At 54.3% G+C, this 139,471-nt stretch overlaps 3 protein-coding genes and 2 long non-coding RNA genes across 9 annotated transcripts; 3 read left to right on the plus strand and 2 right to left on the minus strand.

The window, feature by feature from the left end:
• Positions 1–30,396: 30,396 nt before the first annotated feature.
• LOC107180643 lies at positions 30,397–34,425 on the minus strand. Its single transcript, XR_006219521.1, has 3 exons — positions 34,265–34,425; positions 32,683–32,885; positions 30,397–30,432 (listed from the first exon to the last, which is right to left on the minus strand). It is a non-coding gene; the product is annotated as an uncharacterized LOC107180643 (long non-coding RNA).
• A 261-nt stretch (positions 34,426–34,686) lies between these two features.
• Positions 34,687–53,161, plus strand: NUP50 (nucleoporin 50). The gene is made up of 8 exons (XM_042993513.1): positions 34,687–35,050; positions 39,102–39,180; positions 41,527–41,610; positions 44,649–44,835; positions 45,854–46,522; positions 49,490–49,571; positions 51,635–51,753; positions 52,759–53,161. Exons 2-8 carry the CDS (start codon positions 39,112–39,114, stop codon positions 52,959–52,961), a joined length of 1,413 nt encoding a protein of 470 aa, XP_042849447.1. The 5' UTR covers positions 34,687–35,050; positions 39,102–39,111; the 3' UTR covers positions 52,962–53,161.
• A 4,641-nt stretch (positions 53,162–57,802) lies between these two features.
• KIAA0930 (KIAA0930 ortholog) lies at positions 57,803–97,238 on the minus strand. Of its 5 annotated transcripts, XR_006220300.1 has the most exons (12): positions 97,098–97,236; positions 75,104–75,255; positions 71,344–71,469; positions 71,162–71,239; positions 70,677–70,778; positions 69,272–69,412; positions 68,714–68,908; positions 65,781–65,943; positions 64,343–64,501; positions 62,973–63,823; positions 62,614–62,773; positions 59,349–59,575 (listed from the first exon to the last, which is right to left on the minus strand). XR_006220300.1 is itself a non-coding variant. In XM_042993515.1 (10 exons), the coding sequence occupies exons 1-10, from the start codon at positions 97,159–97,161 to the stop codon at positions 57,954–57,956; spliced, it is 1,221 nt and encodes a 406-aa protein (XP_042849449.1). In that variant the 5' UTR covers positions 97,162–97,238; the 3' UTR covers positions 57,803–57,953. The 5 variants fall into 5 exon arrangements, 3 of the variants coding, with proteins under 3 accessions (XP_042849449.1, XP_042849450.1, XP_042849448.1); XR_006220299.1 differs by lacking the exon at positions 59,349–59,575 and having other exon boundaries at positions 62,378–62,773; XM_042993515.1 differs by lacking the exons at positions 59,349–59,575; positions 62,614–62,773; positions 62,973–63,823 and adding an exon at positions 57,803–57,994 and having other exon boundaries at positions 97,098–97,238.
• On the plus strand, positions 71,830–80,670 carry LOC122240495. The gene is made up of 3 exons (XR_006220301.1): positions 71,830–72,063; positions 76,244–77,204; positions 80,432–80,670. It is a non-coding gene; the product is annotated as an uncharacterized LOC122240495 (long non-coding RNA).
• A 31,102-nt stretch (positions 97,239–128,340) lies between the features above and the next one.
• On the plus strand, positions 128,341–136,263 carry UPK3A (uroplakin 3A). The gene is made up of 6 exons (XM_042990890.1): positions 128,341–128,436; positions 129,467–129,622; positions 130,739–131,015; positions 132,041–132,123; positions 134,216–134,348; positions 135,939–136,263. The coding sequence occupies exons 1-6, from the start codon at positions 128,385–128,387 to the stop codon at positions 136,084–136,086; spliced, it is 849 nt and encodes a 282-aa protein (XP_042846824.1). The 5' UTR covers positions 128,341–128,384; the 3' UTR covers positions 136,087–136,263.
• The last annotated feature ends 3,208 nt before the right edge of the window (positions 136,264–139,471 follow it).

Raw genomic sequence — 139,471 nt, forward strand, 5'->3', positions numbered from 1 at the left:
GGGGGTGCATGGAATAGATAAAGGGAATTAAGAATATGCTTATTTGTGGGGGCGGCCTGGGTGGTTCAGTCGGTTGAGCGTCTGACTCTTGACTCCGGTTCAGGTCACGATCCCAGAGTCGTGGGACTGAGCTCTGAGTCGGGCTCTGTGCTGAGTGTGGAGTCTGCTTGAGCTTCTGTCTCTCCCTCTGCCCCTCCCCCACTTGCATACGCTCTCGTATGTTCTCTCTCTCTCTAAAACAAAAAAAAAATTTATTTTAAAGAATATAGTTACTGTGGTGAGCGCTGAATATTGTCTAGAACTGTTGAATCACTCAATTGTTCACCTGAAATGAATATTACATTGCACGTTAATTAGACTTCAATTTAAAAATTCAGTAAAAAAAAAAAAGGGACATAAATAACAGAAGAATCCTACTAATAGAGATCTTAAGAATCTCAAAATCCTATTCATATCAAGAGTGCATCTATATGATATCACCTTGTAATTCTGCTGTTAGCAATAACTAAACTGCATAAATCTTCTTAGGCAAAAATGGTTACAATATTAAAATGTATATCATGTGTACGTTATCGCAATAAAAAGGGGGCGGTAACATTGTCCAAAAATTATCGAAAACTATCTTCACCAGAACAATATCTCCACTTTTCTTTTATTTTTTTTTAAGTTCATTTATTTATCTTGAGAGAGAGCGAGCGAGCGAGTGAGCAGGGGAGGGGCAGAGAGAGAGAGGGAGCGAGAGAATCCTCAGCAGGGCCCACACGGTCCGCACAGAGCCTGATGCAGGGCTCGAACTCACGAACGGTAAGATCACGACCTGAGCCAAAACCGAGAGTTGGACGCTGAACCGACTGAGCCACCCAGGCGCCCCCTCCACTTTCATTTTTTCCCTTCCTAATAGACACAAGCGCCACCTTCCGCATAAGAACTACCTGCAGAGTTTGTCCTCCCAGTGTTTACATGTGGTTGGCCCACAGTCCACCCCTTGAGAAGGTCTCTTGTCGACTCTCTGGTCTGTTGTGTAGGCAACTGGCTGAGGTACATGCAGAAAGTCCTCAATTTCCTGCCCAGGAGCTCCTACCTGTCCCCGTGCTGGCGGGGATGGGCCAAGAAAGGATGGACTTGTGCAGACACACAAGACTCCCGGTCCTGACCCACCCTAACTGCCTCGAGTGCCCGTTCGTTCGGGCATTCATTCTGTGAGTCTCCAGCACCTACTATGTGGCCACTCACAGGCGGGTCACTTAGCCTGTCCTGCTTTGGTTTCCTGACCTACATGCCAGGAATGACATTAACTAGCTTGGCCCGCTCTTGTCTTAGACTGATTGACACAGGTAGGGGACTTAGAACAGGGTGGTGCATGGCTCACAGTGGGTGATGGCCGTCATCGGCATCATCGGCATCGGCATTGTCACCATCACCAGGATGGAGAGGAAAGGGGAGCATCGAGGGAGTAGGTATATTTCATCAAGAGGCGGGTCTTGACTTAGACCTCAAAGCAGAGTGGCACCGGGCTGCAAGCTGTTAACACTCACATGGCCCTTCCTCTGTTCTTTACACACGTTGCAAGCGATTTACCGAGAAAGAGTGGGAGCTGGATGTCAGCCAAACAGTAACTTGTGTTGGAAATACAGAAAGGGACTCAGCGACATTTATGAGCCCATTAAGCACAGAAGTGGCTAAGGATCGGAGTTCCAGTAAGAGTGAGCACCCATTTTTGTCATGCCGGCTTTCTGGAAGGAATGACATGATGACACTCCCCTCCTGGCCCCCACCCATTCCTTCTACCCCTATCCCCTCTTCCTCCTCCCCGCCCCCCCCCCCCCCCCCCCCCCCCCCCCGCCATCTCCACAAGCTCTCAATGGACTGTTTAGGCCTTAACAACTCTGGAGAGCTATTATGATCTATCAGGTGAAAAAATCATTTACTTTACAAAGTGGTGTGTGTGATTTTCACCATTGACTGTAATAGCAACAGAGAATCATTTCAGCTGGCTGAGTGCATAATCCGTGCGCTAAACTTCTCTAAGCATGGATTTACACAATGGAGGAAAATAGCCCCCTGGGACCCACTCAGCGCCGTGGAATAAATAGCTTGCGTTTCATAGATGGGCTGAGTATGTGCCAGAACCATCGCTCAGGACTCAAACTGTGGTCAGTCTGAAAGACCATCGGACACTCAGAAATTGTCTTTGAAAATCCTTTTGTGGTAAGGCGGGGGGGCTCCGGGGGACGCACACCCAACCAGCAAAGAGACTAGATGTTACCATGTGCCCCCAGCCAGCAAAAGGAAAAAAGGAGAGGAGGCAGCCTGAGGACGGAGGAGTCCTTGGTTTTCCTCCATCACATGGGTGGGCAGTGCCCGTGCAGCAAGGTGGCCGATGGGAAACCATCTGGATTCCTTTGCTCGTTGACCTGGATGCAGGAGTGTGGTCTCGAAGAAGAGGGTCGGGCTGTTTGAAAGTGTTTCAGGACCTGCCTGGCCTCTTGTCCCAGGTGCCGCATCCCCCGTGGGTGAGTCTCCTGGGTCCCCCACGGAAAGCTCAACCCGGCCCTGGGGCCTGGCCATCCTGTCATCTGAGGAAAGGCACTTCAAGGAGCCCCAACCTGGGGGCTTCACTGGCAGACTGTTGAGACAGAGACCTGAAAAAAATTATGATTTTTAGGGGAAGATGCAGGTGCAAACTTGTGTATATGGCTTATGCCACAGGTATAGTGGCACCTGGGGGGCTCAGTCGGTGAAGCGTCTGACTCTTGGTGTCGGCTCAGGTCCTGATCTCATGGTTTGTGAGATCGAGCCCCGCGTCAGGCTCTGCTCTGACAGTGCAGAGTCTCCTTGGGATTCTCTCTCCCTCTCTCTCTGCCCCTCCCCTGCCCACTCTCCCTGTCTCTCTTTCAAAATAAATAAATAAACTTAAAAAAAAAAAGAAAGAAATATGCCAGCCTGTCAGCCCGGTTACCTTTCGGAATGAGTTTTCCCTAACATTCTGCATTTTCTAAAATTTTCTACTACAAACATGTAATCATAATTGTAATAATGAAACAAGATTTTAAAAAAATCTCAAGGTGCCACACTCTGAGTTCGAGCCCCGTGTCAGGCTCTGTGCCGACAGCTCAGAGTCTGGAGCCTGCTTCGGATTCTGTGTCTCCCTCCCTCTCTGCCCCACCCCCGCTTGCACTCTGTGTCTCTCTCTGTCTCTCAAAAATGAATAAATATCAAAAAAATTTTTTTTAATAAAATAAAGGGCAGAGAAATGCCCACAGGGTTGAGGATCAGGGGACTTACTGAGTCCTCGTCCTACAAGTAGGAGCTAAAGAAAATCACTTATTGCCCTGGAGTCATGATATTCACATGCCTTAACTGCAGGCAACAACTGGCCTCCCCCCTCCTACAAATGACAACTGTCCCATCTTCCTGCTCAGATTCCCTCCCCTCTCCATTGTTACCACCCTCGCCTACTCAATGCAATTCTCTGATGTCCCAGCCTCTCCCAAGTCACTGTGGGCTCCTGCACCAGCCTGGCCAGAGCACAGATGTTGTGCCTGTGGGGTGGCGGAGGGGCACGTCAGCCTGGCAGAGCCGGACCCTTGGAGAAAGAATGTCTCTCCTCTCGGGGACTCCAACACTGAGGATCAGAGAAGTCTGGAGCTGCCAATTTTGCACGGAGAAAGTCTATGTCAGAATGAAGCCAATGCGTTTGAAAACAGAGTTAAGAGACGGGAAGACTGAGTCCTGGGGATGTCCCTTGAGTCCTGGGTTAAGCATGACCGCAGCCAGCCCTAGCCCCTTGCAAGTCCTATTTACTGAACCAGGAGATTCAACCTGGTGATTCCACCAGAGAGAAGAAATTCACATGCCCCCAAGGAGACGTGAAAAGAACATTCACTGAAGCGCTGTCTCCACATTTGCATGAAGAAAGACCTGAGTCTCTGAGGTGCGGTCCACTGTGTGACGGGATTCTAGGTAGCAGTTTAAACAAATGAGGGGCGCCTGGGTGGCTCAGTCGGTTGAGCATCCAACTTCGGCTCAGGTCACGATCTCGCGGTCCGTGAGTTCGAGCCCCGCGTCGGGCTCTGGGCTGATGGCTCAGAGCCTGGAGCCTGCTTCCGATTCTGTGTCTCCTTCTCTCTCTGCCCCTCCCCCATTCATGCTCTGTCTCTCTCTGTCTCAAAAATAAATAAACGTTAAAAAAAAAATTAAAAAAAAAAATAAATAAATTAGTGGTATTTGCTTCGTTGCTTTGCACCATGGTGGCTTACCCAAGGTTTCGTAGGCACCCTCTACTTTCGGGTAGAAGGGGAATCCCGTATTCCATTGTCCAGAGGGGCCCGTTCAGTTATCCACTCACTGAAGACCAGCGTGGCTGCTTTCAAGCCTTGGTGATTATGAATAAAGCTGCTATAAACGTCCATGTGCAGATTTTGGGCAGATGCAGTTTTCAACTCCTTTGTGTAAGCACCAGTCACTCGATCGTCTGGTAAAGGTACGGTTAGCTTTCTCAGAAACCGCCGCGCGGTCTCCCCAAGAGGCCGTACTGTTCCGCGCTCCCGCCAGCAGTGAAATGAGAGTCCCTGTTGCTCCACCTCCTCTCGGGCGTTGGGTGACGTCTTCTCTCTTTGCAGACCGCAAAGTCGCTCCAGGACAGCGTCCTCTCCCGGCAGGGCACACACGGCAGCTTTCTGCATGGGGTCACAGGATGAAGCGAGGTGTCTCCAAACGGACTCCTGGCAATCCCCCCCCCCCTTCCTTCTTGGATCTCTTTCTTAACGCCTTCATGAGCTGAGGGTCCCAGCGCCACGGAAGCAGTCCCCGAAGCTGTCCTCAGAAATTCTGCACAGCGAGGTCTAGCCTCAGACGTCCACGTCTATTACATGTTAGCGTTGCCCTCGGCCTCTCGATTTTGACAAGCTGTCACGACTCAACCGACTGCTCTACAGTGACAGCCACCCTGGGTTATCTGCAGCTCCACGAGGGACAAAAATCTGGGCCCAGATGCCACGCTTCCCAATCTCACATCCGCAGAAGACACAGCGGCACTGACTGCCCAACTGAACTGTTGGAAAGAAATTCCAATGGCAGAGAATCAGAGACATGTCTTTGGCCCCACTGGATGGGAAGGAAACCATGTACCACGTCAGTTCCCAGCTTTCTCTTATTTATACCATACACACTTATTCTACAGATATATGATTTTTCCAACCATTTGTTCCCCTTATGGAAATAGAACTGTTTCTTTTAGTCTGTTAAAGAGAAGAGCCTAGGGGCGCCTGGATGGCTCAGTCGGTTGAGCATCCAACTTCGGCTCGGGTCATGATCTCGCGGTTCGTGAGTTCGAGCCCCGCGTCGGGCTCTGTGCTGACAGCTCGGAGCCTGGAGCCTGCTTCAGATTCTGTGTCTTCCTCTCTCTCTGCCCCTTCCTCTTTGCGCTCTGTCTCTCAAAAATAAATAAATGTTAAAAAAAAATTAAAGAGAAGAGCCTCTTTCTGTTCAAGGGCACACCTTGTTCATTAAGATATTCAAGAGTCAATGCTCAATAATCTATTCTTTCCTGTACACCTGGTCTTAGGTTAGTGACCCTGAGAAGCAGACCCTGAAATAGGGACTCAAGGTCCCATAGTGGTTTCTGGCCATCCTTGGGCTTCCTTGGCCTGTAGACGAATCACTCCAATCTCTCCTTCCACATTCACACAGCCTCCTTTCTGTGTGTGTCTCTGTGTCTCTTCTCGTCTTCTTAGAAGAACATCCTAATTCAGTATGGCCTCACCGTAACTCGATTACATGTGCAAAGACCCTATTTCCAAATCAGGTCACAGTCACAAGTATCTAGACTTAGGACTTCAACATGTCTTTGGGGAGGGGGCACAGTTCAACCTGTAATAGGATGGGATTGATCCCTGGGAACTCCAATGGGATGGGCTGGGATATGGGGCAGGGAAGGGAAGGACCAGTACAGAGTGTTATCAAGCAAGTTGCTGACAGGGCACTCGGAGCGCAATCCATAGGGACCCACAGAACACATCTGGGAGTTACCCCACGGGGAGGCTGGGAAGCTAGGCTTAAGGAGTGCTGTAATGGCTAGTAGGTGTAGGTATAATAATTATTTCAACCTCAGTTGAGGGCTGCTTCTGGGGCATTCACTCTCCCACACTTCCGGCTTGGCTTGCCCAACGTCCAGGCCCCATATGATCTCAGAGACAGAGGAAAAGTCCTCAGGACAAGAGTTTCTGGTGCTTGTGGTAAGCGCTCTCCACCTGTAGAAATGAGGGCTGAGGGAAGGAGAGGGAGCCAGCCGTGCTGGCCACAAACACCAACAAATTTAGTCGAATTCTATTTAGCGAAAGGAAGTAGATGAAAAATATAAGACATCTGATCCACGTAGGTTCCAGCCAAGGTCTTTAAAGCTTAACTATCAACTCAAAATGTTAAACGTGGACACCCATACGGTGTGAAGTCCAAAGGTAGCGATGCAGTGAGGTCCTCCTGTGTCCAGTGAGCCACCCACGTAGCACGGAGGGCGCCTTCCGAGTTTTTGTTGGTCTGTGGGCTGTTTCTGCCACCTCACCCTCTTCCTTTTGGGTTGAGAGGGCCGATGGTCTGAGTCAAGAGCTGGAGAATGCATACCAATCCTGCCACCTGCCTCCTTTTACCTCTTACGCCAACGTATACGCAGCATCTCCCTTCCTGGCACATGAGACAGAAAACAGGCTGGGCCTCGGCACATCTCATTCCAAAGATTGCCGGCCACTCTGCTAACAGACCCCGTACTACTCTCAGCTCTCACCCTTACAAACCCCAACGTGCTAGAATCACAGTGCAGCTTGCTTCCCTCAAAAGTGATTAGAGCAAACTTACCCACTAGGGGAAGGCAACCAGAAGGGAGAGAGAGAATAGTCTGGATATCTCGGGCACCTCCCCTGAGACATAATTAGTGCATCTTGGCAATCATTCGTTTTCAGCCCCGTCGTAATTTTCAGCAGCTGCTTAAGCTGCTGAGGACGAAGTAACAGCTATTAATTAGCGCACAGGCTCATCAAGTAATGAGAAGAAATAGAAAGAAATCAGCTCGGGGAGTGGAAAGCATCAATCACCCCATTCATTGATTTCCACCATAATTGTGCCAGTCTGGCTGTCGAGCTTCAGGGAGGTCAGCCTGCTGACCAGCAGCCCGGGCACGCTGCTACTTTCCACTTCCAGGGCAATACGGGATCGTCCCCTGGGGGCAGCCTTCCCAAGCAGGCTCAGCCCAGAGGCACCGCTCTGTTCTCGGGATTCTGAGACCCGCCACGTACGAGTATATCCCGTCCTACCCCAGGGACACACCCTGGGCTGTTGTTTCCCATCATGCTACGCTCACACTGATGTCTAACTTCTAGCGTCACTTTTTAAATGTTCCCAGTGAGAATATAAACTCGAGGGTAGAGACCGTAGCCATCCCCCACATAGCCAGAATGGAGTCCCGATTCCAATAAAGCTACTTAAGAGACTATTACCACTTTATTTGAGATGTATTTCCTTCCTGCGGAAAAGACGCTCATCGGCCCCCGAGTGGGGATTTGCAGACCATGAGCTTCAGGTCATTCAGAGACGAGGCTATGGGACAGCAACCTGCCAGCAAGTAGAGAGGCAGAGCCAGGGGTGGGGCCCTCTACACTCGCAGGGTCACCGAGGCTCTGGAACCCAACAGTGATTCAGTGGCAGTGACTGTGGTGATGGTATTGGGAGCTAGACCAACTTCGTTGGAATTCGATGTCTTCCTTCAAACATTTGTACAACTTCGCTAGTCTTATTTGGACTTTACTGAAAGCACCTGCTCTGCCTTCTCCTTCTAGGCCTTTTGATAGAATGAAAGTTCAGTAGAGAAATCCTGAGTGGAGACAAGGCCATGGAGACAAGCTTGGGTGTGTGCGCATGGGTCTCTTCCGTTAGGCAGTGTCTTAGCGAGGGGACACTTCATTCATTCACCTGGCAAATATGTACTGAGCCCTTCCCGTGGGCAAGGGATGGCACCAGATGCTGTCTGGGGAAGGGTGGGCTCTAGTGAGTGGAAAGGAAGATAGACAGATGAATCAAAGCTCAAGCCCATCCTTAGAGTGCGGGGGAGGGGGGAATGAAATTGGCACATAAATAACTATAATTCAACAGAGTGGCAAGGGGCCTAAGAAGTTCCAGGAAAGTTCACAAAGCGACCGACAAAGGGTGAAAGTAACTGAAATACAAAGACATTGTGTTGACTCCCTCCCTCTCAGAATTTCTGCCAGAAAGTGCAGAAACCCAGAAAGTTCGTGGGTTCAAGCCCTGCATCGGGCTCTGTGCTGACAGTACGGAGCCTGCTTGGGATTCTCTCTCTCCCCCTCCTCCATTCTCTCTCTTTCTATGAAAATAAATAAATAAACTTTAAAAAAGGAATGGTAGGGAGTCCCTGGGAACCAGTGAGTGTCCACCGAGGGTCTGTTAGCCATGGCCTTCATCAACTTAAATACATGTGTTCGCTTATATCTTAACACGTTGTATTTACTGATGCATATACATTGTGTTATCGATTTAAGGGTCATGGTGAGTTGATACCGTGGGTGTATGATGTAAAAGCTACCATGACCGGGAAAATTACTTGGAGTGGCTGCAAATGTGCCAATGTTCACATGGCCTGAAGTGATTCTTTTCTTCCCCAGAGGGGACAGCGGTAAGGAGGGGCTTTGGTTCCGCATCGGCATCCACGAAACAAAGATTCAGCGCTAGGCTGGGACCAGGCCCCAGAGAGCTCACTGTGCGCAGCTCATAGTGTTGACTTCTGTGGCTCAGACTGGCCTCAGATACCCACCTGCCTTGTGACGGGGACAACCTGCTCAGGCTCTCGTGCGTCAATCTCCCCATGCTTTTAGGTTGTTGTTGGGATTAAATGAACACACACAGAGAGGTGGAGAGGGCTGCATAATGTGAGCTAGACATCTTCCTCCTCATCATCAAGACAATGCGACAGATTCGGTCCTGACTCCTCCCAGCAGGAGGGATTTTAGGCAGGTCAAGAGGGAGGGGAAAGTCCCCAAGCAGCCAAGGGGCTTTCTAATGAGTCCAAATTGATTTTAAAATGAGGATTGGCTTTAGGGGCGCCTGGGTGGCTCAGTCGGTTAAGCGTCCGACTTGGGCTCAGGTCATGATCTCACGGTTTGTGGGCTGGAGCCTCGCGTCAGACTCTGTGCTGACAGCTCAGAGCCTGAAGGCTGCTTCGGATTCTGTGTCTCCCTCTCTCTCTCTCTGCCCCTCCCCCGACGCGTGCTCTGTCTCTCTCTGCCTCTCAAAAATAAAAACTGTTTAAAAAAAGTTTACTTGTAAAAATGTTATAATCCACTTACTAATATTGTAATATCAACTGGTAATCTGGTTTGTGGCTTAAACAGATGTATGTATGTGAGAAAAATTTGCAAAGCCCCACTTTTGGCGAATTCCATGTGAATTCATACAAAGGGAAGAAGTTGGTGGGGAAAGTGAAAAAGAGGTAACACTGAGTTTCACCAAATGCTTGCATCTAAATAAAATAAGAGGTTTTTTTTCTTAATGTTTTTTTTTATTTTTGAGAGAGAAAGAGACAGAGCATAAGCGGGGGAGGGGCAGAAAGAGAGGGAGACACGGAATCCGAAGCGGGCTCCAGGCTCCGAGCTGTCAGCACAGAGCCCGACGTGGGGCTCGAGCCCACGAACTGTGAGATCACGACCTAAGCCGAAGTCGGATGCTCAACCCACTGAGCCACCCAGGCACCCCCCATAACAGTCAGTTCCGAATAGCCAGGAAAAGCTTCCCGAGTTAGTGATAAAGTGGAATTTTTATACGTGAGAACAGGAAACTCACAAGAGATCTCACCGTACGTCCCAAGCCACTCGTCCTCACCCTTCCTGTCCAGTTCAGTGTCTACGGAAATGGCCATAACATGCCCATTCTGATCTCCCCAGGCCTTTATGTTTGCAGTCTCCTCGTCTAGAATGCCCCCCTACCACATCCAGCCAGTTCTTCTGCCTTCTTCTGCATACAGCCTGCATGCCACTCACTATCGCTCCCAGCGTTCCACTAGCAAACATGTTTGCTTCCTATATACGCCCCGTGTCCAGCTGGCCTAGAGGTCGTAGACAGGGAAGGTGGCAGGTATGGCTCCAAGGAACTGAAACTTAGGACGGCCACCTGGCCACTCTGGGATCCTCGTGCCTCTCAATCAACTGGCAAAGAAGAAAGTCCTTGTGCCTGCTGGGTGACCGATTCCGACTACCAAGGGGAAATTGGACCACCTCTCCACCAGGAGGTACGGAGGAGTGTGTCTGGAGTGCAGAAGACCCCTTAGGGTGTCTCTTAGTGTCACCACGCCCTAGGATTGAAGTCAGGGACTTTATTCCATTCAAGCAGAGCTACTAATAACACCCAGACCCCTCAGGAATGAAGGTCTGGGTCACCCACTAGGCACAAAAATCATGACAAGCTAAGGTCTTTGCTGAAGGCAGAGGGAATATGGAACAGGCAGTGGAAGAAGGTAGTTACAAATACCAGCCACGACCACATCAACGGCCGCAGAAATGACGACTGTGGTTGTCATGAGTGTTTCTTCATTTCTCCAGAAAATTTCTTCTTTCCCCAAAGAGATTTATATAAAATAAATGGCTCACACAATTATGGAAGCCAAGGAGGCCAAAATCCGCAGAGAAGGCGGAGACCCAGAGAGGCTAGAGACCTCTCTCTAGAGGCTAGAGACCCAGAGAGGAGCTGATGTGGCAACTCAAGTCCAAAGTTGCAGGTGGCATCCCTCTTTCCTCGGGGGAAGTCAGTCTTTTTTCTCTTCAGGCCTCCGACTGATTGGACAAGGCCCACCGCATCCTGAAGGGTCATCTGCTTTACTCAAAGTGCACTGTTTTATTCTTTTTAATTAAAAAAGTCTCTGTTGTAAGTAGTCCTGTAGCCATCATATGGTTGGACCGTGGACACGCACAATCTGAAGTGAGAAAAAATGGGATACATCAGCCCATTATACGTGGAGTCCGAGAGAAGGAGAGGTATAATCCCAAGCACGTGGAGTTATCGCCGTCAGGATACCCATGGAGAAGCTGCGGAGATGCTGGTAACTGAGATGGGAGGGCTGTTGGGGACGGCAGACAAGGGGAGTAGGGTCAGCGGTGGAGATCAGACCCTGGGGCTTCGAGCTTGGAAGTCAGAGACATCTGCGAGGCGTCCAAATACCGCTGCCCTATACACGACTGCGTATTTGGAGCTGGGGGGGGGGGGGGGAGAGGTTCGGGAGGAAGATTCAAATCTCATGCCACCTTCTCTGCGAGCCGTTTAGGATTTCCCACGCAGGTTGCTAAGTTAAAACAAATCTTCCGTGCCCCAGTTCGGGATGCAGAAAATAGCTATAACGAGAACCCGAGGAGGATTGAAGCACAGAGAGACCAGCCCCGCAGAGGAGGCCGCGGGTTACCCGGGGGGGGGCGCGCCCGCTGCCGAGGTGCCAGAAGGAAAGCGAGTGAATCGCCTTCGGGGAGAGGACGAGGTTGACGAAAGCCAGGATCTGCCCCCGGAGAAGCGGTGACAGCCGGGCGCACGGGCATCTCGGCCGGCCGGTTCCCTGAGACGCGCGTCACGGGTGGGAGCCGGGGCGTGGTGTTGTCATGAGGAGCACGTGTAGCCTCCAGGGCGAGGAGCCCTTATTCCGCGACAGTAATTCAATTTCTCCGCGCCTCCGAGCCTTCGTCTGTCAGAGCAGAAGCACGCTGCCGCCCACTCCCCGGGGTTCCTGCGGGAGCGACATGCCACGGCCGCCCGGCTCAGGGCCCACGCTCCGCACGTGTCAGCTCCGGCCCTGGCGGTCCGTCTCCCCCACTCCTCTCTAGCTCCACGAAAGCCCGGGATCCTCTTGCGCTCGGGTCACCCGTCCGTCTGGCCCAAGTCGGCCGCCAGCGGGAGGGTGCAGAGTCGCACTGAACAGAAAAGTGGCCCCCGCGGCCCCCTCCCACGCCGCCGGGGAGGCAAGTGGTGCTTCTGGAACCCTTCCCGTGCCCGTGGGCCATGCTTCCCTTCCTCTGTCCCTCTCTCCTGGCGTCAGCGTCCCCGTGGGCCCTGCGTTCCAGCCCCCACCTTCTCAAGAAGCGCATTCTCTTCTCGCGCTCCCTTCTGTACCTCCGGCCTCTCCCTAGGTTCTTCGCGGCTGCACCTTGACGTGCTCAGGGCTCTCCCGCTTTTAAGAACAAAAACACAAAGCCACCCCTGCACCGCGCTGCCCCTCTGGCTATTTCCCGTTCTCTACACGTCCGTTCTCGGCCGGACCTCTGAGTCACCTACATTAGCCCCCCATGGCTTCTCTGCTCATCTCTCCCTCCCTTGCAAAGCGCTAAACTCACCCTCCCGTTTCCGAAACGGCTTCTTTCCAGCATCGCCCATGACCAATTATTTCTGCGAGATGCAACTGCTGTTGTACGATCTTCAACTAACGTGATCCTTCCGTGCAGCCAAGACCCCTAACCACCCCCTTTTCTTGGAACGTTAGGTGGTTCCTCCCAGCTTCCTTCTTACATCCCAGGCCGATGGTCCTCGGTCTCCCCGGCTGGCTTACCGTCCTCCGGGGATTTTTAGGAGCATCGGAGTTCCTGACCAACGTGCCCTCTCTGAAATCCACCCCTAGGAAATTCATACACTGAAGGGCTCCAGTTATCCCTGGACACCCATGCCTCCCAGCTCGAGCCCCCTCTTTGAACTTCAGGCCCACGTTACCAGTTCGACCTCCTCAAATCGGATTAGGTATCTGTCAAACCTGCCCACTTCCTTCCATCGTCATTGCTCGGAGAAGGAAGCGCTGTCCCCACAACTCCACTGGGAAAGCGCCACACCTGCCCTCTCAGGACTCTGCCCGCCGCGCCTATTACCTTTGCCAATTTTAATCTGCATCCTTTCGTGGTAGCAACCCGTGACCGTGCGCGTAAGGGCTTTTCTGAGTTCTGGGACTCCTTCGAGCCATTTTTGAACCCGAGAGTGGTCTTGGGGAGCTCCAGCACGTCAATGAAAGTCAAATGCTAAGAACCAGGATTATAGTCATGGATGTAAAAGAAAGAAACGGGAGCCATCTGTTTCCGACTAGATGTGTATCCCCAAACCCTAGGCCATGCTGATCCTTGTCTTTGGGCGGGAGTGGGGGATGGAAGTAGCTGGAGACCAGAAGCTACCGGAAAGTGACATCACATGTGGAATACGAGAACTCGAGAGCTGAAAAGCACCTTGGAGAGTGTGTCTCGTTCAAAGTCCCCCAAAGAAGGCAATGGAAAGCAGCCCGGGGACATGGTCTGAGCCGACCCAGGTCACAAGACCGGGTTCAAACATACTGAATGCTCATTGAACGTGAGGTGCCAGGCGCTAGGCCAGGTTCGAAGGAATGGGTTCCCTGGGTTCAAGCAACGCTTCTAAGAGGCTTGAGGGAGGCCAGGGCTACAGGACACTCAGGTCGGTCTCCGGCCGCCCGGTAGGTGCTGAGTGAGTGCAGGCTGTCCCTGAGCAGCACGGTGGTTCGCAGAGCTCTGCTGCTGCCAGCCTGCGGCATCCGTGCCCCGCGCGAAACAGAAAGCAAGGGGCCGTACTCTCCATCACTCGGCCGGGCGTGCAGGGGCCGGCGAGGGGCTGGCGAGGGGCTGGTGAGGGGCACAGGAAGGAGACTCCACAGGAGGGACACCTGCAGTGACCCAGGAAGCTGCCCCAGGGGCCCCGATCTCCCTTCCAGAGCCCAGTTCTCCCAGACTGCATCTTTCAGCACTTTCTCTCTCAGAGAGGGTTAGTTAAATCTAACCCCCCCGCCCCACCTACACACACACACACACACACACACACGCACACACACACCCCTCAGGATCCGAAGGAAATCATGTGCCCTAAAAGGACTGCGAAAGCATTTTGTAACCTTTATAAATTATGTACATTTTGGATGGAGCCGCAGATACTTTCTGAGAAAGTGGGATATAAGGTAATTCAAGAAAAAATTGTCAGTCAAGGCATCCCCCCCCCCATTTTTTTCTGAGCAAGGAAGAAAAGAAAGACAGAAATTCGTATTTGTGAAGTGTACAAAATGCCCAGGAACCTGCTAGGCCCTTTGGTCTCAGTGGCAGGTGATCTGGGAGCCCTTGGAGGCAGACGGCAGCATCTTCATTTAACAGATGGAAAGAAGATAATACTTAGGGACTCGGGAAGATGAAGTAAGTTCACCACTAAGTAGTAACACTGGAATTGAACTTAGCTCGTCTGACTTGGAGCACTGGGCCTTTTCCACTCAAGGAAGATTTCTTCAGCTGCAACTTACAGGGAGACTCTGGTTAATAAATGCTGTGTCACAGAAAGACCTGGCCAAGGCCACAAGAAGGAAAGCAAAGAGTTCATTGTATGAGTTCCACCGTCTCTGCCCAAGGCTTCGCGAAGTGCGTGGTTTGCTATCAGGTCAATGTTTTTGTCTAGAGTTACTCTACGCGCACGCAGGAAAAGCAAGCAAGGCATAATACAGTCCTCAACGTCTCCTGCGCCTCCAACCTCGTGTCCTCATTAAGAAAGACGGCCACGTGATTCTTGTCCAACATGAGTTTAGTGTCAAAGGTAGGGAAGGCATTGGTCAGCTGAGGCTCAAGCTGACACTGTACTTATTTTTTTAAATGTTTATTTATTTATTTTTGAGACAGAGAGAGAGAGAGGGAAAGAGAGAGAGAGAGAGAGAGAGCACAAGCAGGGGAGGGGCAAAGAGAGAGGAGGAGACACAGAATGTGAAGCAGGCTCCAGACTCTGAGCTGTCAGCACAGAGCCCGACACGGGGCTCGAACCCACGAACCGTGAGACCATGACCTGAGCCGAAGTTGGATGCTCAACCCGACTAAGCCACCCAGGAGCCACAACACTGTACTTACTTTATTTTATTACAAAAAAATTTTTAATGTTTATTTTTGAGAGAGACAGACAGTATGAGTGGGAAAGGGGCAGAGAGAGAGAAGGAAACACAGATTGTGAAGCAGGCTCCAGGCTCAAACCCAAGAACCACGAGATCATGAAGCCGAAGTCGGACGCTTAACAGACGGAGCCACCCAGGCACCCCCCCCCCAACACTGTGCTTATAATAACAGGACAAAGTCCAGGCTGCTGAACCAGAGAAAGTCTAAAATTTCAGAGTTTTTACAGAAACTTTTACAGGCTTACAGAAGAGTTTACTTCCCTGTCACCTAACGGTCCCAAGGTCCAGGACGGTGACCCAGACCCTTTCCACCTCGTTGCTGTGCTGGCCCCGAGGGCACGGTCTTCTGCCCGGGGTCAAGTGTAGGTGGTGAGCACACTCGCAGGGCAGCTTACGAGAAGGGGACGGGGAAGGGCCCATCGTCCGTGTTCGGGACACCCCAGGAGTTGTACCACTGTGTCTGCACATCCCCCTGCATTTGGCCACCAGGCCTCCCCAGCAACAAAGGAGACGGGAAGTGTCCCTTCCCACTCAGCCCGATGGCAAGTCTATTCCCGTGGAAGGTGTGGAGAGCGGACCCGGGGGGCTAGAGGGCCACCTCCGCCACGGCCACGGTCACACTCAGCCTGAGCCAGAGCCTCGCTTTGTACAGGTGCTTTTATGGCCACTGCTTCATCTCACCCGGCAACAAACCTTTGAGTGGGTCACATCTCCCTCACATCACGGGTGAGAAAACGGGCCCAGAGGGGCTCAGGGACTGGGTCAAGGCACAATCACAGAGTATTAAATGTACGGTGAGAACAACCCCTGTGGTGATAAAATACTGGCAGAGTCAAAGAGAAAAAACCTGTTCCATTTCTTCCAGCCACATTTATTAAGCAATTCATAAGAACCAAGGAACCGAGGAAACAGGAAACACGGGGCAGGTCCTCGCCCTCGAGGACTTCGTGGCCGTCAGGGAGTTCAACAGTGATTGCAGGACGGTATGGTCATAAGGACTGCGGGACACCTTGCCACCGATGGACAGAGAAGGGTCATTCAGACACGGAGAAGAGAGTGACGATTCCCGGAGAGGGGTGAAAAGGTAAATGCTTGTTCCTACCAGGAGTGGGCAAAGCAGTAAGTCAAAGCCCTCTGGCAGGAAGCAGAGAAGTAGGGCATTCGTAGAGTAAGGCATTCAGAAGGAATTAGGTGCCTCTTATGCTCTGCCTTCAATCCTCTCATCCTAGCTTTTACTCCGGCCAGCGCTGTGGCAATCCGTTTCCTGCGGGTGTGACTGGAACGCCCCGTGTGTCTCTGGCTCCAGGCCTGCCCTGACACAGCAGCGTGGGACACCTGTGACAATCTGCCCAGCATTCACACATCCACACTCCACAACCAGGAAGTGAGAGTTAATCCCAGAGGACAGGTCTTGGCCACGGAACATGGGGCACCCGTGAACAAGTGCTCCCTCTCTGTCCAGAGTTGCACCGTCCAAGGCACACTTTACACACTACTAGGAGGGATCCAGGGATTGAGTCTGTGATGGTTAATTTTATGTGCCAACTTGGAGGGTGTTTTGGATGAGATGGACATTGAAACAGCGAATGTTAAGTAAAGAAGAATGCCATCCACAGAATATGGGTGGGCCTCAACCAATCAGTTGAAGGCCCGAAGGGAACAAAGACCGACCTCCCAGAGCAAGTTCTCCGGCAGACTGTCTTTGGACTTCATGTGTACCAATGGCTCTTGTGAGTCTCGGGCCCGCCGGCCCACACTGCAGATTTTGGACTTCCTAGCTTCTGTAATCATATGAGCCAATTATTTAAAATAAATCTCTCCGTCCTGCTTCTCTGGGGAGCCTTGAGTAACACAGAGCCCCAGGGACCGACTTGAGAATGCACACTTGTATTGGCTCTCCCCCTTTCCCGCCGCGCTCTCCCGGTCTCCGGAATCATTCGCGTTCAAAATAAACTGTGAAGGGACGTGCACACCTTTGTCTCGGGCAGTGCACGTGTACAACTGGAGACAGTCAATATGCAAGGACATTCGTGGCTCAGAGAGAGCCTGACGGGTCTTCGATTTCCGCGTGTCAGGAGACCCGGAACCCCGGCCAGGGCGCTCAGGTGTAATGGGATAGATGCTGCCGGGCCGCCTCCTGCTCCCCTCATGGGACTGCACTTCTGTCCATCACAGAACCATGCCCCTTTGTATCCCCCCTGCTGCCCAGCATAAGGGAAGTTTCCTAAAAGCACTTGCTCAGCTGGACTGGACGTTTCATTTTCAAATCTGCCTATGTGCTGTCATGACGTAGGCATAGTTTGTTGTTGTTCAAATGTCTTGTCACTCAGTGGGTCCAAATACAAAAGATGTGGCTAAAAACGACGCTCTGGTGCTACACGGGCATAGATTCAAGTCTCAGTTCCTCCACTAACTGGATTTGGCACAGCAGAATCTCTCTATAAAGGAATATAATCGGATTTTTCTGCTGAGAGAAAATAAAGGCCCGTGTAGAATTCCGTTTCCAGCTAAATGCCAATACCACAGTGAGGGAGAGAAGAGGGTTTTCTTTCTTAAGAGACTAAGAGAGTACCACTACAAAGGTTTTCACTGGAAGAAATGCTATAGGATTTATTTCAGGGTAAAAAAAAAAAACATCTGGAAGAGAGAAGTGTTAAGTTTATCAACTAGAAAGTAATTGTAACTATGTGGCAAATCTAAATCAGCACTGCCTGTTTGGAAACAACAGCACTAGTAAGTGACTTGAGGGCTGTAAGAATGAGAGACGGAAGTAACATAATTAACAACAATGGCATAGAGACAGGAGGGGGTGTTTGGCATTTTAGGGCTTTGGCATCATTCAAGACTAAAGGAGAGATATTTATTAATTTCAGATTAAGTCAAAATGAATGTTAAGTATGGAAAAGGGAGGGGTGGGAGTGGATGAAGGGATGTAATGAAAATTCAATTGATCCAACCAAAGACAAGAAGAGGTTTTTTTTTTTTAAATCAAATAAATAAAAAACCACAAAAAGTAGAAAGTACAAAAGCAGAAGGCAGAAATGAATGCATACGTATCTACGTTACCTAAGTTACCACCGGAAGACAGAGATCACAGACAAGGTAGAAATAAGAAAAATGCACCTGTATGATATTTATGAGACACATACCAAAAGCTGAAGTACCTGAAAGACTGAGACTCGAGGGGAAAGTGGTTTACGAGGAAAATATTACCCAAAAGAAAGCTGGTGCACTTATCTTAATATCAGAAAAAAGCTGAAAGATGGAAAGTGTCGTTAGACTTAAGAGGCTGTGATAAAAGGAACATTTTCTCACACAGGTACAAAATTTCTGAACCTGCTTGGAACCTAACAACATAATCTCAAAACATATAGACCAAAAATTGACAGAATTACAAGGAGAGATTGACAAACCCACAGTGAAGTAGGAGGATTCACCATCTTTCCAGGACAGACTGAACATTTGTGAATATTGATCATGTACTAAGCTATAATGCAAGACTCAACAAATACGAAAAACTAACGTAGTAAAGACCAAGTCCTGAACTCAAGATCATAAAAATATAACAAAAAATAAGCAAAAAGTGTCTACACTATTGCCATTTTAAAAAAATAAACTTCAAAATAATTCTCGGGGGAAGAACTCAGAAACTGTAATAACTTAGGACCGAGTAATAATACTTTTTACACTTCCCCTCCACTGTTCCATTCTACCCCCTCTTGGCCGATGCCGTTAAGACAAAACACTGACACACACACACACACACACACACACACACACACACACACACTTTATGTTGGAAATGAAGAAACAAAAAAGTCGTTAGCAGAAGACCCCAATATTGTGGATCAAAGAGGATCAAGGACAAGCCATTGGTAGAAGAGAGTTCAGTGAGACTGCAGGATGTAAGATGAATATCCAGAAATTAATTACTGGCCAAATGACTACAATAAATATTTGGGAACTAATTTTTAAAGCGGTACCATTTTGCAATCCCTACAAAGCATTTAAGGTATCTGGGAACAAATCAAACATAAGATGCGTAACATCACAAAACTTTTTGAATAACGTAAGTCGGTAAGGAAATTTGACATTTTAACAATGGGAATCCTCCTCAAACTAACATTAAATGTTAACATTAAATGCGGTTTTACGTAAAGTCTCAACAGGGCTTTTTGAAGAACTTTTAAACTGATTCCAAAATGTATGCGGAAGTGTCAAGAACGCTTTGAATAACGTAGGGAGACTTACTGGGCTAGTTATCAAGACTTACTATGAAGCTATCATAGTTAAGTTGTTGGTCCTGAGATAAAAATGTGGTGAATCGGAACTCAGAGAGCTGAGGCAGACTCGTGCATATAAGAAACACAATGCAAATCAAGCTGCTTTACAAAAAGAAAAGGATTTAAGGAAGGAGACTCGACGCGGCCGGTTCCTGCAGCAGCAGGCACACAGCTGGTGAGGGCGAAGGTGGGCGAGAAGGACCCTGCCTTCCCAATCCAAAGGGTGGTGATCTGAGCTCTGGCCACTGACTGCTGCTTCTGACCACCAGGGGGCAGGCAGGAGTGGGCAGCCACTGTTGGTGCACCTTCCGGCACAGCTGCAAGCCCCTCCCCCTCAGGCCGAAGTGACTTCTGTAGATCTAAAGGGCCAGTGCCCTTCCCCCCTCCCCCGGCCTCATTCTTCTCTTCCTCCCCTATTGGAAGCCAGACGTTAAAGATTAGGACATTAAAAAACACTTGCGTGTAAGGAAAAAAAAAAACTTAGAAAGTGATCCACGCACACCCAGGGAAAGGCTTGGAAAAGACCTGAGAAGACCTTAAAGTTTACACTCAGGCTGATCTTCAGCACCGAGACAGCCTACAATAAAACAAAAACAAACAAAAGAGGGGCGCCCGGGTGGCTCAGTTGGTTAAGCGTCTGACTTCAGCTCAGGTCACGATCTCATGGTCCGTGAGTTTGAGCCCCACCTTGGGCTCTATCCTGACAGCTCAGAGCCTGGAGCCTGCTTTGGATTCTGTATCTCCCTCTCTCTCTGCCCCTCCCCCACTCATGCTCGCTCTCTCTCTCTCTCTCTCTCTCTGTCTCAGAAATAAAAACATTAAAAAAAATTTTTTTTAAGTCATTCTGGGGGTGCCTGGGTGGCTTAGTCAGTTAAGTGTCCGACTTCAGTTCAGGTCATGATCTCGTGGCCTGTGAGTTCGAGCCCCGCATCAGAATCTGTGCTGACAGCTCAGAGCCTGGAGCCTGCTTTGGATTCTGTGTCTCCCTCTCTCTCTGCCCCTCCCCCACTCATGCTCTCTCTCTCTCTCACTCTGTCTCTCTCCTTCAAAACTGAATAAATGTTAAAAAATAATTAAATAAACAAGCAAAACAAAACAAAATACCCAAAAAAAACAAACCTGGGAAAGAGGGAGAGAATATAATTTCTACTGTTACCACATTGTTAGATTCAAAAGTTCAGTTTTCAACAACAACAAAAAAAAACACAAAGCATGCAAAGCAGCAGAAAGTATGGCTCAAAGGAAAAACAAAAAACAGAAACTATCCCTGAAAAAAAAGACCCGAACGGCAGATCTACTAGACAAAGACTTTAAAACAACGGTCTTAAAGATGCTCAAAGAACTATAGAAAGATGTGAACAAAGTCAAGAAAATGATGTAGGAACAAAATGCAAATAGGAATAAAGGAGCAGTTACCTTAAAAAGAAACCAAAAAAATTCTGGAACCAAAAAGTATGATAACTCAAACAGAAAATTCACTACAAAGATTCAAAGATAGATTTGAGCAAGCAGAAGAAAGCATCCCTGAACTTGAAGATATGACAGTGGAAATGATTAATTCTCAGGAATAGAAAGAAAAAACATTGGAAAAAAGTGAACAAAGCCTAATGGACCTGTAGGACACCATCAAGGAGCCTAACATACGTATTGCGGGAGTCTCACAATAAGAGAAAGGGGCAGAGAGAATATTTGAAGAAATAATGGCTGAAAACTTCTCAAACCTGATGAAAGACATGAATATAAACATCCAAGAAGCTCAATGAAGTCCAAGTAAAATGAACTCAAACAGACCCACACCAACACAATATAATTCAACTTTTTAAAGACAAACAGCAAATCTTGAAAGTAACAACAGACAAGCAAACTGTCATGTACAAGGGATCCTCAATAAGACTATCAGCAGATTTCTTATTAGAAATTTTGAAGGCCATAAGGCAGGGGGCCAATATACTCAAAACGCTAAAAGAAAAAAAAAAAAAAAAAACCCTGTCAACCAAGAATCCTATATCCTTCAAAAGTGAGGGAGATGGGTCGGCTGGGTGGCTCAGTCAGTTAGGCATCCGACTCTGGCTCAGGTCATGATCTCATGGTTTGTGGGTTCGAGCCCTGCGTCGGGCTCTGGGCTGATGGCTCAGAGCCTGGAGCCTGCTTCAGATTCTGTGTCTCCCTCTCCCTCTGCCCCTCCCCCACTTGCACTCTGTCTCTCTTTTTCTCTCAAAAATAAATAAACATTTAAAAAAAGTGAGGGAAAGGGGTGCCTGGGTGGCTCAGTCAGTTAAGCGTCTGACTTCGGCTCAGGTCATGATCTCACAGTTTGTGAGTTTGAGCCCCGCGTCGGGCTCTGTGCTGACAGCTCAGAGCCTGGAGCCTGCTTCGGATTCTGTGTCTCATTGCTTCTTGGTCATATAATTTCTTAGCATAGTTATTCATATATTCCTTAGAGTCCCTTTTATTGCTTGAGGTCAGTTGTGATGTTTCCTCTTTCATTTCAGATTTAACAGTTTCTGTGTTCTCTCTTTCCTTCCTGGTCAGACTAGCTAAAATTTTGCTACTTTTTACTTTTTTTTTTTTTTTTTAAATCAGTCTTTGGTTTTCTTTTCTAATTCTTTTTTCTTTTTCATTTATTCCCACTCTCTTTTTTACGTTTCTTAGAGTGGAAGTTTTGTTTATTGATTTGAGATCTTTCTTCTAATATAAATTTTGTTCTATGCGTGGCATTTGCTGCTTTCCTTAAGTTCTCGTATATTGTCTTTTCTTTCATCTCTATGTATTTCCCAGTTTCTCTGGTGATTTTGACTCTTCGTTATGAATGTGCTGCTTCAATATTCCATATTTTTGAATTCCCCAAATTTCCTCCCTCTCTCATCTCATTCTACTGTGGTTTGAGAACAGACTTTGTATGATTTCAATTCTTTCAACCTTAGGAGACTTGTTTTATGACATAACATATGGTCTATCCTGGAGAATGTTCCATGTGCCCCTGAGAAGAATGTGTCCTCTGGTGTTGTTGGGCGAAGTGCTCTGAAGATGCTTGTTAGGTCTCGCGGGTTTAGAGAGTTGTTTAAGTCATCTGTTTCTTTGGGGATCTTCTGCCAAGGTGGTCTATCCACTATGGACAGTAGAACGTTGAAATCTGCAACTATTATTGTTGAGTTGTCTATTTCTCCCTTCAATTCTGTCTCTTTTTGTTTCGTGTACTTTGGTTGCTTTTATGAAAGGTTAGTTGATTTTTGGAGGTCCTTATCATCCCAGGAGTGCTTCCATCTTTGATATCTTGTTTGGAGCCCAGAAAACATGTGAGCTTTTCCACTGGAGATCAATATTCTTCTATAAATAGCTTCTAGGGTGTGACATCAGGGTTCATAGTTCAATGTACAATGTACACAGTTCAGTGTACAATGATAATATTCATTTTCTCCAGAGATAGCTAACAGATCTCACCATCTGGCACCATATGAAGGTCATGACCAAAGTTGTAGCTGAAAACTGGCATACTGACCCCTAATGCCCTCTTCAGTTTTCTCTCGTGAAAGTGATGTGCCCCATATCGCCAATATCCTCAAACTTTACATTGTATTTCACCCAAACCATGTATTTCACCTGAAAGTCATAATTGCCAAACTACACAGCTGTCAGGATCTTATCTCCAGCTAGAATCTATGTTAGAATCTGTGTAGACTGCATCCCAGGTCAAGTCACTATTCCTAGATTCCCCAACTTCTCAGTACATAGCTTTATGTATCATAGACTATTTTAGTTTCTTAACTGCTTATTTCGCCATCACTCCTCTCTCACAATGTGGGTTTCTACTATAAGCAAACTCAAAGTGAAATGCTGAATCAGAATTTCATTCATTAGTCTCCATAATGAGGAGTTTTAGCCAGTCCCGTCTCCACCTTCAGTCTTTGTCTTCCTAACATGCTCTGAGATGTTCTTTCCTTATGAATTTTATCCAAAGGTAAGTATCATAGATTTGTTTTTGCACTTGGCAGTTGAACAAATGTGAGTTTTGCTGGCAAAAGAGTCTCAGAACAATTACGGAAATAATTCAGCTAAATCATAGATTGGGAGCTTTATTGCTATTATAGATAACTGAAATCCAAGATGTTCTTCTGGAAAAGATTCCAATTACAGTGCTTAGAGTATCCTTGCCTAATACAGCTCGGTGCAAATAGTCTCACATGTAATAAGGTAGATACATATAATCCTAGGTGATCTCATTCCACTTGTGTTCAGGGTTTTCAATATTCTACATGCACTTCTCCTTCAAAATATTCTCTTTATTCAAATAGAATTATTTGTCTATAGCTCATGTCTAGACTGAGACTAGTGTTTACTAATAACACTTTGAGCCTTTTTTTTTTTTTTTCCAAATCAATTTAAGCCCTTATCGACCACGTTATGGACTGAATTGTGCCCCCAGAGCCAGATTCATTGTGTTGAAGCCCGAATCCCAGAAGTCACTGTGTCTGGAGACAGGGTGTAGAAGGAATTAAGGCCGGATAAGATCATAAAGGTGGGGCCCTGATCTAATATCAGCGTCCTGTAAAAAGACAACAGAGAAACGCTTCTTTTCCTCTTTCTCTTGCTGTCTCCCTCAGTGCAGAGGAAAGGCCATATGAGGACTTAGTGAGAAGCCAGCCATCGACTAGCCAGGAATGGACCCTGCTAGGGTTTGATCTGGGACCTTCCACCTCCAAAACTGTGATAAAATAAATGTCGGTTGCTTACGCCACCCCGCTCATTTTGTTACAGCAACCTGAGCAGACTCATATACCATGTCTGGCTCTAGAGAGAGGCAGGTAAATGAGACAAAGCCCTCTGCTTCAGGAGCACAGAATCTAGGAAGGGACGTCTCGTGAAAATACGTGATCAGTGCTTCCAACTCAGCCTGCGAGTTCTGAAAGGCTCCACAGAGCACAGATTTGAGCAAGGTTTTCAAAGAGGCCCGACTAGGCGAGCAAACAGCAACCCGGGAAGAGAGAATCCCCGGCAAGGACTGACACCTCAAAAGGCGGGATGTATCTGGTGAACACTGAGAGGCTACAGGGTCTGGAGGGTACAGAAGGCATGACAAGGAGGCTTGGGAGGGGAGGGGCTGGAAAAAGGGACTGGGGACAAGGTGTGAAGGTCCCCGAGTGCCAAAGAGCCTACGTTTCCCACGTAAGAAAATATCACTCAACATGTTCATTTACTAGAGCTGTTAGACTAGATATCTCTCTTTTTTTTTTAACTTTATTTATTTTGAGAGAGAGAGAGCACGAGTGGGATAGGGACAGAGGGAGAGAGGAGAGAGAATCCCAAGCAGGCTCCGCACTGTCAGCGCGGCGCCCTACGTGGGGCTCAAACTCATGAACTGCAAAACCCTGACCTGAGCCAGTATCAAGAGTCAGACGCTCAACCGCCTGAGCCACCCAGGCGCCCCCTACAGACTAGGTATCTTCACAACAGAAATTAATTTTCTCCTTCCAGAGGCGAGAAATCTGAAATTAGGTACCTGTCAGCAAGGTTGGTTTCCTCTGAGGCCTCCCTCCTCGGCTTGCAGACGGCTGCCTTCTCCCTGGGCCCTCACGCACCTGTCCCTCTGTACGTGCAGCTGTGTCCAAACCCCCCCTTCTTGTACAGACGGCATTCACCTCGGATTAGGGCCCACCTTGATGAACTCATTTTAATTTAATTACCTCTTTGGAGACGCTAACTCCAAATGTGGCCCGTTCTGAGTCATGGGGCTACTCCTGCAACACCAGAGGGGTGTGGGAAGGGAGAGGGCACAGCTCAGCCCATGGCAAAAGCTACCACAGGGATGATACACGTGAGATGCCGCCTGCTAGGGAAGGGACTCCTTTTATGCCATTTGGTCACTTCTCCCCCCCGGTGGACTCCTAGCTTTTGAAAGAGTTCATCTGCCAAAGTATGCTTACTAACTTATAAATTCTTCATTTCCAAAAATCAAAGACAGTAGGCCGGTCAGATGTGATCAGCAGGTAACATCTAGAATCACCATACTGAGTTGATAAAATCTCCACCAAGAGGAGAACCTGACATTCACATCGACCTGTGAGGACTTGTTGTGGGGAGCGTGTGAGTGTATGTGTGTGTGTGTGTTGTGGCTGGAGACAAGACTTTCTGGAGTGTCACGTGTGAAGTGTATGCTCCCCCCCCCCACCACACACATAGTGTCTGCATCATAGCACTTAGCATATCGTATCGCAATTTTGTGGTTGTGAGTGCATCCCCCCTCTACATTCTGAATCCCTGTCAACAGGGACCCCATCTCACTCATTTTGCAACCCCAGCAATGTCCCTGGTCGTCTTAAGCTGACTAGACCCATCACCACATCTTTAAGGCCTCTGGAGAACAAGGGACCATGAAGTTGAAACCCACCGCTCTAGGATCTTCAATGTACACGGGAAGGCTCTACGGTCACATGTTCGCACTGCCACCATACACACTCTTATTTTAAATGCCATCACGCCGCAGATAAAGATGCTATGGGATATCGATACAGCTGTGGGATCCTGAGCGGGGACTCCTCAAAAGCTGGGGCACTCAGCAGAGCCAGCGAGGAAAGACCGTCTCTGCTTCCTTGTCTGTTCCCGGCCGACTCCCACTCCCCCTGACAACAAAGGTTATCACCTGGGCCTGGCCAAGTCTCATATTTAACACCACCTTGATAAATGCCATTGAATGGACGAATGAAGGCACACATGAATAAATGAGTCACAGAACTGTAAGTAAAAAAAAAAAAAAAAAAAAAAAAAAAGGCAGAGCACTCAGGAAAGGAGGTGAGGTGGGCTTTGACAGATGAAGACGCATTTGGAATAAGCAGAGAAGAGGGAAAGACATTCAGGTGAGGAAATCACAACAGAAAATTCAGGGATGGAAAGATGTTTTAGGGTTTTCAGTTGGTAAAATTTTTATTTTTTATTTATTTTAATTTTTTTTTTAACGTTTATTTATTTTTGAGACAGAGAGAGACAGAGCATGAACGGGGGAGGGGCACAGAGAGAGGGAGACACAGAATCGGAAGCAGGCTCCCAGCTCCGAGCTGTCAGCACAGAGCCCGACGCGGGGCTCGAACTCACGAACCGCGAGATCGTGACCTGAGCCGAAGTCAAACGCTCAACCGACTGAGCCACCCAGGCACCCTGTCAGTACGTAAAATTTTTAAATCAAAGTTTGACATACAGAGAAAAGTTTATAAATCATAAGGGTACAGCTAAATGAATGATCAGAAAGGAGATATATCCACATAGCCCCCTTTGAGATCAAGAGATAAGACATTATTCTCTGTATCTCCTTTTGTACGGTTGAATATTGATCCACAGGATGTATTAGGAAATAGCAACATAAACAAACACCTAAGAGGGGGATATGTTCTGTTTCCTCGGTGCATCACAGCAGCTTGAACAATGGCCACGCAAAGACAGCAAGTCTTTTTTTTTTTTTTTTTTTAATGTTTTATTTATTTTTAAGACAGAGAGACAGAGCATGAGCGGGGAGGGGCAGAGAGAGGAGACACAGAATCCGAAGCAGCTCCAGACTCTGAGCTGTCGGCACAGAGCCCGACGCGGGGCTCGAACTCACAAACTGTGAGATCGTGACCTGAGCCGAAGTCGGACGTTAACCGACTGAGCCCCCCAGGCGCCCCAAGACAGCGAGTCTTAATCCCCGGGATTTGTAGATGCGACTTTATTTGGAAACGAGGACCATGGGTACATCTTTTGGGGGCCACTACTCCAGCGCTGAAAGAGAGGGATTAGCATCAGTCTGTCGCCAAAGTTGCCTGTGGACACGTTAATAACGGAAGCTGACACCTGCCCGGCTGAGGGCCAGGTCGCGGACACCTGCAGGTACCCTTCTGCCCCACCACAAGCCGCTAGCATCCCTGTCACCTGTTTCCATCAAAACAGCACAAGTCATTATTAGTTCCGTTTTACGGATCAATAAACTGAGCCACCAAAGATGGGAGTAAAGCTGCAGGTCAAAAGTGGTGACGACAGAAGTGGAATCTGGACTCTGACGTGATCGTGGAAAGACACCTCTCACCCCTACCCCCCCCCCCCCGCCTCCTTCGCCTCCTCCGAGACCATCACAGAGGCCATCACTTTGGGGCCATACGCACTGTGACAGATGACAAACACAAGAGGAGACTTCCACAGATCTCTGAAAAAAACCATACATCCTCTTGAGTTTTCTTTTCTAGTCTCGGCCTCCCTGATTCCTGCGGCCTCCACTTAGACCGCGTGGCCCGTCCCCTCACCCCCACAGTCACATCCTCCAAGTCTGCCACACGGCGTCTGCACGCTTCTTTAAAGAATGCTTCCCGGAACCGACAACCGTAAAAACCAACTTTCATGGAGTACTTATGTGCCAGGCTCCCTTCTAAGCACTTCAATTACAGAACTGCAATTTAATGTCAACAACTCCATTAGATAAGATTACTATTATTATTCCCCATATTGGAAATGAGGAAACAGACATGGAAGTGAAGTTATGTTGCTCAAGGCCACCAAGTTAAGAAACGAAAGCTGGTACTGAAATGTAGGCAGCCTGTCTCCAGAGCCCCGTATTCTTAACCTCTACCCTCTATGCCGCCTCGCCTCGTGCCTCCTCAAGAGTCAGAAGAGACCACCTCCCTTGTTTCAAGTACTATACTCCACGTGATGCGACCTCAGGTCACATGGCAGTTACATCACGTGCAGGCATTTATTTGTTCACTGCTAAACGCGTATGCATCTATCCCTCTCCTCCTCCTCACCAGAAGAGTCCCCGAAAGCCACAGACTCTGAGAGAAAGTATGTGGCAGGGGTGGCAGGTGGACAGGCAGAAAGAAGGCTAAGAATGAGAGAGGGCGAGCCACAAAAAAGGACGAAGGATCTAAGCACGTCAACACGGAGGCGCAACGACAGACCAGGTGCAGGGAGACCGTGGGCTGGTTGAGGACAAGTCTCACAGACGCCGCGTCTGCGTTCCGTCATTCCGGAGAGTCCTCAGAGGCAGGCCAGGCACCACCCTTGGCTGCATCCAGAAAAGCCCCTGCGCTCAGCCAACCTCGACACTGGTGATCACTCGGAGGCACCGGCAGCCAGAAGGGAGAAAAGCGTCTTATTCCAAACTCATAAGACATGGCGGGGAATGGAAGCAAGCCGGATCTCCTCAAAGACGTGGCGGACGCGCTCTCGTGCGGCCTCTCTCTGGCTTTGTCTCGAAGACTCGGGCACCTTAGTCGCTTCACCGTTCCGTCGCCACCTCTGCCCCCTCTCCACGTGCGCCAAACCCACTCACCTTGGAGGCCACTCAGCCCCAGTGCTGCGAACGCGTCCTTCATCGCTGCCCTCTGCGGGCATCTCTCCCGCTTCAGAGCCCAGAGCACTTTTTGCCTCTGCCATCATTGGGCCACGATATCTGCCGACGGTTTTCTTTCATTCTTTGAATTTTTGTTGGCAAAATTTTGTTCCCAGAAACATGATACGATAGGCTACGCTATACAATTCACGGTATTTTGAGCATTTTTTTTAACAGGCTAAATACCGCTACTGCTTTTCCAGAGACCGTAAAGCCTCACGAGAAAATAAGTAACAGGTGTACAAGATGTAGCAGTTTGTCTTAATCCTTTTGCACTGATGTCTGAAATGTGAAAAACACAAAAGCTATGACATGTTGGGAGCACCCGATGGAGTGGAATCTCTAGGACGAAGCAAGTCAGGCACTGCTCAAAGTCTTGAGAATCCAGCTAAATCCCAGTTTAATCATTGATATTTTTTTGTCATGAAACCAAACGTGTCGACATTGAAAGATCTAGTCTAGAATCTATAAAGGGGGATAGGGAGTCTCCGGCCCTTGGGCAACATTCCAAAAGCCTACTGGAAATCATAAATCTAAGAATAAAACTACTCGAGTTAAAACATCACAGTTCTTTGCTTTCAGCTCGAATCGTAAGAACCCGGTGAATTACATTAGTTATGGTGTGGAAGCCAAAACCTCTGAATGGTACGTTTTTGATTAGTAAAAGGAAACTATTGTTTTGCAACTAAAATCTTTTAAAACAAGAATCCCGTTAGAAAAAATAATTTAGGGGTGTCTGGATGGGTCAGTCAGTTAAGCGTCCAACTTCGGCAAAGGTCATGATCTCACGATGAGCTCAATCCCTACACTGGGCTCTCTGCTGTCAGAGAAGAACCTGCTTCGGATCCTTTGTCTCCCTCTGCCCCTCCCCCACTTGCACCCATACACCCTCTCTCTTTCAAGAGTAAAATAAGCATTTAAAAAAAAAAGAAAAAAACAATTTAAAACCTTCCCATTCAATCCTTACAACTTAATGAAGGTATTATTACTTCCTTCAATTTACAGATGAGGAAACTGAGTGAGCTCTTGTCCAAGAGTTCAATAGCTTGTCCAAGGCCATCCAGCTGGGAAACAGCCTGCTCGGGAATCAAGAGGCAATTAATGCCAGAGCTCACGTTCTTCGTCTCCGGATTTTATTCATCTCCCTTTCCTCTCTCACTTCGGACAGCCTCTGCCTTCCCAACAACTAAAGGAGGAGGGCTCCCAGTAGCTTCAAGTTCAGACAAGAAGCAGCATGGGAGGAAACAAGGCTCTTGGAGAGTGTCTGTTGGAGACATATCATCCTGTGGATTTCTGGACCTCAGACGAGTCCGAGGAAATGTGTATCTTCTAAGAACTATGGAGTTTGGGGGCACAATCATTTAAGAATTCCATGCTCTATGGTCTGGGGATAACGACCCCAAATTCTTCACTCTGCTGCCTTTAGCACCTACCTCCTCCTGACCGTGGATATCATTTTATCAATACTCAGTCACCCTCCTAGGGAACTGAAGAATGGGATGAGGAAAGCAGCACGTGATACTCTTTTCGGCACTGCCTGCTCTCTACCAGTTTGTTCTAACCTTTTTTTCCCTTTTTCTTTAGATAAAAGATACTCCAGGACGGGGCACAAATTCTCTTCGACAAATGGCCCAAAATAAAAGACAAAAGTACAAGTACATTTCTAGATTTTCAGAGGTCATTTCTAGATTTAAAGAGCACCTGGGCGGCTTGGTCGGTTGAGCATCGGGCCATTGATTTCAGCTCAGGTCATGATCTTGGGGTCGTGAGATCAAGCCCCATGGAAGGCTCTGTGATGAGTGTGGAGCCTGCTTGGGATTCTCTCTCTCTGCTCCTCTCTCCCACTTGGATGCTCTCTAAAATTAAAAAAACAATAAAGAGGTCACTGCAGGGGCACCTGGGTGCCTCAGTCGCTTAAGTATCTGATTCTTGATCTCAGCTCAGGTCTGGATCTCAGGGTTGTGAGCTTAAGCCCCCACATTGGGCTCTGCACGGGGCATGAAGCCTCCTTAAAAATAAATGAATAGGCCATTGCAGATACAAAGGAGGTGGCGGCTTCTATTAGTCGGGAACTTCTGCAGCCCTACTCCACACCAGCAGCCCCACCGCGGGGCTGACGGTACAACATCTCACATGTGAACTCCGTAACATCAGGAGCAGAGTGGCCCTGTAGGCTTCCTGTTGAACCGCGCTTTCTGTTACGTCCTAATAGAGAATGATTCCAATCTCAAAGTTCAAGTCTACCTGAACCAGAGGCCAGGACACAGCGGCCATTCAACAGATCTTATCTTGCAATTTCCTTCACCGGGTTAAACTAGACTTCAATTGTCCACGACGTTAATGACTTGATCACAGTGTGAAGCCGACCCAGTGGCGGTTCCGGTCCGCCAGTGGAACTCGAGCAGCACAAAGGCAGGACTCCATGAACTCGTTTTGAATTAGGTGAAGCAGGTAAACCAACAGGTGTGGGTATTTATTAACTGAACATAAGAAAATGACCCAGCCTGGGCAACCATAAAAATCCTCGGTGGTTAAGCAAAGTGAAAGGGGTTTCAGAAATACCGTCTAACGCCTTTGGAGAACTATTTCGTAAGTTTCACAAAGACCTTCACTAAATGGACGCAGCCAAATTCAATGGAGGTAGAGGTCCGTGTGCAAACTGCCTCTATTCTCCTGAGCTATAGCCAGCGTAACGCTGTCATTTCAGTAAGCAGGGGATTTTAACACATAATGTGCAAGTCAGCCAAATCGCTATTAAACGCATAAATCTTTTTATTTGCATTAGAAAGGCATCCATCACCTCACGCTACAATTCGCAATGAAGAAGTAAATGTACTATTTTGCTTCGCCTCACAAGAAAACTTTTGTATTATTTCCAGAATAAAAGTTGTGACTTTAACTAGCTACATTTCAATGGTAAATACAGTTGATCCCTGAACACGGGAGTAAGGGTCACTGACAGCCTCCCCTGTCCAAAATCCAAGTATAACTTTTGACTCCCCCAAAACTGAACCACTGTTGACTGGAAGTCTTACTCAAATCATAGTCAATTAACCGTTGACAGACCTTGTATACCCATCGTACAGTGTATTCTTAGCATAAAATAAGCCAGACAGAAGAGTGTTAAGAAAGTCATCAGAAAAATACAGTACTACTATACCGTATTTATTGAAAAAAATCCACACCTAAGTGGACCTGTACAGTTCAAGTCTGTGTTGTTCAAGGGTCACCTGTACCTACGCAAAAGGCTACGCCTACTTACCTAAGCTGTCTGTCTCTTGTGTGGTAACAACCCAGATATTACACAGCAAGTAACCTAGCATTTCTATTTTCACGTTAACAATTACCATTCAATTTACAGGAAGGCACTAGAGGGGGACCTGGGGGGCTCAGTCAGTTAAGCATCCAACTCCTGGTTTCGGCTCAGGTCATGATCTCGTGGCTTTGTGGGTTCGAGCCTGGAGTCGGGGTCAGCTCCGGCAGCAAGGAGCCTGCTTGGGATTCTCACTCTCTGCCCCTCCCCCACTTGCACAGTCTCTCTCTCTCTCTCTCTCTCTCCCTCTCTCCCTCCCTCCCTCCCTCTCTTTTTTTTTTAAATAGGCACTAGAGGGGTGCCTGGGTGGCTCAGTCAGTTAAGCGTCCGGCTTCGGCTCAGGTCATGATCTCACGGTCTGTGGGTTTGAGCCCCGTGTCAGGCTCTGTGCTGACAGCTCGGAGCCCGGAGCCTGCTTCGGATTCTGTGTCTCCCTCTCTCTCTGCCCCTCCCCTGCTCCTGCTCTGTCTGTCTCAAAAATAAATAAAAACATTAAATAAATAAATAAATAAATAGGCACTAGAGACATTTTGGGATGAATGAGCTTCACACAGAACCAAATACGAAGACTCACAAGCTGCTGATCAGATCAGGAAAGTCTGGGATAATATTTCTCTCAATAAGGAAACAGATGGGTTCGTCCTTTTAGTTAACTAGTTGGGTGCCTGCAACCCAACTACAGATGAAGTGAGGTGAGACTGGGGGTTGGCAGGTGGAACAGGGAGGAAGGTGTCTGGAAAGGTCCAAGCGATGAGAGTCCAGGACAGTCCCTGTAAAGAATAGGAAGGCTGACCTGGGACAGACGGCAGACATGAGTGGCCACTTGGCTCGGCACCAAACCTCTGTGGAGTCCCCAACGTAGGCAGGTGTTCAATGGCTGTTGAAAGGGCTTGTGGAATGGGACGTCAGGCTGAAGTGAGACCTGGGTTCTGGCACTAACCAAACGGATGGCTCTGATAAGTCATGTATCGCCCAGAAGGAGCTGTGCTGCAAAAACTGATAAAAACAAAACCACTAATGAGCATGGCATTAAAGCCCACGCGATGACACGTGACTAGTCAACGTTCCTGGACCAGTTACACATACAATTAACAAGGACAGTGAGACAAAGTCAGGCAACAACTAATCCAGTTTCCTGGCTGGACATTTTTTTCATTATCTATCCTCAGGGGAAAAACCAAACATCTGGCAACATCCACCTTTTTGGATTCCTAGGGGAAGTCGCCATAAGGGCAGGGAATACATCAGGCTTTCTTTTAAATGGCCAACGCGGGGACCACTGTTTTTTGTTTTAATTTTTAAAAAATGTTTATTGGGGCGCCTGGGTGGCTCGGTCGGTGAAGCGTCCGACTTCGGCTCAGGTCATGATCTGACGGTCCGTGAGTTCGAGCCCCGCGTCGGGCTCTGTGCTGACAGCTCAGAGCCTGGAGCCTGCTTCGGATTCTGTGTCTCCCTCTCTGTCTCAAAAATAAATAAACGTTTAAAAAAAAAATTAAAAGAAAAAATGTTTATTGAGTGAGACAGAATGCGAGTGGGGGAGGGGCAGAGAGAGTGGGGGGACAGAATCTGAAGCAGGCTCCAGGCTCCGAGCTGTCAGCACAGAGCCCGACGGCGGGGCTGGAGATCATGACCCGAGCTGAAGTCAAAAGCTGAGCCACCTAGGCGCCCGAGGGACCACCTTTCTTTAACCCTTGTGTGTGCAATCGAGCTGGATAAGGAGTCCCTAACACAGTGGTCCCAGCTCCCACGCACGGGACATCGTATGCGAACTTGTCCTCTACGAGCACGGATGCGCAAACCTTTAGGTTTTCAAATGCTCAACAGCCATAAACCCCTCCCCCACCGAAAAGGTTAAGAACCATCGCTCCAGGAATGTTCCTTTTCTGAAGCAAGCCTCCTAAATAGTTAATTCTCGCGAGTGACTCCCGGGGTGACCCCCAAGAGGCAGGGACAGACGCGCTGCTCCGTGCGGCGTAACCTCATCCTCCACTACACGAAGCCCTGCACCGAGGCACTTGGGAGGGCTACGCGGTGGTATTCCGACCAGAGCGCAGGGACGGATGCATCAGTTGCGCAGTTTAACATCGCGTCTGCGCACCGCCTGTTCGTTGGTCCTCACCGGTGGCCCGATTTTAAGCAAGTTATTTCGCCTCCGGGGCACCCGCTGCGGGAAGCAAATACAAGCCGGGTGTCCAAGTAGATCCGTTTTTTTTTTTTTTTTCTCATCCACGACCGAGGCCGGTGCTCCGCGCTCCGCAGTCCCAGGCCTCCCTGTCCTGAGCGGCCAGGGACGTCGCCGCCATCAGAGCAGGGCCGCCTGGGCCAGCCCTCTGGGGACAGGAGGCGGCGGCGCCGGGCATCCCAAATCCACTCACGTTTCCCGACCGCCGCCCGTCTCCTCGCAGTCCCGCGGCGCCTCGCACGGAACACCCCGCGCCCCGGTCACGCTCACTGCCTGACCGTGCGGTCCCGAGCGCCTGGCAGAGCCACTTCCCCCGACAGCACAGACCCGCGCGACACCCGCGCCTCAGCCGCGTCCCCCCCCCCCCGCCGCCACGTGACCACCGCGAGCCAACTCCCGCCGCCGGCGCCGGCTCCCCCGGCCGAGGCCCGCGCGTGCGGGAAGGCACGCATGCGCGCGCATGCGTGAGACGGGCGCGCTCCTCCCGGCGACGGTTTCCTAGCAGCTGGGCGCCTGCGCTGCGCGTGGTTCCAGTGCCCGCGGAGGGAGGTACTGCGTGCCTGAGCACGGGCGCGCTTGCGCAGTAACTAGACGCGGGCGTTTCTTTCCTTCCTTTTTATAGAGTTGGTGGGGGGGAGGGGGCAGATTGGAGTTGTAAAATGGCGGCTTGGAGCGTATTCGGCGCCGTTCCCCCGGCGGTCTCTGGCTGAGCGGCGGCTCTCCCTCACTGCCGAACACAGAGAGGCGAGGCGAGGCGAGGCCCCCAGAGGACATGGTGTTTGAGACCCGGGGCTTGCTGACCACCAAGTCTTTCGAGAAGCTCGGCGCACCGGAAGCGACCAGGCGCGCCCAACCGGGCGAGCAGCGGCCGCTCCAGACCCGAGGCCCGCGCGGCTGCAACCTCGCACCTGCTCGCTGTCGCGCACCCGGCTTTCGCCGCACCCACAACCCAGCGAGTGCCGCGGCGGCCGCCTGGGAGGTAAGAGGAGGGCGGGCGGCGTGGCGGGAGAAGGAGCCGAGCCTGGGGAGAGGCGCCGGGGTCACGGTACGGGACTTGGCCTGGAAGGGGGAGCTGGGCTGCGGGTCCCAGGCCTGGGGAGGAGGCAGCCGGGGTCCGGGTGCGGGAGTCGGAGCTGGAAGGGGAATCCTGGGCAGGAAGCCGGGGTCCAGATCCGGGACTCGGACCCGGAAGGAGGACCCTGGGCTGGAGCCGGGGTGAGCGGCCCGGGCGTGGGGTGGAGGAAGCTGGGGTCCGGGCGCGGGACTCGGACCTGGAAGGGGGATTCTGGGCGGGGGACGGGGTGAGGGGCCCGGGCCTGGGGAGCAGGAAGCTGGGATCCGGGCGCAGGACTCGGACCTGGAAGGGAAACTCTGGGCGGGAGCCGGGGTGAGGGAACCTGGGTCGGGGGTGGAGGAAGCTGGGGTCCGGGCGCGGGACTCGGATCTGGACGGAGAAGCCGGGGTAAGGGGTCCGGGCCGTGGGGTGGTGGGGTCAGCCGGGGAGGGTGGGGCGGGATGATCCCAGCGGCGCGTAGTCGGGTGCTGTTAGTGAAGCCGGGCGCCGGACCGACCTGTCGGGGCTGCAGCGCCCAACTCGGGCGAGGCGGCCCCGGCGGAGGCCGGAGCGGCCAGGGACCATCCTGATCCGGCCATCCTTCCTAGCCGTTCCCCTCGGTACTTTTTCTTTCTTGGCCGGCTCGCCGCCCCCTCCTCGCTCCCTACACTACCTCTGCCTCGGCTTCCCTTTCTTCGTGCAATCCCGGGCTATCGATCGGCTCTTTTACTCTGTTCCCTTAAGATGCACTTTTGAGGCTTCCTTTTCCCCTGGCATTTCAGTCTCCGGGGTCTGCCCCCTTGTTTTTTGTTGTTGTTTTTTTTTCCTCGGTCAAATATGGGCACATGTGTTTTCATCTTAGGGTACCCTGGTGTCGACTGAAGTTCAGCCCCAAGGATGAGGCAGCGCTTGGTAGCAGAGACCGCATAACTCTATCCGGCGCAAATACTAGCTTTTTCCCACTTACGAAAACTCTCAATTTGCTATGACAGTGTTTCCTACCTAGGAATCCTTTCAAAAGCTGGTACCTTTTTAACCACAAGCCCAAACGTTTTCTAAATCCTTTTTTTTTTTTTTTTAAACAGATTTTATTTTTAAGTAAACTACACCCAAAGTGGGGCTGAAACCCACAACCCTGAGACCAAGAGGCCCTCGCTCTACTGGCTCAGTCAGCCAGGTGCCCCTAAATTCTTAGTAATAGCCGGGACATAAAACTCCTTAGGTGCTAGGCCTTGTTCTGAGTACTTAACAGAGACTTCCGTCCCACCCCCCCTTCTTTTTGCACAAAAAGAAAATTTATTAACTGAAGCATCGTGCTTTGAAATAAAATATGGATTTGCTAAAATATATTTTAAAGCCTGGCTCATAATTGAAGTCTTTTTTTCCACACTGTACTTTGTACATTTTGAAGAAAAAAATAGTATTTTTTATACCTTTTGCTTCTAACAAAATTTGTTTCTTCGATAAGATTCATTAAGCCCTTGGGGCGCCTGGGTGGCTCAGTCGGTTGAGCGTCCGACTTCAGCTCAGGTCACGATCTCACGGTCCGTGAGTTCGAGCCCCGCATCAGGCTCTGGGCTGATGGCTCAGAGCCTGGAGCCTGCTTCCAATTCTGTGTCTCCCTCTCTCTCTGCCCCTCCCCCATTCATGCTCTGTCTCTCTCTGTCTCAAAAATAAATAAACATTAAAAAAAAAATTAAAAAAAAAAAAAGATTCATTAAGCCCTTCCACTGTTCTGGGCACTGTGCTAAACTAACTTTTTTTCTTTTTTTTTTTTTAATTTTTTTTGAGACAGAGGCTGAGCATGAGCAGGGGAGAGGCAGAGAGAGAGAGGGAGACACAGAATCTGAAACGGGCTCCAGGCTCTGAGCTGTCAGCACACAGCCCGATGCGGGCCTCGAACTCACAGACCGTGAGATCATGACCTCAGCCGAAGCGACTGAGCCACCCAGGCACCCCTAAACTAACTTTCTTTCTTTTTTTTTTTTTATTTTTTTTGAGACAGAGACTGAGCATGAGCAGGGGAGAGGCAGAGAGAGAGAGGGAGACACAGAATCTGAAACAGGCTCCAGGCTCTGAGCTGTCAGCACACAGCCCGATGCGGGGCTCGAACTCACGGACCGTGAGATCATGACCTCAGCCGAAGCGACTGAACCACCCAGGCACCCCTAAACTAACTTTTTTTCTTGATCTTACTTCACCACACCTGCCTTGTCTACAGATGAGGAGGCCAAGTCACAACAATTAAATAACTTGCCAAAGGTCTAGCAAGGAAATGGCAGAACTGAGATGCCGGCATCTTGTAGTATTTTCCGAGATCCGTAGTGCCCCGGGTCACTGATTGAGCACTTCTGGAATACCTCCTATAAGATGGACAGGTTCGGGGCCTTTGGAGGGGGTCAGCAAACACAGCGAAGATCCCTGCCCTGTGGCGAGGTCACAGATTCAATAAATAGGGTAGGATACGGACGCAGCTGTGTTCATTTTGGTTTTTACTCTGCTGGTTGTCTCCTCGCTTGTGGGTGTGAGTTAGATGCTGAAATTTTACTATGGTTTTTGCACTTTCAGCGTCACCCTTTTTTGCCTTGATCACGTACGGTTACAGCAAAAGCGACTATTTCAACTTCTCCCCTCTTCTGCCCTCTGGTGGAGGTGTTACTTACTGAGTAGGAAAAGAATCCCAGCAGAGACCTGGCCTCTGAACCTTTGGAGTTCAGTAAGATCGAGTCTGAAAGTACCTTGATTGTTTGAGTAACAAAGATTAATGGCAAAACTTAACGAGGTATTTGGTGGGGGGAGACCTTAAAAAAGGATTTGCAGGTAATGGCTGGGTCTCACATTTCATGTATTAGCAACTTGGGCTTTAAAACCATTTGTTCTATAATCAGGAAAGAAAGCGTGTACGTACTTGTAAAAGAGAAGTTTAGATATTATTAAGATATTATCAAAAGCTGAACATCCCCTATGTAATGACTCCACAGGGGGCCAGATTTTGGAGGACTTTGGAATGTCAACATTTGAATTTTATTGTGTAGATACTAAAGAGAACTAGGCCGGGTGTGAATGTGTATCTTAATGACCATGAACTTCTAGGAACTGACTCTGGTAGGTTGTGGTGTTGAGTCAAATGAGTGGGGAAAGACCTTCAGAAAGGAGTCTAGACAGGTTTCAGGGACCCTGAATGAACTGGTGAATTCCAGGCAAGGCGGGTAGCGCGGGAAATGGAATTTGCTTGTTCCATTTAGCTGGTGAGTTAGAGAACGAGCCAGTTCAGCACTCACAATGGAGCTTTCTGTTGAGTGTTTTGGTATTTTTGTTTTTTATAGTAAACAACATATATTAGGATCAGAAAACACTGCAAATTTTAAGGGATGGTTTCAAGTACCCTCTCTGCTTAGCTGCTTGTGTCCCCCTGCAGAGATAATACCGTTGCCCCCCGCCCCGTAACAGTGGCTTTAGAGTTGAGCTGATGTCTTATTCTTGAAGGGTGACATGTAAATTTTCAGAATGTTAACACATCGATATTAATTACATTTTGAACTTTTAAATGATATCCTAGCTTAGCAGTATACAGATTGGGGTAATTAAATGTTCAGTCTCGGGAAATTTATTTCTATCAATTGTCTGTAGCCTAAAGAAGAGTACTCATGCTGTGAAGGTATTTCCACTGCCTTATTAAAATTCTTGTCTAAGGATGAGCTTCTTTACTGAATCATCTTTAAGAGAATTTGAAGCGTTTAAAATGTTTTGCCTGTAGCAAGACTGTGATTATAATTTGCATAGAATAAATTAATCACTTGTTGATTACGTATCCAGTACTTCGGATTTTTAAAAATCAGTGTTACAGTGTCTTTTCAAACGGAGCTGGTTTAGCATTGTTTAAAATTCTTCGTAAAAATTCTTTAAAAATTCGTTGTAAGGAATTACATCTTGATCCAGAAAAGTAAACTTCTCACTTCTTTCACTTTTAACGTAGGGTTGAAACAATGGCCAAAAGAATTGCTGAGAAGGAATTGACCGACAGGAACTGGGATCAAGAAGACGAAGCAGAGGAGGTAAGATCTTTCCCCAAGAACGATTCCCTGCTGCTTCTAAATTTAAATTCATTTTGGGATTTCTCGGGCAGATTTGGTAGGAAAATCAAAAGGCCTTTTAGGGGCGCCTGGGTGGCTCCATCAGTTAAGCAGCTGACTTCAGCTCAGGTCATGATCTGACGGTTCATGGGTTCGAGCCCCGCGTCGGGCTCTGTGCTGACAGCTCAGGGCCTGGAGCCTGCTTCGGATGCTGTGTCTCCCTCTCTCTCTGCCCCTCCCCCGTTCATGCTCCATCTCTCTGTGTCTCAAAAATAAATAAACATTAAAAATAATTTTTTATTAAAAAAAAAAAAGGCCTTTTAAAGAACAGCCGGAACAGGAAATAGTATGGTTTCTTATGATCTGTACTTAGTATAGAAATTTATTTATTACATTTGGCTGTCTTTTTCCCACTAGTTCCCGTTCCTGAAATATTCTGCACCTTTGTAGAAGCACCTTCCTGAATTTCATATACTTGCTGCATTCTAAACTCATAGTTTTAGTCAAGCCTGAAGGGTGAGTAAGTGATCTGGTCGTGAACTTAGCATCGCGCCCGAACGTGAGAAGTGGTACTACACCACGTGACTTCTCCGTCTGCCGCACCCGTAATTTGAGATTTCTGATTGGGGTCACCTCCCTTACTCTAATGCTTCTTGGAGGCCTGTCTTCATGTTCGCACAGATCTGAGACCCCCGCCCCCGCCCCCACCCCCACCCCCACAACAATGAAATAGAATTTGGATGGCCTAGTTTCTTTCCTCACAAAATAAAAATGGTCTTCACTCAGAAATATTTCCTTTTCTCTCTTACAAAGAATAGAAATCACAGCTGCATTTTTAGTGCCTTGTCAGCAGTTTGATGCTCCCAGGCCAATAGAATAGTGCTAAGTTTAAAAAAAAGAGGAAGAAGAAGAAATCTGCAAAACTGTTTCCAAGCTTATTCTAAAACTGTCTTCTTGCTGAATCTGTCTTGTCATATGAACGTTTTTTCCTTGACAAATACATGTATTCCTATGTTTAGGGAAACCAAAATCACAAGTTTATTAATATTTTGACAAGGTTTTTAACATTTCTAACTGACTTGGTGCTTTTTAACCAGGTCTTTGGTAACTCAGGTTTTTTCCAGATCTTCTGCCCAGTTTCATTCTGGGCCTAGTAAGATTTAAGACTGCGGTATAATGATTTACTTTGATGCTAAGATATTTCAGGTATGAAAGGACCTCCATTTGGATTGAATCTAATGAGTCTGAAAGGGCATTACATTTGTTTGGGGACAAATGCAACCAAATAGTCCCGTCTGTAAGCATGGAGGTCTCTTTAACCTTACGTGAAATAACTATGGATGACACCTTCTTACAGAAAGTATTTCATGCCAGCCCTACAGGGTAAAAGAAGGGTTGAAATAAACCCAAAGGTCTTCAGCCAACTTCTGATTATGGACGAGGTACTTTAGCTCCTGGGAAGAGAGGTAGCTTCCAAGCAGGGTCCCTTAGAGTCCCAGGTACATCAGTGGGCTTTTGGGTGATGGACAAATGGGCAAGGTTTCTCTTAAAAATGGTATGCACATGTGATAAAAATAAATGTGTTTTTGGAAACTGAAGTAGTAACGTACTAGATTTGGGCATTTGGGTTTTAGAACTGGCTCCACCACTGTTAACTGTTGATGATCTTTAAGGTAACTGTTGGCTTTTGAAGAATAGATTTTGCTTCTTAAAACTGGATTTTTATTCTAAGATACATGTCTTTAAATATATTTAAAATTTGAAGAACCAGTTGTGAATAGTTTTCTACCAAACTTTTGATGGTCTTGGTCTTAGCAAAACTTTTTCTGTGTGTGCTCCTCTCCGGGTTGTATGCAAAGCCTGGATTTGCATAGATCCTGGGAGACTTCTTTCTTTCCTTTTTTTTCTTTTGAGAGAGAGCACACTAGCAGGGGAGAGGCAGAGGGAGAGAGAGAATCGTAAGCAGGCTCCGTGCCCCTCACGGAGCCCAGCCCAGCGCGCACTGCAATTTGGGGGCTTGATCTGGATCCCAGAACGGGCCTGGAACTCCTGTACCGTGAATCATGACCTGAGCCGAAATCAAGAGTCAGATGTTTGAGCCACCTAGGCGCCTCGTTCTGGGAGATTTCTCATTCATCTAAGTAGCTTTGGGATTCACGATGTAGACAACAGACATAAACTTTATTTTAATCTGCCCTCTCCTTACTTTGTTATCAGTATTAACAGTACATTAAAACCAGCAGATAGGAAGATAAGTTTGGTTAGGCTTTTTTGTTCATTTCTTTTTTGGGGCCTCATCTTACTGCTGTTTAATTTGTACACCTGCAGGTGGGAACATTCTCTGTGGCCAGTGAGGAAGTCTTGAAGAATAGAGCCATAAAGAAAGCAAAGCGTAGAAACGTTGGATTTGAAGTGAGTGTTTTCTTACCGCCCTTGGCATTAAACGCTAATTTGACTTCCGAGTCGCGGAGCATTTCTACCTCTGGGAGCCGTCAGATCGATAAATGCTTTTTAAAATGCTAACTCCACCTGTGAAAATCCTTGATGTAGACCACGGGAGATGGACAAGAAGCGTGGGATCCGTACCTTACCGAGTTGCAGAAATCCAGTGTCGATCCTATAGACGAGATTCCCGCCGAACGGCAGTAAGGAGAGGAAAAGACACGTGGAACGATACCACAGAAGTAGTGGCAGATGGCGTAAGGGAGGGAAACGCAGGGTGTCCTCAGAGTCCTGCTGCATCCTGGCGTTGGGGGCAGGGTCGGGGGAGTCCCTTAGCTCTGAAAGAAGCTTGGCAGGCGCGGGTTTTCTTCCCAGGATGCTAGGTCACGGTGTTTTCCTTCCCGTGTTCACAAGGATGAAAGATGAACTGTAACTTGTGAATGGAAATCACGTGGTCCGTGTTCAGCAGTCACTCCCATGTTTAACTAGTCTTCCCCGGTACAATTCCCAGCCCTCAGATACCTTCCAGGTGCCTGAGTGCTGACTCGGTGGCCCGGACATCTGTTGTCAGGCTGGAGAACCTGCTTTGAACATCCGGGGTGGCAGCTCTGGAATGAATCTGCTCCCCTGCACCTTTCGTGGTGACTCTGTTCCGTTTTGTTATTCCAAGTTTTCACTGATCCGATTCCATTCTTAAAGACTGGTGACCGGTCAAAGCTAGGTATCAAGCCTAGTGAAGTTTGATGGCTCTTCCTCGGAGAGGGGGCAGCAGGAGGGAAGGACAACTTAATTGTGGAGGAAGTGATCGGTTCAGTTGGGGAAATGTGTTCTAAGAGCCTGGGGTACGTTGAGGTGAAGTTCTGGAAGACCACTAGGTGTGTGGGCGGCTTCCTGGAACAGGAGGTGCAGCTGTGAGAGTCCTCACCACGCAGGAGGTTGAAACCAGGGAGGGTGGCTGAGAGTGGCAGCTCACGGTGTAGACAGAAACCAGAGGAAGACCGCCTCAGGGAGGGATGGCCCGGCTGTCAGATGAGGGGCAGTGAAGAAGTACAAGCCGTGTCCACCACAGTCCAGACTGGGCCAGAGGGAAGGGGGTTGGGGCCCTCTGGCTGCTAAAGGAAGTAAAAGACGCACATAATTTCGACTGTAACTTGCAGCGTCAGGTTTCCATCAGAGCTTGTCTATTAGAGAAATTAACAGTTACGTCATCTGCTTAAGTGCTGAAATGTGACTTTTCCTGTATACAGTTGACTGTTGACAGTACGGGTTTGAATTGCATTTATACGCAGATTTATTATTTTTTTGATAAGGGAGGGATGTTGGCGTCCCTAACCGCCGGTTGTTCCCATGTCAGCTGTCCTGGATTTGTTGTGCTGAGCACTAGGGATTCATTGGTGGGTGAAGACAGGAGTGAGTAAAATATCCGTGCCTGGTGGGCCTTACGTCCTAACGATGGAAGAGACACGCTGAACATATAATTTTAGTTTTCCTCTAAGTGCCATGGAGAAAAATCAAAGTACACGAGGGAGATTGACAGACACGGGTGTGAGCCCCGGTGTATTACCTCATTCACTTGTGCTCTCACTTTTCTGAATGACTCCATTCCTTCGTTTAAAAGCCAATGGTTCTTGAATTTTTGTGATGGCTCTAGAGCCAATGTACTGTCAGCAGTCTCTAAAATAACTATAAATATCCTCTGGTTCTTAAATCTCATGCAAAGTAAAAGGCTCTGAGGAGCTACTCACAGCTTTTTATGCTTCGTCCATGGAATCTTATAAAATGATAGCGCTCTGTGTGGTGTCTTTGGGATATTGATTCATTAAAAATCAAATTTATAGAGTGTCAGAACCGAAGAACTGTATTTATTACATGCATTGAAATTTATGCAAGTTAAGGCTTTGCTTTTGTTTTTGTTTTCTGGGTTTTTCTGGCCTAATTTTATTGCCACAATTGTATCCATGGTCAGTAACCATCTGAAATCCTACGTTTATGATTGAAATTTTTTGAACGATTTTTTTTAAACTTTGCAATAATATTAGGCTAACTGGCCCATTTAGAAAATGAGTTTCTAGTGTAAGTAATTTTTTGTGAGCTCATGATTCTAATTCGTTTGTGCGTGAACTTAAGGTTGGTACACTCCCGTGGATGTTCTGAGCATATGTATTTGAGAGTATTTCCTAGAGCCTCCCTTGGATCCTTGATCCAAAAAGCAGACCATCCCCTGCTGCGGTAGAACCACTGTTTTGAACGGGAGAGAAATAGTAACTTCAGTCAAGCACTGTAAACTGAGGAACGTGTCTCCAAAAGTTTCCAGGGGCAGAGAGCAGTGTTAGAAGTTCTTGGGGTGCCAGATGTTTCCAGAGCATCTCAGGTTAGAGAGGTGAGAGAGCCAGCCACAGTGGGTTGAAAGTGCTAGAAAGACCCTGCTACTGGAAGTCGCAGGAAAGTGGAGAATAAAAATGTTGCCTGTGGATTTCTCAACTAAGGGAAAGTCTAGATCTGAGAGTCGACTTCACCAGTTCCCAGAGACTAAAGGCTGCAGCAGGGCTTAGGAGATTACAGGTAAGTGGGTAAAGCACTTGGAGTTAACCTGACTTGATGTTTCTATAACGGCCTTGGGCTAATGGTCTTTTTGATTGCATAGCACGTGAAAAATGGTTCGTTAGGGATCCGTTGTATTGAAATGTTTGCTTTTAGTCACAATTCTGAGGCTGTGTACACAACTTCATCGCATCAGTCTTTTTTGTCTTCTATATCCTAAATCTATTTTTAAAAACAAATCTCGCTGTAAATTGGGACTGTCCTTCATGGCTGTCTCAGGAAGGCAGCTTTGGATGGCAGAGCTGTGTCATCAGGAGGCAAATCCGCCTCATTTCCAGCTTGTGCTGGCAGTTTTCCTTTAATGCTGCTGGCTAAGGGTTCTAGGTGCTGTCGAGCCAAGATAAGACTGTCACTTATCTAGTTGTGAAAGAGAGTTATCTAATGCGTGCTCTTTCTTTGTATTTCAGTCTGATAGTGGAGGGGCCTTTAAAGGTTTTAAAGGTTTGGTCGTACCATCTGGAGGAGGAGGGTTTTCCGGATTCGGTAACGGTGCCGGAGGGAAGCCCTTGGAAGGTCTGTCTAATGGAAGCAGCGTGACTAGTGCCCCTCCCTTCTCCGGTGCCAGCGCAGCGAGCGAGACCAAGGCAGCCTTCGGTGAGTAGGTTCCCCTCCCGCTGGTCACACCTGGGTAAAGACCATCTGAAAAGTAACTCTGCAAAGATACTCTTCTTGTACTTACCCTGGGTCCTGGGACTAAACGAGCAGAAACGGGGTGATACCGAAAGGGATGCAAATTAGATATCGGCTATTTGCAGAGGAAGTGAATAGAGCAGAAGCTTTTGAGCCAGGATAGACCGAGGTTCTGTTCTCAGTTCTGCTGGCCGCCGGCTCTGTGACCCTGGTAAAGTCCCTTAGCCTGTGAGCGTCCAGATCTTCAACTGTGAAATGAGAGTGACCCTCGGAATTGACCCGAGGGTCAAAGGAGAAGAGGAAGCTCTCAGTGGACCCTCTGTAAAGACCTGCCTTCCCGTCTCCTCATTCGTTCCGTGGGGGCCGAGGACTTTCTGTGTGGTGCGCGCCCCGCGGGAACCTAGGGGGTCCTCCGGCCTAGATTGGTTTCGCCCGGCGTGTGTTGATTGCCTGATCTGTTTTGAGAGAGTTGGTCACGAGCTCTCGGGATCAGTGACAGAGAATGGAATCCTGCGCTGCGGTCTTCGGTTTTCAGAAGTGACCCTGGCTGGTTGGATTGTACTTCGCTAGGTATTTTAAGTGTGGCCCGTTGGGTGTCAATTAGGCGGAGTGTTCGGTGTGATGAAGGTAGCGCTCCCTGTTAAGATTTTAACTGCACGAGTACGTGCTCATCCCACGGCGCTGGGGGTTAAGCTTTCCCCTGACCGTTGTGACAGTTCTCGGGGAAGGCAGGCATCAGGCATCCTTTTGAAAGAAAAGACCATTTTAAACTTAGAGGTTTAACTGACACGAGCCCCGTTTTTGTACAAAGTTTGATTTTTGTGATCACTGCTTCCTAAATGTCAGACGTGCACACGCTTCTTGAACTGTCACAAAACTAGGGTACGGTAAAAGAAAGTACGAAGGCAGTGCAGCATAAAAATCTGGGGGATAGAATCCAATCAGCCTCTCAGTAAACTCTTCAAACTTTAATTTCCTATAGGATCTGTTGCCACAAATGGTCCTACCTCCTTGGTCGATAAAAAGATTTTAAATCCCAAAACTAACGGTGACAGCCAGCAGCCCTCCTCCTCCGGCCTCCCCTCTAGCACGGCCTGCCCCAGGAACGCCTATCACAAGCAGCTGGCTGCCTTAAACTGCTCGGTGCGGGACTGGATCGTGAAGCACGTGAACACAAACCCGCTCTGCGACCTGACGCCCATCTTCAAAGACTACGAGAAATACCTGGCAGGGATCGAGCAGCAGCTCGGGAGCGGCGGCAGCTGCAGGGATTCCGAAAGCGACTCCGACAAGACGCCCGGCGCCACCGCGTCTCCCTCCCTCTTTGGGTCAACGAAGTCACAGCAAGAGTCAACATTTTTGTTTCATGGCGGCAAAACCGAGGACACGTCTGAAAAGAAGACGGAGGCGGATCCTGAAAAGAAAGCGGACCCGTCGGCGGGAGCAGCAGGTGCCTCGTTTCACTTTAGCAAGAAGGTCGAGAGTTCTGCCTTGGGCTCCTTAAACTCTGGCCCCCTGACTGGGTTTTCATTCTCTTCTGGAAACTCCAGTTTATTTGGCAAAGATATTAGCCAGAATAAACCGGTCTCTTCACCGTTCACCACAAAGACGCTGGAGGTACAAGCCGACGGCGGCAGCAACGAACGCAAAGGTAATGACGGAGTTCCAGGCCGTCCTCGCGAGTCGGCTCCGGGTGTGTCCGAGTTGGTGTGTAGTGGCACGAGCGTAGGTGTGTGTTCCGGACGGATCTGGATTCACACTGTGACTGTCGTTTCCTAGGTGCGATCCCGGACAAAGTTGGCCGGCTGTTTCTGAGTCTGTTTTCCCTACTTGTAAAACGGAGTAAGACCGTTTTCGTAGAGTTTATTGTAAGGATTAAGAATATAAAGGTAAAAGTGAGGAACATATAGATATCTGGCACGATGACTTTGAAAATTATGAAACGCGTGGCTTTACGTGTAAAAAATTGAGTGGCACCTGGGTGGCTCAGTTGGTTAAGTGCCCGAGTCTTGATTTCAGCTCAGGTCGTGATCACAGGGTCGTGGGATCAAACCCCATGTTGGGCTCTGTGCTGAGCGTGGAGCCTGCTTAGGATTCTCCCTCCCCCTCCCTCCCCTCTCTTCTCCCCTCCCCTCCCCTTTCCTCTCTTCTCCCCTCCCCTCCCCTCCCCTGTCTTCTCCCCTCCCCTGTCTTCTCCCCTCCCCTCTCTTCTCCCCTCCTCCTCTCTTCTCCCCTCCTCCTCTCTTCTCCCCTCCTCCTCTCTTCTCCCCTCCTCCTCTCTTCTCCCCTCCTCCTCTCTTCTCCCCTCCTCCTCTCTTCTCCCCTCCTCCTCTCTTCTCCCCTCCTCCTCTCTTCTCCCCTCCTCCTCTCTTCTCCCCTCCTCCTCTCTTCTCCCCTCCTCCTCTCTTCTCCCCTCCTCCTCTCTTCTCCCCTCCTCCTCTCTTCTCCCCTCCTCCTCTCTTCTCCCCTCCTCCTCTCTTCTCCCCTCCTCCTCTCTTCTCCCCTCCTCCTCTCTTCTCCCCTCCTCCTCTCTTCTCCCCTCCTCCTCTCTTCTCCCCTCCTCCTCTCTTCTCCCCTCCTCCTCTCTTCTCCCCTCCTCCTCTCTTCTCCCCTCCTCCTCTCTTCTCCCCTCCTCCTCTCTTCTCCCCTCCTCCTCTCTTCTCCCCTCCTCCTCTCTTCTCCTCTCCTCTCTTTCTCTCCCTCTCCCCTGCTCATGCTCTCTCTAAAATAAAAATTAAGTGACTTAACTTCGTTTGACAATTGTGTCTTATTGAAAGAACTGGTCATAGGGGCGCCTGGGTGACTCAGTCAGTTGAGCATCCGACTTCGGCTCAGCTCATGATCTCGCAGTTCGTGAGTTTAAGCCCCGCGTCCGACTCTGTGCTGACGGCTCGGAGCCTGGAGCCTGCTTCCAATTCTGTGTCTCCCTCTCTCCGCCCCTTCCCCGCTCATGCTCTGCCTCTCTCTGTCTCTCACAGATGAATAAATGTTAAAAAAAATTTTTAAAAACTGGTCATAAACATCTATGGGATTTCTCGTGTTTAGGTTTTTATAATCATAGGTGAGGTCACGTGGCAGAAAAGTGCTCTACTATAAATAAAACAGGTAGACTCTTGTTAGCCACGGGGAACAAATTGACGGGGTTTTCCCTGGATGTGTCTGGGTTGCAGCCGCCTTTCCAGAAGTTTCCACCTTGTGTAGCATCAGTGCCCCCAGTCAGCCTTCCCTCCCTCTGTTCTTGCTCTTTGAGGAGAGGGGTTCGCGTCCCGATCGCTTGTCCTCACGTGGTGACTGTGAACGGCCCACACGTGTGAAGATACTTCTTCGTAAGCAGTTAAAAAGTATACGTCTCAGGAGATGTTAACTTCGTGAGAGGGAGAGAGAAAGGAACCCGCGGTGGCCGCTTTGCCACCAAATGTTCCGTGTCCCTCCTCCCTGGAGCGAGACTGCCGGTACCCCTCTGCCTGGCCGTCGGGTGCGCCGTCAGGCACCGGCTGCCCCGTGCACAGCATCGGACGGAGACCGCCCTTCCCTTCCCCTGCCCTGAACGGGACCGGTGGGCCCGGGGCAGCGGCAGAGCCTGTGGGAGGGATGCGGAAGTGAGGGTGCCTGCTTCTCCGGGTGCTTGAGGTGCTTGACGCATCGGAAGGACTAAGCTCGCCAAAATACCGGGACGCCCGGGGCCTGCCCTGGAGAACCTAACTCCGGACTACCTTCCTTCTGAGAGAGAGGGTGCAAGCCAGGGGAGGGGCAGAGGGAGAGAGAGTCCCAAGCAGGCTCCACGCTCGGCGCGAGCCTGCCGTGGGGCTCCACTCGTGACGGTGAGCTCGTGACCTGCGTGGACACCAGGAGTCGGGCACTTAACGGACAGAGCCCCCCAGGGGCCCCCCAGGACTGCCTTCTTAAAATTTCAATCTTGTGGCTTTGAATTGTTTGAGCACCAGAATTGTTGCTGTTTAACTTAGTGAGCTTCCTGAGACTGTGTTTCTCCAGAGGATGTTACTTGCATCCCATAGTGATTTCAGTCTCCCCTGTGCCTGGGGCCCTGGGCTCGGTCAGGGAGGGGACCCGTGGGACCCGAGCCCCGAGCGGTGTGGCAGTTCAGGCAAAGCTTGCTTACACACGGGGGTGGTTTCTCTGGCAAGTCCTGTAAACAAGTTTATCTTCCTTATCTTTGGCCGTTGCTCAGATCGATTGTTCCTTAGCTCCTTAGCAGGAGCATTTGGGGGGAAGGGGGCTAGAACCCCATCTGACATTCTGCTTCTCTAGTGGGGTAATCTTGAGTATGTGTGGGTGTTGATTGGTTATTTTCCTGTTAAAATTTGGGCACTGAATCATGTCGATAACTTTTCATTCCAAGGCCTTCTACAAATTGACATCTAGAAGAGAGAAGTAGGTCCTGTTAAAAATTATTCTAATTTTTCAGAAAACCGCTAAAATCCAGCGAGTCCTCCCGCTCCCCCACGCCCAGTTAGACGTGTGCTTCCGATTTCTACATCGGCTTACGTAGGATTTTTAGGTTGAGGATGGGGGTTGGTGCGGGGATAGACAACTTCTTCTGTTACACCGTTCAGCGTTCGATTTGAATTTTACTGAGTTGGTCTTGTTTTTATAAAAGGCGGAGATGAAGAAGAGAATGATGAGCCACCCAAAGTAGTAGTTACTGAAGTGAAAGAAGAAGATGCGTTTTACTCCAAAAAGTAAGTGGGAGTCCTGGGAGTGCGTTCGGTGAGCATGTCTTCGGAGACGTGGGGGGAAGAAAGGGGCCCACGGAACGCGCCGAGCATCCCGTCCCGGGGTCAGGCTGTGCTTGCCCTTTGAACTGGACAAGGAAGAATTCTTGACCCGTGTTTACAACAAGCTGATTCTGTAAATTTCCTGTGGGCATATCCTAGTCTTTGTTATTTTTCTTTTCTGCCTTTTTTTTTTTTTTAAGAGGGCAAGACAGCGAGTGGGGGAGGGGCAGAGAGTGAACCCCAAGCAGGCCCCACCGCAGAACCCGCCTCAGGGCTCGATCCCACGAACTGTGAGATCACGACCTGAGCCAAAGTTGGACACTTAACTGACTGAGTCACCCCAGCGCTCCTCTTCTTTCCTGCTTTTTAAAGTGCCTTAGAGATAGGTTTTTCCGTGACCCACCTGCCCCTTCTCCACTCAGGCTTGTCTCCTTCTCTGCCCCTCCTCCTTCCTGCACAAAGTCACCTCGTCACTGATTCCAGACTTGGTTTTACTCCCGCTCTTCCTCAGGCGGCCTCCTGTCTTCATGGGGACATGGTTGGCCTTTGTGGCTTTTCTCAGCCAGCAAGTTGTGCACAGTGACCATCCGTTGGTCTTTCCCCCAGTGATGAGAGTTGTTTCGGGTTTTTTTGTTTGTTTTTATATGAGAGCTGTTGCTTTCAGAAGAAAGATCAGAGGAAATTTTGAATTCCCTCATCCCAGTGAGATGCAATTAGTGCTTTTTAACAAAGATATTTACAGAATACTTATTTGTGCCATTTTAGAAGCTTCCCTACATGTGTTTTCCTAAGAAACAAAAATTTCAGACTGAGTTTCATAACAAGTCACCGTATTCTATGGAATCCCCAAGTGTTATATCTGAGAACTTTCAAGAATCCAACAATTCCTTTTGCTTATTCTTATTTAATTACACAGATGATACAAAGGAGTGATCCTGACCTGAGATTCTTTGCTAACTGGAACAAATCAAAGGAGCAGGCAGTGGTTTGGGTTTATTAACAACCTAAGGAGACGTGGGACGCGGCAGGCTGGGGAGACATTTGATGACATTACTGGTAGTTCAGCCTTGCTTAAGAATGTTTTCCAAGATTTCAGCATTTGGTAGACCCAAAATTGAAGGAGTCCAGAAGAAACGTAAAAAATAAATGGGGAAAGAGGGAAGAGAGATGGGGGCAGAGTGTCCTGCATTTATTCCTGTCCTTAAAGGACCGGGTCAACCTCTTGAGCTCGGGGCCAGAGGAGCACGGCAGAGACCCGTGGGCTGCTTAGCTGTGATTTTGACTGAACTGAGAAAAGTGTCCATTTTAGAAAGTGTCATTTTAAAAGTATGTGACCCACTGGGTTATCTTTTTAGGAGCTAGCGGCAATTTTATTTTTCTTTCGGGGAGAGCAGGTATACGTGCGCATGGAGGAGAGGAGCAGAGAGAGAGAGAGAGAGAGAGAGAGAGAGAGAGAATCCCAAGCAGGCTCCGTGCCTCGTGACCTGAACTGAAGTCAAGAGTCGGACGCTCAGCTGACAGCCAGCCAGGCGCCCCATGAGCCACTATTTTAAGAATTATTATTATTTTGGGGTGCCTGGGTGGCTCAGTCCGTTGAGCATCTGACTTCAGCTCAGGTCATGATCTCACGGTTTGTGAGTTCGAACCCCACGTTGGGCTCTGTGCTTACAGCTCAGAGCCTGGAGCCTGCTTCAGATTCTGTGTCTCCCTCTCTCTCTGTCCCTCCGCCACTCGTGCTCTGTCTCTCTCAAAAACTAAATAAACATAAAAAAAAAAATTTCTTTAAAAAAAAAAAAAAAAAAGAATTATTATTATTTTGAAATTAGGGAGGGGTTCCACAGTATCTAACCAGTTTGCTTGTTCTGGTTTGTGCCCAGACCCAGCTTGAATCAGTCAAGGATTCATCCTGAAGCTTCCTCTGCTCATTTAATGCGGGTCTTTCCACACAAGTGTGAACGGTGGTGGTCAGAAAACTTGTGACTCGGTTTGTCTTTGGAATATCTGACGATACCTATTTTTCCCCATAGGTGTAAGCTATTTTACAAGAAAGACAATGAATTTAAAGAGAAAGGTGTGGGGACTTTGCATTTAAAACCTACAACAAATCAGAAGACACAACTTTTAGTGCGGGCAGACACCAATTTAGGTGGGTATCTCTTTTTTCAAGTGGCCCAAGTCCTCATAACCACATGGTGTAAAAGACTTCCCCTCGCTCACTGCAGCCCTCTAGGTCGAGTATATTGCTGTGTTTGGGGTTGGAATAGCAGTCGTTCAAACCAAATGCATCCTGTATTTACTGACTATTTACAGATTTAATTAAGTGACATTGTGTAAGGAGATACAGGTGTGTTAAAAACTACAGCCAAGAGGTCACCAAAATGGTTTTCGTTTTAATTTGTGTTAGAAATGTAACTAAGAAGCTATCGATAAAGTGGATGGTTTAATAAGCACAGAAGGGGAGTTAACCGTTCGAAGGAATCCGGTTTATGTAGGCAAAAAACTTGAACGTGCTGCAGTCCATCCTTCACCCCACACCCAGCTTCGCCCTCAGAACAGCCCGCCGGAAGGAGGACGGGGCAGGTCTGAGAGGAAGTGGTGGGTAGCTCTGGGCCCTGCCAGGCTGGATACAGAAACTTCCCTGTGGCTTTTTTTCCCCGAAGGCTTGATGCATGGGTGACGCCATCATGGTACTGGTGGGTCCCCCCCCGCCGCCCCACTACCCACCCGGGAGTCATGCTTGCCTCAGACAGAGGTTTCTTTGCTGACCATTCTGCCTTTATTCCAATGACCTCGTGAAGGCTCCGGGTCGTGCCAAAGTGTTCTTCCTTTCGTGTAAGAACGGACGCCTCTCAGCAGGGCCTGGCTGCTGCAACGGAGGCCGGGGATGTGGGCAGGAGCGGGGTGGAAGGCGGTTTCCCCGCAGCAGGGCCAGGGCCTGCCAGAGTCCTCGTGGTCCTCTTGGAGGGACGCCGTGCTGGCATGTGCACCAGGGATCCAGTGCCCTTTCCCGTGACCTCCCTGATGGCCTCCCGCGTGAGATCGGTTAAGTTGAAGAGGGCTTCTGGATTGAACGTTTCGCGTGTTAAAGCTGTAGTCTCCCGACACGGGGTCTGTGTGATTTTGATGGACCTTTTCCTTTGCTTAAATGCAGGCAACATACTGCTGAATGTCCTGATCCCGCCCAATATGCCGTGCACCCGAACAGGGAAAAACAACGTACTTATTGTGTGTGTCCCAAACCCACCCATCGATGAGAAGAACGCCACCGTCCCGGTCACCATGTTAATCCGGGTAAAAACAGGTGAGGACGCAGATGAGCTGCACAAAATTTTACTGGAGAAAAAGGACGCCTGAACGCCCTCCCTCTGCGGAGTCGCTGCCGAGCTGCCGCCCCCCCTCCCCCGCCCGCCGCGGACGGTAACTTACAACTTTGTGAGGAAGATGAATGTGGCCAATAAAACCTGTAAATGTTAAGCGTCAAGAAACCGTATCCTCCCTTCTTAACAACTGTCTGATGTGTAAAATAACGTTTGAATGAAATTTTTTGGAAGATTTTTAATGTTCATTTATTAAACTGACCGCAAGTGATTTCTTAATAGGCTAAAATCAGGGTATCGATTAGACTTCCCAAAGGCTGCTCCGATCCACGGGTTTTGGGGTGCGCTGCTGCGGCCTGCAAGGCGTGCCGGCAACCCCTGCGTCCAGGAGGAAACTTGCCTGTGGCATTCTCTCTGGTGGGCTTGACTGATTTGGGAGGACAGCACCCTTTCCAAATGAATCTCGCTACCACGCCGTGACAGAGGTGTTTCTCCTCTGTCGCATCGTCTTGTTTTAAAGCTGACTCTTAACTACCAAATGTTCCCCCTCCGCATTAGAGGCTTTAGCTTATCATTTGCAGACATCGGCCTTTTAGCCCCGTGGCCTGTTTTACCTGATTCAGGAACTGCTTTTTCATTTTAAAAGGAAACGAGTTTGTTCTTTGGTTTTGTAGATGGGGTTTTGTAGTGGCATTCCTGAGGTGCTGTTGCCAGTGCGTCCCCTACAGACAGACAGAATGGGGGGTGGTCAGGAATGAGGGTTTAAAAGCACAAATTTGGTAGCTTATAGTTGATAGACCATAGACCGCAAAACCTGGGGGAAAAAAAATTAAAGTTCGAGCACGGTACAAAAAAGAAAGTGAATCTGTCCTCGTTCATTTGTACTGTGATGAACCCTGAGGATCTCAGAGCTTTTACTACACACGAGCCATGTAAGTTCACAAGGAAACATGCAATAAGGTCATGGAATTGAAATTGTGTGTGCAAACGTTGCCTTTAACTTTAGACGGAAGTACATTATTCTGCATTTGATAAGTTTCCATTGACTTTTTTAAGAGTAAGATACTCGGCATGTCCGTTTGGAAGGGAGCCATGGTTGTGCATGAGAAGATCCCGTCACTTCGCCACCGCTGTTGGGTAGCTAATCCTAGCCTTCTGGGAAAACTCTGGGCACATGAATTAGATGCAGTTTTTAGTGTTTAAATGTCCACTTTCATTCCTCGTTAGTCATTTAATGACCTTGTTTTAAAGGCTCAGGGTCCGTGCCTGAGGGCTCACGTTTGTATATTCTGATCTTCAGCGCATAGAATGTCTTCTGACTTAGGAAAGAACAGTCACGATAACTGTAGATAGTACAGTTGCTTTTTTAACAAAGAAGCTATAAGTTTTAGATATAAGGGGGGCAGGGAAACCGTTTTATGATCAACTGTGTTAAACACTTGAAGTGTGGTAGTTGGGCCCACATTTATCATGAGATTCTTGTACTTGTTTTCTGGTTCTGCTGAGAGAATTTGGCCCCCGCGTGTGTGTGACTCTGGACAAATACGCAGAGAGGAGCTTACACTTTGTGGGACGTGGTCAGACTCTCACCTGGGAGAACAGGGAGGGCGTGGTCACTTCTGTTGCATTTTCCTTTTAGAAAGAGTACGTGGGTGAGTTTCTGTTACCAGCGATCTGTGGTAAGCGGGTGGCTGACACCGTTTCCGCGTCATTGGTCCTGTTCCCTCACCTGAGGTTTATCCAGCCGTTGGAAGGACGAGGACATGTGGGGCCCCGTGTGTCCTACGTTGGCCTCACGTGCTCCCGTGGTCCCCGGGCGCCTTCAGGAGCGCCTCGGTGGCAGTAGCCTCGGCCTGTCCGGTGGGACGTTTGCCAGAAATGGCCCGAAAACATCAGAATTGGGCCACCTCTCAACCCCCCTGGAAAAATAGTTCATATCTCTTTGAAGTAGTGGGTATGTGTGGCTTTCTCTTTTCCTAACATTCCTGGCAAACTTGCTGCTACAGCTGTCACTGTGAAAGTGATCATTACAGGGGCAGATGTGACATGTGCGCCATCACTCACAACGTGCTATTTCCTCCGTGTCCCTTGTGCGTGAGGAACTTTGGCCTCCACTTTAATTATGTACTAATAGAAAAGAGCGTGAGTGTGTGTGGATTTTACTGTAAAGTCTAAGTGCTTATATGTTACTCGGGGGCGGGGCCCCCCAGAGAGCTCACCCCCCACCGTACTAATAGCTCAGTTCCGCCCCTTGGCTTTAGTTAGAATTATTTTTAACAAAATAACTAGAAATTTGGCTTTAAAGTGTCTGATGTAGATGGAAATTTTTGTATTTAGTTGAAGGATCTGTGATGTGTATCATCTGCGTGGCCCGAAGGATCACCTTTGATGCTAACCGCGCTGCGTCATATGGAGTGTCCCAGTGGCCTTTTTTTTTCTTTTTTTCTTTTTTTTTTTTCAAACTGGTGCCTGTCCCATCTCCTCTGGAGCATTCCCCAGTAAGCAAAAACTTAGGCGTTGTGCTGTCTTCTTTTTAGAATTACGGGCTGGAAACATGTGTCCCGTTTTTAAAGCAGTGTGTAGATTGTGTTTTCTACGGAAGGACAAGTCTGGCCATTTGTTAAACTGATTTTCTTGACAAGGATCATTGTTGTACAATTTCAGTTCTACATTATAGTTTTGATAAGCTGCATGCCAAAAAAGATCTACCTGTTCCGGGGTAGAGAAAAAACAATTCACCTTACCATCAGAGTTCAGAACAGGTTGTCGCTGAGCCTTTTTTTGGTTTAGTTTTAAAGTTTAAACAAGTTGTTTGCTTTTTGAGCATTCGTCAGTTACTCTTTACTTCGGAGCGGTCGGGACGCAAGCGCGGGCGTTCGAAGGCTTTGCAGACCAAGTGGCTCGCTCCCCAACCCCCGGGTACTTGTGCTCGCTCTGGAAGTGAGAATCTGTGGTGGGACCTGATGTGTCCTGTGGTACCAGCAGGTGGCCGGGAGCAGCCCATCCAGGCCGCGCTCTACACACTGGTACGTTCTTGGCCAGAGGCCATCGAGCTGAGGACCGTGGACTCTGCCGACGCAGGTGCAGTTGTAACAGCCGTAAAACTTGTTAGCAATCAGTTGGATAAGATGTTTGCTTCCTATGTCACATAGGAAATTGTTTTCTAAAACTAAAATACTTGAATTGTCAGACAATGTAATCTCAATTTGTATTAGTTTTTGAGGAAGTGTAATATCCATGAAATGTGAATAAATGGAAAGTAAACAAAGTCACGGTGTTTGACACTTTTATGCTCCTGTGATGTTCCCGGTGTCGACACAAGTCAAGCGGACCCGAGGGAGGAGAGGTGTGGGGAGGCAGCGCCCAGAAGCCCCCAGGTCGCAGGAAGATCTGGAGGTGAGGACAGACCTACCCATCGACCCCCGTGCGTGCAGGTGAGGCCCCTTCCAGGCCGCTGGAGTTCGCCGTGTCGGATTCGTGTTTTCACAAATGAGCGTTGCGGCGGGGACGGTGGATGGTCACCGGCCACCATGGGAAGCACTGCGCTGGGCGCGCTGCCCTCTGCCTCCAGTGCCCGGGCCGACCTCCCGGACGGCCCTGCGGTGGGTTTTGCAAAGCCAGGGGTTTGGGCAGGTGAGTGTGTTTCTTCCACGTGAGCGGAGCTGGCATCTGTGTCCGGGTCGTCTGTCAGAAATCTGAACCCTCCTAAGGATATTTTAAGACTAAGGACCAAAATGATCAAGAGAAAAATACACTGAGGTTATAGAATTTGAAATTTTCAGCGATTTGGCAAACCGCTCTCGAGGTGTTCACGGATCAAACTGCAGTAGTCGGGAGGATACTACTGTGTCGTCGTCGGTCCAGGGCTGACTCCGCACCAGGCTGTACCGGAGGCGGCACCTGGGTCAGTACTGGGAGGACCGACCTCCCGTCAAAGTAGCACTCCCAAGCTGCAGAGGTCCAATGGGTGCCATCCGAGCGACACAAGAGGGTGCTGAGGAGGGAGCCTGTCCCCGAAATGCAGCAGCCCTACTGTAGGCGCTCAGGACGGCTGGGTGAGCACAGGGTTCTCAAAAGGGTAACACCTGGGAACTTGTTCAAACTGCAGACCCTGGGGCCCCTCCCCCGAGACCTGCCGGAATCGGAGCCTGGGGATGGATTTTGCTCTGTGTCTGTTGAGAAATTCACGCCTGGAAGTGCAGGATTCAGTCGGTGTTGGTACAGGCGCAGAGACGTGCAACCATCACCACTCGTTCTGGAACGCTTCATCGCTGACCATCTGGGTTTCCTCCGGTGGATAGGCTCAAGCGTGAGAACTCCTGGGCCGTCTCCCTCGTGCTCCCTTAGGACTTTTGTTTAAAGATAACCTAGGAGGGGCGCCTGGGTGGCTCAGTCGGTTAAGCGTCCGACTTCGGCTCAGGTCACGATCTCGCGGTCCGTGAGTTCGAGCCCCGCGTCGGGCTCTGGGCTGATGGCCCAGAGCCTGGAGCCTGCTTCCGATTCTGTGTCTCCCTCTCTCTCTGCCCCTCCCCCGTTCATGCTCTGTCTCTCTCTGTCTCAAAAATAAATAAACGTTAAAAAATGAAAAAATAAAAAGATAACCTAGGAGATGCCCTTGGGGCACGTTTCAGCAGGGGGACGGCCGGGACTCTGTCGACAGGAACTCTGGCAGCCTCTTGACACGCGTGTCTCCACCCTCTGTGCACCCAGGGCGGGAGGTGGTGAGCCCACTTTGTGGCTGAGAAAACCCAGCCCCCGCTGCCACGCGCCTGGGGAGACCCAGAGCCACGCAGGCTCTGCCCAGCGTGCCGCTCGAAGGCGTGTGCGCGCCTGTCCAAGGACTCCACTCACTGGCTTCTGGAATGGACGAAAGCCTTCTGAAACAAAGCTGTTTATCCAAAACAACGATAAAGTTCACTAAAAACCATGGTTGTTTCCAACTGAGCAATCCAATTGTTCTATTAAAGTCCGGTTCCAAGATGAACGACCCTCAATCCACACATAGGAAAGAAATCCCTTGTCACACCCGTCAGCTTTCGTAGAGGCCAGGGCAAGAGGGAATCAACGAATCTGTGAGCAAAAGAAAGGACGCCTTTTGGTTTCTCGTCCCCCCCCAAAGCCAACGCTTGCCCTTCTTTAATTTTCTCAGCTGTTCTGTCATTTTAACAGCCCAGCACGAAGTCCACCATGTCCCCCGTTCACCACGTGTACATACAATGGACTATGTTCTTGCACGAGTGAATTTCTCTTCCGGTTTCCCCTCCTCCCAATATAAAATCCCCAAAGGTCTGTTCTTCCAATCGACGTGTTCTTCTAAGCTAGGACATGACGATCCCTAAAAGTTCATCCAGGGCGGAAAAAAGAGCCGAAACGGCAGCGTTAGCCTTTCAAGGAGTAGGCAGTTCACAGGATGAGTTCACTGCAGGGAGCCCCCCAGACAGCCCCCTCCAGACACCTGCTGAAGACCTTTCAGGTGACTGTTTTAAAAACGCCTCCTTATCTAGCGAGAAGGGGGTTGGATCTGGATGGCAACGAGGACGTTGCCTTTTTTTCAGCCCCTAGACTGCCTGGTGTCAGCACGCTCTCACACGGGCTGCCCTTGGTGGTGCTGCCTCCGAAAATTCTGGTGCAGACGCTTCGAACGCGAAGACTGTCGGGGTCACCGATGTGACCGTTCTCGCCATATTTCTGGATCTGCGTGTGTGCTCCTCGCAGACGCCCCTCCCGTTTTCACTTCCTGTCCCATCGCTTCCCACCGTGGGAGCTGACACGTGCTCTGCACCTTAGACCCCAACTGGGAGTCCGTTGGCGCGTGGGGACAAAAAGCCCCGAGACGCAGAGGCTGCCAACGTCTGCGACCGGCCCGCCTCAACCTCTGGCGGGTAGAGCCCGCTTGAAAACAGGCAACACGCTCCATTCAGCGTGATTAACTGCAGAGTCTCAAGGCAACAGAGAGCCACGGCCCAGAAACTTGGGACCCCTCACTCTGCCCCTAGTCACGTTCCCGCTGCCATGAGGGCTTTTTAAGAGTTTCTCTAGAAATTAAGTGTGGGAAATCTGATGGTGTGGCGGAAGGGCATGTACTGCTTCACAGGGACTGGAGCTAAACCAGAGACATGTCTCTTGGGATTTGTTTTTGCAAATAACCACCTCTGCCCAAACCAAAGCCCTGGGCACGCCAGTCCCGGGCCTGAGTCCCCAGCTCCCAGGAGCCGGGGCCCTGGGGTGGATGCTGTCTGGCTCCCACCCTTCCAAAACAGGAATTCGTGTGAAAGCTCCAAAAACAGTTGAAGAAGAAATCTTTGGCGGGGTGGGGGGGGAGGCAAATTAAGGTTCAATCACCGAGTTTCTCGAATTGCTATAATATCCGTATTTAATTTGAAATTCCCATTAAGGAAAAGGAAATAACCAAGTACAGATCCACTGGAGGAAAACACGGAGGAAAAAGAAATTTAATATCCAACATGCAAATCAACCTTCAACAGAAATGCAAAACCCGCACAGCACAGCTCACAGCCAACCAAGAGCTGCTCAGAAATGGTTTCTGTATACCGAAGACGGGTGGCCCAGAAGCTGCCGCTGCTGCTGCTATGGAAACGCCAGGGACAGTCAGATCCTAACGTGTCCAATGATGCCGCCGTGCTGTTTTTGCTAAAACAGATTTTGTAGAAACCACATTACTCAAGCCTCAAGGTCATGAAAAAGAATCTCAACAGGTTTTCTTTGCAGGGTTGAGTACTCTCACACACACAGTCCGTCTGGAAACCAGAAAAGGTCCCTATTTACACCCAACCCGCCCGGCCCCCCCCCGCCTCTGCGAGCTGAGGACGTGCATAAAAGCACAAGGAAGGTAAGAGGGACTGAAAGCTTCCCACCGCTGCCACCTCGGCAGAGCTGGGGCATCACTGTTACATCCGGTCTCCTGTGCGCCAGGACCGGAACCGCAGAAATAAAGGTGCCCGCTTGCCTTGGGGACCGAGGAAAACCGCGAACTAACTCTCTCCGTGCATCTGCGGCTTCCTCCACTTCGGGGGGCTACCCGCCGTGGCGCTTTGACCCCCACCTCAGGCCCCTCGGCAGCCTGGCGGCCTGGCTTCTGTGCGTGGGAACCAAGGGGTTCTCCAGGCTGTTCGTTCCGGAGGTTCAGAGAAAAGGCCAGAGGACTCCCTTCTCCCCCCGAGGACCAGGTCAGTGCCACACCAGGTGGGAAAGAACAGAGGAAAGCAGCCAGAGGTGACCGCCCCCCCATCCCCAGGCCGACTCAGGCCACGGGACCGGGAGGTCACTTCAGGCTCACGCTCTGGGGGAGGTGTCGGCCAGCCCTTGCCTCCCTCTCTCCGGGAGCCCGTGTCCCCGTCAGGGTGGCGATGTGTTTTAAGAGAATTCTGCTTTCTGCTACAGAGACGAGAAGCAGCCTGAACAGGAAGAATCAACGTCATGTCAAAAGATACTTGGGCTTGAAACTGGCCATGAAACCCCCATTCTTGCTAATGTGCAAAACCGCCCAGAACACGTGCCCGGGCAGAAGCTATCCAGGCTCATGGAAAACGCTGCAGCCTCTTAACGTGGGACGCCTTTAAAGAATCTCGGCCAGCGCCTCAAGACCTCCAAATTATGACAGGGTCAAATGCAGTCACGTCAGTCGTTACAATTTACCGACCGCACAGGGCCCGCCTTCTGGAATGTCTTTTAACGGGGGAGAAAAAGAAGTTTCACCATAGGGTCTACTGGCTCGACTCTGCTCCGTGTAGAACAGAAACCTCATTTCTGAGGGTCTGTTCACGGTCCTTGAAAAGCCCAAACGTTGGCGAGAACGGGGCTCTTCGAAAACCCTTCTGTCTGCAAGTTGATCGGGCTGCAGAATATTTTCCTCGTTTTCTTATTTGTTGCTCTTTGTTGACTATATGATATCATAAATAATACTCTTTTTCTGACATACCGAGCCTCGGCTGTCTACAGAAGCAACGGGCAGTTCCTGGAAGACCTCCGCGTGGGAGACCAAACGCTCCCGCAGCTTTGGAGGCGCTAACAGGTGGAGTGGAGGCGACACACCGTCCATCGACTCCGGGACCGTGACATTTCTGGTCAAGAGAGAACGTTCTCGGTCATGGCCCAAAAAGCGACGCCTCGTCTCTTCCCAGGAAAACTGTACTTTGACTCCAGTTCCCATTTGAGAAATGCACGCGTGCTCTGGCCATCCCCGCGTCACACAAGAGACGGGCACGCTTCCGGCAAAACGCAAGATGGCCTTGCGAGAAGGCAAACCGTACCAACGCCAGGAACACAGCAGGACCAGGGCGCTGGGGCCCCGGTCTCGGCCCAGTCCCTTGTTACTGTTACTTTGCCACTGATGTTGTTGGTCGCTTTGAAAAAATAAGCCTCGGGGGGACAGCTTACTGCCCAGCTACCAAGTGCTTCTAAAACCAGCATGTCCTGCACAGATCGAGAAAGGTGGCCTCCACGACGCGTGTCCGTCTGTCACGGCGCGGTACGGCCGGGGCCGGCTGCCTGGACGGGACTCCGGCTGTCGCTGTGCGTTTTCCTCGCCCGCAGGCTGGGCGTGACGACAGCACGGTGCCCGCGCAGGCTGGCGCCGCCTTCGTGCTGGATGGAAAACAGCCAGACCGTCGTGCGCATCCGCTCGCGTGTGTCACAGACGAGGGGTCGTCTCCAAACTCCACCGCTGCACACATTTCTAGGACCCGCCAAGCACCTGTACGCGCACGGTACCATCACTAATCCTCAGCTCGCCTGTGACGCGGGCAGAACTCACTTGTGTCACCTTACGGAGGAGGCGTCTGGTGTGCCCATGGCCCCCCGGGAGCGGGGGCTGAGCCTCAGGGCCCGGTTCCGGCAGGGGGGGGGACCCTCTCGTGCCCCTCTGGACTTCTGCGTGGGAGCTACCTCATTCTTCCACGGGAGAGACGTCAGGAGCGTATTTCTCCCGAGACCTGAGTTCCAGAGTCTTAAGACCCCAGATGACCAGGGAGGAAAAAATTTCCCGAAGAAAAAGCTGTACTTTAGCCACCCTAGACACACACTGGGGGACAGCGTTTGGGTCCCCCGGAGAGTACTCCCGGAACACGGGGCCGCGCTCAGGGGTCTGAGGGGCGAGGCCTGGCTCTGTGCTGTCCTGAAACACTGCTCCGGAACGCAAAGTCCTGAGGCAGCTGGGATACAGCCAAGCAGGAGCTGGGCGCTGCCGAGAATGCGAGATTGTTCCAGCCCAGCCCCGTCACACACACGCGCGCGCGCGCGCGCGCGCGCACACACACACACACACACACACACACACACACACGGATGCTGGGGGGCGGGGAGGCATCCCAGGTCTACCCCCGAGCCGAGCCGTGCAGGGTGGCCGCCCGACCCGGTCGTACGCTGCAACCCTGGAGACTTCGGTGAGGTAGGTGGTATCAGCCCCATTGTACAGGTGGGCAAACTGAGGCAGAATGAAACGCAATAGCTTGCTTTTAATAACAGCATACAAAATCTAGAGAAAGCCCCAAAGCAGCCCGTTCCCAGAGCCCAGCGCGAACCCTTGGAGCGTGCGCAGAATAGAACAGGTGGGGGCGAGCCCCTCCGGCCCCTTCTGTCCTCGCAGAGAGGATCTCTACGCACGACTGGAAACCCTCACGTGTTCCTGGGGACTTCAAACAAAACAACGTGGTGACAGAGACCCAGCTTACAGTTTATTCCCACGGGGGCAGGGCACACGCTTCCGCTCTGGAGAAGGCTCGTGGTTTGTCATCACCGGCAGGACTCCCTCCAGCCGGAACCAGGCCGCTCACGCCAACCCACCAGACCAGCCGCGTGGAGGCCAGTTCCGCTTTGCCTCAGTGAGCTGGTCTGAGAAACGGGACCGGCACACTCAGTCAAAGGAAACGAGCTCCGGGAAACACCCCATCCCCTTCCCAGCTCCCCTCCCCCCCCCAACCCCGGCCCTGGGATGGGATGGCGGTTCTACCCAGAACCTTCCCGGGAGGGGGCCGACTCCACCGCGCTCCCCCAAAACACTCTTCTCTGTCTGACGACCGAGCCGTCCCACCTGCCCTCAGAGTCCAAATTCTGCGGGTCACGCCAGCCGAGGCGCAGAGCGGGATTATCTCCAAGGCGGAGGTGTGTGTGTTGGTGGTGCTCTTTGGCTGGAAGCAAAGGCCGTTCTGGCAGGATCGGGGCCTGTCTGCTCAGCTCGAGGCCTTTCTGGAACCAGGCGTGGGGTGAGGTATTCCCAGCCCAGGGCAAAACCCTCAACAGCCGCGTGCCCCGTTAAAACCCCGCGGAAACCCATTTATAACCAAGCGGTGAACGAGGGAGGGCGGACGGGTCGGGACTAACTCGGACGCCGGAGTTCACCGGTACAGCGTTACAGACTCTGAAGCCAGTTCTCCTCGGGGAAGCGTTGATGGTCCGACACACTGAGTGCCCCCGACCGGGGTTGGTGGGGGGGGAGGGGGTCTCTCCACCTGCGGTCTGTCCGAGCGTGAACGTCGGATCCGTAGGTCTGGACACACGCCGGGCGCCGGCCGCTCCTCTGCTCTTACAGCCCCTTGGCGTCTCTGGGCCTCTCTGGGTGCCGAGGGCCCTCCAGAGACGGGCGGGGGCGGGGGCGGGGGGGGGGGGGGTGGTGCGTGATGGCGGCTGGGCACAGGGGCGGGAGCAGAGCCAGCAGGGGAGGAGAAAGAGGCACTTCAGTTTGGGCTGGTGTTCGTGGAGTCGGCCCCGGCCCCCGGAGTCGAGCGGCCCCGCCTGGCTGGGCTGTCACAGAAGACCCCGGTGGCGGTGGACGGGTAGGCACTTGGCAGCACGCCCGGGGCCGGGCAGGGCCGGGGGGGCTCCGCGCGGGCTCTGCACACGGCTAGGTCATCAGGATGGGCTTCTGCCGCACCTCCAGGATGTCTAGGGCGGCGGGAGGGGGCGGGCGAGACCAGGAGGTGAACACCCCGAGCGCTCCGATCCCGCGGGCAGTCCGCGCCAAGTACTTCCGCGCGTTTCCTCGCGCGCCCTCCCGGGGCTGCGAGACCGGTCGTCCCCATCCTCCAGACGGGAACCGGCCTCGGAGCAGCTGCACGGCCCGGCCATGGTGGGGGGGGGGGGGGGGTTGGGGGGGAAGCAGGGCTCCCGTACCGGCCGGCCCGAGTCTGGAGCCCCTGCCCGGCCCCAGGCGCCTCGCCCCGCCCACCCGTGACTCACACCCAGGGGCCCGCAGTCACCCGAGGGGGACAGGAGGAGCCTCCAGAGAGCTGTGAGAAGGGGCCCCGTCCACAGGCCTCGACGGGAGGCCGAGAACCCAACACGGACACCTGCTGATGGGCTCTGGGCTGGAAACAACAGGACGGGGAAGGACAGCCCCAGGAGCAGGTCTCAGGTCGGCTACGAAAAAGCCATCCGGTTTTCGGCCTCCAGCAGCGTAGTTACCTGTTAAAATCCGATGCAGCGGCAAAGTGACGTAGGTCAAGTGTGCATAGAGAAGGAAATTTCCATCCGCTCTGTTCAGCTTCAGCCAGGACCCAACCAGGGACCGCCCCGTGCCAGACAGGGACCGAGACCGCAGGTTGGTGGCATTGTGCAGATCCGCTGGGGGGGAGAAGCCGAGTCAGGGCCCCCGGGAGGACCAGGGGAGCACCCCCCACCGCAGGCGGCTGCCTAAGGGGCTGGCGCGGCCTCTGCCGCAGCCTGGGCCCTTGACCGCCAGCCCCTCCGTGCCTCAACCTACCGCAGAGCTGCCCGCCCCTGGCCTGTGGCTGCCCCACTCCCTCCTGCCCGCCCAGCCCCACCCACCCCTCCAGCCGTCCCTGACCCCCCTTCCCCATCCCGGACAGTCTCTTCTGCGGGACCTGGCTCATCGTCCCACTGTGTTCTCTGCTTCCCCGTGGCCCATCTGTCACCGGAAGTGGGCCACCAGCGTGCAGGGCCCAGGGCGAGGCTGGGAGGCCCCACCCGCTCTGATGGATCACCCAGGGAGGCAGGCTGGGGTGCCTACCAGCCCTTCCCTACTGATCTGGAAAGGAGCCAAGGTGGGGAGGGTGCTTTGCCCAAGCACACACGAGCAGGTCGAGGCTGGGGCCCTCTGTCTTTGGGCCCTGGCGCTCAGAACGAGGACGGCCCCAGCTCCGGCCAGGGGCCACCCTTTCACCCCTGCGGCGCAAGCGCCCGGTGCCCAGCACCCACATCTCGTCTCCGGGAGCCAGCCTGCCTCCTACAGCCCCTTCCCTGCAGGGACCGCTCAGTGCTACTCGAGCCTTCACATCTGATTCTGTCACTCCCTGCTTAAAACCTTCCGACGGCCTCCCGCCGCTTAGATGGGGTGCCTCCCGGCCTCGCGGCGTGGGGCTCGCTGGCCGCGGGGCCTGCCCCGGCCGGGGAGACGGTGGGAGGTGCGGGGCAGCTGGGAGACTCTGCCGGGCACGAGTGGGCTGGATGGGGCCCCCACAGACCCAGGCGGAGACGCCCGGTCACCACAGGCGGGGAGGTGGGCCCTGAGGAGACCCTGACGGTCACCCCCGTGCAGGCTCTAGAGGGAGGGCACTGAGGAGGAGCACAGCGGCAGCCTGAAGTCACCAAGTGCAGGAATCAACCAGAGAGCTCGTCTCCCACTAGGCGAGGATTTCTCGGACCCTCCGTGTGCAACAGTCAGACCATCGACATCCGGAAAAGCCTGCAAACCGACGGTGCCTCCTATTCTCCACAGAGCGGGAGCTCCTCAGGGCAGGGACTTCCGTCTGGCCGTCTGCCCGTCCACGGCTCCTCCCCAGCCCTGACGGGCACCCACCGGCTCTCCAACTGCGAACGAGGGACCGAACCGCGAGGAAACAGGGCCGCGGCTGGCCCTCCGGGCAGAAACGGCCGCACTCACCCCCTCCGTTGTCCTCCCGGAAGAACTCCTCACTGTCGTTGGCCGAGTGAGACTTCTTCATCTCAGCGATCCGGTTCCGGGGCACCTTCCTCTTGAGGGACGGGGAGAAGAAGGCGGGCCGGTTGTTCCGCTCCGGGGTGGGGGGCGTGCTGAAGGAGGTCACCTGGGAACAAAGAGCCGCAGTCACGGGGCAGCCCAGGGACCCCGGGAGGGCCCCGACCCCACCCACCGGAGGGCGGGCCTTCCTGGGGCTAGGCGGGCACCGGGGGCCGGTCCAGCTCGAGGGAGGGCAGGAGGACCTCGCTGCCAGCTCTGCCCAAGGAGGGGCCAGGGGCCCCATAGGGGCCCCAGACACCGGCCAGCACAAAGCCCGGACGCTGCGGACGCCGCCCGAGCCCCCTGCCACGGCACAGGGATCCACGCAAGCTTCCCAACCAATCCGCAAGACAGGAGCCCCATCGGACAGATCGGTAAACTAAGGTGGGACAGCGACCTTGACCCGCCCAAGGTCACCCAGCAGGAGGGGGTCAAAACCAGGGTTCAACCCAGGTCTTCGGCCTCCTAAGCTCTTCACCCCAATTTCTTCTCGGCTGATAAGCCCCCGTCCCTCTCGGCCCCCGCACCCTTTCGAGGAAGTGCAATGGCGAAGCAGCCAACACTTCCGTCCCCTCGTCTCTCGTAACCACACCGCTCAGGCACCAAACGTTCTGGACACCCACGCGGGGCCAGGCAGGCGCAGCACAAGGGACAGACAGGCACACAACACCGGGCCCTGCCCTCAAGGAGCTCACAGTCTGCTGTGGGGGCGACACACTCGGAAAGCGACAACCACAGACTGGATGCTGGCTGCTGAGACAGAAAAAGGGAAGCACAGGATACAGGGGAGCACAGAGCAAATGGGGTCGACAGCCTGGGACATCAGGAAAGGCTTCCTGGAGGAGACGCCGCTCGAGATGGGTCTTGAAGGACGAGTAGGAGTTCGCCAGGTGAAGAAGGGGGGGAAGGGCGTTCCAGGCAGAGGGAACTTGGCCCATCTCCTCCCTCCTCCCCACGCAAACAAGAATCTGAGGAACAACGTGAGCTGGGACTGAGACTTCAGGAGCCCCATCAGCCTCCTCGTCACGGCTTCCGACATCCAGCAAAGTCGCGGCGGCCGCTGGGCTGCAGACGGTCCTCCCACAAGCCAGGGAAGGTTTTTAAAAGATAGAAAAAACAAAACAAAACACCAGATACCACAATACACACACAGTCTGTATTTGTCATGAGCTGGTTACAAAGGACCCCTCTGGAAAAGGGGGGCGAGCGGCAGGAAGCACAGAGGTGGCGGGGGGGCCGGAGCAGTCCCCAGGAGGTCAGGCCCCGCCACCGGCACCTGCACGACCCTGGCGGGTCCCTTCCCTCGACCCCGGGCCTCCCTGAGACTCTGAGCCAGGTGCCATCTCCCTCCCCCCCAACTACCACCCCGGGAGGGAGGGACTGTCACTGCCACTCGATGGATGGGAACAGCCAAGACTCGGGCAAGTCCAGTAACACATCTCTCTGTTCGCGAGGCCTTTCACATACACATTCCGCAGGGCCGGGGAGAGGAGTCAGACTCCTTTTCTCCGCCGTCAGCTCAGAAATCTATCAGCAGCCTCTATTTCACGGATAGGGGAAGCCTCCGCTTGGAACCCCCACCCTGGTCTTCGTAAAAATAAAAAAAAAAACTAAAAAAAAAAATAGCACTTATTATTTTTATTTTGCTTCTCAAACACATTCGTTGCAGAAGGAACGAAACCAAAAAGGCTACGAAGGAGAGAGAGACACCTGCTATCTGGCTGCCTGGGCACATGCGCGGCTAACGGTTTTACACTAAAAAGCGTAGCAAACACAGGCTTCCTCATCTCGGGCACGTCAGCACTAAGGGCGTTCCACGCCCTTCAGAGTCACTCTCCCAAGCAGGTCAACAGCCAGTGGTGACTGGTGGCTGGGGAAGCACCCCTGAGGTCACGCCCGAGCCAGGTGCCCGCTGTTCAGCAGCAACTCTGAGCCTCCCACCACCGCGGGGCTCCCCGCTTCTGGATGGGAAGAGACTGGTCCCAGGTCACGCGAGCAGCGGTGCCCGGGTTCCAGCCCACGGTGTCTCACCCCCAAGCCCTTTCCTGGAGGCGGGCTGGCCAAAGCTGCTTCCCGGCCCCCGGCGCCCTCACTCACCTCACCCCTGCCAAGACCCACAGCTCCGAGCGGCAACCCCCTGCCAGACCCAAGCGGGGCAAAAGCAGCCAGCGGGTTGCAGACTTTCTCCCGCCCGAGCCCTGGGCCCCACGGGAGGCCCTGGGAATACAGCTGCCACCGACCTCGGCTTCCCACCCCTGCGGAAGGACGGTGGCCTAGAAAGAGCGGGGTTCAAAGGCTCCGTGCTGCCACCCGAGAGCCGTGTGACCTGGGGCAGCGCCAGTAAAGCCGGCAAGCGGACAGGAACACCCATGCCTACCCACGGGCTGCCGCTAGAGTTCAACGTGTACGGCACCTGGTAAACCGGCGGGCCAGGCCGAGGGGAGAGCTGGGCGGCTCCGGGACCTCGCGTTCTCCCGCTCATCCTCACAGGGCAGGAGGAGAGGCTAACTAACTCATCGTCATCCCCAAGGCAGTCCCCAGGGAAGGCCGGCCGTGTGCCCCCGCCCGGCCAGCATGTGCCCGGAGGCAGGTGCCGGGACCAGCCCGGGTTCCCCTTAGGCTTAGCCCAGCTGCGGCTGGCAGTTCAGGGAAGCTGGCCCACGCACGGACCTGCTGCGTGACCTTGGGCAAGTCACTGCCCTCTTTGAACCCCGGCCTCCTCACCCGAGGGGTGGGGTGACGCCACCTACCTCACCGGGGGGCTGTAAGGACCAGGGAGGCGGTGGGAAGCGGATCCGAGGGACGGGAGGCCCCTCCCCGAGCTGTGCAGCCCTTACCCGCTCATGCATGGGTGAGGCCGGGCTGGAGTCCTCTTCCGTCCCGCAGGGGGATGTGTCACCGGCAGACACACGGCTGACTGCCATCTCAGCGTGGCCCTTGCCCTGGGGCCCCTTCATGCGCACAAACTCCATGTTGCTGTACTTGTAAAAGCCGAATGACATCTTCTGTGCCATGCGGGCAGCCACACTCACCTGCGGGCAGGCGGGGGACGGCCTGAGTCAGCGCACGGAGGGATGGGCTCCTCCTGGGGACACAAGTCACTAGTGTCCTGGGAGGGGCCGGCCTCAGGACGGTGCCCGGCTGCGGGACAGCGGCCTGTCCACCCGGTTCCTCCCCGTTCCCTCCAGCCAGGGCCGGCTTCGGGAGTGTCTGCACTCGGGGTGGGGCCTCCTGTCCCTCGGATCAAGCGTGCCCGGATCAGCGAGGAGGAACATTAACGCGGGCCCCGAAGCACCTAGAGGCGCGCGGGGCCACAGGTGCGGAGGAGGGGCGGTGACGGCACCAGGCGGAGCCGGACCGGGACAGAGGGGCCGCGGGGCCACCCACGCACGTACTCGGTTGTCATACACCTTCTTGAGTGCCTCGTAGCGGATGGAGCCCTGAAAGATGACACCCTGGAACATGTTGGTTTTGTCACTGGCCACCAGCTCCACACAGACCATCTCTCCTTCCCCCACTGTCATGTCGCTGAACACCTGGGATGGGGCACAGAGGAGGAGAGGGGACAAGTGTCAGCTGCCCACCTCCCAAACCGCTGGCTGCCTCCCAGGCCACCAGCCCTCCCTCGCCCGGGGCCGCCGGGAGGGCTGCTCAGAAGCTCCCATCTGGCAGGGGACACAGATGTCACGCTGTTCGCCCAGGGCCGCAGCCCCGCCCCTATGGCACAGGGACCAGCACAGGGGCGGCCTAACCATAGCAGGGGGAGCAGGGCCGGTGTCTGGCAGGGGGAGGTTCACGACAGTGACTCTGGGACAGGAAGGGGATGCACCACCCGCTGGCCACTGGGAGGACGATGACGCTCATCGCACGCCCTCACGTGGACTTGAACGGCGCACGTGGTCTGTCCGTCCCGCTGTCCAGCATGTCCTTCCCTCTGGCTTCGGGCACCCAGCCCCAGCCGCCCCACCCCTGCCCTCAGGAGCACCCGGAGTGGCCATCCACCTGGGAGACCGGTCCACAGGGGGCTCTGCATCCTGTCACTGCTCCCGGAGCTGGTGCGCAGACCCAGCTTCCAGGTCACCCAGACTCAGGTTCAAATCTCGGCTGTGCCACGCACGGGCTGTGTGAGCCTAGAGAGGGCACTTCGTCCCCTGAGCCTAACTAAGGTGGTGCTTCAAGGCACCGTGAAATTGAGGTGAGACCCTGCAACATGTGCTCCCTTCTCTGCGAGCCTTCCCGGGGTCCTGGCCACCTGCAGGCGAGTACAAGCACCTCGGCGGAGGGATCTCGGCGGAGGAGAGCAGCTGGGCAGGAGCGGAGTGGGGGCAGGGTGCGCCCGGTGCTCCCCGGCTGAGTCACTTTCTGCCGCGCGTCCCAGTTTTCCCAGACTGGCCCAGAAACTTCCGAAGCCCGGCCCCCCTGACGTCTTAGCATCCCAAGGCGGGGAGGCACTTATTTGGAGTTTTCACGGAGACACTAATGACTCCTGCCCGGGCAGCCCTTTTTATAGGCGTTCATGACGCATCTCTCCACCCATGCGCTCGTTTGATCTTCGACCCCGACGGGTAAGGTAAGTAGGACGCATGATCGTGACGCTCATTTTACAGATGGGAAAACAGGCTCAGGGCTAGGGGGGGCCCCCCGGCCCCAAGTCCAGCACCAGGAAGAGGGGGAGCCGCAGGGGTCGGAGTCGGGACCGCCCTCGCCTGTCTGCAAGCACGTGAGGCCCCAGGGAGGCCAGCTTTCCGCGCCCCTGACCGGGAGCCCGAGGGGAGACATGGCTGGGCGCGTGTGGCTCACCTCCTCGAAGCTGTCGATCATGAAGAAGATGTTGGGGTAGCTGATCTTGGATTCTTCGCCCTTGCTGTCCATGGGGTGTTTACTGGGGGACGCGAACACTTGCTGAAAGGAAGGAGATGTGGAGGGTTGAGCGAGGCCCGACCCCCGCACCCAGGCCCACAGCCACTCGAGGGACAGGTCGCTGTGGTCACGCTGCTCAGGGCCAGGCCAAAGCCAGGTCAGGTCCTACGTCGCTCCACAAGGAGCTGCTGGGGACGACCTGGTTCTGTGTGCTCCTCGCAGGCGACACAGGACCCCAGGAGCCGCGTGGCTTTCTGGTCAGATGTTCACCTGAGGCAGGGAAGGAGGAGGGGGCGGGTGGTGTCCCCCCCCCCCGGGTGGTGTCCCCCCCCCCCCCCCCCCGAAACCCTGAGCAGCCGGTGGCTGCCACTTCTGGGCTGCGCTGGCCGTCAGGAGGCCCGCGGGCCCTCAGCCCCACGGCTCACCTGGGACTTCTTCTTATGGATGTGGATGTCCCCCCCATCGGCGCGCGTGCACACGGCACATGTCACCATGTAGTCCAGCTGGAAGAGAGCGCGCAGGACGGCATGCGTGGAGGGGTCTGCTGTCCCCTGGGGCCTAGGACGGCCCTCCTCCGGGAGCCCCGCCCCCCACTACACCCCTGTACCTTCTGCAGGATGAGATTCAGGCAGACGCTCTCCTCCCAGTCAATGTCAGGGTCCCCGAGGCCCGGCAGCTTCTTGGAGTCACGCCGGTACACCTCCACGTCCACCTCGGGCTCAGTCTCTGCCAGCTGCGAGGATGGGCACGGATGAGCCTGGCCGTGGCCTCCGGGGCTCTTCCTCCCCACCCCCGCCCCACTACTGGGTGGGCAGGTGTTCACGCGGACGCGGACTCCAGCGATGCGACCCCAGGGCGGTCAAGAAGTGCGCCTGGGGGGGGGGGGTCCCTCGGGCCCTGCAGCAGGACGCGGGGTGCCCAGCCTCCCGTCCCACCCACACGGCTTCCGTGCAACCTGCCTGTAGGGGGCTGTCCACCCTGCCACCCGCCACCACCGGCTGAGCGCCGGAAGCCCCCCTCCCCCCCCCCCGCGGGTCGCTATGGCAACCGGGTACCAGCTCAGCCGCAGGAAGCGGGAGGGGGTGGGCTTGCCGCAGAGAAGCCGCAGCGCGCAGGCGCCGCCGCGCGGAAGCGCCCACACTGCGCCTGCCCAGCGCTTTCCTCCCTTTCTGTTCCTTTGGGCGGTGGGGGCGGAGGGGCTGCCTGGGAACCGCCGTCGGCTCTCCCTGTGTGTCCCTCCGTGCCCACCCTGCACCCTTGAGGCCCGCAGGATCTCCCCACGTCGCCGCCCGCCCCCTGCCCTCCCAACACTACCCAGTCCGCTCTGGTAGGTGCTTGGCGCCCCCTCCAGCTCCACGTGTGCTGGTCCCTCCAGTGGGAATGCCCTTGGGCCACCGTGGTCCCCTCACTCTGTCCTACAACGCCGAGGCCAGGTGTCACCGCCTTCTCTTGTGGGCTCCCCCTAACCGCCCCTGCCCCCCCCCCCCGTTCTTCCCACTACAACAGCACCGACCGCCCTGTGTCCCCAGTTGTGCCCTCTGTGTGTCCCAATAGACTGCAGGCCCCCCGAGGGCAGGGCCAGGTCTGAGTCATTTCTGTGCTCCCAGTGCGGAGGGGGAGGGGCCTCTGCATTTGCTCACTGCGGTGTTCAATGGAACATTCTAGCATGGGGGCAGCTGGACTTGCCACATGCTCCCCAAACCTTCCCGAGAGTTTGCACTTGGTCCCCAAACTCCTCAGTCCTGGATCCAAGAAACTTTCCTTCCCACCTCTTCACCTGGCCCCCCTGGGAACATGCCTGGGACCTGGCCTCCCTGTTCTCCCGCCTGCCTCCCGGAGAGTTCAAGGCTGGGTAGGGCTGAGAAAACCATCTCTAACCAGAGCTGGGGCCTCCCCCGGCCCCAAAATTCAAGGTCCAGCTGCGAGTCTCAGATCCTTATTATCAGAGCCTCTGATCTGAGCAGGTGGCCTTTGGGAAAAGACTCCCAATGTCTGCAACGTGAGCTCCAGCAGAGGCCGGCAGGCCAGAGTGGTGCCGGCTGGCGGGCAGAGGCCACGGCCCTGCGGTCCCCTGGCGGCGTGCCCTTGGGCAGAATGCTCGGTGGTTCCCGTTTCCTCTCAGGTGAGCCTGTGCCCCTGGGCTGCGCTGAGCGACGAAAGCATGCCCACAGTGAGGGTCACAGCCAGTGAGGCTCCCTCGGTGCTCACCACCCTCTCTGCCGGGGGACTCGTGCGGTCACGCCATCCCACACGTCTGGTCTCCCGGGTGTGTGCAATCAGAGGACCCTAACCTTAGTGCGCATCTGCCCAGCCCCCTTCCCCGGACGGGCTGAGCCCCGGGGAGGAACTGATGGGCCAGAGTCACATGGCAAGTCACGGGGAGACAAAGCCAGAATGGCGATCTCCCAGATGCACCCCCCCCCCCGCCCCGACAGGGCGGGCGTGGTGACCCGGGGCTGAGGAGCCCTGGGCCAGGCTCCCGAGGTACTCAGCTCATGGACCTCTCCACCAATACCTGCCCCCGCCAACCCCACCAACTGGGGCCTTTTCTTCGTCCCTCCCAGAGGGCACCCCCTGCCCCCCTTCTCACCCTGCCGGACTTGGCTCGTCAGGTCCCGTGTCCCCGCTGGCCACGCCCCTTCTCCTGGGACCCCCCCCATCTCTCCAGCCAGCCGCTCAGGGTCTCCTGCTGGTCCCTCTGGCTTCAGGCTAGCTCAGAGCTCGGCCCCAGGCCCTCTGACCGGCACACCTCAAAGTCTCCCTCCGCTTCCCACACATGCCTACGGCCCCAGGTGTCATCTCAGAGCCAGTGGTCCTGACCCAAGACCCTGTCCCTGGTCTCTCTGCTGACTTTCAGACAGGAGATCACCACCAGAAGACATCGTCGTCTGATGTCCCACGGGCACCTAGCACTCAACCTGCCCCACACTCAACTCCGTCCCCCTGCGTCCCCTCCTGTGAGGGCATCGCACTCACCCTGGGCCCAAGTCAGGGACCTGGCCCACATTCAGTCACCTGAAGCCCTGCTAGTTGAGCTCACTTCCTCGGCCTCCCTGCACCCCGCCCGCTGACTGCCCCCCTGCGTTCCGACCTGATGTCCGTGCCCCTGCACCTGACCCCCTCCCTCGTTTCTGCTCCAACCCCTCCAGCCCGACAGCCTGCTAAGCCCCAACTCCTGGCCATGACCTTCAGCCTCCACACGGTCTGGCCTGCGCCTACCTCGTTTCGCCCCCCACCTTTCTGTGCCCAGGCCGCACGCTACCACCCGCAGCCACCTGAATGCACGGGGCTCTCGCGCAGCTGCAGGCCCCCGCTTTGGGCCATCGCCCCTCCTGCTAGGGAACCTCCTTCCATCCTTGCAGACTCACCTCACCCAAGTGGCCTCTGCCGACCACTTCTACCCCTTCCGGTCACCGGATTTACCGTGTCGCCCGGCTCTGTGTGACACACTTCCGGGTACGCAGCCGGCTGCCGCGCCACGCGGATGCCCAAGGGCCCCGCCCAACCCCGGGTCCTCCTGCGTCGGCTCTCGGGCCGCCGGCACCCAATCACGGCGTCTCCTTTGCAGCAGCCACCAGGCCTGTCCGTTCGCAGAACACCTATGCTGTGAGTGCCACGCTCGCCCAACAGGCACGCGGCAGGGAGGGGGCTCCCCGCACTTGACACACGGGCCACAGCTCACAGGCCGCGGCCGAGGGGTCAGAGGCCACTGCGCCTGGAGCCAGGGGTCTGTGAGCTCCAGACCCGCCTCCACAGCCCTCCCAGTTTGGGGCAGAAAGGAAAACGACACATTTCCACGTTTGGCATACAGGTCGCTTAAACATTTTACGAGCTAGCAACGCTTCTGAAAAACAGACAGACGTGCGAAGTTTGTCTTATAAACTCGTCCACGCACTTCGGTTTAGTGGAGGGAACACCCTAGGTGAGTCACGTCGCCTCGGAGCCCTTGGTCTCCCCGTCTGACCTGTCCGGGGGCAGGGAGGACACGACAGGTAACGTGTCTGCTGCACGGTAAGGGCTCAGACCTGCCAGCATCATCTCTGAGCTGCGGCATCCTGCCCGTGGCCAGGGCCGACCCTGGCCCCCGGGGTCAAATCTCTGCTCTGTTGGGAGATGCTGGCCAAATCACCTCGCCTCTGAACCTGCTTCCTCGAAGGTACAATTGTGATGGAACCCCTGCCCTTCCAGGGTCACGAAGACCAGCGGGCGTGTGTGGCCGTCTCCACGCGGCCCCTGGCACCCAGCAGGTGCTCCGTGGGCATCACTTTCCCCTGATCACCTGCGTGAGGACTGCAGGGAGGCCGACGCGGCTGGCTAAGAGCGGACCCCGCAGGGATGCGGGGCTGGGGCCGGGGGGGCTGGCTCACCTTCCTTCCGTCCACGCCGCCCTCGCTGCCCGCGTATGCCAGCTTCCGGCGCACGTAGAAAAGCATGTCGTCCTGCCGTGGCGCCCACTTCTCCATGAAGTAGGTAGAGAACATCCACGTCCAGAAGACGATGCGGTCATCCTTGAAGCACCCTGCAGCGGGGAGGCCAGAGAAGACTGAGAAAGGACGGGCCAACCCGGCCCTGGCGTGTGACCTTGGCCAAGCCCTGTCTCCCCCGCCTTCTCCGCACTCCCAACCCCCAACCTGCATGTCTGCTTGGAAATCTGCTGGAGCTCTCTCTGCGATGCGCTAAGCCCCCTGCTCCCTCACCGCCACCCCCACCCCGGCCAAGGGACGGGGGCTCAGGGACACCTCCCAGCAGGCCCAATGCCTCCACCCAGCAGAGCCCGAGAGCCCCGGCTCCCAGCCCCACAGCCCCCGGCGACTCGGCGTGGATGAATCAGCAGCTTCGGAGGGAAGGGAGGCCCTGAGGAGAGTCAGCGTCACCGCTGTCTGGGCTGGGAGCTGACGAAGGCTCAGGCTCCGGAGGGAGCTCAGGCAGGCTGGCACCACCCTCGGCCAGCATCCCCCACCCCCACCCCAGGCTGCGGCAGTTCCCACGGAGAACCCGACTTAAAGGAACAGCCCGGGCCGCAGGCACAAAGCAGGGAAGGCGTCCACCCCCTCCCTCACCCCTGCACGCAGCGGAGCCTTTCACGCCAGATCTGTTCTTGCCTGATCTTTGGTGGGGGGGGGGGGGGGGGGGGGACTCTTTCTTTCGTTACAAATACTTTTTCTTCGGGATACATAAATCTGTCATTGTCCTTCCCGCACGAGAAGTCGCCCAAGCGCTCTGGTGGGAAAGACCTGGGTGCCCGCTCCAGCTCGGCCACTTGCTGGGTGACGGCAGGCAGGCTGTTTGGGGCTCTCTGGTCCCTAGGTTCCTCACAGCGAATGTCGACTGACCGAGAGCTGCCCGGGAAGCGGCACATACAGAGCCCGTGCCTGGCACAGAGCGGGGTCTACGACGGTGGGCTTCCTTTCCGGGCAGACCCGACGAAATGTCAAGGTACCCGACAGGGCTGCTTCTCACGAACTCAAAAGATTAAACTGTTGCTGGTTTCTTCCTCTCTTTTCCAGAAACTATTCCACCACTGTGACCTCGTCCTGGGTTTGGGATGCCAGAAAGACCTAGTCCCCACCCCTAAGGATGGGGAACCCGAGAGCCGGCCGGTGCCGGCCCCCTCCCCCGACACAGGACTGTGGTCTCCCGCGGGGTCAGCCGTGAGGCTCTGGAAGACTGAATCGCAGGAAACCCCGGGCTTTTGTTCATTTCAGCCACACCGAGACCAAAGAACCGGGGCTCCAAACCAGCCTCTGCCCCCTGCCAGGCCGCCGCCCGCAGTCTGTGGCCCACCCACTCCCACGCCCTGCTTGGCTCCCAGAGGGAGGAAGACAGAAGGGGCCTTCTGATCGGGGGTCCAGGTCAGGGAGCCTGCCCGTCGGCCCCAGGCTCACCGGCACCAGGTGGAACCAAGCCCACCGGGTGTCATCACTGCTTTGAAATTCCCACCACGCCGACCTCAGGCACTGCGGGTGCCCTGCAGAGGCGAGGGGAGGCGCCCCGTCAGCCCTGGAAAACTCCCCAGAAGCCACTCTGGCCGTGAGTTGCTGGAGTCGCGGCTCAAAGCCCCGCCACCTGCCACGGAGAGGCAGAAGCTGGCTGTCAGCGTCCTTCCGCGGGGGATCGCTTTCGTTGTGCTGACACCAGTCACCCGGCAGTGACCCGGTGCCAGCTGGGCACCCAGTCGGTGTCAGGGACGACGAGCAGGCCACCGGCTGTGATTCGTGACGCGCCTGCCACCTGTGGGTCGTGGGCGAGGAGCCCCACGTGGGGGAGCCCTTCAACAGTCACGGCGCCCTGTCTTCACTGCCCACCGCACAGGAGAAGAAACCCACCGTCGGGAGGTTCAAGGACCCTCTCAAGCTCACAGTTAGAAGCTGATGCAGCCGCAGACCCCTGGGACCCGCACTCAGGCTCTTGACAAACGCCCCCGCGCTATGCTGGGCAACCTGGCGGAACGAAGGACCCGGATGCCCGGTGAGCAGCTGTCGCGCCCGGGGAGCGCAGAGGACGGAAGGCTTCCTGGGCGGGGGATGGAGTCTGGCTTCAGGAGCAAAGTTCCGGGGGTGGGCGCAAAACAAGCACCCGTTTGCCCTCGATAGAGGGGCGCAGCGGGGGCCAGGCGAGGGGGCCCCCGTTTCCCTGCTTCACGGCGCTAAAAACACTCTGGTCGCACCCCGTCCACCCCGGCCCAGGAGTAAAGTCCGCAGATCCCGGAGCCTGAAGCAGACGGCCGGCTAGTAGTTCACGCCTCGTACGAAGGCTCGGCCCAAAGCCCACCCTTCCGGGGTCCCCCACTCTCCACCGGCCACACCCAAACCTCTCGGAGGGGACGGTGCTGGGCCCGGCACGCAAATGCCCCCCACCAAACCCCCAGCAGCCAGGTGGCCGGCAGCGGTCTGTGGGTGCCACGCGCCCAGCCGTCCCCCGTCTCCCCCCAACCCCAGCGAGCGCCACCTCTGCTGGGACACACCAGCTGCCACTTGCTCTCCCCCCCCCCGCCCCCGTCAGCCACAGGTCCCGGACTTAACAAGCCCCAAAGAAGCCCCACTTGCTGGGCTCCCCAGGGCCCAAAGCAATGACTCCATGGTGGAAGCAGGACGAGTGCGTGGGGGCGGGTAGGCCTACTGTGTGCACCGAGCAGGTGCGATGGGAGAGAAGAGGAGAGGGCTGACCCTCACCCAGCCTGCCACCAGGCGCCCGGCACGTGCAAGTTAGGAGACCCAGCACCGAGCTCTGAACGGAACAAGGGGCTCCGAAATTCGGTCTACACCATGGACGCCGTTAACGTTATCTTAGTACCAACCCAACAAGCCCCGCAGGAAGAAACTCAAACTGTCAGGGAAAGCCCCGCACACCTCACTCTAACACAAGGTGAAGAACGTCCCACCGGGAGGCGGGAGAGGTGTTCAAGTCAAAGAGCCACCAGGACAGCCGCCAGAAGGGGGCCACGGGCGACACGGCGGTGGCACAGACCCCCAGACCATCTCCACGCCCGGGACGCTCAAAGTCAAAGAGCAGGAAGAGAAATCACAAAGGTCAAGAGCTGTCCTCCGGAACGCTTGAAACTGCCCTCGTGTCCCAGAGAAGCAAAATGAAAATCAAAGGGAACTCGAAAACCAGGAGAGAGAAATCTGCAGTCGAGCAACAGACGTCCGTAATATAGAAGGAACTGACATCACAGAAGTTACGGAAGGAAATGCCTAAGACCCTAACAGCTACGTGGGCGAAACACCCAAAGAGGTAGCATAACCAGTTAACAAAAAGGTGGGAAAACGTTAATCCCACTGGTAATGAAAAATCCATGACAAAGAACGAGCTGTCGTTTTTAAGAGGGCAGGGTTGGTATTTACAAAAATCCCACTTACAAAAACTGGCGGGGTCTTACGAACATACATGTTTGCCACCGACTGAGCCCTTCCTAGGTACTCACCCAAGAGATGAGACGTGTCTACGTAAACACCGGGCCACAGATACTCCTAGAAGCTTTATTCGTGACAGCCCCAAACTGGAGGCCAGGAAAACGGACCGACGTGACACAGCCAGTCAGTGGCCTATTACTGAAAGTGAAAACAAACTCTGATCCACACAATGCTAGGGATAAATCTCCAGACCTGCCCAAGACAAGCGTAAACGGCTACGCGGGTTTCTGCCTGCAGGGACAAGCAGCAAATGGCCAATGTCCCCACACGTTCTGCCTCTCGTGGTGGTGGCTCCCCAGGTGCGCGCAGCCACGAACCCCATCAGGGCTTCCGCTTTACACGCATGCAGTTTGTTTTACGTGAACTGGGCGCCAGTAACGTCAGTAAAAAGTTGTACAGGTCCAGGACGGCGTGTAACCCGACGTTCGGGGAAGAGCCCAGGGCTTCAGCCGCAGACACGCTGACCAGAGCTGGGGGGCCACAAGGAAGTACCAGAAGCAAACAACGAGAGTGACGGGAGCTGCTGGGACTATCTTTTCCTTTCTGCTTTTATTTTATTTCCAGTATTGTTAACAGTAAGAGGACACCCCCTTTTCCCGTGAAGGTACAACTTTTGGTGAATGGCATAGGGCTGACGAAAGAGAGAGAATGGACGGGGGTGGAGAAGGGACCCCCCCCCCCCCCCCGCCAGTCTTCGGAGACCTCGCGCTCCAAGTCCAAAGCTAGGGTCGAGAGTCCAGACTGGGCGGGAATTCTGGCTCCCGGAAGCACCGTGCGGTGTCAGAATTTGCAGGCACACCCAAGTTCAGGTCCCAGCTCTACTCCGCACTAGCCAGGCAGCCAATTCACGCAACCTCTCTGAACCTCAGTGACCCCATCCGTAAGATGGGTCTCACCTGCCGGCCTCCCGGAACCGACGGTGAGGACGGGGTGAGAGGCCAACAGAGCGTCCTTTGCAAGCTGTAAAGTTCCATCCACACATGGGTTCGTGGGGACCCTCTGCGCTGCTGCTTTGCACGTCTCTCTCAGCAACGTGGCCTTTCCCGAGGCCTGCCCAGCAAGAGATCCCCTGGGTCACAAGCCAGGCAGCTGCCACTCCAGCAGGAAGCTCCCTCACCTGCAACACTCTCCCCGTCCCTGTGTCCCTGTCTCCTTCGCCAGCGGGTTTTCAGGACCCTTGAACCCAGTGGAGGGACTTATGGGAGACAGGCAGCCCCTGATGCTGGGCCACTCACCTGGGAAACACTGCAGACAGCCCCCCCGCCCGAGGGCCACCTCCCCTGCTGGCCCGGGGTCCTAAAGCACCATCTTTTAAATTTTTTTTTTAACGTTTATTCATTTTTGAGGGACAGACAGAGACAGAGCATGAGTGGGGGAGGGGCAGAGAGAGAGGGAGACACAGAACCCGAAGCAGGCTCCAGGCTCTGAGCTGTCAGCACGGAGCCCGACGCGGGGCTCGAACTCGTGAACCACAAGATCATGACCTGAGCCGAAGTCAGATGCTTAACCGACTGAGCCACCCGAGCGCCCTGTTATGTTCTTTAGCCAGAAACGCGGGGTTGGCCGTGTCACGCCAGCACGCGGTCAGCGGGTCACCCCAGAGTGGGGTCAGCGGGGTCACCCCAGCGTGGGGTCAGCGGGGTCACAATGTCACCCCAGCACGGGGTTGGCGGGGCCACACCAGCGCTCCTAAGGGGATACCCAGTTAGGTTCCGCAAGCCTCTGGACACATTGTCGTCCACCAATCAACACGCAACCTTGTTTTATGTGTGTTTGTTTCAGGACACCTGATTTGATGCATTGTCGATTCGTCAACACCATATGCAGGCCAACAGCACAGTAACTTGCGCCTGAGCAAAGCTCACCTAACACAGACCTTCTCCACAAGGGCCCCGTCACAGCCTTCTCATGCCTGGGACCAGACAGACCGAAGCATTATGCTTGGGGTTGCTTTATTTGTTATTTTTATTTTTTGAGATGGGGGCGCATGTGAACGAGGGGCAGAGAGAGAGAGAGAGAGAGAAGTGGGGCTCACTGGGAGCAGGGCTCGAGCTCACGAACCATGAGATCACGACCTGAGCTGAAGTCAGATGCTCAACCGACTGAGCCACCCAGGCGCCCCTTGGTGTTGTTTTAAACAGCAAAATCGGGGCGCCTGGGTGGCTCAGTCGGTTAAGCGGCCGACTTTGGCTCAGGTCACGACCTCGCGGTCCGTGAGTTCGAGCCCCGCGTCGGGCTCTGGGCTGACAGCTCGGAGCCTGGAGCCTGCTTCTGATTCTGTGTCTCCCGCTCTCTTTGACCCTCCCCCGTTCATGCTCTGTCTCTCTCTGTCTCAAAAATAAATAAATGTTAAAAAAAAAATTTTTTTTTAAATAAATAAATAAATAATAAACAGCAAAATCACCAACACAAAGCACAAAAATGCAAAATACAGGCACTAAATCGACCGCAAAAGGACACTCGTGTACCGTATGAGCTGAGACAAGGCAGAAGCAGAAGGTCACCTTGTTCGACCTCAGGGGGTGGGTAACCTGCGTCAGGCAACTCAAACTTTTCACCACTGTGCGCATGTCTGCAATTAATCACGAAAGCACCGTAAGTACTGATTTGGTGGCCACCAATAAATTTTAGCAAGCAGGTGAATTTCCAAATACTGATCCATGAATAATGAAGATGGGCCATATGGGAAGAACTAATAGCCGTCAGCTCCCAAGGGGTCCAACTGTTTCCCCTGCCTCCGGCAAATTATTGTCCGTTGACCAGACCTTTGAGAAATCGTGAATTAGATTTTGGGAGGCATTCCTTGAAATCACCCCCGTCCACTTTAAGACCATTAAACCACATGGCTTAATAAGCAAGCCGTGGTAACAACACCCCGAGTAAAACATTCACAGCCATTAAAAATGAGAACCGTGTATTCCAACAGAGAACTGTCCGAGAGCCACTTCTAAAAAAGGTACTTTGAGTAGCAGGCCAAGAGATGTTTTTGAGAGGGCAATTCTACCAGAGCCTCAAGAAACAGCTAGTTCCAGTGCGACTCATACATTTTTAGAGCCTAAGAAATCTGCAAATTCTTTTTAACAAGGCAGCATAATGTTGATTCCAAAAATAGTGCATGCGTATACATGTGCATGCAGGAAAGCACAGGCTTGTGGACAGCAACACAAAAATCTTCGAAGCAATATTAAAAAGTATATGCCATTTCCAAGCAGGATTTAATCTAATACAAAAACTGTCCCATGTTAGGAAATCTATCCATATATGCACTATATATTGACAGATCAAAAAAAATAATAACACGTGATCATTTCCATGGTACTGAGAAAACATTCAGTAAAATACAATACCCCTTCTTGATTTAAAAAAAAAATTTCTCGGGACGCCTGGGTGGCTCCGTTGGTTGGGCGACCAACTTTGGCTCAGGTCATGATCTCACGGTTTGTGACTTCGAGCCCCGCATCGGGCTCTGTGCTGACAGCTCGGAGCCTGCAGCCTGCTTCGGGTTCTGTGCCGCCCCCTCTCCTGCTCATGCTCTGTGTCTCTCTCTGTCTCTCAATACATAATAAACGTTAAAAAAAATTTTTTTTAATTCTCCATAAAATAGGAATGAATGAGTAGCTCCTTAAACGTGGTCTACAGCTCAAGTAGAAAACGTTGGAGACAAATTAAGTATAAGATACTAGACACTGCAATTAGACAACCAAGATATTAAGAATAGAAATCGTGAAAGTCCAGTAAAATTATCATGACTTACAGATGACATTATACCTGACTTGGAAAATGCAAAAAACTCAACTGAAAAATTATTCAAACACTAGAAGTCATAAGTATAAATCCAGGCAGAAGGTGTAACGGGAAGAAATACTCCGTTCAGAGTTTTTTTTTCAAAGACTTGAATAATTGACAGGTTTGCCGAGATCTTGGCTGGGAATATTCAAATCACAGAGGGAGCGACTCTAGTAATTTGGTCATCTAACATGAGCCAACAGAAAATGCCAAGAGAATGTGTCCGAATTAGCGCGAACGGCCAGGACACTTCGGGAAGAACCATGTGGGGGCAGAGTTCCTATCGTTGTTAAAAACCACACCGGAAAAAGCCCAAAACCCTCAGGCACTACTAACAGCCCCAACCACCCGTCATCACCCTTTGGTGTTGCCCGGGGCCGTGGGTCTACCTGCAGGACAGAAACCGACCAGCGAGGTCAAGAACAGAGGAGAGAGCGGGGACCTGTTAACCCACAGACTTGTGGCAAACACAACGTCGAGGTTCACCGGATGTTAGAAAACAACCCGAGAAACGTCCCGACCCTGCATCACCTTCCGGCTACCATCTCGACCGGAAGCTGACTCCAACAAAAACTTTTCCATCATGTTCCTGGGCAGGTTTGTTGATGCACACGTTTGTTCATTTGTACCATTGCTTCCTCTGTTTTCCCTGCCACTGTGACTTTGTATCATTTCATGGATTCCATCTTCTCACAAACCTGGGATCCAACCATCTCTCGGGAACCACTGCTCCCCCCGGGCCCAAGCCACCATCGCCTGCCTGCCCGCGTTACTGGTACGGCTTTCTAACTGGTCCTGTGAAATCAGTTCTTGTCCCTTCCCTGCTTAAAATCCTCCCTGCAGGAGATACTTCCTCCGAATCTCCATCAAGTGCTTCCTGGCCTCCCTCCAGCACCTCACTCAAACGCCTGCCTTCTCGGGAAGCCTTTCCAAGCCCTTGACCCGACTGAAACCTGCAAACCCCACCCCAACATCTCCTCTCCAGCTTCCTGAACCTGGCCCTGTAGCACATCATCCGTATTTTACCTATTTATTTACTTTGCTCTCGGCCTTTCCTTAGGACAGGAGTCAACACACTTTCCCTGAAAAGGTCCAGACAGAAAATATTTTAGCTTCTGCAGGCCAGATGGTCCTGTCTCACCTACAAAATCACCCAGAGCAACATGTGAAGAAAGAAATGGGCATGGCTATGTTCGAACACAAGTTTATTTACACAGAAACGGGCGTCAGGCCAGAACTGGCCCACGCTTTGCCAACACCTGCCCCTAGGAGAACAGAGATGCCCCATGAGAACATAAGCTCCGTGAAGGGATGAAGATTTTTCCCCTGTGATCATACTGTTCGCGGCTGCATACTTAGTCCCTAGAAGAGTGCTCAGCCTACAGGAAGCAATAAATATTGGCTAACTGAATCAGCAAGTGAAATGAACGAACTGGTTAATGAAAGCAACATGGTGATACACATCGGCAGACAGATCAAGGGAAGAACACAGAAAGCAAACACAGAAAAAACACACCGTAATTTAGTTTATATAAACATGGCGCTTCGAACCAGCAGGCTGGAGACGGACTCTTCAGCAACTGGTCTTGGGGCAACTGGCAGGCTAAGGAAAAAGAACGAGGCTGGGTCTGTGCGCAACCAAAATAAACTCCAGAAGATCAAAGCTTTTAATGTTAAAAGTAAAATCGTAAAAAAATTAATAAATAAGCTGTGAGAGAATTTTTTTATTCTCAGAGATGAAAAAGCCTCTCTAAATAGACCGCATAAGATTTCAAACAAAAGATTAATCAAACTACATAAAAATAAAATATTTCTATGGGGGGAAAAAAAGCACCACATGCATCGTAAACAAAAGAAAACACACCAGAAAAATTACTGGAACTGTTTTTTTTTAATTTTTTAATGTTTATTTATTTTTGAGAGAGTGAGCGTTGGGGGTGGGGGCGGGGGGGGGGCAGAAAGAGAGGGAGACACAGAATCCAAAGCAGGCTCCGCTCTGTCAGCACAGAGTCCAATGTGGGGCTCGAACTCACGACCTGGGAGATCATGACCTGAGCTGACATGAGACGCTTGACCGACTGAGCCACCAGGCGCCCCAAAATTACTGGAACGCTTAACTGAGGTTTATTTTCCCTAATAAATAACAAGTTTCATCTAATGCACACAAAATGAAACAGGATGCAAAGCAAAGGCAGATCCAAACGGCGAGGGGAGATTCAAACGTGAAAACAGGCTCCACTTACACAATTACAGGAATGCCACATGAAAACCACAAACGTCTACTTTTCGCCTCTTTGATCTACAAAAATCTAAACACCTGACAACACCCCCGGGGGAGACGATGCCGAGGACAGGACTTCGCGTCTGGCAGCAGAAGGTGAACGGGTAACGATCTCCGCAGACACGGCGGGGAACAAAAAGCACAAATGCTCATACCTTCCACCCAGCAATTCTCCTCCGGAGGGTTTGCCCCAAATAATGTAACTAATTGTAGCCCTTTGCGAAATACTGGAATGGTCCCCTCAACGGGGAAGTCACGACAGAGGTCAGAGATCGTTTACAGAGTGGGCTGCAATGCGGCTGTTCCACGAGAAGGGAAAGGTCTGTAGGATAAAGTGAGCAGCAAAGCAGCCCGAGGGGCCCCCCCTGCTAACGGGACAGCCGGCCGCGACCGAACGCTGGCGCTCGGAGGCACAGGAGGGCGGGCGCCGGGCTCCAGAGGTTCTGGCCGGTGCCTGGCAGACCCCAGGCCCCTGGCTGCCTGTTTTCCACTTGTAAGACCACAGCAAGAATGGAACCCACCTCTCGGGGTTGCTGGGGGTTTTAATGAGCGGATACACGGGAAGCCCTCCCCAGGACGCTGGCGGGTGAGCAGGCGTTATTCACGCCCTCGCCGGTGCCACCACGGCGTCCCAAGACGGGCTACAGAGAAAGGGGCCTTCTTCACCATGACTCTCCTCATACCCTTCGAGTTCAGTGCCCTGAGCGTGTTCTGTTCTCAAAGCCACAGAAGGGGCGCCTGGGTGGCTCATTCGGTTAGATGTCTGACTCTGGGTTTCGGCTCAGGCCAGGATCTCATGGTTTGTGAGATCGAGACCCACTTCGGGCTCTGAGCTGAGAGCGCAGAGCCTGCTTGGGATTCTCTCTCTCCCTCTCCCTCTCTCTCTTCCCCTCCCCCCCCCCCACACATAAGCAAATGAATAAGCCTAAGACAGACTGAAGGAAGTAAACCAAAGGCCCGCGGTGGTTAGTGTTCAGAGTTCTGGAACGACTCTTCCTGGTTGTCACATACTCTGTCGTACATTTAGAAACACTTCTGAACTGAAATAACACCGAGGGTTTACGGAGTGCCGGGCACTGTGCCGAACACTTGTATCGCCGACGTTAACACTGTGTGAAGCAGGTTTCATTTACCAGTGAAGACACGGTTGTCCAAGGTCACTCCCATCCACACCTTGTTTAATCTGGAGCCAAAAGGCATGGGGTGGCACTCGTAGGGGCTGGATGCTCAGTGCGGGCTGTGGGGCGGCCCCTGCCCCCCGGAGCATCAGGGGAGGGAGGATTTATCCACAACTCACCCACACGCGCGCGCGCACGCACACACACACACACACACACACACACACGCGTGTTAATACTGCCTCGGTAAGGGTCAGGAACACTAGGGAGGCTCCCCTGAGGAGGGGTTTCACGTGAGGGCTCAAACCTACAGGTTAAGTGGGTGAGGGCAGGGGAAGAACATTCAAGGCCCCCCTGTGGGGCGATGCCCGGTGAGGCCGGCTGGTGAAGGGGTCCAGGGGTAAAGATGCCCAGTGGGAGCCAGAGCTGGAGAGGACCCCACTGAATGGGGCCTCCGGGCCTCCACGCTGGCAGGGGCCAGGGGAGCCCTGAAGGGTTCCGTGGGGAGGGAGTGGGGCGGAGTCTCTCTGCTGTGGGGAGGGGCCTCCTGAGAGCACGCCTCTGCTCCGCCTGGCCCCCTCCCAAAGGTGGGAGGTCAACTAGCCTCTTTGGGGAGAGTCCCAGGGAGACCTTGGCCCCTGGCCACCCCCACACCCCTGCAGCCGGGCGGGCAGGATGAATAGGCCTCTGTGGCCCCTCAATAGGCCTTTCACCAACTCGTGCCTCTCAGTGCCTCTCAGTGCTCCTAGCTGGCTGAAGACCCTGCCTCGGGGCACAGAAGACAAACAAAGGAGCTGCCCGGGGTGCCGGGCTGTGGTGATGAGGCCCTTGGAAGGGGAAGCACTGGTCAGACGGGTCCCCACGTGAGGGATCCCACGGGCCTGGCCAGTCCTCCGGGAAGCATGGGGTTTCGGTGATGCAAGGTGGCCAGATCGGGTGAGGCCCCACACCCCTGCCCGGTTCCCCGTCCTCCTCACCATATGAGCCAGGCCCTCCAGACAGCCCCCCCAAAGTCTGCAGTGTGGTCCCCCGCCCTTCCTCCCTGGCCAAACTCCAACGTAGCCTCGGTCTGCCAGTCCCCCCACCGTAGGGTCTCTGCCCCCGGCCGTGCTGGTCGGTCTCAAGCCTGTCTGTGCTGACACCGCAGCTGTCACCTCCCCCCACCGCCCCAGGCCACCTGCACCGGAGCACCTGATCCCTTCCGCCTCCGCCTCCGATGCACACTCCAGCTCAGACACCCTGTGAGGTGAAGTCACTGCTTCCATTCAGCTGATGAGGAACGTGAAGCTCGCAGCTCGAGTCACTCGTCGGACGTCAAGTTCCAAGCAGGCGGCAGGACCAGACTCCTGCCCGGGGCTGCCTTCCGAGCCGCGCTCCTAGCTCTGGGCCACGGCCTCGGCAGCCGGCTCCACACACCTGCCTGGGTGTCCCTCCCCTCCAGGACGAGACACCTTGCTGGCAGGATGACCCAGTACCCAGCACAGGGCGGGGCCCCCAGCAGGCACCAGCGAAGGCTGAACAAATAAATACGGTCGTGATGACTGACCTCCGGCTTCCAGCTGGCTCAGAGGACAGACACCACGGAAGCGTCGACGCTCGCCCAGAGCCTCCACCAGCTTTACTCCCGACCCCTTCTCACACATGCACGGCGCCGTGAAATCCTCGAAGCCCGTTTACGACCCTCGGTCGCATCCGGGATCTCCCTAATGACCCACTTCGCCGTGCGGGAAACAGAGGCACCTGACCCAGGTTACCCAGAAGGGCCATAACGGGCCTTGGGACTTGGGACTGGAATCCATGCCAGGGCGGATCAGCACCGGCTCCGAGAGCGGGCTCTGCATGAGGCCCCGGGCATGGTGAAAAATAAACCCTGACCCTGACCGCCAGGTCGCTCTCACGGGGCAGGGCGTCCGCCCGAGTGGTCCTTGGCCCGAGGTTCCCAAAAGCGATCCTCTGGACTCTCCAGAACGGCAGCGCCTGCAAATGGCCCGCGGCCACTGGCACTCAACGCCACACCTCACTCCCCACAAACTGCTCCCAGATACCTCAATCCTGCCGGAGCACTTATGGCCCAAGAGTAGCCGCACATTCAAAGCTCCATCTCCTGTGAGCTCGTCATTGCTGTGGCCTTGTTCGAACTCCTGACTCACTGCTTCGCTCTGATACATTGAAACAGAGCCTACGAGACAAGCTGCGGTTCTGCAGGGTCGCCGAGGCTCCCAGACACACGCGCAAGGTGCCCCATCCCAGACCGGAGCCGTGACCGGCCACCCTCGCGCCCACCTGCGCCCCACCCCGCTGCCTGGGCAGGAGACCACTTGCTCGTGGCCCTGGCCACGGCCCAGGGCCCCACCTCCACAGGCTACCTGGGTGGGGGCAGGTCACAGAGCCCCAGAGGCCTAGGTCAGCCCTGCAAGGCGTCCACAGCCCGCCCACTCCAAGCACTGTGTCCCTGCGGACATACAGCCTGGTGAGAGGGACTCAAGGCCACACGACAGCATCCATTCTGCGCACCGATGCCAACGTCCCCTAGCGCACGGACATGCCCAACGCACCCTCCCCAGCCCCCCGGGGGGCCTGCTCCCTTCCCCCCCCCCCCCCCCCCCCCCCGCCCCGGGGCTGGGTCACGGCCCTCGGCCGAACAGCCGTGTGCTCAGGAGGGGCCAGTCCCACAACCGTCTCCGTGTCCCGATCCCCTTCCCCTCACTGTGGAAACCAGGCGGCCCGGCTCCTGCTCACACACCAGACCGGGCGAGGCCACGGGGTGAGTGGGTGCCAAACGACTCCCCTTGGGGAGACGGCGCGTCTGAGCGCGAGAGCGCACAGGCCACAGCCTCCAGTCCCACCCTCGCTGCTCCGCGACCCTGAACAAAGCGCCCCGGCCTCTCTGGGCCGCGCCGTTTTCACCTGCCAACGGGGCGAACACCCCCTCGCCACAGGGTTGCTACGGGGCCGTGGCTGCTCTGGCTCCCACCCTCTGCGGGAGCAAGCGGGCTTCGCGGCCTCCCCGGCGGGCTCCCGGGCGCAGCGCCTCTGCGCAGACAGGCCCGCACCCCTGCGCCCTGCAGCTGCACGGAGCCCCGCCGCGTGGGGGCCGCTCCCCTCCCCCTGGGGTCGGGAGGAATCTGGAATCGGGCAGGTGGCACCGTGTTGGCATCACCCAGGGGGACCCCCGCAAACGCAGCCGGTCATGAAGGCTGCAGCCTGAGGGGGAGGCCGGGGCCCCGGGTGGCAGAAGGACAGGGTCCTCGTTTCCGCCTTGTTGGGGGGTGGGAGCCGTGATGCTTCCCATTTCTGCCTCTTCCCATCTCATTCCTGCCGTCCTGAGCCACGGCACCCCAGTGGCACCGAGCTCCCTGAGGCGGTGTCAGTGGCCCTGCTCGGTTTCAGGCAGTGGCATTGTGGCCTGGTGAACACACGTCCGGGCACTGCGGGCTGAGAACGCTGCTCCAGGTCAACCTTCCTTCCCTCATTTGATGCAAGAGGAAACTGAGAGCCAGAGGGGAGAAGGGCCTCGCCCACAGTCTGGATTCGACCCCGGGCTCTGTCGCCTGCCACAGGCAGCCTCCGTGACACTCTCCGACACCCTGGGCCTGGAGGCTGACCTCCGCCCTAGGTGGAGGCACAACAATCGGTCCTACCCTGCCAGGAGAACAGAGAGCTGCAGTGGTTTCCCCAAAGCAGCACAGCACTTGGGAAAAATTAAATTCTGAATCTTCTCTGCCCTCTTCCCCACTATTGGTCTCTGCCAGGCAGACAGTTCCGTGAGGAAGGCCCACTCAAGGGACACCCCTCCCCAGCACCCCTTGGATACCTATCCATCCACCCATCACCCACACCACCCCCGCCACCCCCTCCCTGGGCTGGTCAGCCCACCTTGAGCCGCCACAGCACTGACAGCCCAGGAGGGAAGGGGGAGCCTGGCAGGGCGGGGGCGAGGGAGGGGAGGCCACACACAGAGCAGGGAGAGCAGCGGCCCGGGACTGTGGGACTGGCGGAGTGGCAGGGGCGCTGATTCTGTCAAGGGGTCAGGAAGCGGCGGGAGAGCCACCCCCCCCCCGCAAAGGGCCACAGAGAGGCGCAGATCTCCAGCAGACAGGGTGAGGCCAGACCCAGGCAGAGGGAGCGTGTCCCTCCTCCGCGAGGGAGGGAGAGTATCCTGCCTCCGCACTGTCTTAAGAAACCCAAGTCTAAAAGGCGTTTCTCAAGATTTTTCAAAGCACATCCAAAAGCAAAGGGGTTTTACCTGAAGATAAACAGGAACAACAACTCCACCAACAAGACAAAAACCTGAAAACTAAGGCCCCTCTTCTCTGCTTTGCCAACAGACATTTTTCAAGTATTTGCTGGTCGTTCAAGGGAGGGAAATATATATGTATATATATATATTTTTAATTTGTTTAAATGTTTATTCATTCTTGAGAGAGAGAGAGAGAGAGAGAGAGAGAGTGAGAAGGGGAGGGGCAGAGAGAGGGAGACACAGAATCCGAAGCAGGCTCCAGGCTCCGAGCCGTCAGCACAGAGCCCGACACGGGGGTCGGACCCACGAACCGTGAGACCGTGACCCGAGCCGAAGTCGGACGCTCAACCGACTGAGCCACCCAGGCGCCCCTATATTCTTTTAAAAACTCAAGCTGGCCGGATGTTTGTCTCATGTCATGTCAGACACAGGACTCCCTTTTACTTATTTTTTTTTTTTTTCAAAGTTTCTTTACTTATTCTGAGAGAGAGAATCCCAAGCAGGCTCCACACCAGCAACGCAGAGCCCTACTTGGGGCTCGAACTCAAGGACCGTGAGATCATGACCTGAGCCGAAAGCAAGAGTCAGACGCTTAACCGACTGAGCCACTCGGGCGCCCCAGGACTCCCTTTTTAAAAGGAGGGGGTCCCTCTCTAACTGAGCTGATGCTCCTGCCGCCCAGCCTGGGCTGGGCAAAGGCTCCTTCCAAGCTGGGTGGCCCCCGACCTTGGCCCCCACCGCTGCGGGCTCAACTCCAGCCGCTCCAACCCCTTACCTGTAGGTCCAAAAGCAACATCCCAGCCCCCGCCTGTAGCCGACGGGGGCCCTGAAAGGGGTGCACTTGAGCTTCTCCCCCTCACACGTCCTGGCCCTGTCACTGCAAAGGGAAAATAAGGGAGCCTCTGCCTCTGCCCTGTCGCTAATCATCTCTCTCTCTCACCTGTGCGGGGGGCTACAGGTGGGTCAGATCAGGCACTCTGCCCCTTGTGGTCCACCTGTGGCAGGGTCCTCTCTGAGCCTCACCCCGCCCGCTGTCTGTGCAGACGCAGGGTCGGGCTGGTGGACTTCCAGATCCTTCCTGTCCATCCGGCTTCCCCAGGCCGGGCTGTGACCCACAAGACGTTCTGCTGCCTGAGCCCAAAGCAGGAGGCCGGCTGAAAACCTGGATCCAAGCTAAGTTTCCCACGAGGTAAGACCAATCCAGGAAACGAGGGCACAGCCACCCAATGACCTTGCGGTCGTCGAGACGGTGTCTCGTTTGAACAACACGGAACATGCTTCAGGAGTTTTGAGTAAGAAAGCGTGACTAGGAAACTCTGTGTCTAGAATGTCGAGTACTCCTTAAGAAGGCTTTAGAAGGATGGGAAAGCAAGCCTTTGCAAAGTTAACGGTCGTCTCTGCATGATTGGAAATGTGATTTTTTCCCATCCTCTTAAATTTTCCAGTTTCTGTAATGTGCGTGGAACACTTTTTCAATGGGAAAAAAAAAAAAATTTGGTTTTGGGCGTCTGAGGCTGTTTTTTTAACAAGTATCCTGCGTGCGGATTCTCCTGAGTGGCCTCACGGCTCAGGGGGCATTCCCGAGGCTTCCAGGCTCAGGGAAGGAGGCAAATATGGCCATGAGGGGCCACGGCACCCACCTTGGGCAGGCCACACAACCTCTCACACTCTTGCCTTGCAGAGCCAGCCCTGCAGCTGTGACCCTTGGTCTCCTCATTTATTTATTTATTTTTAATGTGTATTTATTTTTGAAAGAGAGAGAGAGTGCGCGTGCACAGGTGGGGGAGGGGCGGGGGGGGGGGGAAACAGAGGATCCAAAGTGGGCTCTGTGCTGACAGCAGCGAGCCCGATGTGGGGCTCGAACTCATGAACCGCGAGATCATGACCTGAGCCAAAGTCGGCGCTCCACCGACTGAGCCCTCAGGCGCCCCTTGCCTGGTCTCTTTGAAGTGTGAGGTCCAAAGTCCTCCGGTTTCCCTGAAAGGACACAGAGTCCCTGCCTCAGGAGAGACCACAGGGCAGCCTCCTCCAGCCCCAGAAACGGACAGAAGCCGGAACCCACAGGCCTTAAAAATAGGCCCAGGAACCGAAAGAGGCACCGCTCACCACGCAAACGGTTACACTTCCTCCCCACAGCACGGGCCCAGACCCGGCCCGGCCTGCCTCGGTTGGGCTGGAGGGCGTGGGGCCCCAGGGAGCCCCGGGGAACTGTCCTCAGGGACCGCACAAGCACAACCCCAATTCCATGCATGGGCACCGGCCCGGGTGCTCTGTATCCTCTGTAACAGCAGCAAGGCTGGGGTCCGACTCCGTGTAGGGTCTGGACCTGCCCTGTCTCGCTTGCTCCTCACGCTGCCCGTGAAGCTGTCACTTCTGCAATTCCCGTGACGCCACAGACTCTGGGTCGCCACTTCACAGAGGCTCAGCCCCGCCCGGGTCTTCCCTTCTAGCCATACCTCCCGCTAAACCACCCCCCCTCCCACCATGCCCAGCTACGCCGCACCTAGCAAAATGGGAAAGGGCCAGGCTGGCGGGCTCCCTGGAAGGCAGTTTCCCCACTTCATTCCTTCTGGCTCATTCCACCAACCCCCTGCAGGATGGCTACCGGCATCTGACGGGCCGCAGCTGGAACGCCACAAATCCCACTTCTGCCACCTCCCAGCGACATGACTTTGGGTGAGTCGCCTGGCTTCCTGAAGCTTGCTTTTCTCACCTGCAAAACGGGGTGCCAACAGACTCTACCCCCATGGGCATGACTGTAGCTGCCGTGTGACGGGCACAGGGCAGGCAGCCCAAGTCAATGGCCACAAAACCCCCCCGAGGCCGGGCCGAGGGCCCAGACCACTGCTGCAGCCCCCACTCTCCTTCCAGCCGGGCCAGCCTCCCCCGCTCCGCCCAGGCAAGTCCTGCCCTGCCGTGGCCCCTCTCAAAGGCCCCGCACTGCACAATCCCCCTGAGCAGCTGTGGTGGCTCCCTCCTCTGTGGCCCCTGAGGGAACCTCTCGTGCCGCCACCTGGGCCCTTCCTCAATCCACCTGCGCACACCTGTGATGACTGGACCACCAGCACCCTGAGGACAGGTATGGGTGGGTCCCACCGCCGCGGAGAGCTTAGGCTCAGACACATCCTGCCACTTACGAGCCACGGACCCGGGGACACGTTACTTCACCTCGAAACCTGCATCTGGTCCTCAGGACAAAGAGAAGAGCGTACCGATACCCACCTTATAGGACGATTTCAAGAATAAAACAGTGAACACGGAACACTCCTCTCGCCGCCGCGCCCCCCCCCCCCCCCCCAGCACTCCCGGCCAGAGAGAGAATGCCCTAGGCCACCTAAAAGGGGACATCGGTCCAGGCAGAGCCGCTCTGAAAGGTGTTCGGCCCAGGCAGAGCCCAAAGACATTCAGCACGATGTAGGCCCCTCCCCTCCCAGCGCCTGTCCACGGTTCACACCAGACCCCGGGGCCAGGTCAAGTCCACGCGGCCCCGTTGAACGTCAGCGGCGTGCTGCCTCTGTCGAGAGGGAGCCTTCCCGGTACGGGACGCTTCAGCTGACGTCCAGGGCCCGGGAGAGAGCCCAAGCCCCGGGAGGAGGCGTCGGGCTAGATCCGCTTCTGGTCCAGATGTCTGCATCACACAACAGCTGGACACAGGACCACCTGACTCTTCCTGGCTCCGGGAATCTGGAGCCCCACAGAAGCTGTCTCAGCCAGCTGCCTGGAATCCCAAGCAGCTTCCTGTGGATAAAACACTACAATCCTGCTCGCCGGAGCCACAGCCCTGGCTGCTTCCAGCAGGGTCTCTCCTCCGGCTGAGCCACCTGCGCTCCCGGCTTCTCTCCCCTACTCAGCGGTGCCCTCCCACCAGGCACGAGCAGGCAGGACCAGGCCCGATCCCCCTGCCTGACACGCAAAACACGTCTCCGCTGCAGACGCGGCCGAAGAGAAGATTCAAAAGACAGGTTTGGATCCATGAGGTGCCTTTCATCATCACAGCCAAGTGACAATCCCTGGGGCGGGGGGGGGGGAGAAGCAGTCGCTTTCTCCCATCTTAGACAGACGCTGTGACTCAGAAATGACAACAGTGTGTCTAGGGTCAAGCGTCCCCACCAGAGGCTCCCTCACACCTTCAAAACAACCTCAGAGAACATGGCATGGTTCTCAAGAGCCTCAGCTTTAACTGAACAACCACGGCAACAATCTGGGAGGTTCAGATGCAGGAACGTAACAGGTTGTCACAGCTGTGAAGTGGAGAAGAAAGGGCCGGGCGACCTGCTGGACACGGGAAGGTTCTTTGGGGGCGGCGTTCTGGGTGGGCAGGCCACCCACTGGGTCCTGACTCTACTCTGGCATTAGGTCACTATTCAGCTTGGCCCTCTCTGAACACAGCATTTCTCTTGTGAAAAATGAAAGAGGGACAGAGTGCACCCTTCTAAGAGGCCAAGATTCTACTCTCCATACACCCATACCCTTATTTGCTCGTCCAGAAAGCCTCTCCCTGGGGCTGCTAAATGTTTACTGGGTATCCGCTCTGCACGTGCCCTGTGCTGGGCACTGAGGAGTCACAGACTGGGCAGTGGCCTCAAGGGGCTCGCTTGCTAACCGGGGAGCCGGTCACACAGACTGTTACAGCGCCACAATCAGCCTGATGATCCAGAAGACATGCATCGGGCACAAAGAGCCTAGGCAGTGGCGCAGGAAGGGGAGGTGGGGTCACTAGGGTGGTGGCATTGGAGCTGAGGCCTGGAGAGGCCCCTGTAGGTGTGTGTGGAGCAGGGGAGTAGGGGTGGCCTTCGGGGAGGAGAAGAGAGCGGGCATAAAAGCACAGAGCATCAGAGCGCCACAGGGACGGAGTTCAGTTCAGGAGTTCAGGACGGGGGCTGGGGGGTGGGTAAGGCAGGAGGGAGGAGGGGAGGGGGGAAGGGGGTGGGAGTGGGGACCGCGTGCCCGGAGAGGAGACACGGGAACTACGGGGCATTTCTCCTCCCCAGATGCAGGGCGACAGGCACAGCGAGGTCTGGCCAGGGACATCTGGGGAGCAGTGGAGGGACACGGCAGGCTCTGCTGTCAGACTGGCCACAGGTCAACCCCAGCCCTGCCACCTCCTCACTGGCTTTCCAGGGGCGAGCCTCCCCCCTCCCAGAACCTCCTGCTCATCTGTGAAACGGAGATGACACTCCTATCAGGCCAAGTCAGAATGGAACTGACAGAGCGCATAAAGGCCCTGGCACAGGGTAAGCAGCTCCGGAAATGTCAGGTGCTAGAATTCATTAGGATCGGCCTCAGGGAATGGCCCCCTGGGCTCCCGGGGGCGGGGCCTGGCAGAGGAGAGAAGGTGCTCAGAGAGGTGGGGAGGGGCTGCCTGGAGCTTGGGAGCAAACTGGGCGGAGGGGCTTGGAGCAGATGGTCCGTCAGACCCCTCCCATCCCAGACATCCTGGGCCAGGTGGCAGGCGGGCCTGGCACGCAGCCTGGCACACAGTAGGTGCTCAGTGAACGCTAGAATGAACTCATGAGGATCCCTCGATGTCTGCTCAACACTGAGTCTTGACGCCTTATCAGAAAAGAAACCTGAGAAACCCATTTCCTGGCCCGTCCCTACTTCCAAGGCACCCCACCCTCGCTCCAGGAAAGGTCATTCCTGGGGCAGGCTGGGCTGGGACCTGCTTCCTGAGGGGACACGTAGTCTTCTGCTAAGGTAACTACAAAAAAAAACAAGGATTCGGATTCATTTCCTCTCCTCTCTAGACTCAGGGTGTGGCCTGCTGAGGGGCCCGGACCCCTAGGGGTGCCATGTCCCTGCTGCTCTGTGACCTTAGAGGGGATATGTTGGCACTTTGGGACTCCCCAGTGGTGAAGGAAGGGGGCAAGGGTAGAATCTCCAAGGCTGTCACCCCCTCTGAAACTCCCAGCTCAGATTGGGGTGGGGAGGGGGGGTGTTGGCTGACAATATGGTATGAAATCATGCCGGCACGAAGAAGGGAGGGGTCTTTTCATGGAAAAAAAATGACAACCACACACTACAAGGAAGGGGGCTCCTCGGCTCGGGTCGGGCAGGATCCAACAGTAGTGATTACCTCACACCCAGCCACGCCGGGAGACCCCACCCACACCTTCAGCCCCAGGCGTTTCCAAACAATACCAGGTGCCCCCCACCCCACCCCACCCCACCAGCAGAGGTAGGACTCAGGGCCTCAGCTAAGCAGGATCACACCCAGAGAGGCGGCAGTCCCTGCTCCCTCCGCTGAGTAGGTGGGGGGGGGGGGGGGGGCAAGGCCCAACAGGTCCCCAGTTGGAGCTAATGGGAGAGGAAGAAATGGCAGTGTGGAGAGGTGCGGGAAGACAAAGGCTTCAGGAAGCGGGGGACGGTGGCCCGGACACGCTGGCAGGGAGGTCGGCCCAGAGCCCACTGGGGGCCTGTTCCGCCCCCGTCTGGTGATGGGCTAAGGATCTCCCCAGATCCCACGCCCACACTCCCTGCAGCGGCACCGAAGCCCGGGGGAGGGCTTCCTAGAGAAGGAAGGGACCTGTCACAACCCCGGAGAGGAAGGAGAAGGATGGACAGACACACTCGAAGGGACAGACAGAGGGAGACACCGAGTGACCCGGGAAAGAGGAAGAGACACAGAGACGTGAGTGTGCAGAGCCGCCGTTGGGACCAAAATCAGAGACCAACACACAGGGACACAGGAAAAACCCATACGTGGAGACCTGGGGGGCGCATGGAGGAGGCCACGACAGGCAGAGCCGGAGACACAGAGACAGACACACGCATAGAGACACACGCAGAGACGTTAACAGAGAGACGGAGACAGGCGCAGAGACGGAGACACCCAGAGACAGAGACGCACGCAGAGGCGGAGAGAGACGCGGAGACCGAAAGACCCAGAGTCCGAGACGCACGCAGAGACGGACGGAGGCGCAGAGACGGAGACACAGAGACCGAGACTCAGCGACAGGGTCGCACGCACAGACCGAGGCGCGCACACCCGCGGCGCTGGCGGCCCCGGCCCACCCCACTCACCGAGGCCGCAGACCTCCCGGCGCAGGCTGAGACGGCCGCGCTCCTCCGCTATGGCGCGCAGCATGCGCTGCAGCGAGCGCTCCTCGGCCTCGGCGCCGCCCGCAGGCTCGGGGGAGGCGGCGGCGGCGGCGGCGGCGAGGGCGGGCGGCCCGGCCCGGAGCCCCGCGGCCGCGGGCGCCGAGGCGCAGGCCCGGCCCGGCGGCCGCGCAGAGGCCATGCCGGGCCCCGGCTCATCGCCCGCGCCGCGCCCGCCGGGGCCCCCGGCGCGCCCCGCCGCCCCCGCCCCGGCGCCGCCTGCCGCGAGCACCAGTGAAGCCACAATCCGCCTTTGTGCGCGTCGCCGCCGCCGTCGCCGTCACCGCCGCCCGCCTGCCGAGTCCGGGGAAACGAGCGCAGATCCGCGCCGCCGCGGCCGCCCGCGCGCCTCCGGGCCACCGCCCGCCCCGCCCGGCCCCGCCCCGCCCCGCCCCCGGCCCGCCCGGGCCCGCCCCCACGCCGCCTTCTGCTAGACCCCGCCCCCCTGCCATTTCCCGCCCCGCCTCCGGCCCTCCAGACCCCGCCCCCTCCCGGCACGTCCTGTCCCGCCTCCCGGCGCTGCTCGCCCCACCTCCCACCCTCCCTGGGCCGGCAGGCCCCGCCCCCGACCGATGAGGCCCCGCCCCAGGCCGGGCTTCCAGGGCCCCGAGCCTGGCGGGCGGGGTTCCTTCCCCACCCCCACCGACCGCGGCCGCTCCGGCCCCGCCCACCTCCGACACTCTCTAGCCGCGCTCTACCCACAGCGGCCGCCCTGAGCCCGCTTCGACCTCCGGCGCTTCGTCTGCTGTTCCTCCCCGGCCCCTCAGCCCCTGCGCCCGCCTCCTCCAGGCCCAACCCCCGCGGCCGTCCCCCGCCCGCAAACATCATCCAGCACTTTGGCGTCCTTGAGCCCCTCCCATCACCCCTTGGGGCCTATTCTGCGCCCCCTCTGCCCTCCCATCCCCCTCCCCACCCCCCGTCCCTCGAGACAACACTTTGTCACCTCCGTCCGCCGTTGCCACTCTCTTCTCTCCGTCCAGTTCCGGGAACATCCTCCGCGGAACCCAGGAAGAACTCACCCCTCCCCATAAAGAAGTGTCAAAGGGGCCACGAGGCAAAGCGCTTCCCTCCCCGCGCTGAGTCCTTGGCCCGAGTGCAGTGCCGGGTGTTGAGAAAGGCTCTGAGCCTCGGTTTCCTCCGCTGTACAATGGGGGTATCTCCCTGAGTGTTGACTAGGTATGAGGGGATTGAGAAGTAGGGAGGTACGAGGTCGGCTGTGCATATGATCCTGGTGAAGGCCAAGGTCCAGCCAGGCGCCCCTGGTGAGCTGGCCCCCGCTGATAGAGGGAGACCCAGGGGAGAAGCAGCCAGAGGCCTCCGCGGGCACCCACGCCTGCCAGCTCACTTCTAGGGGGAGGTAGAAATGGAGAGACCGTGCTGGGGTGGGGGTGGGGTCTCAGCTCTGACCCCTCTAGGGAAGTCCTGCCTCCAGGCCCCGCCCCACCCGCCCAAGTGCTGTTGACCCTTGAACACCCCCGGGTATGTGAACTGTGTGAACGACTAGGGTCCACTTACAGGAAGATATTTTTCGAGAAATACAGTACAGTACTATAAATGTATTTTCCTTGTGATTTTCTTAACATTTTCTTTCCTCTAGCTTACCGTATTGTAAGAATTCAGTATGCAAATACATACACAGACACGTGGAATACATAACACAAACCTAACACACATTGCGACGGTGCCATCGGTCAGCACCGGGCGGTCCAGTTTGGGGGAGTCAGAAGTTATACGGGGATTGTCACCTGCGTGGGGGATGGCACCCCTAAAGCCCCACATCCCTCGAGGATCAGCTGTGCTCTTCTCCCCCATCGTTGTGAAACCTGTTCCCTCATTTCCCTCAGGTCCCCGTGGCACCTTTCCTGACCATCTCACCCGAAACCCCGCTTTCCCTCCGCCTCTAGTCCCTTACCCTGCTTTATTTGTCTTCACAGCACAGCACGCACCTCCGGGGACATCACACTGCATAGCTATGAATTCTGTTCAGTGTCTGATTCCTGCACAGCTCACAGCTGGTACCTAGAACGCTGTGGAGACATAGCAGATGCCCTGTAAATGAATGTGGGAGGAATGTATTAAGAATGGACCGGAGGGGCCCCTGGGTGGCTCAGTCGGTTAAGCGTCCGACTTCGGCTCAGGTCATGATCTCACGGTCCGTGAGTTCGAGCCCCGCGTCGGGCTCTGTGCTGACCGCTCAGAGCCTGGAGCCTGTTTCAGATTCTGTGTCTCCCTCTCTCTCTGACCCTACCCCGTTCATGCTCTGTCTCTCTCTGTCTCAAAAATAAATAAACGTTAAAAAAAAAAAAAGAATGGACCGGAGGCCTGAGGAAGCAGGAAAGCCTCTTGGACAAGGCAGTAAGGAGGCCTGGGACCATGGGGCATAATACCCTGGGGGAGGAAATGGGTGGTCTGGAGCCTGCCTCAGGCCTCACTGCTGGTTTGGGGCCCCTGGGCCCGTGTCTGGCCCCACTGTGCCCTCAGAGCCAGGCCTGGGGGTGGGGTGGGGGGCACTCTGTACGGAAGTGTGGGGCAAGAGTGGTCATGAAGCACGTGTTTGGCCGTCGGCAGGCCTCTCTTCTCCTCTGGGTCTGTGTCCCTTCCTGTAAAATGAGGACACCGACCTGAGGGCTACGGCCACCAGTTCTGAGTCTGGACAGCTGGGCTTCGGGCTGGTAGAAACGGGAAATGAGACTTGCCGAGGGCTGCCAGGCTGGGAAGTCCAATGGTCATACCCCTGCCTGCTCCCCCTGCCTCCCCTTTGCTGATGCTGTCCTCCCCGCCCCGCCCCCACCACCACCACCCCGGGGCCTGAAATCCCCTCGTCTCCACTGAGCTTGGCTTCAAGGCCCACCGTCAACGGGTAAGCCTTCTGGTTAGTTTTGGCCAATGCGTTTGTGTTCTTACCTGCTTCCTCATCAGCCCCACCTCTCCCCTCACGGTCACCTCCGTAGACTGTGCCATAGGACCAGCACTGGATCAGCTCACGGTCTTTACCCCGGTATCCAGCCCAGGACGGGTGTCAGAAAATATCTGTTGAACGGGGGCACCTGGGTGGCTCCATCGGTTTGACATCGACTCTTGGTTTCAGCTCAGGTCATGATCTCAAGGTTTCGTGGGTTCCAGCCCCGCGTCGGGCTCTGCACTGGCAGCAAGGAGCCTGCTTGGGATTCTCTCTCTCCCTCTCTCTCTCTGCCCCTCCCCCACTGCCCCTGTCTCTGTGTCTCTCAAAATAAATAAACTTAAAAAAAAAATTTTTTTTTAATTTGTTGAATGGATAAATGAACATCGCTCGTGCCCTCTGCTTTTTGTTTCAACGATACTCCAGGTATGGTCCACATAAGGGAACTTTTAAATATCAGCGAATGTTGAATCGCGTCTTTCACTTAAAGTGGGTATGAGCAGGGACCGTAGAACATGTTCTGTTTCTTGACGTGGGGGCTGATTACGTGGAAAATGTACAAAAGAAGCTGTACTTTTGTGAGTTAGGTATTTTTGTGTATATAAATATTCAGAATATAAAATAGAACTAAAAATAAACGATTTAAGGGGTTATTGGGGAGCTCAGTTAAGTGTCCAGCCCTTGATTTCAGATCGGGTCACGATCTCACAGTTGGTGACCTTGAGCCTGGCATCAGGGCTCCACAATGATGGGGCGGGGCCTGCTTGGGATTCTCTCTCTCCTTCTCTCTCTCTGCCCCTCCCCTGCTCTCTCTCTCTCTCTTTCCCTCTCGCTCTCAAAATAAATAAATACACTTAAAAAATCAAATACATAAAATTTAAAAATAAAATAATAAAAATATAAAAATAAAATAAATTTAAAACACAATAAAAGATCCTTGGAAAAATTCTGGTTTAGCCATATTTCCTATGATGATGAAAATGTTCTTTTCTGCAAATAAATGAGCTGTGCTTTTAGAAAAGCCACGTGGGGGGGGGGGGGCGCCTGGGTGGCTCAGTCGGTTAAGCGTCCGACTTCGGCTCGGGTCACGATCTCGCGGTCTGTGAGTTGGAGCCCCGCGTCGGGCTCTGTGCTGACAGCTCAGAGCCTGGAGCCTGTTTCAGATTCTGTGTCTTCCTCTCTCTCTCTGACCCTCCCCCGTTCATGCTCTGTCTCTCTCTGTCTCAAAAATAAATAAACGTTAAAAAAAAATTTAAAAAAAAAAAAAAGAAAAGCCACGTGGGGGAAAAAAAAGTGTAGGCCCAATAATGTCCCCCAAAGATGTCCAACCCTAATCCTTGGAACCTGTGAATATTTGTTACAGGGCAAAATGGACTTTGCAGCTGGAATTAAGGGAATGGACCTTGAGACAGAGAGATCCTCCGTGATTATCCGTGGGGGCCCAATCTAGGTGGAGGAAGGGGCCACAAGTCAAGGAACACAGGCAGCTTCTAGAAGCTGGAAAAGGCCAGGACACAGGTTCTCCCCTAGAGCCTTTAGAAAGGAACACAGCCCTGCCTGCACCTTCGTTTCAGCCCAAAGTGTGACCCCAGTCATACTCAGAGAACTGTGAGATACTAAATTTATGTTGTTTCCAGGCACTTCTTTTGTTAGTTAGGGCAGCGAGAGAAAAACAATACAGTGAGCCAACAAAGGGAATCACGAAAGCCCTACAGCTGAAGCCTCTTTTCCCCGAGTGGTGATTGCAAAACACACTAGGGCAACCATTAAGCAACGATGAGCAAAAGGAAAAGTCAGCCACAACCCATCTGCTTTACTGGGTCAGTTTTCTCGTTTTCCAACGTTCTTGCCGGGGCAATGCCCAAGCACCATTCTTGTGTATACAGCTCTCTTTTCCAGCCCTAATGTTTGGGGGCTGAACGGATTCAAAGAGCCAGTGTCACCAACAGATGCTCCCAGAGAACCCTTCTCCCGGTGGTTCTTACATAGCTGTAAGCCTCAGGGACTCGTGTGAAATGGTGCCACCGACCTTCTCTTCTCCAGGCTTCTGTCTACTGTCTGTACAAAGGTGGACAGGACCGGATGACGGCTGAGATTCCCTCCTGCCCGTACAGTTCCGTGGGTCTAGAGTTGGGCTCTGATCTTTTCTCCTTGGTCCTCAAGAAGAAAAGACAGTTCCCCGGGGCTAAGTTAGGTCTGCACAGCCCCACCTTCGATCATTAAGCACAAGAACGGCAAGGGTCAGGTTCAGAGGCTTTTCATTCATTCCAGAGAATCTATTAAAATACTTTTCACAGTCATGTGAGTTTCCTGGCCTGACTTCTCCCTCCTTGTGACTCATTTACGGTTCTCCTTTGCTGAAATCCCTGTCCCTCATCCTTCTGTTTTTCCGGAAATCGAAACCCGACCACTCCCAGATCTCGATTGCAACAGCGCCCGAAACACTGGGGTTTGCTCACCTGCCGCCAGGGTAGGGGAACCGCCTGAGAAGGCTCACCGCCTCCCTCCTCCCCTCCTCCGGCCCTCTTTCCACCATCCGCCCCTCCGCACACGAAATACTTTCACATCCTCAGCTGCTCTCCTTTTTTAAAATAGATCCCTGCTAAAATTCTCCTGGAGGGGATAACCTCAAAGTTATTTTAGGCACCGACACGGTAGCGAGAAGAAAGGACCCAAGAAGGTTTGCAGGAAGACATGCCTGGTAGGACTGGGGACGGGGGACGTGCTCACATTGCCCAAGGAACTGCTTTATGCCGGAAGCTCCTTGAATGTGGACAAGTAAGGTCCTGAGCCCTGGAAGGCAGCTTGTATTGTCTTCATGTGTTGGGTAAGACCAGCACCACCTAGAGAGGCTGAGCGACGCTCAACATCACACAGCAAGTGAGATCTGGAGCCGGGATTTGAAGCTCCCGAAGGAGGAAGGAAGAGGCAGAGCCACACTCATCTGGTTCTAGGAGGCAAGGCCCGTTGGAGAACGGACGTGGGGTAATGAGTTTCAAAGGGAGAAGATTCGCTTCGAGGAGCTGCAAGGCCCTGGGGTCATTGCTGGGAAGTACAGTCTTGGGCTACCCCGGGACGAGGCCAAGTGTGGGCAGGGATCAAACAGGGAAAGAAATCTTATCATCAGGAGCGGGGACCTGGGACCAACACAGTTCGGACTTTGTCTGGTCTCTTTCGCTCCGGAGCCCTGGGCCTCCCGTCTGTCAGTGAGGAGGCTGACTCAATGTCCCCTTGTACTTTTCCAGCCCCGACATCATGGAAAGACGGGAGGGGTGAGCCAGGGCCGAGAGCTAGAGAGCCTGCTTCCGATTCTGTGTCTCCCTCTCTCTCTGTTCCTCCCCCACTCACGCTCTCTCTCTCTCTCTCTCTGTCAAAAATAAACGTTAAATTTTTTAAAAAATAATAAATAAAATTAATAGATGCTTCGTTAAATACCTACAAGATATGACACCAGATCATCTTTAGGTTTGGTTTGACATTCATAGAAGTTTCACGACATTTGAGAACTCTTTGTGGGTTCGATTTTCTCGTGCAGCAAGGATTCTGAGAATGCCAGACAGCCAATGGGAAATCAGAAAATAAAGTGTACTGATGTGTATTTCATCTTATTTAGCCAGGGAGCAGCAGAGCTGAGATTTGAGCCCACGAGCCTGGAGGAGAATGCTGTGACTGTATTTGTACATTTTGGTCTCACTTCGGTCCTGGTGGTATGCTTACTAACACCTGCTTTGCGAAGGCTTCTTGCTGAGCGTTTAGAACCCAGCAGCTGTCCGCACCCACTGCTGTCCTCTCCTGGCGGACGTGTTGGGAGCAGTGGTGCACCCTGGGAGTGGCAGGTGAGGGGCTGGTTGGAGGCCCAGCCCCTGCAGGACCCTCAACCTTTGGGAGTCACCTCTAGATGCTGGAAGGTGTTTCATAAGTGAGACCAGGGTGGGTGTGTGGTGGCTGATGACAGGAATGTATTTCCCTCGCGGCTCTAGAGGCCGGAAATAAGAATTCAAGGTGTTGACAGGGCTGCGATCCTCCCGAGGCTCCAGAGGGGGACCCTTCCTGCCTCTCCAGCTCCTGCTGGCCTCAAGTACTCTTCGGCTTGTCACCACGTCACCCAGTCTCCGCCTCCGTTGTCACATGGCCTCTCCCGTCTGTGCCTCTGCCTCTCAGAAGGACACTTGACAGTGTCCTTGGGCCCGTCCTGAACCCACGATGCTCTCATCTCAAAGGTCTTAACTTCATTGCATCTGCCACGACATTTTCCAAAGAAGGTCACTCACCTTCCCGGATTCCAGGTGGGCGTATCTCTGGGGGCGCACAGCGGGCTTCTGCTAACTTTGTGGGTGAAGCACACATTCCATCTTCTGGCCAGGGGTCTGGCTTTTCCCACTGGGACCCACTTGGCCCCCATTTCGGTCCACCTGGGGTGAGCACTTGAGCCAGAGCTAGCCCATCCGAGCAAAGCATCTCTCTGGCACAGTGATGGGTCCGGGGCTGGTCCAGTCGGGGCCAATCTGGGGCTCTGGCTGTCGCTGCAGTGGGGCTGTTATGCGACCAGGTGCTGGCTTCCTCCGGAGGCCGGAGACCACACAGAGGAGAGCAGGGCTGAGAGATGGCAAGTGACACCCATCAGGGTATCGGTGACGGGGACCGACACACGCCCCTTCCTGCAGAAGCCAACTGAGAGAGGCTTGTCCCTTGCTCAGCTGTGGGCCGTGACCGAAACAGAAGTGCACCCTAAGCGAGCCCTCGCTTAGCCAAGGGAGAATTCTGGTGGACAGCGGGATCGGGGCCCCATTCACCAGCGATGGAAACGAGGCGCAGGCAGTCAACTGTAAGCACCGTGCGAGGGGCCCCGGAGGCCTCTGTCCCGTGTGCTCGTGGCACAGAGAGGTGGGACCTACCTGCCCGAGGCCGCCCCCGCGGTGCCTGCCGCCTAGAATGCCCCCTGACCCTCAGACCCTGACCCTGCTCGCCCTGCAGGGGGCCGCCAGGGGCCCCATCGGTCCCGCTCCACATAAGGGCCCTGAGGATTCTGCTGCCCCAGCTTACTGACGCTTTCTTCCTCCTTGGCGATGCTGTTCTGCTCACAAAGCGCACCGATTCACGCCTCATGGTGGGAGGGAGCTCCACCTGGCGATCTTGGGGTCTGCGGATAGAATTCTCAGGAGGTCTGGGCACTTGGGTGGGAACGACATCACATCTTTATGTTCACTAACTTCTGACTCAAAGCTAGCATCCGTCCACCATGGTTGCAGGCTACAGGCCACGGAAATGTCGCAGACCACAGCAGTTATCTACAGCTTTGCCGGCAGCACCCACACAGGGCCCGGCAGGCAGGGGGGCGGGCAGGGGGCGTCAGACATCGTTCCTGCCCTCTCAGAGCTGTCCCAAGAGCCCAGGGAACCCCCCCCCATCCAAAGACGCCAAGCAGGGACATGATCTCAGATTTGAGCGTGCAAGGATGACCGTAGAGAATGGGAGTCAGGGAGGCCCCTTAGGGGAATGAGTTGCGACACGGGGTCAGGGAAAGGGCCAGGAGTCCTGGGCTGGGGGTGTCAGTGCCGGGAATGGGGAAGAAGACAGAGTCCAAAGGCAATGAGGAGGGCACAGCGGGCCCAGGCTCCGTCCTGGGCCCTCCTCCTCACTCCCATGGCGCCAGCCCCCCTCGCATGCTAGCAACTGCCCGCGTGTGCCTCACCTCGCCCCAGGCCCAGCCAACTGCGTGACGAGTTCACTGCCCGAAACACCCCAACCTCCTCCTGCAGGTTCCCCACAGCGGCCGCTCAAGCCAAAAATCCAGCAGGCTCCGCCTTTGCCTCCTCCCTCCTTCTCGTCTCTAACTCGTCAAGCGATTTATCTTCTGAGGGCTCCTGAGCCCCTCTCTTCGCTCCGTCCCCACTGCCACCGCCCCGATCCACACTGTTGGCTCTCTGACGTCTGAACTCTGTTAACATGTATTTGTTTCCTGTCGCCCTGTAACAAAGCTTCACACACTTAGTGGCTCCCGGTCTCACAGGTGTCGTAGGTCAGAGGTTGAGGCCCAGCACGACTGGGTTCCTTCCTGCCCGGTCTGGCAGGCTGAAATCCTGGTGCCAGCAAGAGCCGAGGTCTCACCTGAGTAGAATTCCTTTCCTGGCAGCTGTAGGACTCACGGAAGCTGTGTCTCCAAGGCCACAAGAGTGCCTCTCTCTGACTTTCCCTGGTCTTTAAGATGCCCTTTGAGAGCTCACCTGATTAGGTCAGGCCCACCCTGGATAATCCCCCGTTGGATTAACTCAACTGATTAGGGATCCGGTTTACACCTGCAAAATTCCCTTTTGCCATCTAACATAGCCAATTATGGGAGTGATATCATCTCGTATCGATAGGTCTCACTCACTCAAGGGGAGAAGATTGTACAAGAGCACCGGTGGTCATTTTAGAGCTCACCTACAACAGAGAGCCTCTCCCTGGGGTCTCCCAGCCGGGGACGCCTGGGCCCCTCCACCCCCAGCCTCTGCCGGACAACCAGCATAACCTTGCCTGTCCGTCTGTCTGTCTGCCTATCTATTCATCCACCTATTAATGATCTATGCTCCCTACTTTTCTGTTCTTTTTTTTTCAGTTTCACGTGAAATATTTCAAATAAACCCCCAAATTGAGAGAATAGAAAAACGGACACCTCTTACTCCTATCACCTAACTTTAAATAATTGTTCACATCTTGCCTCTTTTTCTTTATCTTTTTTCCTTAATATTTTGAAGTTGGTTTCGGATGCGGTGATTGTCCAATTCTAAATGCTTCGATATGTGCATCAGTTTTTTTATTTTTTTTATTTTCAATTTATTTATCCAGATTCAAGTTAGTTAACACACACTGCCGTGTTGGTTTCAGGAGTAGAATTTACTGATTCATCACTTACACGTAAAGCCCAGCGCATCCCAACAAACACCTCCTTAAATGCCCATCACCCATTGAGCCCACCCCCCCACCCCCCACCCCTCCAGCCACGATATCATCGCCTCCTTAACAAAATTAACGTTAATCCTCTCGCCCTTTCTTATCACTGGCCACATTCAAATTTCCGAATGTCTCACCTCCCCCACCTCCTGGTTTCCCCGGCTCGGCCTGAAGCTGGTGACAGCCACCCGCCCCTTGTGTCCCCTCGCTCACCCCTGCCCTCCTGCCCACTGGCCTTCTTTCTGCTTCTCAGCAAGCCGTCTCTCTCCAGCTGCTCACCCTCACATCTGTTGTTTCCTCCACCTGGAACTTTCTCTGCGGCTTCTCTTCCAGTTCAGCCGCCGTTCCCTCGGGGGCCCCAGGACTCTCTGAACCAGGTCCCATCCCCGTCTCCTCTGATCTCTCGGAAGGAACCCTGTTTTTGCCCCGAACGCACTCCTGTCCTTCAGAGCACCCACCGCGGTCCACGACGACCCGCTCGTGGGCGTGACTTCTTGATTGCTCTCTCACTCCCCGCCCCGCCTGGGACCCCTGAGAGTGAACGTGTCTGTTTGCTCACCATCATATCCCCACCTGACTCACAGCCAGGGGCTCGATAAATACACGCAGAGCCCGTGAACCGGGTGTGAGTGAGGTCTGTGCCGTCATCACGGGAGCCTGCGAGTCCCTGCTGACCAGAGGGGAGTCGACGACAGAGGGGCGTGGCCCCTAAGGGACAGGGCCAGCCACGGGGGTGCTGTTGTTTCAGTGGTCATTATGAGGCGCTAACAGCCCAGCATGCCCCTTCCCCCCCCCCCCCCCCCCCCCCCCCCCCCCCCCCCCCCCCCCCCCCCCCCCCCGCCCAGCACACCTCACCTCAAGGCCCTGGAGAGAGGCCAGCTGGAGCTAACCTTCCTTCTCTCTTGTGCTGCTCTTAAAGTGGGGGGATGCCTTGATGATGGGGGCGCAGGCAGGGCGAGCGGCTGGCAGGGTCCGCGTGCTGGCCGGGGCCTCCGTGCTGCTCCCTTTCAGCAGCCCGAGCCACACTCGCAAAGGTGTCTGCCGACCTTCCCCAGGTCTCCCAGAACCAAATCAACAGAGAGATGCCACGGAGAGCAGGGGGCCTCGCTCTCAGAGGAGGAGGCGCTGATGTGGGGCAACATCAGGGCAGAGGGTTCCCGGCCAGGTCGAGCTGGAGCTGAGGCCTGGAGACGGGAGGTCTCTGCGGGAGACCAAGCGGGGGAGAGGCAGGGCCCAGAACAGGTGGCTCAAAGACGGGCTTCGCTTTGGTCCGCATGGCATGTTAAAAATATTCGAGTTAGCTGGAACAGAACAGTCCAGAAATAGACCCACACATACATGGATCGGTGGGGAAAGAAGAGAGTTTCAGCAAATAGCATTAGATCAATTGGATGTCCAGACGCATAAAACAAAACAAAACATGAGTTTTCACCCTGGCCTCGCACTACACACAAAAACTAAATTTTGCGTCTATGAAATGGGTCATAGACCTAAAAAGAATTCATAAAAATAGGAAACGGCTACAAGAAAAAATAAGAGAAAATCTCGGTGGCCCAGAAAGCTGTACACAGAATGCACAAGCTATAAAAGGAATGATTGATAAATTGGACTTTATCCACATTTAACATTTTGCTCTCCGTGAAGCGTATATCCAACAAAGGCCCTGCATCCGAAATGGTGTTTCCCAGCCTTCTTTTCTCCCCACCCTCCCCCAAGGACCCCTTTTCCACATTGCTCTCCCAATTGCCCCTGTGAATGTTTAATCCCACATATGTCTGTTTCCATCCTGCATGTGCATTGTGCAAAAGAATGATTTTTTGGGGCGCCTGGGCGGCTCAGTCGGTGAAGCGTCCGACTTCGGCTCAGGTCACGATCTCACTGTCCGTGAGTTCGAGCCCCGCGTCGGGCTCTGGGCTGATGGCCCGGAGCCTGGAGCCTGCTTCCGCTTCTGTGTCTCCCTCTCTCTCTGCCCCCCATCCCCCACTCATGCTCTGTCTCTCTAAAATAAATACATGTTTAAACATTTTTTTTTAAATGAAAAGGAGAACTTTAGGGGCGCCTGGGTGGCTCAGTCGGTTGAGTGTCCAGCTCTTGATTTTGGCCACGATCTTGTGGTCTTGAGATGGAGCCCCGAGCGGGCTTAAGATTCTCTGTCTCCCTCTGCCCCTCTTGCCCATTCACACATGCGCTTTCTTGCTCTTGCTCTGTTTCTCTAGAATGAATAAATAAATAAATAAATTTAAGAAGACCTTTAAACACCAGGCTTTGGACTTAATCTGAGAAGAGCGATAGCTCATCAATTCATGATGGACATCGTACCATTGGATAAGACCACTGTCCCGTTCTACTAGGATCACAGGGACTGTCTGAATGGGCGAGGGGGTGAGGAGGGCAGCAGGACTTGCATGAAGACTATTTCTGTGCGGGGTTGTTGAGTCCATGGCTGGCCTAGAGCTCTCTGCCCACACGCCCCTTCTCCCCCTCTTGCTGGGGGATGCAAGGGACCTGGCTTTACTCACCTCTGTTGCTCGGTGCCTCCATCGGTCCAGCTGATCTAAATATTTGCAGAATTGACCCCTGTGGCATTAGCCACATGCCTTCCCCTCTTCCCTGCCTCCGTTTCCCCACCGCTAAAGGGGAGGTAGGCCTGATTCTCTGAGGATACACCTTCCCCTCTCAGCCTGTCCCTCTTCAGAGCTGCTAATTACCAGGCTCAGTTGGGAAACACGAGATCCGAAGACTCTAGAAACCGGTTCCATCCTGTGACCCAGAGTTTGCCCAGAGTTCTGGGCTCTTGTAGTTCACCCAAATCTGGGGGACATTTGAGACCCCAGAAATCTCGAGGAATCTTGACTAGTGACTCTTCACTCCTTAATAGTGACGCCTCACTATTCTTATGCACTGAACTAATAAAAAAAAGCAGATGATTTCCCTTTGTGCTCTGGTTTCCAGGAAGCTCGAAGGCACTTCTCCTTGACTTAGAAATGGTGGAGGGTCTCCTCAATCTACCCGTGGGTTTCTACCTATGAGCCCTGAGGAATGAGTTGGGATGCTGGGACACACATGTCCAACGTGTGGTCCTTCAGGAGGACGGCCTGTGGTTGTTGATGGGGCCACGGGGGAGAGAGAAGGGGCCCAAGGCAGGGGGACAGAGGGAAGGGGACACATCGGGGGTGGGGGCACCACATGGCTTCCTAGCTGGGCTCCCTGCTTGCACTCGCAGGCCAGGCGGCCCTCCACCCCACAGCCAGGGAGGGCCTTCTAACGGCCAGACCCCACGGGCCTCAGGCCCCAGCTTCCAGCAGAGGAAGAGCCCAGGTCCCCATCCGAACCGTACCGGGGGACGCCGCCAGGGGGCGCCCGACACCAGAGCGTGGCTCCCACTGGGTCGCGAGAAGGAGCCGGGCTCGCCCCCAGTGGGATCCTGCTCTGCGCTCTGGGGGTTCGGGCCCTCCGCACCAAAAGCACACTCTGGGCACCTCACCGCCTCTCTTCCCCCTTCTACACCCAGTTGAGGTACCATCGCCTCCAGGAAGTCATCCTGGGTCTCAGGCTGGGCCAGGCTTCTCCCCCAGCCTCCTAGAGCCCCCTGGGCTCTGTCCACACTGCCAGGCCCTGCTCCCTTCTTCCAAGGGAGTGGACAGTGACACCCTGGGTAGGGATGGGCCTGGGTCACCCATGACCCCAGAATGGCCACTCTGGCAATGGTATTCAGGTGAATACATCTGGGAGCTGGGAGCCCCACGCACCTTTCCTGGGTCATCAATGGCGGAGGTCCTGGCCCCCCACCCCTCCCTTGCTTAGGGCCTAAGTGGCTACAGACGGTCAGTAATGGGTTCCCTGGCTCCCACCCCCGTCCCACCTCATGTCTGTAACCTCTGAGGAGTGCCCTCCGAGCCTGCAGGCTGAGCCCTGCCTCAGTTTCCCCACCCCTTCCGGCTCCCAGCCTCTGGCCTTTGCACCAGCTGGTCCCTCCACTGGGACGCCCCCCCTGGTACCATACATCTCTGCCTGCTGTTTCCTGCTTAAGAGGAGTGGTCAGCTCCCGACACTCTGGCAAAGGACTCAGAGATGTTTGGAAATGGTTTTCTTACAATTAATAAATTAGAGAGGGTTCCGGTTATCTCTGTAACGATCTGTTTCCCTCACGTGATTTGACCTCACAGCGGTGGCTGCTCTTGTAGACGTCGCGTGTCTGCCAGGCAGGATGGCTTTGGAAAGGCTGCGTCTGAATGTTCTCGAACATCCAGACCCCCCTCCCCAGGGTCCCTGCTGGCCTCTGGCTCATACACGCACCACGTAGGGGATGCGTGACGCACGCTGGAGAGACACCTCCTGGGTTCGGGTCCCAGCTCCATCCGACTCTGGCTCGCTGTGTGACCTTAGGTAAGCTAGTGAACTTCTCTGTGCTTTGATTTCTTCCTTTGCAAAACGGGATGGTGATATCGAAGCTACCCCCCCCCCCCACCCCCAGCCCCGGCCTCCATTCTCAGGAGGGTTAATGAGACCAGGCCTGCAGAGGACCCAGGAGAAGGCCCAGCACAGAGGAAGGGCTTAGAAGGGTTTGTCATGAGCAGTGCTGCAAGCACAGAGTCTGCCATCACTTGCTTGGGGCCCCGTGGCTGGGCCCCCCCCGGGCCCTTGGCAGGCTTGTGAGGTCCGGCCTGGGCCCTCAAGAACCTCCCTCCTCGTGCCGCTCTCTGGAATCCGCGACCACACGTGGGAACACACCCATCCCCTTAACTCACAGCTCCCGGAGGAGCGCGGGCGTTGGCGGAGTAATGATCCCGGGGGGAAGAGGGAGGGTGTCACTGCCTTTTCCTGGGTGAGGACTCTTCACCCTGGGGGGCCTAAGTTGAGGAAGCAGGAGCTTCATGTGGGGGCTTAGTGCGGGAATGAATGAATGAGTGAGCAGGTCTGGGGCGGTGCCAGCAGTGGCTAAGGACGGGGGTGCTGGCTCGCCCACCTCCCAGCTGTGTGGCCTCAGGCTCGGCAGCTCCGAGCTGCAGCGTCCCCCGCTGAGCCACCAGACCCTGTGCCCAGCCTCTCGGAGGGAGGACATGCTCGTCTGCTGAATCCATCCGCTGAGGTTGAAGGTCTAACCCCCCAGGGTGGCCGGATTTGGGGATGGAGCCTATACGGAGGTACTTGAGTGAGATGAGGGCATAAGGGTGGGACCCGGATCCCATAGGATTAGTGTCCTCGTAAGAAGAGACACCAGAGAGCTCGCAGTCTCCGAGTGCAAACGGAGGAAAGGACGTGTGCAGACACACACAGAGAGAAGGCCACGATCTCTGTGCCAGGAAGAGAGCCCTCACCAGGAGGGGAATCACCCTGACCCGTGATCGTGGAGACATCTGGCTTCCAGAACCATGAGAAACCGAATGTCTGTGGTTTCAGCCGCCCGTGTCTACGGTACTTTGCTGTGGCAGCCCGAGCTGGCTAAGACCTCCGGAGGGCACGGCGTCTAGAGGCAGAGCTGGGGCCGGGCCCTGCCTGAGCACCAGGCCCGGGACTTCCTGGCTCCCTTCTCTCTGCTGGTCTGAGCACCTGTGTCCTCCCTCTCCCCTCCCCCCTGCCTGCCTGCCTGCCTGGGGCTTGCAGAAGGGGCCCACGCTACCCTTCCCACCCCTTTCCACCCCGGATGAGAAGCCCGCTCCCGCCTCCTCAGCGTTCCCCAGGGAAGAGTCCCCCCCTGCAGGACGGTGGGACCCACCTCGCCAGATGATCTGAGGGTCGGCCACTCACACTATGTCTCTCCAAACACCTGTGGGCCAGGCACCGCTCCTGGGACCCCTAGACCGCCCTTGGGGAGGTGACGTTTGAGACAACAGACACATGCGCCTCAGATAACCCGCAAAGGGTCACTCCTGGCAAGCTCTAGCAGAGCCTGGAACACAGGGAGCCCTCAGCGATGCCCTCTGGGGTCACCCGCCCGGGTGCCTGCAGCTCCGAGATTTGGTGTTTCCGGGCCTCTGCGACGCAGGTGCTCTGAGATGGGGTGCTCCCCCCCTCCGCCCCTCCAGTGTCACCAGACCGGTCGCAGCACCTCTTCCTATGGGTGGGGTTGGCCCCTTGCCCCTGGGGGAGGGGGTGAGCAGGCCCTGGGGAGACATGAGCTCAGGAGCCACACTGCAGCGCCCCCGACCCTACTCTGTCACCCCAACACCATGGCCCGGGAATAATACCTTCCAGGGTGGTCAACGCAGGGTATTTCGAGAAGGAGTTTACACCGGGTTATCTGCGTGAGCCCTAAATGCAACCACATGTCTCCTTATCAAGAGAGAAGCAGAGTTCAGAGATGGTGTAGGAGGCCACGCGACCCACGGAGCAGAGATTGGAGCCATGTGGCCACCAGCCGAGCAATGCCCTTGGTGGCCAGAAAGCGGAGGAGATTCTCCCCTGCAGCCTCCAGGGGGAGCACGGTCCGGCCGACACCTGGGTTTCAGATGTTGGCTCTGGAACTGTGAGAAAATACATCTTGGGGGTTGGAAGCCAGCAGCTTGTGGTGGTTTTTTTTTTTTCCAGCCCCAGGAAACAGACACACCTCCCTTTAAAATGGGCATAAGAGCTCCGACCACAAAGGATATGGTGAGGACCAGATCCAAGGTACAAAACTCTTCGAACAGCACCTAGCTAGCACATAGTCGGTGCTGGATGTGTGAGACCCTTACTCTCTCCTGGCCCCCTTCTCGGCCAGCGGGGGCCAGCGGGGGGCACAGGCCAACCGAGGCCTGGCTCCAGGGACTGAGCAGGGGAGCAGGGAGGATTTGACCCTAGGAAGCGTCTCCCACTCACAGTGACCTCCGCTCCCGGTCCCGCAGGCTGATTCAGCCCAGGCCCCGCACTGAGACCTCTGTGCCCTGTACCTTCTGCATTTAGGGCACTGTCCTAGGCTCTGGGGACATAGGGAGCCCAGTACAAATGGTTTCAGCTGTAGGCAGGGGTGGGGTGGTGGGGGGAACAGACAGCTGAACAAGTGATGATTTAAATACGGTTTTCAGAAGCCGGTGAATGGGGGTCAGGAAAAGGTTTCCCTTCCGGGGGGGTGGGGAGGGACGTTTCAACTCGGATTGTCAAAGATTAGTGGGGGTCAGGCGGGCGCAGGTGAGGACAGCAGCCTGATGCAGAGGACAGCTGGCCCGTGCGGCTGAAACTCAGCACGGAGGCCACAGCGGTGCAGGAGGGGCGTCCTGGAGGGGTGACCAGGGTGGCAGCACCCGTGCCTGCCAGGCTTGGAGGGTCAGGGGAGGATTCTGGAATTTTCCTGAGATGAACAGGAAGCCATTGCAATACTCCAACCCAAACGACGTGATCCCGCCAGAGTTTTAATTTTCAGAAACCTCTCTGCGCAAGGAGATACCGTTTCACGCCTACTGGGGTGGCTGCGACAAAAGCGACAGTGTGGGTGAGGCTGTGGGGACAGCGGGACCTGGGGCATTGCCGGAGGGAATGTAAAATAGCACAGCCGCAGTTTCTCAGAGGGTGGCCTGGAGTTGGCGCCCGTCCCAGCAATGTCACCCCAGGTGTCTCCCCGGGAGAAAGGTGCACCTGCCACGCAGACCCTGTGCCCGAATGCCCACGGCAGCGTCACTTCCTGACGGCCCCAAGGCGAGAACCACCCAAAGGTCCTTCTTCGATGAGCGGATACAGTCAATGCGGGTTGTCCGTGCGATAATAGACGGCCGTAAGAAAGGAAGGGAGTCCTGACAGATGCCGTGACCTGGATGAACCCTGAACATGTTGCGCTCAGAGAAAGGAGACGGTCACAAAAAGCCACATGTTGTCTGACACCCATTGTGCAAAATGCCCGGAACAGGCGAATCCCCACAAAGAGAGGCCAGACCAGGGAGAGGGGGCGCAGGGGTGACTGCTAATGGGCACGGGGCTTCTTTTTGGGGTGATGAAAATGTCCAGTAGGGGTGAGGACTGTGCGGCCCCGTGGATAGACTGAAGGCCACCGAACTGGGCACTTCACGTGGGACGGAGAGGTCCTTGGGACGCTGTCTTTGCTCGGACGATTCGCTGCTGGGGCTCGTTTTTCCTGGAGTGAGGGTCACAATTCTGCTTTCTTTCCGCTCCCGCTCTCAGCTGGTGCTTGTCCTGCCGTCCCAAGCGCAGACCTCGAACCCACATCCACGAGCGCTCGTGCTGGCTGGGCTGGGAGACATCGCTCTCGCTTCCACCCTCCCTCGCCGCCCAATTCCAGTCCATCCCACAGTTCCTGCCCCCCCCCCCCACTCACCCCCAGCCCTTCCCTCCGGCTTCTCACTCCTACTCTCTCTCACTCCTTCCGTGGCCCCCTACCTCGTGAAAGCTCTCCTTTACTTCTTGTCTCCCCTTCTTCTCCTCCTGAGCGGAAGCCCCCCCCAGTCCCGCATCCCTGGGGCCTCCACATCAACGACTCTGGTGGATGCTGGTCAGCCCGAGCAGCACGCAGCCTCTGGCCACACTGTCCCCTCCTGATTCGGCATCATCCCAGAGTGGCCCCGTAGAGCGGACCCCCCTCTCCTCCGGGTGCTGTATGTTGCCCCCAAGAAAAGGCCCACAGCTGAAAGCCCCCCAGGATTGAACCATCACATTATCCGCTCAAACCGAAAGCAAAAGGGAACAATCGAACTCACTGTTCATGAAGGGATTGCTTACAAATCACACGGGGCAGGGGGGTTAACACGTGTTTGAGAGCAGAGCTCTTGGGGTCCCACGCTGCGGGCACTGGGGGCTGGATCATTCTTTGCTGTGTGCGGTTGCCCTGTGCGTTACAGGATGTTTAGAGACATTTCTGAGCCCCACGCGCTGGATGCCCCTCCTCATCACCCCGGATGGGACAACCAGCGCTGTGCCCGGACATTGCCACATGTCTGCGGGGGGCAGAATGGACCCCTGCTGAAAACCCTCTGCTCTGGAGCAAGCATTGGATAGAGCATCCTTGGAAGGTGCGTTGGGGTCCTCCGGAGAGACCCGGCCACAACAGTGTGTGTGTGTGTGTGTGTAGAGAATGCGATTTCAATAAACTGGCTCATGGGACTGTGGAGGCTTAGTAAGTCCAAGGTTTGCAGGGCAGGCCGTCAGGCTGGAGGCCTGGAAGAGCTGTGGTTGAGGTCCAAACACCGTCAGGAGACAGAATCCCCCCTTGCTCAGGTGACGTCAGTCTTTTTTGTTCTCCTGAAGCCTTCAACCGATGGGATGAGCCCCACCCACATCATGGAGGGTAATCTGCTTTTACTCAGAGTCCACTGACTCACAGAAACATCTAGAATAATGTTTGACTAAATATCTGGCCACCGTGGTCTAGCCAATGTGAGGCATAAAATTCGCCGTTGCAATGGGATGCAGCCTCCCCTAAAAGAAATCACTTAGAAAACCTTGAACTTGATTCGGTAGTCCTCCTTCCTTCCTTCCTTCATCCCTTCCTCCCTCCTTCCTCCTTCCTTCCTCCTTCCTTCCTCCCTCCTTTTTTCCTTCCTTCCTTCCTCTTTCCCTCCTTCCACCTTCCTTCCTCCTTCCTTCCTTCCTCCTTCCTTCCTTCCTTCTTCCTTCCTCCTTCCTTCCTTCTTCCTTCTCTCCTTCCTTCTTCCTTCCTCCCTTTCCATCCTTCCTTCTTCCTTCCTTCCTTCCTCCCTTCCTTCCTCCTTCTTTCCTTCCTTCCTTCCTTCCTCCTTCCTTCTTCCTTTCTTCCTTCCTTCCTTCCTCTTTCCTCCTTCCTTCCTTCCTCCTTCTTTCCTTCCTTCTTCCTTCCTTCTTCCTTCTCTCCTTCCTTCTCCCTCCCTTTCCATCCTTCCTTTCTTCCTTCCTTCCTCCTTCCTTCCTTCCTTCCTCCCTCCCTCCCTCTTTCCCTCCCTTCCTTCCTTCCTTCCTCCCTCCCTCTTTCCCTCCCTTCTTTCCTTCCTTTCTTCCTCTTGGTTTTTATACTGGCAAAGTTATTTTCGAACTATTTTATTGTATTTTAAGCAAAAATACAACTAAGTATATATGTTCATGGGTTAGGAGTCAAGATTTCAGGTAAGAACATAAGTACCAATCACAGAATCAAATAATGTAAGTAAGAATGTGAGAACTACATTAGAAATATTGACACAAACTCATGATTTTAAATAACTACATTAACAGTTATTAATGATTATATATATATATATATATATATATATATATGCCCCTGTGTCCCTGCGTGTGGGCCAGGAGCTACGCGGAGGACCTGTAACACCTTGGTGAGCAAAAAGGGCCAAAAGGCTTTTAAGGATTCCTGGGGTCATGTCAAGAGGACACAAGAGCTTACTTAAGGGACTCCCATTGGCCAAAGTCCTGACGATTTGGAGCTCAAAAGAAAAAAAGTGACTATACTTGATTAAAGCACACTAACGCTTTGAAAAACCAAGCCCATAATGATATAGAACATTAAAAAGTTACAATAATGGGGGGGGGGGGCTGGGTGGTTCAGTTGGTTAAGCGCCCGACTCTCAATCTTGGTTCGGGTCGTGATCTCACGGTTCACGGTCTCTCTCTCTCTCTCTCCTCTCTCTCCTCTCTCTGTCTCCCCCATGCTGACTGGCTCACTCTCTCTCAAAATAAATAAATAAACATTTTTAAAAAGTTACCATAATGTCTTACAGAAGGTGACCATAATAGAATGTGCTTGTGCTGTCTCATCATTCATTTGGTTATTGAATCAATAAAGAATACCTTTGTTTGGGGCACCTGGGGGGCTCAGTCAGTTAAGAGTCTAACTTCGGCTCAGGTCATGATCTCACGGTTCGTGGGTTCGAGCCCCACATGGGGCTCTGTGCTGATGGCTCAGAGCCTGGAGCCTGCTTCAGATTCTGTTTCTGTCTCCCCTGCTCGTGCTCTCTCTCTCTCAAAAATAAAATAAACTTAAAAAAATAGTAATAAAAAGAATATCTTTGTTTGAAGACATTTTCCTACTCGAAGGCAAGGACTCAGTAGAATAGTCCAGTATTCTGTAACTTTCATAATGGTAAATTAGGGTTTGTTGAACAATAATTCAAGGGGAGGGACAAGTGGGTGTGAGGGCAGACAAAGTAAGATTAATGCAAGAGTTGATCATTGTCACAGCTGGGGGGTGGGCACAGAGAACTGTTGTGCCGTCGGTCGACTTTTGTATATATTTATAATTTCCATAAAAATTTTTTTTAAACTTTTTATTTGATTTAAAAAAATTAAAAATATTTTTTTAACATTTATTTATTTTTGAGACAGGGCATGAATGGGGGAGGGTCAGAGAGAGAGGGAGACACAGAATCGGAAGGAGACTCCAGGCTCCGAGCTGTCAGCACAGAACCCGATGTGGGGCTCGAACCCACGGACCGTGAGATCATGACCTGAGCCGAGGTCGGATGCCTAACCGAATGAGCCACCCAGGCGCCACTCATGAGAAAAAATGTTTAAGTCAGAAGGACAGATGAAACAAAGTGGGCCAAGTGTTGACTATTGGTGAGGCTGAGCCCCAGGCACACATTCTCTTATCTCTACTTCTGTGTGTGCTTTACGTTCTCCATAACAAAAATCGGATTTTCTAAGTGTTCGCGTTTGTTAGCGTCATACGTCAGAATCTTAGGTCTGCAGGCTGAACTCAAACACTGAGGAGGAGACCCTTAGATATCACTTCCCGTGGTACGTTCAGCCATCCAGCCCGAAGGGAAAAGACCAGGCTGATCCCTTTTTCATCTTCCCACCCTCCTCTGGGCCCCCTGCCCCCCATGGGCTGCACCATTGGGCTCCCCACTCCCAGCCTTCCCTTAGGGTCCCGCAGCGGGGGTCCTGGCTGGAGATGGAAGGCTAGAGGAGAGTGAGCTGGGTGTGTCTGGCTCTCCTGGAGGCCCCCGGCAGGAGCCAGCTCTCCTGTCTTCTAGCAGATTCTCTCCTTGCCCCTTGAGGCCTAGGAAGGGCCACCCCATGCCTCGTTTGTGCGCAGTCCCAACTTTCCCATTCTGGTGTGCAAACCTTTCCTGCACCGACTCAGGACCCCTCTGCCCAGCCAAACCTCATCCCCCCCAGAGCCCAGCCTAGGTGCTGCTTCCTTGGGGAGCCTTTCCTGCAGCCTGGAAGGAGTCCAAGCCCGATTCTAGGCTCCCCGAGCCTCTCCCTAGCCTGTTGTAAGTTTGTTTTTTTTTTTTTTTTTAATGTGTTTCTGTGTGATTATTTGATGAATGTCCGCTTTTCCTAATACAGAGCATCCTGAGCACAGGGGCTCTTTCCCTCTGCAACTGTTGGAATAATGGTATTCCCAGCACACAGTTGTAGGCACTTTGTAAGAAGTTTATTTATTTTTGAGAGACCCAGAGACAGCGTGAGTGGGAGAGGCAAAGAGAGAAGGAGAGAGAGAATCCCAAGCAGGCTCCATTTCATCCCGACCCGGGGCTCGAACCCCTGAAACCGTGAGATCATGACCTGAGCAGAAACCAAGAGTCTGGCGCTTAAGCCACTGAGCCACCCAGGCGCCCCAGCACTTAATAAGCGCTTGTTGAATGCATATTCCTTTGAAGGAAGGAATTAGTGAGGCGCTTTATCCTACAAGGAAGTGCGCTTAAGGAGCTGAATTTTTTACTTTAATTTGGATGCGCTGTGAACAGCACGTGTCCGGCGGCTACAGACTCGGCCACGCGGGTCTAGAGAAAGGGGCGGGGCTCAACCATCTGGATGGATGTGAGGAGCAGCCGCAGACCCGCCCCTCCCGAAACACACCCTCCCCTCCCCTCCCCTCCCATGGTCTAGATCGTGCGATCCGGTTATTTGTCTGGAGGAAAACTGCTTAACAAGCGACTGCCCAGGATCTGCTTATTCAACCTTTACCGGCTCACTTAATCCTCACAATTGGGTCCTTTGTTATATACATTAGTTACTGATTTTATTATTTTTTTAAAGTTTATTTGTTTTTCAGAGAGAGTGAGCAGGGGAGGGGCGGAGACAGAGAGACAGAATCCCAAGCAGTCTCCAGTGCTCACAGCACGGAGTCCAGTCCGGGGCTGGAACCCAAGAACCGCGAGATCATAATCTGAGCTGAAATCAGGAGTCTGACGCTTCCCCGACTGGGCCACCCAGGCGCCCCATTCCACGAGTCTAGTTCATCCTTAGAGCAGACCCGTGAGGGAGAGATTATGATCATTTCCAAATGAGGACATCGTGTAGCGAGTATTTTATTTGCCCAAAGCACAGCCTGCAGGGGCTGACAAGTCCCTTGGGCTTAACCTGGGTGCCTCCTGGCCTCCGGAGGGAACAGTCTAGGGAGCCCTGAGGCATTCACGGATTCACAAGAACTAGTTTGTCCTGCCTTTCCGGAGAGGGGGTGGAGTTAGGGTGGGGACGCGACACAGAAAACTCATTTTAGATGTGTGGTTATTGGCAGGGTGTTCAGATGTAGGAGTAAGACCCAAAGGGCAGTGTCGGAAAACACCAGATTGATTGAGATGTGGGCACAAATAGGGCAAGGACAGGGGGTTCTGAGCCTACCCTGCTGGGCTGTGCTGCGTGGCTGTCCCCGGCTCTTCCCTCCGGGCCTTGGTGGCTGTGAACGCACACGGTGGGGGCGGGCGGGGGGGCTTCCAGCTGGCTGGGCAGTGCCTGGGTTGGGTGGGCTTTGGGAGGGGGTGAACAGCAGTTAAATCAGGCCAAAGCCTGGAGTATAGGCTCCCAGTGCCCAGCCATCACCCGAGGTCTGGGGGTGCCCCAACCCATCCCCCCGCCCGCAGAAGTCCTGAAACACACAGTCAGCGTAACAGAGCGTAAACAGAACCAGCGGCCTGGGAAGCAGGCTCAGCTTCCAGCAGGAGACAGAGGAAGTCACTGCAGCTTGTGAATCCTGTTTTCTCCCCTGTAAGGGCAGGGGTGGGTCTGGGGGGATGAAGGAAGGAAAGTAAGAGAGGGGGAAGCGCTTGGAGCTAGAAAGTCAGGCCTCTGGCCCACCCAGGTTGGTTGGGAGTGAGGGGCCAGTGGGGACTGAGCCATGAGGCAGAGGGAGAGCAATGCTGAGCCAACAAGGACCATTTGGGGCCGGGCAAGAAGGGGCCCCATGCCTGCCAGCCTCCAGATCCCACAGATAAAGAGAGATTAATGTCTAATCCAGGCTTCATTCCAGAGATGGACAAACCAGTTTGCCAAGGCTCAACCAGAGAAGCCTCACCTTGCCCACCACCACCCCCCCCCCCGCCCCAGGCAAGGGGGTGGGGGCCGAGCATCCATCTGACCTTCCTGTGCCTCGAGGCACAGCCCTTGACCTTGACTCTCTGTGGCAGGAGCAGTGGGGGATGGGGCTCCAAGAGAGTCTCCAGGACCCAGCGGGTCTGAGGGGCTGCCCTCAGTCCCCTGCGCCCTAAGGAACTTGGGGACATTCGGTAAATTCAGGTTGTAAATCAGTCCCCTCACCTCCTGCCACCCTCAGGTGTCTCTGGGTGGGAGAAGCTGTTGCTGGCCCCAAGAGATCCCCAAGACTCTAGGACAGAGAACCAGTCTCGTAGACCCCAAAGTGGATGCCGTCGGGAGCAGGACAAACATTGTAGATGGATCACTGCGCTGGGCTCTGGGTGACCTGTTCTAGCCAATTTGCTTCTTTCCCAGAGCCTCAACTGGGGAAAAGGGAATCCAAAGGTCTAAGACCGACATCTTGATTCCCTGTCCCCTCCAGACCCACTCTTCCTGCGCCCCCGTCTCGGTTTACGGCCACTCCAGCCGGTGGATGGTGGAAGGTGGCCCAACCTTCAAAATATATCCTCAGGGGGAACAGTCCTCCTGCCCCCGCTGATGCCAACCTGCTCCGTGCCTTGCCATAGCTCCTTCTTTCACTCATTCATTCAACACTGATGGGCACGTGCCCTGGGCAGGGCACCGGAGTCACTATAATAAAGAAGACTCCATCGTGGCCCAGGAGGGGCTCTTATTCTGGGGCTTGGGGAGCAAGACACGCCAATGGAACGATGTCATCAGCGCTAGAGAGGTCGTGTGCGGGAGAGCCCCGGAAGGAAGACTCCCGGGAGAAGGACGGATTTGGGCTGGGCCTTGGAGGACAGGGGACCCCCAGGCAGGATCGTGGCTCAGTCACCCCAAGCAGTGGGCACAGGGGAGGGGCCTTGAGAAAGCATCAGTTATTGATATTAAAGTTGGGGAGCACAGAGAAAGCTCTCATTTTTGGAGCCACAAAGGGCAAAAGAGAGAGCATGGGGAGCTTGGGGACATGCCGGTGTCCAGTGGGGCTGGTGGCAGGGGTGAGGGGAGAGTGGGGAGGCAGACAGGTTGGCGGGAGCTGACCCACCATGCAGGGCCTTGGGCGCTGGGGTAAGAAGTGTGGCTGTATCCTGAAGACCCTCAAGGCCCCCAAGGGGGTTTTTTGCACAAGGGAGGTGACAACCAGATTCATATTTTAGAAAGGCCCCTCTGGAAAAAATAATTTCAAACAGAGACGGGGGGCAAACCATAAGAGACCCTTAAATACAGAGAACAAACTGAGGGTTGATGGGGGGGAAGGGGAGGGGAAAATGGGTGATGGACATGGAGGAGGGCACCTGTTGGGATGAGCCCTGGGTGTCGCATGTAAGTGATGAATCATGGGAATCCACTCCCAAAGCCAAGAGCACAATGTATATATACACTGTATGTTACCTAACTTGACAATAAATTATATTAAAAAAAAAAAAAAAAAAAAGGAAGTCCCCGCTGGCTTCTGGCTGGAGATGCACTGGAGGGGTGACAGGTTAAAGAGACCCAGGAGGAGGCAGGGCGGCGTAGTGGTTAGGGACTGGACACTGGGGTCCCATGACCTACGTTTAAAATCTGCTTCCCACTTCTTACCTGGGGGCCGCTGGACACACCTATTTGTCCAGCATAGCAGCCGACGCTGGGTGCTGGGGTTAGAGACTCTGTTCCAGAGAGATGTTTACATTCTAGGTCCTCAGCCTCAGTTTCCCCATCTGTAAACTGGAGGCAATAATCATACCCGCCTCCCAGACCAGATGTGATAAACGAGTTAATATATGTCAAACGCTCAGCATAGTCCCTGCACCCGGGGGCTCCTGCTGTTACTGGTTACTGGTCCAGGCAAGAAGGCACGGACAGAACCAATCGTGAGCTATGTTCCCCCAAATGCACATGCTGAGGTCCTGACCCCCGGTATCTCTGAAAGTGACTGTATTTGGAGACGGGGCCTTTAAAGGGGTGATTAAGGTCTGGAGGATGAGCCCTAATCCAACGTGACTGGTGTCCTTAGAAAAAGAGGAGGTCGGGACACAGGCACACAGAGGGATGTCTACGTGAGGACACAGGGGGAGGACGCCCAGGAGAGAGGCTCAGAAGGAAGCAAACCTGCCCACACTGTGATCTCAGACTTCCAGCCTCTGGAACCGTGAGAAACAAGGTTTCTACGGCTTAAGTCCCCAGCCTGTGGAATCTGTTTCTGCAGCCCTAGCCAATTGATACACACACCAGGCAGCGTAGCAGGACCGGAAAGGAAGACACGGATATGAGTCGCTTGGGGGGGGAGGGCGGGGGGGAACTCGTGTGCCCAGCACACAGTAGGTGCTCATTATCTGTTGAATATGGTTGGATCTGGCAGGACAGGGACCGGAAAGGGAGGGCCGAGGACAGTCGAGAGAAGGCGGGACAAACCCGATGGCACTGGGCAGAGGCAGAAGAGAGCTCTAACCGCCAGCACTGCCCAGCCCCCAACCCCCAGCCACACAGCAAACACTTCATGCCTCTGCTCTGCCAGGGGGCACCTTGAGAGCCCACATTTACTGAGAAAGACACCAAGACTTTGGAAAGGGGCAGGGACTGGTCCCGAGGGAAGCAGGGGCAGGGGCCTCCGGGACCACCAGGGCGGGGACGCTCTGCAGGACAGGTGGCTGGAGGCTGGGAGAGAGGTGGGAGCTTCTGGGAACAGCCTGGAGCTGGGCGGCAGGGGGGGGGGGGGAATGGATGGCCAGGCTCCCAAGGCTCAGGGCTCAGGTCACCTTACTTACATTCATTTCATTTTGTTTTCACGTGACTGGATCCAGGGGCACCTGAATGGCTCAGTCGGTTAGGCGTCCGACCTCGGCTCAGGTCATGATCTCACGGTTCGTGAGTTCAAGCCCCGTGTCGGGCTCTGGGCTGACAGCTCGGAGCCTGGAGCCTGCTTCGGATTCTGTGTCTCCCTCTCTCTCTGCCCCTCCCACACTCATGCTCTGTCTCTCAAAAAATGAATAAATGTTAAAAAAAATTTTTTTTAAATAATTGAAAAAATGAATAAACATTAAAAAAAATAATAATAAAACAAAGTGACTGGGTCTTAGCACCTTGGAAAGCTTCCAGGACTTTTCAGACGTAGCCCACACTAAAGGCAAGAGCTCACTGCGGTGAGGATTTCTGGCAACTTCTCTGGCTTCTAAAGAAAAGAGTCATGGAAACCAGAGGCCCAGGCCGCTCTGGTGCTTGGAGAAACATGTCGGGGTCAAGAATTTCCCACCCGTAAATTCCCCACGTTTCAAGTTCAGAGGAGGTCTGCGCAGGGCTGGGGTTTGCATAACCTCTCACATCCCAGCTCTTCCTGCTTTGCGGCCTCCTGACAAGCTTGTCATCTGGGCCAGGGTTCACGAAGATGGTCTGATGCACTGAGACGCGCAAACAGATGTAAAGTCAGACTGAAGCTCGGTGCCCTGGAATTTGCTTGATCAAAAAGGGAAATTAAAAAAAAAATATATATATATATATATATAGGCAAAAACGGTTTTGGAATGTGCACCCCGGGGCGCTGGGCACAGGAACCCCCCTGTCAGGGCCTCCTGGTTCCCCATGTCCCTCCACGCACACCAGCATGGTGTCTCCCAGCCAATGTGCCACAGTGACCCCATTTCCCCTGGCACTTGTCCCTCTTCAGAATTCACCAAACAAAAGTCAGCATCTTTGAAGTGGATGTTTATAAATCCAAGACTTTTTTTTTTTTTTTTTCCCAGAATGTTTGGAGGCCTTAGCAGATTATTTTAACTCTTTTCCCCAGATGTTCTTGCCATATTTGGGCAAGACAAGAGACAGGAGGGCTTTTTTTTTTTTTTTTTCCATGAGAAACTGCACTGTCTGGGAGAAGGCCACGGATGCCCGGGTCTTCTCTCTCTCACGGGCGATTCTGGGCTGAACCTTCACGAACAACTCAACCAGATCCTGTTCCAGTCCAGGTACACAAATGATCATCGGACAGGAAATGTCAGCCGGTAAACAGTTTTGGAGGAACCCCCAGCACCTTGCCCAAGAGATCCCTATCTCTGGGGCAGAGACTTTCTGTCACTTTCTGTCTCCCAGAGATAAGGATCTGATCATCCACTCGGCATGTCAGGGCTCGGGGCGACCGGACTCGTGCCCATTTCACAGAGGGGAAAGTGAGGCCCAGAGAGGGGAGCAGCGTGTCCGGTTTTTAAACACATCTTCGCTTGGGCACATTTCAAATCTATAGACACGTTTCAACAACAGTAAAATGAATATCCATGTTTTTTACCAAATGTTAACATTCTGCGACATGTGCTTTCTCTCTCTTTCTCTCTCTGTCCCTCCTTATTCACGTTTCTGCTCTCGCTTCGGAGGTGGTGACATCGTCCGGCATGCAGCTCCTTCTACGTGACCACGATACTGTGACTGCATTCTGGAAATGGCAGACCTACTCAATATTACTATCTGATACACATTCCATAATCTGGATTCCCCTCATTGTCCTACTAGCCGTAATAGGGCTCTTTGTAGGTAGTTTTCATCCAGGAATTAATCAAGGGTCACCAGGGGCAGTTAGTGGTTGTGCCTCCTTCAGTCTTCAACAGTTCTCAGCCTTTTGTTTTGTGTTGTGTTTGCCTCTGGCTTTGCTGACATTAACATTTTCAAAACACCCAGGCCAGCTGGTTTGCAGAAAGTCCCTCAATTGGTGTTTGTCCGGTTGTTTCCTCTTGGTCTGATTTAGGTTAAACTTTTGGGATGGGAACGCTGCAAAGAAGATCCTGGGCCCTTCTCAGAGGCATGACACCAAGGAAGTACATGAAGTCAGTCTATCCATTATTGGTTACCTTACGTCTGATTACTTCCCTAAGCTGATGTCCCCAGATTCCTGCACATCTTGTTCCTTAAAAAATCTTTCACCTGTGGGGCGCCTGGGTGGTTCAGTCGGTTGAGTGCCTGACTTTGGCTCAGGTCATGATCTCGCTGTTTGTGGGTTCGAGCCCCGCGTCGGGCTCTGCGCTGACAGCTCAGAGTGTGGATCCTGCTTTGGATTCTATGTCTCCCTCCGTCTCTGCCCCACCCCCACTTGCACTCTGTGTCTCTCTCTGTCTCTCAAAAATGAATACACATTAAAATTTTTTTTAATTTTATTTTTTATTTTTTAAAATTTACATCCCAATTAGTTAGCATATAGTGAAACCATGATTTCAGGAGTAGATTCCTTAACGCCTCTTATCCATTTAGCCCATCCCCAAACCTTAAAACATTTTTAACAAAATCTTTCATCTACGGTTTTAACATTCATTGAGATGATTATTTCTTGAAGTCAGTTATTACCAGGATGTTTGCAAAATGGCGATTTTTGGTTTGTCATTCCTTGTACATTTACTAGTTGGTGTTCTCCGAAGAAAAATGTTCTCTTTTACAACATTTAAAAAAAATGTTTTTTTAATGTTTTTATTTATTTTTGAGACCGAGAGAGACAGAGCACGAACAGGGGAGGGGCAGAGAGAGGGGGAGACACAGAAACTGAAGCGGGCTCCAGGCTCTGAGCTGTCAGCACAGAGCCCAACACGGGGCTCGAACTCACGGACTGTGAGATCATGACCTGAGCCAAAGTCGGACGTTCAACCGACTGAGCCACCCAAGCACCCCATACATTTTTTTTTTTTTTTACTTTTTAAGTTTTTTAAAGATTTATTTATTTCGAGTTCGAGAGAGAAAGAGAGAGAGAGCAGAAGAGAGGGGCCGAGAGAGAGGGAGACAGAGAAACCCAAGCAGGCTCCACACTGTCAGCACAGAGCCCAATGCAGGGCTCGAACCCCCAAACCACAGATCATGACCTGAGCCGAAGCCAAGAGTCAGATGCTCAAATGACTGAGCCACCTAGGCTCCCCTGTTTTATAACATTTTTTCAAGTGCCAGTATTGGCCCGCGGATTCATGTTTCACCCAAGGGGCTAGATTTGTTACTTTTATTATTTATTTTGTGTGCAAACTTTCCATCTGGCCGCGGGGCGCCCCTTCAAGCCCCTTCTGGGCCTGCACCTTGGACATAGTCCCATCGTCTTCCAGAACTTCTTCAGTTTCTAGTCTCCTCCTGACATTCTCTGTCCCAGCCCGGAAGTTACCATCTCTCCCAGGGGGCCCAGTGCCTTTTACTGGGGAATGCTTTTGCAGGACCCAGAGTGCTAAGTGACTGTGGCTAGGCCCTTTGAGCAGACAGAGCTAGGGAGTTGCTATTTTTATCTTAGCAATACTACCGATTCAAAACTCCATTAGGTCTCCTCCCCCCCCCGCCCCCCAAATCTCCCTCGTGCTGTATTGAGGACCTGGGTCCTGACACCAGTTCTGGGGTACACCCAAGTCGCTGCAGAACTGCTCTGCCCTCCCCACCCCTGCTTCACTCCTGCGGTCCAGGCCTTGGCTACAGCTCTCCCTGCCTTCACAGTGCTTTCTGCAAGGGAGCATAGTCAGACAGGCCTCGTCAAGTTTGTCGGTAGTTTTCTGCACAGGGTTATGTCGTTCATGCTATACCCGGATTCCTTACTTTCTGTTAAGTTTCCAATTTCAGTTCCCTCCCCACCCTTGTTGATTTATTTCTTATACGTAAAATATAGTATTTAAGACACTCTTGGAGATTCCTGACGCTGGAAGAGTGTGTGTGCGGCCTGGAGAGTCCCTGGCCGTCCACCTGTGAACCCCAAGGGTCACAGCGGGGTCTCTGGATAGCTCACAGGCCCGGGACCTCGTGGTCTCTATGACAGCGCTTTTTCTCATTAGCCTGTTTAATCTTCCCAAGAGCCGAGAGAGTATCCGGCACCTAGTAGGGTCTCCGTAAACAGCTGTAGGAATTAGAGGCCCATTTCACAGGGTGGAAGCCGTGGCTCAAAGAGGGGACGTCTTGCCCTCAGAGGTCTCATTAGGGAAGAGACGCTGTGAGAACGCCGCCCCAGCTCCTTGCACACAGTAGGCGCTTCGGTGGAGGCGCGGGGCGGGCCTGTGCCCCGGGCGGGGAACCGGAGTTCTGGGTAGACGGGGCGGGGCGTATGCAAATAGCCAGCGAGGAGGCCGGGGATTGGCCGGCGCGGGCGGGGGCGGGGCGCGCCGAGGGAGGGCCCAGGCCGCCAGGTGCGCGGACCCTGAGAGGCGCGGTGCCCGCTGGACCGCCCGCCCCGCGCTCCCCGCGGCTGGTTCAAGGCCATGCTTCCGCTCGGGGCCCTGCTGGCCCTCGGCTGCCTGCGCCTCGGCTCGGGTGAGCGGGGAAGGGGAGAAGGGGCCGTGCCTCGGGAGGGCGGGCAGCTGTGACCTGGGCCCTGACCCTCCCACAGTCCGCAGAGGAACCTGGATGCAAAGGAGCATTGGGAACGGGGAGCTTCGCGTGTTCACTCCAGGAATGGGCACGCCTGCCTGCTCTGTGCCAAGCCCTGTGGATCCTCTGGGGACTCGGGTGTTGCTAACAATAGACCACACTAACTAATAAGCTTCCTCAGGTGGGATTCCAGGGCTCAGGGATCACAGATCCCTGTGATGGGTGCTGTGAGAGACAGACGCACAGGGGGCTGCGGGAGAGCAGAGAAGGGGCGGGACTAGACCCTGGAGAGGCCTGGACTGGAGGGGATGGAGGGGCATTGCAGGGGAAGGGGCAGCCCCGGCAAGTTCAAGGAGGGAGGCAGTATGGTCTGTCCTGGGAACCTCCCGACCACTGTCCATCAGCGTGGCTGGAGCATGGGGTGGGGGTGAGGAGGGGGGCAGGAGAGGGGGGGCGAGCTTTGGGGTGAGGCCGCAGGCCCAAGGAAGCAAAGCCCAGGACCTCAGGACTTTGATGCCCCTTCAGAGGGGCTGGACTGTGTTGGAGTCCCTTCCAACGCAGTGGGGAGCCACAGAAGGGGCCCAGGAGGAGAGTGACAGGGTCAGGTTTGCATGTTAGAGAGCAGAGAATGGGGGAAGGGTCCACGTGAAGAGAGTGGAGCCGCTGGCCTGGGCTGACTGCGTGAAGAGATGCTTAGGAGAGGCAGTGGGGTTCTTGGCAACCGAAGAGAGAGAGGGCAGCCGGGGGCTGGACCGCTTGGCTTCAGGGGGTGGGAGGGGGGGTTGTGGGAGCAGGGGTGCCGCCTGTGTCTGAGACAAGTTCCTGAGATGGCCCTTGGGGAGGGCGAACCCCGGTGCCCGGCACACTCTGGGTGTCGGGAACCCTGTGCAGACATGGGGTGGGGGGCAGAGTGTGCCCAGGGCTGTGGGCTCTTCTGCTGGGGGTCAGCTCCTGTCCTCATTGCCTCCTCTAGGTGTGAACCTCCAGCCCCAGCTGGCCAGTGTGACCTTTGCCACCAACAACCCGACCCTCACCACGGTGGCCTTGGAAAAGCCTCTCTGCGTGTTTGACAGCTCAGCGGCCCTCGATGGCACTTTTGAGGTCTACCTCTATGTCCTGGTCGACTCAGGTAAAGGGCTTCTTCCCGCGGGCCGCACTGAAAGGGGCTTTGACCCGTCTGCAGGGAGGAGGAAAGGACACGGGTAGTGGGGTGCTTTAGCACCGGAACGCGACTACCCCCGTGTACCTCACTGACATGCAGCCGTGTGGGCTCCGTGCCAGCCCTGGCCTGGGCGGGGAGCTGCGGCCACACGTATGGACTGGTCCCCGAGAAGCGTCCAGTCTAGCGGAGAAATAAAGGCAGCACCAGTCACTGAGCACCTGCATCGTGCTCAGTGCTTCCCACACCTTAGAGCTAATATTGACAACCGGCCGGCAAGACAGCTGCTAGGATGCCCATCACAGAGCAAGGAGTCAAGGCTCGCAGAGGTGGAGTCACTCGTGGGAGCTCCCAGGCTGGAAAGTGAACCCAGATCACTGTGGCGTCTCAAGCCCCGGCCCTTCCCCAGGCTCCCCGAGGTGGTGCCTGATTGGGGTTTGCGAGGGAAACCGTGCACTTGGACCCACGTGCTCTGGCCGGGCCTCGCCTGCTCACTGGGGCGATCCTGGGCTTCTGAGAGAAAGAACCCAGTGACGACCTCTTACATTTCTGGCAGCCCATTCAGGGCCATCGTTTTATTCTTTCAGCCGACATTTCCCGCCCGCCTACCTGCGCGCCCGATCTGTGCCCACTGCAGGGGGGTTCTCTCCCATTTTACAGACCAGGGCCCGGAGAGGTAAAAGGGGTTGTCCAAAATCACCCAGCAAGTAAGGAAGGGACCTAGGACCCAACGCAGGTCTGTCTGCCTGCATGCTGTTTCCCCTGTACCGTAGCACCCTCCTTTCTCATTTTACGGAAGATCCAGGGCTCTCAGGGGAAAATGGTGGAAGTCTGTTGGGGTGGGAGGGTCTGTAGGAAGAGGAGGTGGGTGAGAGCCGGGAGCCGGATCACCGAGAGCTGATCCCGTCTGCCCCCTCCATTGCACAGGGAGCCCTCGAAGCAGGGCTGAACCTGCCTCAGCCTGGGACGCAGGGCCCAGCATAGCGCTGGCTCAGGGAGGTTGTCCGCGGGTATGGGGTGAATGGCTGAGTGAGTGACTTTGAGCTGAGGTGGCCAGGAATCTCACTCCCGGCCCTGTCTCCGCAGCCAGCTCCAGGAACGCCTCCGTGCAGGACGCCAAGACCCCGCTGAGCTCCACCTTCCAGCAAACAGAGGGGGGAAGGACAGGCCCCTATAAGGCAGCGGCCTTTGACCTGATCCCCTGTGGTGACCTGCCCAGCTTGGATGCCATCGGGGATGTGGCCCGGGCCTCGGAAATCCTGGACGCCTACCTCATCAAGGTGGGCGCCAACGGCACCTGCCTTTCAGACCCCAACTTCCACGGCCTCTGCAACCCGCCCCTGTCAGCGGCCACGGAGTACAGGTGGGTGTGGGCAGCTGTGGGTGAGTGACCGTCACGCCCCAGCCCTGACTCAGTACTGGCCCAGGGCTCACGAAGGGTTAGGCCAGGGCCCCATGCACTCAGAAGGACCCCTGCTTGGCTTAATCCTCTGCCTTTGTCATTTTGAAAATCTTTTATTATTTTTTAAATCTTTCTTTTTTTTAACATTTGTTTATTTTTGAGAGAGAGAGAGACACAAAGACAGTGTGAGAGGGGGAGGGGCAGAGAGAGAGGGAGACCAGGATCCGAAACAGGCTCCAGGCTCTGAGCTGTCAGTACAGAGTCCGACGCGGGGCTCGAACTCACGGACCGCGGGATCGTGACCTGAGCCGAAGTTGGATGCTTAACCAACTGAGCCCCCCAGGCGCCCCCCCCCCTTTTTTTTAAGTGTTAAACTAGAGGCTGTTGATTTTTTGGTTCTCAGAATATCCGCTGTTTTAAACTGACCGTGTATGAGACCGTCAGTGGGCTCTTGGTATTTTGTGCTGATCTTCCTTTATGATTAGAAACACTTGATTGGGGTTTTCTACATAAAAATATAGCCCTGTCCCAGGAAAGTTGGGTTGGGAATGAATATTATTCCTTTTTTTTTTTTTTTCTTTTTTAAAGTCCCTTTTGTGTGCCAAGGACCAAGCTGGGAATAGTGGAAGGCAAAAATACCACCAGGACAAATGGGTTAATACTCAGCCAGTATGCTACAGGCCTCGTATAGATAATAGAGAAATGGTGGGGGCGGGGCTCCCAGAGGGAGAGCTGACAGGCGGGCCATTGGTCCCTTCCTGGAGGCTTCCTGGAAAGAGTCCAGGGGCAGGAATATGGGGCAACGGTGCCGATGCCAAATCCAGCACTGTCCTGTCGCCCAGAGCCCACCCTGTGGCCGCCTAGATTTCCATCTCCTGGAAGTACCCCGTCTGTCGCCCAAACCTGTCCTCCCAACCCCTCCCACCTGCCGGTGGCCGGGGCGCACAGGATGGATAGAAGTCGCCCTTTGCTCCGTCTCCTTGCAGGTTCAAGTACATCCTCGTCAACATGTCCGCGGGCTTAGTACAGGACCAGACCCTATGGTCCGACCCCATCCGCACCAAGCGGCGTAAGTGGCGGGGGGGAGGGCTGCGGGGCAACCCTCAGGGGAACCCGGGAAACCAGACTCAGCCTGTCATGGGGAAAAGTCTCCCCAGATGCAGGGCAGGCTGTTGGGTTGATGAGGAAAGTGCATCTTTAAAAAAGTGTTTTTTAATATTTATTTATTTTTTTGAGAGAGAGAGAGAGAGAGAGAGAGAGAGTGCGTGCATGTGTGCGGGGTGGGGGGGAGGGGCAGAGAGAGAGGGAGACAGAATCCGAAGCAGGCTCCAGGCTCCGAGCTGTCGGCACAGAGCCGGGGCTCGAACTCACGAAGCATGAGATCATGACCTGAGCTAAAGTCGGACGCTTAACGGACTGAGCCACCCGGGGGCCCCAGAAGGTGCATCTTAAAATGGTTTACCTGACACTTGCCCCCTCCCTTGTCTGAGGTGTTGTAGCGGGTTTTGCTGGCGTAAGTGAGGTGGGTGTGGAGTTTGTCCTGCATTCCATCCTGACCCCCCCACCCCATGTTGAGTCCACCCCCACGGTAAGCTGACGGGCCATGCAGTAGCTCTGAAGGGTAGCTTGAAGTCACATGGCTAGTGACGGGTGTGGACAGGCAGGGCGTGTGTGCATGTGGCTGGGGTGGCTCCCCGCCTGCCTGTGTGTTGTGCCCCTACCCACCCCCCACACCCCGTAACAGTGCTGCCTTGGGACCAAGAGTCCCGAGTTCAAGCCCAGCCTCTGCCCCTCACTGCTGTGTGAACCCTTCAGAACCTCAGTTTCCACATCTCAGAAGTGGGAGGAAAAACCCTTGGTCTGCCTCCCCAGCCGGATTCCTTTGAATTATCCAGGCAAAAGCACTAGGCCCAGTTCTTTCTGGGCAGGGCCCGAGGTCAGTTTGTGGGAAGACTGTGCCCTTTGGCACTAGACAGACCGGCACGTAAACTCGAGTCTAGAGTCCGAGTGCCCTGGGACAGGAACTCAATCTCCCTGGGCTGCAGAAAGTGATCTGTAGAATGGGCATCCCGTGGGTCTATATGGGGCAATGACCAGAAAGCAGCTAGTTCACCGTAGGACCTGTAAGTTGTTCACTGAGTTCTAAAGGGTGACTTTGGTAGAGGGGTGGAGGGGTTCCGTTAGACCAGGGCCCTTTGCCTCATCTTTAAAAAAATTTTTTTTTAATTTTTATTTTTGAGAGGGTTTTGAGAGAAAGAGTGAGCAGAGGAGGGGCAGGCACAGAATCCAAAGCGGGCTCCAGGCTCTGAGCTGTCAGCACAGAGCCCGACGCGGGGCTTGAACCCACCGACCACGAGATCATGACCTGGGCCGAAGTCAGATGCCTAACCCACTGAGCCACCCGGGTGCCCCTGGCCTCATCTTTAATTGCGGATAATCCGTATCCCACCCATTTCACCAGAAGAGTTGAGTTAGTTTGTAATTTAAAATTATGCAAAAGGCCAGGGACACCTGGGTGGCTCAGTCAGTTAAGCCTCGGACTTTGGCTCAGGCCATGATCTCACAGTTCATGAGTTCAAACCCTGCATCGGGCTCTGTGCCGACAGCCTGGGGCCTGCTTGGGATCCTCTGGCTCTCTCTCTCTCAAAATTAAGTAAACATTTTTTTTTCTTTTTTTTTTTTTAAACGTTTATTTATTTTTGAGACAGAGAGAGACAGAGCATGAACGGGGGAGGGTCAGAGAGGGAGAGGGAGACACAGAATCGGAAGCAGGCTCCAGGCTCTGAGCCGTCAGCACAGAGCCGGATGTGGGGCTCAAACCCACACACCGTGAGATCATGACCTGAGCCGAAGTCGGACGCTTAACCGACAGGGCCACCCAGGCGCCCCAAGTAAACATTTTTAAAAAATAAAGTTATGCGGAAAGACAGTTAAGAGAGGAAGAGATGAGACACACGAGGTAGTTGGGACGTGGGTGTGGAACAAGCAAGATAATTGCGCCTCAGACCTGGGGGGGGACAGACACCGACCCGGGTCCCTGCTTCATCCTGAGATCTGCGGCTGCCAGGCCTGGGGGTGGGGGGGGGTCCCCTGTGTGTCCCTGGGAGAAGGCTGAGGGGTGCAGTGGTGTCTGGGGGGTAAGTGGGCCCATGTCCCGTTAGCCACCCCCTACTCCGCGATCGACACGTGGCCGGGCCGGCGGAGCGGGGGCATGATCGTCATCACGTCCATCCTGGGCTCCCTGCCCTTCTTCCTGCTCGTCGCCTTTGCTGGTGCCATCGTCCTCAGCCTCCTGTGAGTAGCCGCCGGCTGGAGGGTGCGACTCGGGGTGCACACCAGGCACGCTCCTCCTCGAGCGTCCCCCCCCCAGGCAGGGGAGAGCCCAGAAGGCCATGGAGCTGCCTTCCACCCCGGGGTGGGGGCGGGGCCGGGGGCTGGTGAGAGGGGAGCAGTGTCCTGGGGTGTCCGAGGTCAAATCATTCAGCTGGGTAGGGAGGGGCTCGGTAGCCGGGCTTTGCGGGCAGGTCCCGGCTCTGACACCTCTCCTTCTGTGCCTCAGTTTCCTCATCCGGGCGACGGGGATACGAACAAATGACGGGAGGGCCCACTATCCTCTTTGTGGAGTCTTGAAGGTTAAGTGACATAATCCCTAGAGTTTTCAGGGCAGCACCTGGACACTCAGTAAATATTAGCTTTGTTGTCATAGTTCGGTTCACCTACTTGCTGTAAGATGGGGAAACTGAGGCCCAAGGTCACAACAGCCAGTTAAAACAGAGTTGAGCTCAGAGCCCTGGGCTTCTGAAGCTACCAACAGCTCTGATGTTGGACGAGGACTTGAGGTCTCCCGTGGGGGGTCCGGAGCAGCTCACAGGGCTGCCTGGTGGCCGCACACAATCCACTCATCCTGGGACGATGGCGCAGGGGGGGAATCGAGGCACAGGCAGGTGCTGTGGGAATCTAGAGGAAGGGGAGGAAGGTCCTGGCTGGGTCCCTGCCAGGGAGGGCTTCCTGGAGGAAGGAGCAGGAGGAGCCGAGTCTTGTACGGGGATGAGTCGTCAGGTCCTATGCAGAGTGCTGCTCAGAGAGAGGGAGGCTTTGAAGGGGGAGAGGGTGCCTGCCCCAGTGCTGGTGGGAGGACAGATGGGAAGTCCCCGTGAAGCAGGTGAAATTAAGGGGACACAGAAACCAGCCAGGTGGGAAAAGCCCTGTGGGCTGGGTGGGGGATGGGGAAGGGGACAATGAACCTGCAAATCAGGTTGCCCTCTGCCATTCAAGTCCTTAAAAACACAAATAACAGATGAGATTAGTCACTAGGAGACTGGTCTGTCTGGTCAGACTTGGGAGCCCTGGGGACACGGGTATGTCCCTCCCTCCTTGTGGGCAGCACGTTAATCTGGCACCAAAGGTCCTGTTATCTGACGTTAGCCTGGCTCTCCCATTTATCCCTCCTCTACCCCCATCCCAGCCCCAGCGACACCAGACTTCCCACTGTTACCCCAGCCCTTCCTGTCGCGTGCCTGGAATGCCTTTCTCAGCCCCCTCCTTCGGGATATATGACCTGTCCCCTCCTCCAGGAAGCCTTCCTGTCCCTTCTGTCCGGTCATTCTTTCCTGTGGCCTGTCTTCCACAATCTTAGCTCTTTGGGGTTTGGGACGGCCGCCTCCCAAGTGTCCAGCTCATGGCAAGATCTGTAAATCGCCTGTTCCCGCAGTTCCAAAGGGGGTGGCCCTTCCCTTATCCCGGGGCCCTGGCATGCCGTGAGGGCTCTGGAAAGACTGGTCTCTGGCCGAGGGCAGTGTCTAAGTAGAAAGGTCCCTGAGCAGCTGCAGGGGTTTAGGCTTGCTCTGTGCCCCTAACCCTTACTCTCTTCGTCTGCTTGGCCAGGGACACGGGCGGTTCTGACAGGGAAACGACACACGACTCCCAGATCACGCAGGAGGCCGTCCCCAAGTCCCTGGGGACCTCGGAGCCCGCGTACACGTCTGGGAACCGGGGGCCGCCGCTGGACAGGGCTGAGGCGTATTCCAGCTAGCTGCAGGACTGAGCCCGGGCCGCTCCCGGGCGGGAGGCCTTCTCCCCACTGGCCTTGCCCAGGGGGTGTGCGGGCAGCCGGTGCCCTGACCCCACCCGCGGCGGAACAGGGTGTGTTGGCCCAACCTGCGGGAAAACTGTTAATAAAATCTTCCCAAGGTTTTGAGTTCCAAATGAATGAGGGACAAGACAGATGAACGAATGCTTGAGTCCGTGTTGGGCGGAGGGGCCGGATTGTTTCTCTAGAGGGTGGGGGCAGGGGACTAATTTTCCATCAGCGTGGAGGGGGTGAGGGTTAGGAAAAACGGGTGTCAGAACCCCTGGAACATCCGGAAGATGGGGGAAGCAGCACCCCCTGATCGCCTCCCGTGAGCCGGAGGGGTCCCGAGAGACGGGCCAGGCGTGCAGTCACTAGATGGGGTTTGGGGTTCGCCGACTCCGAGGTGCTTGAAGCTGAACTGGGCCCCACAGGGGCAGCGGCCATCAACCCCTGTGTCCCCCAGCAGCCATCTCCTTCTCTCCGGGGCTCAGCTTCCTCATCTGTAAAATGGGCTGATGTGTAAATGGCTACTTTCAAGGCTCCTTCCCTGCTTTCCCTGAGGGCACCGCGGTGGGCGGGCCGAAGAGGCTTCCAGAAACAGAAGAGGGGCACCGAGTCCACTTGTGGGGGTGCCGCAGGGACCCTCCTACTCCCGCTTCCCGGCTCAGATGACTCAGTTCTCTCTTCTGAGCCAGGTAGCAGGACCACTTCCCTCTGGGGGATGTGCAAAACCAGTCATGGTTTTCCCATCACGGAAAGAAGAAATTTCTCCGAGCAGGGCTGGGTTGAAGCAGGCACGCTACCTGTCAGCTGTGAGGGAGACAACACTCCTGAGAGGCGGCGGTCTCCCCGCTGGCCTTCATCAGCAGTGGCTGATGGGGTCCACTGAGACCACCAGATCTTCCTCTGGGGGTACGGATGCTGAGACCAGCACGGGTCCACCAGCGGGTTCCGAAGCCGGGAAGGCAGGAGGCAGAAGCTGTGAGAAGAAGCCTAAAGGCAGGCAAGGGTCAGGAGAAGCCAAAGCGGCTGAGGGTCCATCAGGGTGGCCGCGGCCACGGGAGCTGAGAGGAATCCAGTCCCTGGGCCGTGGGGAGGAGGGAGAGATGACACAGACTGGGTATGCTTCGGCCAGCTCTGGATCCCTCGACACTGTATTCCAAGCCCAGGAGCACTAGCCTGGGCGGCCACTGTGCTTCTGTGCTAATTCGTCCTCCCCGAGCCCTGCCTCCAGTAGGGCTGTCCTTCCAGAGCTCCTCCAGGAGAAACCCCAGCGGCCGCAGAGGGGAGGCAAGGCTTCCGGAAGTCTGCCCTTGTTAAAAATTCCTGCAAATGTGCATTTTGGTTTTTTTTCCCATTTTTTAACAAGTAATCTCTACGCCCAGTGTGGGGCTCGAACTCACAACCCTGAGATCAAGAGTCGCACGTTCTATCAGCTGAGCCAGACCCTGCCTTCTGTTTTGTAACATGCCTGTATTTATTTTAATTGAGGTGGGCTTCACATAACACACAATTAACCATTTTAAAGCATTTAGAACATTCTTGATGTTATGCAACCATCCCCTCCGCCTGCTTCCAGAATGTTTCCATCACCCCAAAAGGAAACCCTGTACCTCTCAAGCAGGGACTTCCTGTTTCTCCCCCCGCCCCAACCCGAGTCCCTGACAATCACCAGTGTCTCTGGACATTTTGTACCAACGGACTCATACAACGTGTGGGTTTTTGAGTCTGGCTTGTCATGTTTGAGTCTTTGGTCGTGTTTCTGAGGTCCAGCCACACCGTGGCAGGTGTCGGTGCCTTGTTCCCTTTTCACGGCCGCGTAGCAGTCCGCCCTATGGCCCTGTCATTCTTCGGTGGACGGACACAGGGGTCGTCTCCACCGTTCGCTGTCGTGTCGCAGTTTGCGGGGGGCAGTGCTGCTCTGAACAGCCATCTTCACGTATTTGTTTGGACACCCGTTGTCGGGGGTGTTGGGTGCGTACCTCGGAGTGGATGGCCGGGTCATATGGCCGTTCTGTTTCACGCGTTGAGGACCCACCAAATTGTTTCCCACGTCGGGAGAGGCTGCTGGTCCCGCGAGTGAAGCACAGCCTTTCTGGCATCAGATCTGACTTCCCTGTCAGCCGGGAGACCTTAGGTGAGCCGCTTCGTCTCGTGCAGCCTCGGTTTCCCCGTTTGTAAAAAAGCTTTGGGCCCTCGGTTTCCCTCTCTCTCTGCCCCTCCCCTGCTCGTTCTCTCTCTCAAAAATAAAGAAACATTAAAAAAGAAGAAGAAGAAGAAGACAGGGCGCCTGGGTGGCTCCGTGGGTGGCTGGATGGCTGAGCCGTCTTCGGCTCAGGTCATGATCTCCCGGTTCGTGAGTTCGAGCCCCGCGTCGGGCTCTGTGCTGACAGCTCGGAGTCAAAATCTGTGTGTCCCTCCCTCTCTCTCTGCCCCTCCCCCGCTCACGTTCTGCCTTCTGTCGTGCTCTCTCTCAAAAATAAGCATTAAAAAACAACAAAAAAAGGAGACACGTTTGCTGTCTGAGTCTAACAAGGAATTTCTTTTGTTTGTTCCCCACCGAATCTGCCAGCCTGGCCTTGGCAGGCCTGTTACGGCATAACCCACAGACTTTCTTTTTTGTTTTCTTTTGACTTGTTTTCTTTTGGGGGGGGGGGAGGGACGCGCAAGTGAGCGAGGGGCAGAGAGAGAGAGAGAGAGAGAAGCAGGGCTCACCTGACGCAGGGCTCGAACCCACGAACCGCGAGATCGTGACCTGAGCCAAAGCCGGACGCTTAACCAACTGAGGCCGCCCAGGCGCCCACAGAGGCTGATGCGCTGAGCACACACGATGTGAGAGGCCCGGGGACTGGCTGAGATCACTTAAGGGGGATACGGAGACTGCAAGGGACCGAGCGCGTCCGCAGTGGGGCCGGCATGGAGGGACGCCCAAGAGAACAGGAAGAGAACTCACCGGAAAGCTGCACCCTACCTTCTGTGGCCCCGACGCGGTCTCTGGCCTCTGTTCTCCCGCTCAGCCCCCGAACCTCCCCATCACTGAGATGGTGACAGTGTTGCTCCCACGTCTCCAAAACCTCCTCCCCAACACACACTTCTGTCCACAAAACAGCCTCTCTGGGGTCCTTCGGTTGGTCCCTCCCGTGCAGCACCGGGGGAGAGAAGGGAAACCAGCGTCTTTCAGAGGGTGGGTTGAAGGGGGAGGCCAAGGCCCTGCTAACTCCCAGCCAGCTCTATCCCGTCTGAGCAGAATAACCCAAGCGGCTGGGCGGGGAGGTGGGGGGAGGATATCGCGAGTGGTGCACGCGTTCTGGGCTGCACTAAGAAGGCTCTCAGAAACTCGTCATTA

The sequence above is a fragment of the Panthera tigris genome, chromosome B4, assembly GCF_018350195.1.
Source record: "Panthera tigris isolate Pti1 chromosome B4, P.tigris_Pti1_mat1.1, whole genome shotgun sequence".
Classification (NCBI taxonomy): domain Eukaryota; kingdom Metazoa; phylum Chordata; class Mammalia; order Carnivora; family Felidae; genus Panthera; species Panthera tigris.

What these genes read in the sequence shown, in the direction of transcription:
- NUP50 (XM_042993513.1), top strand. Translation starts at nt 39,112, where the DNA reads ATGGCCAAAAGAATTGCTGAGAAGGAATTGACCGACAGGAACTGGGAT. An exon ending in GTAGAAACGTTGGATTTGAA is followed by an intron (nt 41,611 to 44,648) that starts GTGAGTGTTTTC and finishes TTTGTATTTCAG; the next exon opens with TCTGATAGTGGAGGGGCCTT. An exon ending in GCGGGCAGACACCAATTTAG is followed by an intron (nt 51,754 to 52,758) that starts GTGGGTATCTCT and finishes GCTTAAATGCAG; the next exon opens with GCAACATACTGCTGAATGTC.
- KIAA0930 (XM_042993515.1), bottom strand. Translation starts at nt 97,161, where the DNA reads ATGCTGCGCGCCATAGCGGAGGAGCGCGGCCGTCTCAGCCTGCGCCGG. An exon ending in TCCATAAGAAGAAGTCCCAG is followed by an intron (nt 70,779 to 71,161) that starts GTGAGCCGTGGG and finishes CCTTCCTTTCAG; the next exon opens with CAAGTGTTCGCGTCCCCCAG. An exon ending in AGAAGGTGTATGACAACCGA is followed by an intron (nt 68,909 to 69,271) that starts GTACGTGCGTGG and finishes GCCTGCCCGCAG; the next exon opens with GTGAGTGTGGCTGCCCGCAT.
- UPK3A (XM_042990890.1), top strand. Translation starts at nt 128,385, where the DNA reads ATGCTTCCGCTCGGGGCCCTGCTGGCCCTCGGCTGCCTGCGCCTCGGC. An exon ending in CCCCATCCGCACCAAGCGGC is followed by an intron (nt 132,124 to 134,215) that starts GTAAGTGGCGGG and finishes ATGTCCCGTTAG; the next exon opens with CCACCCCCTACTCCGCGATC. An exon ending in GCCATCGTCCTCAGCCTCCT is followed by an intron (nt 134,349 to 135,938) that starts GTGAGTAGCCGC and finishes CTGCTTGGCCAG; the next exon opens with GGACACGGGCGGTTCTGACA.